Raw genomic sequence first — 140,888 nt, forward strand, 5'->3', positions numbered from 1 at the left:
AGTGAAAAGGTTACACCTCTAGCTCCCCAGCGAATACACTGGGGCCACTAAAGCCAGCCACCCTTTCTGCAGGCAGGTACGCAGCCTTAGGTTTAAAAAAAGTAACAGTTTGTATGATCAGTTTCCCCACATACTAAGTAAACGTGCAAGAAAAGTAAATATAGTTTGTCAGATAGACCGACCTTGAACTAGGTGACTTTAGTAGACATTAACTTATTACATTTCTCCTGGTCTCCAAGACGAACTTTGTCCCTGTGACAACTGGCAGCTGATGCAAGGATAGGGAATTGAGCCTATAAAAGTCTAGCTGAAAGGTTTGGAAAATTCACTCAGGAGTCCACCACCTTCCACGAATGCTACTAGCAATTGGCAGCCTATCCAAAGAAGATGCAGTGTTTGAAAGTTATAGCTGTCTTACTACTTTGTGCAGCCCTACTCAGCCAGGTAAGAGCAGAAGGAAACATTTTCATTTAAATGGTCAGGCAATTACTAAGATGAAAGTTTGTGTGCTTACATGCATAAAATGCTGAACAGTATTTAGAGTTAATGGCAGTGTGTGTCTCAGTTACTTCAGCAAGTGAAGGCAGCACAAGCCAGTGGTCTGAGGGCAGCAGGAACCAGAAACTCTAGAGCTATTATCTCAGTTCTAACACGGACAGTGTCAGTTTAGGCCAGTAATTTAGTGCGTCTGCCTCAGTCTCTTCACCTATGAATGAGGATGGCTACTTCCGTCCCATGAGTACTGGAGCGCCTTAGTTACTTTTGATATAGAACTTTACAAACATACCAAGCAATAAGAATGTTTCAATAAGAATGTTATAATCTGACTGCCAAATGAGGCATCTGTAAATAAGTTATTTGCTGAGACAGGTATTTGAAGTCCATTAAACCCAAGCTCGGACTAACTGTGGCAGGAAGCCACCGTTCCTTCATGACAATTGTATTTCAATCTTGTTTCAGGTACACTGTGCTTCCTTGCATCATCCAAGCTCTCAGCTAACAAGGCAAAGGAGGATGACACCTTTCTGGAGAGGGATTTCCCTCAGACCCATAGGAGCCAAATGCAGGGACGACAGTGAATGCGTCTCTATGCTATGCAGGTAAAACTACTCATTCCCACATGTTTAAGGGAAGGATAAAGGCACAGGAATGTTTCACACCAGTGTACAGGGGGAATTTTCACTGAATTATCCAATACTTGAGATGAAATTTATACAGTACAGAAAGAATAGATGCAGCAAGGGTTGGAACAATAGATTCAGACATTTTTCAAAATTAATTTTCTTAGTGCAAACTGCATGCAGAACCGTTCCTAGGAGTTCTATGGAGATTGGCAATGTCTTTTTTTTTTTACTCTGCGCTACAAAGATTATATATTTTCTAATAAAGATGTTGCAATTTAGAAGTGCTGGGCCCAGGATATTAGAGAGACAAGGGGGGGGAGTGAGGTAATATCTTTTATTGGCCCAACTTCTGATGGTGAAAGACAAGCTTTTGAGCTACACGGAGCTCTTCTTCAGGACTGGGAAAGGTACTCAGTGGCACAGCTAAATACAAAGTGGAACAGATTGTTTAGCATAAGTAGTTAACACATTCTAAGGGACGATTCTTGCAGGACAGACTTAAGTGATGACTGCTTTTTAGCTTTAAAAATCAATCCCCCTTCAAGCAGGTGGTGTCATTAAAAAGCAGTATCTCACAATAAAGGATAGACATTTTAATTTAGATGAGACAGATAAGGAGCTCAGAAGTCTGAATGTGAATTAGTCTACATTACTAGACACAAACAGAACAGGGCCTCTCTGCTGCCCTCCCTTTCCCATTTCCTCCAACTACGTCTAAACAAAGACACCGAAAACCAAACTACTACTAAATAACTGAAGACAGACTCCTATGGGAGAGCCCAGGCTGGTGGCAATATGCCCAGCACCCTACACCCCCAATCTAGGAAGAGATGGGTATAGTGCTTTGGCAGTGCACACTGCATTCACAGTGGGAAGTGAATAGAAAGGATATCTTTTAGTAGATAATAGAAGTCAAATTGTTATTTTAGATGCATTTGTGACAGGTTGTTTTAGACTACAGTTTAACAAAACTGGTATGTTACCCCTCAGCCTTTCAGAGACGCAAGAGCAGGTACAGAAAGATGCATATAGCAATAAAAAGGGATTTCCACTACGCAGTAATGCATTCAGCATTATCAGGGGTGTAGTCAAAGGACAGGCAGGTGTTCTTGAGCCAGTGTGCAAAGCAATAAAGCAAAGCCACCAAGCAAGGCAAACCAAACCTTGTGCATTTCATCTGCCGAGGAACTGATTTCAGGTCATCACTTTTTACAATACATTTTTGAAAGAAGACTGCCCTAGAAATCAAAACAATCCCTCCCTGCCAGTGTGTGTCACTGATAGCATCATTATTCCCTAAAACGTGCTTTCAGGATGTGCTGAAGTAAGATTTGAGAACTACTGAAAGAGTACACACCAGATTTACTTTAAATTCTAGTTACAGAGAGAGCTAAACCAAATGAACCATGCTATGTGCATGTGTACACTGGGCTGAGACCTACATAACTACGTCAGCCCAGGCCTTTAATGATTAATACTATGTCCTTTTTTGCAGGAAGACTCGCTGTTCCCTAAGAATTTCCCGTGAGTGAGCTGTCACTAAGAAGAAAATATTGTTACCTCTTACAACGTTCAACCTTATATATAAAATATTTATTAACTATTCTTAAGTTAGGACACTTTGAATTATGCAATAGCATATATTTAGTATTTTTCAGAAAAACGTGATATATGAAATGATGTAGGGCATTTCATGAAAGTTGAAAGCATGCACTGGTCTAGACTGCACCTTCTGATGACAAGCTCAATAAAAGACCTTGCATCTTAGTAGCTTTTTTTTTTAAAAAAAATTGTTCACATTTTATGTTTTTCTATATGATAAACAAAGATTTGTATTTAGCAAACAGACTTGCTCTGTCTTGTGTCTAATGAACAAAAAGTCACAGTGGAGGGTGCAAGCTGGGGAGGCATTCCCGAAAGAGCGGGGGCAGGCAAACTTTTTGGCCTGAGAGCCACAATCAGGTTTCCGAAATTGTATGGAGGGCCAGTTAGGGGAGGCTGTGCCTCCTCAAACAGCCAGGCATGACCCAGCCCCCGCCCGCTATCCGACCCCACCACCCCTCCCTGTCCCCTAACCACCCCCGCTGGCCCATCCAACCCCTCCTCTCACTCCTGACTGCCCCCCGCAGGACTTCTGCCCCATCCAACCACCCCTTCTCCCTGACCTCCCCTGGAACCCCTGCCCCTGACTGCCCCCCGCCACCCCATTCAACCCCCCCCTTCCTGATTGCCCCCCAGGACCCTGCCCCCCTTCAACCCCGCTGTTCCCTACCCTCTGACCATCCCGACCCCTATCCACACCTCCCTGCCCCCTGACCACCACTCCTAACTCCCCTGCCCTCTATCCAACCCCTCTGCTCTCTGCCCCATTACTGCACGGCCTGGAGCACCCATGGCTGGTGGTGCGACAGCCGCGCCGCCCAGAGCACCATGCTGCCCGGCTGGAGCCAGCCACGCCACTGCACGGCACAGAGTACCAGGTCAGCCTGCGGCTCTCCAGCTGCGCTGCCCGGCAAGAGCTCGCAGCCCCACCCCCGCCCAGAGCATTGCGCCAGCAGTGCAGTGAGCTGAGGCTGCAGGGGAGGGGCTGGGAGCTAGCCTCCCGGGCCAGGATCTCAGGGGCTGGGCAGGAGGGTCCTGCAGGCCAGATGTGTCCCCCGGGCCGTAGTTTGCCCACCTCTGCGAACGTGTTAATGTGCAGCTGGACTATGGACATTTTACCCTTTGGCCTGGTGAGCGAATAAACCAATCATCTCTCCTCCCACTGATACCAGCCAACAGTTCACAGGCAAGCAGCCCTTCTGAGAAAGGGAACAGAGTGAGCAATCTTATTAAACAAGAACCTCAAAACAGCAGATTCCTTCAATACTCCAGTGTTCCCCACCGTATTTGGAAGAAAACAAACCTATTGCTACCAAACTGCTCAAATCAAGTAAGAGCAAGTTTAACTGAGTAACTACTTCAGGTTTGATCAGATTAATTTTAAGTATTTCAGTGACTATCACGTTTGCATGCTAATCAACAGGGCTGAAAGAAACAAGACCACTTCCACTGAATCAAGTGAAATATCAAAATAAGTCTCGTGCCACCTGCATAACAGATACTCTTCTCCCTTGTCATGCATGGCAACAGGTAGATATTGCGAGGGCGTGAGGACCCCAGAGAACTGAGCTGGAAGATGGAATACCCCTGAGGAGGAACCCTACACAAGATACAAGCACAGTGTTTATAAAGTTTAATACAGAAAATCTATTTGATATTTATTAAACTTAGTTTCTCCAGTTACAGTTTTGCATTGTACAAAGCATTTTAATGACACAGTAGTTAAAAAGATCTTTACAAATTGAAATGTGATACCCTTTTCTCCAAATATTTTAATTGCCATAAATTTGTTTAAAAATACACATTAAACGCATGTTTCAGACACTAAACTTTCTATAATCTCAATACCACAAAATACATTGAATATACTATACAGATGTGGAAAAATCTAGTTAGTATATAATACTTTGCTCACCATTAACAGCTTTATTACGTGAAATGCACATACTGACTTAGAAATCCTAATTTTGAGCCTCAAAGTACCCTTTGAAATTTCATATGTATTGCAACAAATAAAATCACAGTTTTTTTGTTTTTTTGTAAGTTTTGGTTGAAGACCGATGCCTAGAAACAAAATGTAAGACATGGACTTGTCATGTACAAAGCATAGGATAGAGACATCCCATCATTAACAGTACCTTTCTGCATGATTAACAAGGGCTTTGAAGTGGTAGGTTAAAAGTTACCCTCCCCTGCCCTACCCAACCCTCCTCAAAAGAAAACACAACCCTTCTTCACCAAATAATAATAATTTCAAATAAGATAAAGGATCTTTAATAAATATATAAGCACTTTATCCTCCATATACAAAATTTCTTCAAACCATTTAAAAGGGGGACAAGATACAGACGTCAGTCACTGTGCTTGAAAAAGTCATGTCTGGTCCTTGTAGTTGAACTTTAAGATATTTAATGCCAATGCAGCCAACAAATATGGGCTACAATACTTGTGTACCTAACTGCATGATTTCCTACGGTTATATCTAAAAAATTCAAGACCGGGAACATTTCATTCCAATTTGCCAGTATTGACTCCATTAATAAATATGGAGTTACATCAATTGGAATGGATGCGTTTCTGTTAAGTTTCCAGATGGAATTAAAGCAGGTAAAAAAGTTTACATGTGGATAGCCTATATAAACTATCCTGAAGCAGCACTTCAAACTGCTCAACATAGTGTATTCAATTTAATCTCAGCTGAATATTGGAATAGAGAAAGAGCTAATGCTGTCATTCTCTAAGACTGTTCTATGAACTGGCCAGGCTCATTGCTCTAGCATCCTCAATAATTTTCACTATGAGACAAGAATCTAGTTTTATTTTTATAGCTACCCCCGCTCTTTCCTCCTAACACTGCTATGTTTAAATGGCATCACAGACAAAACTCCTTCAAAAATAATGTGATTTGACATGATTCTTTTTGTACTTCCATCTCCAGGAAATCAGTCCTCTTAGAATAGTCTGTGTTTGTCTAACAGAGTTGCTTAGCAAAAGCTTTGGCACCTCTTTGTTTAAAGATATCTAAGATTAGCTTTGTGTTGGAAATATACAGCTTTCCATAATACTGATTCACTAGACCTAAAGTAATTCAATCCTCAACCTAAATATTTATGAAATATTTGTTAGGGCGCTAACCAATGATTTGGAAGTTACTTGCTCCCCAATGGGTAAATTAATTCAAACTTGACTTGCTCAGGCCCTTCTGTAACTGTTTTAATATAAACACTGCAATGACAGTAAATTTTTCTGCTAGGGTAAACAAAATATTAAATAAAGCAAAGGTAGTCTCTTTCTACTAGTTTGGCAAAAACTACACAGTTGCATGCCTAAGGATTTATTTCACTTGCCCCAGGCAAGTATGAAATTATATTCATAAAGTACTGACTCTCTATATGTTGGGGTCATTCATAAATACATTTTAGGGTGTTTTTTTTTTTAAATCACAGCAATCAAGCCTCAGCAATCTAAAAGAATATACATTGCACTCCTGTATAATATCAAGATTCATCACCAGTAAGAAGGTGATTCAGCACTCAGTTTAATAAATAATATATCAATATAATCAGTTGCACTATAATCTAAAAACAAGTATAACATACTTTGGACAGACTGAGTTCATATATATATATATATATACATATATATACACACACATATATATTAAAGACACATACAATACAAATTGCATACTGCCATCAAAGACAAAAAAGAGCCATCCAATGTGCTCTAATATTTCAAATCAAAATAAATCATGGGTTATTTTGTTCTGGTGTCCTGTAGGCTCATTTACAATTATAAATGATGCAACTTGTCATTTCGGAATCTGAAAATTTGACCGCAAATTCAAAATAGTTTTCATGTCTGAGCAAGCCTAGTCTGATTATTAAGCCTTTTTAAAAATTTTTTTAAAAAAAGGTTCACCACTGGGAGGACTGGGGTGGGTGTGGAGGGATGAATAAAAACTACAACACTGATGTTTGTTAAAATATAACCATATAGGGAACCCTTAGTATCAGGAGTTAAGGATTCCTTCATGGTAAGACACTGTGCAACTTGCATTAGCACTCAAATGACATGCGTTTCCCACATTGCTGCTTAAAGGTTAAAAAAGGACAGGTTTTGTTAGCCTGCATTTTGACAGAGAGATGGACGCTTATGAGCGATTTTCATTTTGTTTTAGCTACTCTATCAGGCAAAATAAAATTCTCTCTCTCTCTCTCTGAAGCAACGGGTAAATCTCAAGTTAGATATGCTTTTGGAGTTGTCAAACTGAGTTTAATCCATTTGAAATGGCCTAAGTCGATGGAGGAGTTTGTTTTTTTAACAAGACCTGTGTATATGTCTTACACAGATAGAAAACCTGGGACAATACTCCAGAAGGATTTCACCAGAACGTATACTATTTAGGCAGGCCTCTACCTGCCAGTTCAGGTCCCCATTTTGACAGACTGTAAAGAGTCTTCTAGATTTTTTTAGACAAACATTTAGAATCCATTGGTCTGGAGCTAAGGAATACACTAAACTGGTCTCTTGAAAAATATACCACGCAAAGATACTGATGAGACTCTAGTTAAGAAAAAATAATATTCCCAGAGATGAGACCATTACTGCCTACATCAACGGTAACTGTGCACATAACGGAGCAAGCTAGAAACAGCCATGCCGGCTACTGCAGCCTTATACAAAAATAAAATTAAAAAAAAAAATACAAACAATGCAGCTTCTAAGAAGGTATTTTTATATAGCGTCAAAAGTGTGCTAGGCACTTTAGAGTATTACAAAGGAAAAAGAGTTGACAGTGTCCCATTAACCAAGATGCACAGTTTGAGAGTAAAGAAAGTTCCATCTCTAATAGCGAACACAGAGAAACTAACTTACATTGTGACTCAAATAAAAAGGGTACTCAAACAGACCTGAATGTAGGCTGAAGTATAATGGGGAAAGTCATAGGTTGAATGTCTCCATTTGTATGTAGCAAACTTTTCTGGAAGTACAAATAATGTTGGAACACATAGGAAGCTCTACGAATATGCAGCTACAGTTTAGTCAAGTTACTAATTTGCAAAACTTTTTAACTCTTAAAGCCCATAGGACATACTGCAGTACTAAGTAGCGTAGAATTCTATTCCTTCTTTTGAGGTTGCCATCATTTTGGCACTTACACAACTACACACAAATTTAGTGCAATAATTTTTCTGAACATGCACGTTCACATCTGGTACAGAATAAGGGGGCAATGGGAAATAAAAACAAAGCAGCATTCCATAATACCACTCTAAATGGTTCAGAGTTTGACTCTTTAAAAGGAGACCACTGTAACAGGAAGTCAGTTTCTATGACACACACTAGGATGTTGAAAAAGAAATGGAATTTTACCAAAAGTACTGCAGAAGACCAACTCCATACAGTATACATGGTCCTGCTGTAAAACTTCATCTTGTAAACAGTTCATAAAATCTTCATCTAAAAGTAAGGCATAAGGCACACCAGACATGATGGGGCACTAAGCAATATTGAAAGAAATATAATTTTTAACCTTTTACTCAGACAACAACAACCTTATGTGGAAAGGTACTTTGGATTACAACTTCTTAAAAGCAGCCACTTGGAACTCAATGCAGGATTCTTGTTGCACCAACATACTTCTAAAGTGAATATTCTGCTCCCCTAAAACATCTAACATTAACGGGGGCCTCCATTAACATGGGGCTAAACAGAAGTTTTAAATAAATTCTACATCAGAACAGTTTCACAATGTCCCTGTGAAAGATGTGCTCTGCACCTCACAATGGCCATTATCACGTGATAGCGTCCATCAATTAGCAGACCCCAAAAAGGAAAAGATGGATCTTTTTATCACTTTTTATGATTTTTGGTTTCCCAGTCAATGGAAATGATACAAACAGCTCTAATAGGAATTATTTATCTGTTCTTTCAACTGTTCAGTTGGCTGCTTCAGTAAGCATCAAATAACGACAAACAAGGAGACAAAACTTGTTTTAAATGGAGATATAAAAAAAGCACAAGATTGTCCATTTATGAAACATTTCCAGTATGCACCTATCAGAGACTGAAGCTCATTCTCACACCACTTCCATATTGCATTAAATGCAAGTTTACTGTAATGTTTTGTGATTGCTATAGTGTTAACCAAGTGTTCTGAAATTGTATTGAAAAAACAATCCAAGTTAGACATAACTAAATATCTTTCCATATACATCTCTTATATTTTCATTTAAACTGAAATATCTTAATGTGTAGAAGAATATCTCTGGAACTTTTCTCAAAATTTAGTACAAATTCTGCAATAATAAAACTGTACTTATTTAAGATTTGAGTCATAGGCATTAGGCATGAAAACCATGGTGTCCCTACACTTTAGAACCTAACAACCCTTATTTTCTTTTACAAGCACCACCACCACAAGACATTACAGAGTAACAAGCTCACGCAGTACTTAAATAAAGTGTCTACATTTAATCTCCGCTAAGTACTTGATGGGTAAGTTTATAGGAAAAAATAGCTAAGTCTTAAAAGAGCCCATAACTGGGCTTTGTAAAAATTTTTAAAAACAAATGAAAATAAATAGGATTTAAAACTGATTAGTTATGTATTATTGACTGGAATTCCAATCTCAATGCAGAGCAGTGAAGCCATATCTTAATATGTAGCCAATTTTAAAATATTTAAATAACTTAAAAATGAGAATACTGAAGAAGTCCATTAACATGATGTGGTTTGGGGTTAAACACACAGAGGAGGATGGGAGAGGTGAAAGCATTCCTTGCTTTTAGTGTCAACTAAGCAATGTGTTATGGCAGTCTTCCTTATTGACATGACACAGTGTTGTGGAGAAAATCAGAGGCAGCAAGAAAAGTGTGTTCTACTTTTGATTCCTTCAGTTCAAGATATCACTTAGCATCCAGACGCAACCAATGTAATCCCTGTCGGGTGTAACGCACTAGGTCTGTCATGATGCTCGAATTAAAGATCAGAGGGCCCATAACTTTATCCAGTTCAGCAAAGAACTCTAGAATGACAAGAAAACAAATCAAACTATGCACACACACTCACATTGACTTCCCTTTGGAGAATGTGGTACTGAGGAGGAATCCACCTATGACATACTAACAAATATTACACATCTCTCACAAACACCACCAGGGGAGAGAGAAGAGGTGGAAAGAGGTGAAAATGGTACAGGAATGAAAGGGAAAAAAGGTTTCTTTCCATTTATTGTTTTAGAGACAATTTCCAATAGAAAACTAAACATTTTTGCAATAAAATGATTGATAGGAACAGATGGAAAAGGGTTTGCACTGAAGTTAAACAGTCTCAGAAGTGGTGAGTTCCCTCTCAAACAAATTTGCATATTCATTAAATACATTTTTAGAAATGGAAATCTGAGTCCATCATTGTAAACTGTAAGTTACATCAAGTCCCAAAAATTATATCTGGCTATATATTGCCAGTGTGAGGCTTATTTATACCATTCAGAATCAAGATCATAGGAGAAGTCTGAGATATTACTGAAATTCTAAGGCACTAATAATCCATCTTTCCCTACAGCAAAACACCAGCTGACAAAACATCCCTGGTGTACTATTAGCAGATTCTCTCAATGTGAAAGATCTATTAGCATTTATGGCACAATTCAGCACATTTCATTTTACAGTCAGATTCTGCCAAGTCTTACCTCTTTGCTCTTTAGAAAGCTGTTCAGCTTGGTCCCAAATTTCAGTGGCATAGAGAAAGTTGGATGTAACCTGGACATAGCTGGCTGCCATCTGGTGGATTCTCTGTGGAATAGTCACAGAAGAACTGCTCCCTGAAGGGTTGGTTGCCCCCGAAGAGTAATTCCCTGAATTCCCTGGAGATAGCTTCGGAGATACCGGAGATGGCATACCAACAGGTTTGCTAGTTAAAAAAAAAAAAAAAAAAAGCAAGATTTTTAAAATACAAAATGTAAATATATATATATATATATATGTATTCTGACACATCAAGCTGCATAATGTATTACTCTAGAATTTAAATATAAAAATCTGCAGTTTCCACGGTAAACATCTGATGAAGTGAGCTGTAGCTCACGAAAGCTCATGCTCAAATAAATTGGTTAGTCTCTAAGGTGCCACAAGTACTCCTTTTCTTTTTGCGAATACAGACTAACACGGCTGTTCCTCTGAAATCTAGAATTATAATAGTTTGTACTTCTATAGGACCTTCCATCCTTGGATCTCTCTTTACCTACATTTAAGTAAAGAAACCAAGAAGTTTAAGTGACTTGTCCAAGGTCACATGAAGTCTGCATCAGAGCTGGGAACAGCATCCAAAGCTTTGAGTTCTGTGGTTTAATCTTATGACCAAACTTCCTCACCATTTAATTTCATCATTTTATAGAGGAATGTTTAATAAATGTAAGTTAAGGAATGCACTTAAAAGAAACCTCTGAAAAAAATCAGAACCCCAAGAAAGGGCTATATTGCCATACATGTTAGATTTTCAAATTTTTAATAGGTTGAGAAATTTCAAATTTTAGAAGGTTACTTCAGATTTATATGTTCTCTGACTACACAGAACACAGATCAATACATCTAAATACTACTCCGAGGGTTTAAACAATACAAGCAAATTGCTCCCTATGTTTTCCCATGGAGGAGTTGTGTTTTGAATATATTATTGCAAGCTCAAATGGTTCCAGGCCAGGCATTTTAGGAAGTCTATTGTCCTCTTAATGCTGGGTGTGTACGTACGTGTGTACACAGAACCCATTAAAATTAGAGTTGTGTATTAATTCCATACAGGAGGCTACTGCAGTAAGGAGTTATTTAAAATCACGCTTGGAGTGCTTTCAAGGACAGAAGTGTTTTAAAACATTTATCTGAACAATTAAATGAACACATTTAACAGTTCATCCGACACATAGCTGAAGCCTGGATCCTTGCAACAGTACAACTGGCTAATGGGACTTCAGATAAAATTATATAACATGAGTAAACAGTGACTTTATAAACCTTGCATAGGCACTTTATTGTACATAAATTGAGATATAGGAAATAGTTTTCACTTTAATTGTTGAGAGTTTGGTTCTCACAGGAAAGATATCTAGCTAGTTTATCAATCAACCACTGAATTCAGCTCCTGCAGATTATTTTCTTCCATTCCCTGTCCCCACAAGATTTAAAATGTCTAAATCAAGAAGGAAAGTAGTTAAATGTACAAGTTACAAAGCTGCTTACCTTCCCATGCCAGGTGACGGTGCTTGAGAGTTATTATAGGAATTCTGTTTGGGAAAAATAAGTTTGCGGGGTGATTTCCAAGGGCATGTTAATTGCGTATTAAAACAGGTTTTTACAAATGGATACATTTCTTTGTGCCAAGCAAAAGTCTGAACCAGTATGGGAGAATCAAAGCACTTTAAATTTGGACAAAATATTCCATTTTACTGCTGACAAACTAAGGCACCAAGAATTCAAGTGATCTGTCTATGGTACATAGCAAGCCAGAAAGAGAGCTGGGATTAGAACTCAGGTCTCCTACTTAATTCCTTCCACTAACCACTAGACTATTGCCTCTGGTGGCAAGTTTCATATTTTTTCCAATCTTCACCTTTTAACAGCAATGTGAAAGCTGTTAACACTGGCATTGAGCAATTAGACTCTTTCCTCAAAAGACAGAAATTATATTAGCATGCTCTTCTCTTTTTAAAGCTAGGATTTCCAAAGAAGCCTACGAGCTTCCAAATAAGATGCCTAATTCCTATTGGCTCCTTGGAAAATCCCAGCCTAAATTCAGATTAAGCAATCTCATCCGAGTTTTAAATGCCCTGACCGAGTACCTCATCTGGAACAACCTAGATTCAAATAAGTGAGTAAAAGGAGGCTTTTTTTCAGCCTCTGGTAGGAGGCTTAAACCTGATCTAGATTTAAAACAGGTTTTTACTGAAAATTCTAGAAAGTCTCATGGAAGTATATGAAAGTTCAGGCAAGCTGGCTAAGAGCACTGTCTTTGGAACTTTGGTAAAGCTGTTAGATGAGCTAAAAATTATTTACTCAAAACACCAACTTCTGCAAATGTTGGAGAGCTGCAGTCATAAAATGTACCACTAGAAACAGAATTCCCTTAAGATCATACATGAAAGTGAAGGTTCAACTTTGTAATGTCTGCAGCCAGGAAGATGTACTTTTTATCCTCTCTAAAGGATAAACAATTCAGCAGATTTCAAAGCAGACAAAAGCTAGCTGAAATTATTATAAATGGAAAACTATTACACTAAGACCAGTAGGGTTATGACAACATTGTGGTCATGCTGCAGTAACAAAAAGAGTTCTAAAACACTGAACATGAGTTTACTTTAAGGGCCACATTTCCAGATAGGGGCATATCAAAGTACACGTGTAAGAGAAATCAGGAGAGTACCTTGGAATTTCCTTTTTTCTCTTTTTTTTTTTTAGAACTATCTCAGTAATATAGTAACTTTTTACCTTTAGATGTTCTGTCAGTGTTTTAGAGTATTTCAATGCACTCTCCTTCTTCAGCTTGAAAAGCCTTAAATATAACAGGGACTGGCATCGAAGACTGGGCAAAAAAAATGGCAACACGTTTAACAATGAGTGTGTGCTTACACAGTTCAATAATGCAAGTAAACAGCTAGCACCTGTGTGTTTTTCTAACACTCTCTGAGGTATGGAGTTGTAGTTTTGCCATCAATAGTAACAATGTTTAATTAGCCAGGGAAACTAAAGATAGTCTAAGCTTGAGCACAAGACTTCAGATATACACTTTTCACTGTCTTTACTTACATAACCAGAGTCTTGCTCACTGAATTGAGAATATAACTCTAAATCATCTCCTAGACTAGCAAATAAATTAAGCCCATTACACCAGGTTGTGCTGATACAACATGCAGAGTCTGACATCATATTTCCACCCCTCACACAACATCAAACTGATTCCTGTCTTCTCTGCACTCAGGAGCCTGAAGAATTTGGAGCGTTAGTAAGGTGATTTGTTGACATATACCCCAAGCTAACTAATCAGTAGGTGAGCACAAGATCTTTGGGCTCCCCATGTCTTCTACTGCTGCTTCTTTCAACCCTACGGGTCAGCGTGCAGTTCAGTGTCAAGGCCACCTTTACAAAGCAGAGGCTATAATCAGTGCTATAGCACCTTTATCTCTTAAGCAATAAACGTTGATATTCCTGTTTCCAGAAGAATCACTACATTATTTAATACAACCACTATGCTTTATGGAATATTTAGCTTTCAGAAAAAGAGATACAATGGCAGAGAAATATACATTTAACTTGACAGCAACACTGTCAATTTCTCATAACAGGAAAACTCCACATCCACGTTAAGTGTGAGCATGGAAGCAGAGCTACAGACACACTGATGCTGCAGCTTTAGTAACGTAGTCTAACTCTACTCAAAAATTCACGAGCACATAATAAGTAGTCCAAAAAACTGTCTGTTTTAACCACACATGCCTTTAATATTAAGCTTGTCATATCTATAGATCAGTCTTTTCACATTGCGTCCCTCTTATACCGGTCCACCCCCCGCAACCCAGGAGCAGGGCTGTGGCTTCCAGAGACATGGGCAGCAGTACGGGACGGAGGCTGGGGCTGGAACCACAGCTGGGCTGGGTGCCAGGAGCCAGGCAGCACTCCCTCCCAGGCCCCCATTGAGGCTGGCCTGGACAGACCCCACTGCTCCTCCCTAAAATGTTTCTCCATGCCCCCCTAGGAGAGCGCACCCAACAGTTTGGGGACCACTGCCATAGATGGATCAGACATGACAAGGAAATCGGACTCCCATCAAAAGTATTAGCTGACTGCTCACCTTTCTCTAAGTTGATAAGTGAGAAAGAAGAACAGGTTCTTGGCACTACTGACATCACTTTAGTGATAAAACCTAAACTAAACATTTTTTTTTGTCCTAAATGTATCCTTTTTATTCCCTCAATATTCAAATACACAGGAACGTTAATACCAGACATGAAAGGGAGAAGCTATGCTGGCTCTCATTATCTCAGGTAGTGGTCCCCAAACTTTTTACCTTGTGCCTTCCCTTAACCCATCTGCACACCCTTGGCCCCGGAGCCGGGACCAGAAGTGAGGCTCCAGCTCTGGGGGCCATAGCTGGGAGGGGAGGCAGGAGTGGAGCCTCGGCCAAGGGCCGTGACCAGGCAGCTGGGGCCAGCAGCCAGGGCCGGGAGCAGAGCTGGATGGCGCTCCCTCCCAACGCGGGCTGGCCCCGGCCCCAGCTGAGTCCCTCAGAACGTTCCTCCACACCCCCCGATTCTAAGGTTCCATGAAAACCTCAAATACCTTGGAGCACTGAACTTACAAATTCAGTTAAAAACGAAATAGTTAAAAATACCACTGTAAGTAACCTTTGGACACAGTGCACTCACTAATTTGACTCAAGATGTTTTACTACACCAAAATGTACGAACCAAAGCACTGCTAGCCTTTTATCTGCAGCCGTAGCATCTGGTGCCAAATAATTTTTCAGTTTCATAGTGTATCTGCAAACAAAGACATCAAGTAAATGTCAAATAAAATAAAGCGTGATGTTATTTATCAGTTGCCATTTCTCATTTAATATTCTTTTAAGAAAACTATTAAGGCTTAGTTCCAGCTGCCCTCATATTTTACCAGAGATCCATAGAGGATTTACTCAAAAGTCTGGATGAGGAAAGTTTTGGAACATTTTTTGTTTTTATGTTACAATTTGCACTAATATTAAGACTCTTAGATGAAAGGATTTAAAAGTCCTTTTAAAAAAACAACAACGTTAAGCCTCAAAATATGGATAAGGTGGGTAAATATTTTACAGATGAGAGATTGCAAGTATTGGTGGCAAAATCAAGAATAGAATCAGGGCACCTGCTCCCATTTCCCCAGCTCTGATCACTAGGCTTCACTTACTACTTGCTTTATAAAGCTTACTTGATTAATTCCACAGTTTCTGAATACATAGGGAACGGGGACTTGGATTCCTGAGCATTTTTCTCCAATGCATTCCCACATTCGATGAAAGACACTACAGCATCAAGATACAAAACAGCTTTCTCAAACCTGTCAGACTGAAGAGAATGAAACTTTAAAAACAAAAATATAGAGAAGTGGGAGAGAATTACAGCACTAGAGAAGAGTACAGGTTCAGAAGAGTTAAACCAACCTAACCTTATGTGCAACCACCTGATAGATGTTTTGGGTTCTACTTACCAATGCATCTGCATTGTGCTTTAACTTCTTTGCTTCTTGTAAATAATGATCAGCCGAGTACATCCTGCAAACAAACAGAAATTCTGAGTTTAATAAGATAAAAATTGAATCCCTTTCTGTGTGTCAAGCTTTATAACTATGGGATCTTTTGACATTGCTTATTCTTCCTTCCTCAAGTTACAGCACATATAATTTTTATCATAAAGACCTTTCGACAGTTAAATTTAGTTACTTCGGTTACTTCCAACTATTGTTTTAAGACCGCTAAGAGTCACTGGATTTAGCCAACTTATTCCACATTCCCTAGCCAAGCAAATCAGACATGTTAGCAAAGGTGTGAGCTATCTGACATGTCCTAGTGCAGAGCTCCCAGCCTGCAGATCAAAGAATAGTATTAACCAGATACGAAACTTTCAAAAGAAATCAAGACATGTTCAGATGGAGATTCCATTGTTATTTTTGAAGTTAGGTCACAGAAGCTGATTGTGGTATATGGCTCCATGTCCTAAAGCAAGCTCCAAAGAATAATTACAAGAGATCTTGAATTTTCTATTTTACTGTATTAAATGCTGTATTTGCAAGGTCATTGTCTAAAATCTGAATGAGACTGTCCAAACATGCAAATAGTTGGAGTTAATCATTCCCCTATTTCACCACAACATGAAGTACTGGGCACACCTGATTTCATTTAAAGTCAGTGTTTTATAACAGTTTATTTAAAAGTGAATCATACTCTCCTTTCTTAGAGGCACGAGTTGACACTATACAAGGAAAAAACATTTTTAAAAATCAGTTTACTGTAATGTAAAACCACAAATACTAAAATGCCTAATTATAATTATATGGTTATTGCATGGGTGTCACTGCAGAGCATAGTCAAAGCCACCCAGGTGCCCTAATTATGCATTTCCGTACCTTAATATATTTGGATTTCTTTTAAGTTTATCCTGAACTCAATTTCCTGGCTTTAACATATTTGGCTTGTGGATAACTATAACTTGCCTCTAACTACACATACGTGCTCCGAACTTCAACTCCATCATAACTTGATTTTGTCTGGCAATACATAGCAGAAGAAAAGCAAACCACTCCCATAATCAGGTTGTTTGCATATAGTCCTTTATGTTGGCCCCTAAAAGTACTTAATCCAGAAAGCAATAATTTTAAATCAACCTGGAATTAGCTGATAAAACTAGAATTGAGCCCCTGTCAAGAACACCCAAGAATTGCATGAAATATTTCATGAATGGATAATCTTGATGTGAATTTGGGATCATTTTTTACTGATTCACATTCTCCAAAATTTTTCAACTTTGATAATACAAGAACAAATGATTCCATGTTCCCACTTTTGTGAATCAGCAATTCCAGAGGCAGAGGATCCTCTCAATGACTGAGAGCAGTCACTGACCCAGGAGGTCAGGAGGGGAAGCCAACTCAGCCCCAAAGAGGACAGGCAGACTGGTCTGGTGGAACGTGAAGTGAGTCTGCAGAAAGGGAGATAGTATTTCTTAAAAATGGACACAGGACAATCACATACTGTCAGAGTCCACTGCTTGCTTGTTTCAGGCTGAATACGAATACACAAAGGAGGCTATGGCTCCTGGTAGTGGTTGAGACGTCTGCCAAAATTAGTGATACATGTGTCAGGCAGGCATACAATTACATGAACAGCTTGCAGGTCTCCAGAGAATAGTACTGTACATGCATGACAAAGAACATCCCCTATACATAGGAAGCTACTATACATTTTACAAGTTACACACTGAAATTAGTGCCCTGTTTAGGGAAGAGGAAATGTAATGTGCATGGCAACTCTCACTGCTCTCACCTGTCATCAAAAACAAGCTTTGCTCTTCGGGACTTTGAGCTGTCTGTAGCTGGGGTAGATGCAGGAGGGCAGTTTGATGAACTGTTTAGAACCTTTTCCTGAGAAGAAAAAAATTGCCACAATTAGTAATTATAAAAGCAGTTAGAAATCTGTTTTAAAAAGAAATGATTGTTCATTGCTTAAGTTCCTCCTGGTGGTCTCACACTTGTTAAATGCAAACTAGGTCAGCTTTGCAGCAGGTTAATTGCCATTCACATTTACCACTTATACATCATGACTTACAAAGGCTTCTCTCCTCATTGGTGCTACAACATATGTTGGGGGTGGAGCCAGACCAAGGATCAAGGAACCCTACCAGCTCCCTTACAAGCCCCCCCACTCTGATGGGCTAAATGGATCTCCTCTAGAACAAATCTGACAAAAGGTTTCAGGCACAACTGAATGCCCCTCCTCAATTTAGTAATGGCTAACATTCATGTTTTTACTCTCCTTCTAGAAGAGGTGCTGCATGTATTTTCTGCTTTTCTATTCCTTTTAGAAGAATCAACTCTGTAGCATGATTTTTGCTTTAATATTTCGGAAGTGGAGTGATCATTCTATTTTTCAAGCATTCAAAATGTGCAAGAAGCCTTCACAAAGAGACATGGCTCCTGCCCCCCAAAATCATACAACTTCAGCTCAACATGACATAGTAAGTGAGAGAGAAGGTGGGTGGAGTAATCTTGTATTTGACCAACTTCTGTTGGTAAGAGACAAACTTTCAAGTGCTTCAAAAAAACCAGCAATATATAATCTCCCTTCACCCACCACCAAAATGCAGCCACTTCAGAACAGAAATACAGCCAGCTGCAGCAAATGTTCAGTGGCACATAAGACTCTACTAATTTAAGACAGGAATTAAAACCAAATTAAACTATAAGGAGATAGTAATTACCAAATTAAAAAAAAATGGTCAGACTTGGCTCAGTGTTAATGCAGAGGAAAAAAAAGATGCCAGTAAATCTACAATATAATCCCCTATAGGCTCCTTGGAAGCCTCCCATGCATGCACTGACTAGACCAACCCTGCCTGCCTTACAAAATCTGATGAAATCAGCATCTGAGGTGGATGTCTGAGCTCCTAGTTTAGATATTTCACTCGTTTGCTATTCTTGACCACCAAGTTACATTTTTCTCAGTTCCTGTCTATTTGTTGTTTCAATCTGCACACTTGGCTGTTATGATTAGTTCCTCTGACTTTGCTTCAAACATTACTGAGGTTAGCAATTTAGAAGATTTGCCAAGTACTGCAACATACCAATTACATCCCTAATGCCTCATTAGCCTTTGAGCTTCTGTTTGCTGCAGAGGCCTCAAGACAAGATGGCACCAATACGCTACAATGCAATCCAGACCCTGTGAATTATAGTCACATTTTGCCTTTGACATATTACGTTCTTGCCAACTGATAGTACAGCAGTCAGTGAGAACTGCTTATCATACAGCTAGGTTTAATACCACCATGTTTTATCAGACATCCTCAGATGTTATGCACCATGCAATAGTATCCATTTATATAGGTGAGAGCAGGCAGAATCCCTAATTCCCTCTCCACACATACACACACAGAGACACAGTGTAATGCCACAAGAACTCAGTTTTTGCACAAGAATCTGCAATTTAGCAAACCTGAACTTCCTCCCAACCTATTAGTTTCTAGAGATTTTTCTTTGCAAAATCTCCTGTCCCACTCCATCTTCTCCCCCAACTCAAACATAAACCTTTTTATTCTCCTGATGGCAGCTAATCAGATCACCTGGCTTCCACACCAGATGAAGTCAGCAGACTAGCTCTGTAGCACTGTGAAGAGTCCTTCCCTGAAGCACACCCTCGGGGGTCAGGGAGAGGAGGATTGAACTGTCTTTTCCTTTATAGTCAGGATATACAATCTGCTAAAACCAAAATTGGCTCAATTATTTAACTGCATAAAAAATCATATCATATTGTTCCCCTATTTTACTTTTATATAAACAACTCTGAAAAATGTCACTGGAATCAAATTAAATGATTAATAAGCAACCTCTATAGTTAGAAGAGCACTAATCACATTTGTAAATTTAAGATTAGTACCAACCTACCCCCAGGATACTATGAATCTAATGAATAGCTACTGAGTTATTTTCCATTTACAGGCTTCCTTATGACCCAATTACTTGTGCACTACCACAGGGAGTAAACACCTTTAAAAACTAAATTACATTTAAGTTTAAAGTCAAAGCCTGACAAATTATTGCTTGGATTACACATTGACATGCCAGATTGCACACAGAGAAACAGTGAATATTAGAGGAAAGCATTTACAGAATAAATTCCTTACCTTGACTTCCTTGGCATTGCTAGAAGCCTTCCCTTCTGTCTTTTTTTGTTTGGAAGATGAGTTACTTTTACTGCTGCTGCTACTCTCCTTATTACTGTTGCTGCTTGATTTTAAGGAAGAAGATTGACTGACTGTTCTCTTCCGGGACCCATGATCTTGCTTGGGATCTTTCTGAAGGACAGGGGCCGCAGGAGAAGGGAGTAGGTCCTTCTCTTTACCTGCACTTTGCTTTGAAGACCTGCACAAAGTGAATAAGTACAGCTTATTTTCAGATACAGTGACAAGAATTATTTTTACCTAACATGACTGTATATGGGAATATTTATTTTTCACCTAATTTTTAATAACTGGCTTTTGGGCGAACCAGATTGAGCTTGTTTTTACCATCTGATCTTGTTCTGACTTGAAAAGGCAGCAGATTCTAGCCAGAAAACCACTTTTGTTCAACAAAACAAAACCCAACCTGTAATGTTAATGCCAATGTTTGTGCCAACCTGTCTATAGCACTGTTATGGTGGAGACTTTGTTCTGAATGTCTAGACTAAGATGGTATAGGCATGTATTCTATTTGCCCAACCACAAGGTAAAACTACCCTTAATTCAGTCATCCAGTAAATATGTATCACCTCCCCGCCTTGACTGTTTAAGGACTATTGTTGGCAATCAATGGCAAGCCTCGTGCTTGCTAGCCCATCTTCCAGTTGGGAAGATCAGGCATTTGGACAGCTATTTGCACATTAATTGCTCAAAGAAAAATTAAACACTTTTCATACCATTAATACAAAGAACATTTGGTTCCTTGCTGACAGAAGACAAATATCAGAGTAAGAATAAATTTAACAGTCCCAGCAGAGGAATCTGCAAATCAGTTTTACAGAGGCTCTGAAAAATCTTAATATTCATAACAGAACACAATGAAATTGAGTGTTACCCTGTGGTATGCAGTATTATTGTACCGTGTTGGTTCCAGAATATCAGAGACACAAGGTGGGTGAGGTAATATTTTCTAATGGTCCAATCAAAGGTATTACCTGACCTACCTTGTCTCTCTGTTACACTGTGGTAATTCAGAGTGGCCAAACAGGTTTCTTCAGATTATTCATTACAGTGGAATATGTGATCCAGTGCATAGTTATATATTTTTATTGTGTAATCTGAAGTAGCACATATTTTTAAGGAGTTGGAAAGAAAATCCACAAAAATGAACTTGCTACTGATTAAAAGTACACTAAGAACCTTGCTAATTTGCACTTTGACTCATTGAAAAATTAATTGTATGTGTGAATAAGATTGGAAGGCTTGTATTTTGCCAATTGTAGATTAGAACTAATCTATGGTGATCACAAATATAAATGTGGCCAATTTTTTTTTTTTAAAACAAATCTTTTTTTTTTTTTTTTTTTTACACAAATGATCCAGTAGTTGAAGCATGGGAGAAGAAGAAGTCAAGAGACCTGAGTTCTAATCCTGACGAATCACTGGCCTTTCTGCGTAATTTGGAAAAAAAAAATTTAAATCTTCTTGGTGCTGCAGTTTCCACATCTGCTGAATGGAGAATTAATCGCCCATTTTGCAAGGGGTGGATTAATTTGTGAGCGTGGTTAGGTGAAGTGCAGATTTGCTAAGTCTTACATATGTTAGTGTTATGCAGCTCACCTATTTTTAAACACTGCCCTGTGTTAAGGTAAAAATTAGGGAAAATTAGTCCCAGCAGGAAATAAACCCAGCCTGTTCCAACTCTTTATCAAAGGTAAATGCCCTTTGAACTAACTATTTTGTAATAATGAATTAAAGTTGTTAAATAATCCAACTGTTCTTTGTTAGGAGTGAACAGTGTCCCAGCGTGCCTGGTTCTGGGAAATACCAGCATACTGATTAGTTACTGTGAAAACCCCAAAGTCAAGGTAAAAGGGCAGAGTCTGAAGAGTGCTTGCACATGAAAGCTTACCCAGTGAGATGCAAACTGATTTTTTCCTTTGTAAATGGTGGCAAGCAGATACTTAGGGGGAGATTTTTAAGTACATATAGGGTGTTGCATGCCAATCTTCCCCTTAATGTATGCCAAGCCTTATAGACTTAAAACACAGCCAATTCTCCCCCTGCACTTACTCTCTATTGCTGGAGGTCTTGTGACCTGATGAAGACTTTTCTTCCAGTTTAGTTTTCTTGCCTTCACTGGCTCTGTTTTCGTCATCATTCTGAATAAAAGCAAGCACAAGAGAGCTATCAGGACAAAGTTTGATATTTACAGGTTAACCGTCCCTCATAATGTTTTATATTTGTTAAGACAATTTAGCAAACCTTTTACAACATATAGAACAGTAACACTACAGCAGATCTGAAAATAATTTCCTAAGGCATGGAGCCCATGCCTTAAGATAGTTGACCACAATGGAATTACTTGTCCCAAACAGAAGGCAGTAGTGTGTAGTGAATGGCAAATGATCTACCAGTAGAACCAGGAGTGAAATGTGGCTGCTGAAATTACTGAACTACTTAAAATATAAAACAAAAAAAATCTGGCTGAAATAAACTAGGTTAAGACAATCTACACCTCATTATTCTGATATATGAAGGTCTCCCAATAAGAGTAAGAAATTAATTTGGTTTTTAGTCAGACTATAGGGGATTAAAAAAAGCACTTTTTAAAAAAGCTTCATTAAACATTTGTCAGTATTACTTTTGATAACAGAGTTAATGCTTCATAAAATAGTGGACTGTAAAATCAAAAGGTTTTGAAAGTGAATTTCTAAACTACCTACACACTTTCATTAATCTTCAAATCTATCATACGCAGCAGAAGCAGAAAAACAAGCGTAAAATAATAATTCTAATGAACTAAGCTCAAGAATAGGGTCCAGTTAATAAATCTTACTGTAATGCAATCCAGTAATAGAATGCTCTTTGGCTACGAACAGCTATAACCCAGCACCCAAAGATCAACAAAACATGTAAGCAACTGACATTCATCAGCTGTTGGATATCTGAAGTGATTGTTGCAGAATTTCTCACACAGCCTGCCTCAGTATTTTGGGGTAGGCCTGAAAAATAGTTTGCCTCTCCCACTTGCCTCAGAAACACACTCATGTCCACCGTGACTGCACCACTAGGCATAGGGATGGTCTCAGGACTTGGAGGTAATTAGTGAGATTTGGGATACAGCCCAAGTTTAATTGGTCCCACCAAAGCCTTCTGTTCCTGATGTAGGAGCACAGCTCTTTATGCTGGTTTCTGTCCATAACAGCCATCTTTTTTGTTATATTGTTTTGCAAGGAACAACTGGCCAAATAAGAGGGGGGCCATTAGGTTTAAAGCTACTAGAGACTGAGTGCATTCAAGTGAGTGCTAGAACTTGTATAGTAGTGCTATAAAAACACCAAAGAACAACATCCTTGTAAAGTAGGTATTATCCCCATTTTTCAGACAAGAATCCTTTCCCCCTTAGTTTCATTGCTTGATGCAGGGCAAAGAGGTAATTTGAGCTGGAATAAGAATGGAGGAATCCATTTGTTTTCAGTCTCATGACAAGTTCACCAGACCATACTGCTTCTCACTCCAGGAGTGGCTGGAGATCATTTCTTGGTTGCTCAGCAGGGAAGCTGGCACAGTCGAAGGCAACTGTTTGGAAGGGAGCTTGCAGCAGCCTTTATGCCACCAGTGCCCCTTTGATATTGTGACGAATTGGGAGATATCTACATTATTCTTACATTATGTTTGACTTTGTTTCCTTATTCTATTTTCTACTGCTGCCCACTTGAAGTCAAAGAGCTGAGTCAGACCAGAGATAAGACAGAAAACTGCATGTACATGCCTTCGGAGCAGTTGAGAGAATAATGGGGCTATTGTTGGTATATGCTAAATATCAAGAGACATTGAATTGTTAAAAGATGCCCCTGGCAGAAAGGGGGTGTAAGTGGTCAGCATGTCCTGAAGCTGACACACACCTGGAAGAGAGGTAGGAGCAGGCACATTCCCTCAACAGGGCCTAGGCCAGGAGTAGTTAAGAATATGTCTACACTGTAAATGGGAGTGAACTTCCCAGCCTGGGCAGAAAGACTTGTGCTAGCTCAACTCGAACTAGCATGCTAAAAACAGAAGCGTGGATGTTATGGCTCCGGACAGGAGTAGTGGAAGTGCCCTGAAAGTGGGTGAGGTGGGGGTGGGGGGAGAGAGGAGGCAAAGACGCCCTCTGGGATTCTGAGAGGAGAGAGGGTAACAGAGCCAAGGCTCCAACCTGAGCCTGAACGTCTACACCACAGTTAAACAGCCCCATAGCTTGATCCCTGTGAGCCTAAATCAGCTGACAAAGGCCAGCTTGCTGTGTTTAACTGCAGTGTAGACATTCCCTTATGGCTCCAAATCAGGGCTTCTCAGTCCCCAAGGCCATGGATGATTTCACAGAATTGCAGGAATCACACATGGATGAAAACCCAATAAATCATTCAGTCCACTCTCCTATCAAGGATCCCTGCATTTTCCTAATAATTGAAAACATTACCAGGCAAAGGTCAGCATAATAGAGTTTTTGACAATCGGATGATTGAAACGTTAGTGCCAGTGCTGGTGGCAATAAGAAAAGGCTACCTACCCAACAATTCCACAAGAGTCTGAATTTCCCAGCATAAATTTCATCGTGAGCAATGAGAGTTACAATGCCAACCAGCTCTCACACAAACTCCAGTTCTCCCCCACCCACCCTGAAAGTCCCAGGAACCCAGAAGCCAGACAGATTCCCTTGCCACTGAGCTATCCATCTCACCTCAGTAGTTAGCCATCAAGAGATGGAGACTAGATAAGTTTTCAATTGATCACTTACCTTATGCTTCCTTTTGCCCTTGGTGGAATTTTTGTCTGAGACTGGTTTTTGGGACTCTCTTGTATGCTTCTCTGGTACATTTTTCTTCTCCACTTTGGGTGGGTCTGTGTCCTTGTAAGGCTTCCCTGGTATTCTTGATAAGAGGCTCAGGTCGATCTTCACAATAAGTGGGTATCGTTCATCTGGATCACTGAGTGGTGAAAGAAGTTCCTTCTCTTCCATAGGAGAGAACATTCTTTGCCGAAAAAAGCTGTCATCCTCCTCCATGGAAGATTTAACAGGAGTCCTATTGCTCTCAGAGTATTTGGGAGTTTGTGATGAAGGAGGCAGGCTCTCGTTTTCATCAGAATCAGAGGATGAGGTATCTGTTTCTATGAATTCCCTGGATTTCTGGGAAGGTTTGCTTGAAGCCTTATATTTCTTTTTCTCTGCTGTAGGCCGAGGAGAAGATTTGGGCTCCTTCTTTATGTTGGGTTTTCTAGAGCCCTTTGTGGCTGCCTTATGCCTGTTTGAGGGCATATTTGTTACCATGTCTACTGGGGTTTCGCTTTCTATTTTAAGCCCTCCTCTGGGCTCTTCAATAGCTGCCTTCTCTGCCTTCTTGGGCTGCTTTTTACCAACAGTCCTCCTCTGTATTGTGCTATCACTCTGTGCAGGTGACTTCTGCCTGCCACGACTGCTCTCCGATCCTTTTTGGGTGGTTTTGGAATCTCGCACAGGAGTGGAGGAAATGGATTCCTTAGACACACTTTGATCCGTATACCCATTCCCGGAGCTCTGATCTCGGCCATCTTTTTTGTAGCCTTGTGAAGATGGGATATTACTTTCCACAGAAGAAGCTGGTGACACTTTATGCGGATTCACTTTGTTCAACCAGTTGTCTAGTTGCCATTTGTTTGTTGGGGGTGGCTCAGGCTAAAAAAAGAGGGAGGAGTATTAAACACTATATATTTTCTTGCCCCATTTCACTCCAAAGGCTTCAATATTGTGTTGTACACCAAGGTAACAGCTATGCAGAAAGCAGACTGTGCTAATGAACAAAGTATGATGTGTTGGAATACAGTGTGGAAGCCACACATCTTATGCCTTCACAGAGCCTTGACAAACAATTGCTGGCAGAGGATGAGAGGCGCTACAGCGGATGCTGTTGGCCCAAGCACAGCATCATGGTGTGACCCAAAACGTTGTGCCATATCACAGTTACATCAATGACTAAATGGAAGTTAGTGCATAACATGCTTTAAGCTACTTTTTTCATTGTTGTAGTATTACTGTATAAGCATGTCTGACTCCCAAGCTTTCAGAGCCAAGTGGCACGAAGTACATGTCAAAGCCAAGTGCTAAATGTGTTTGTTTTTTTAAACAGTTCATTTAAAGAATCTGATAAACTGCCGCTGAAAATCATTCAAAAAGGTTTGTCAATTTTATGCTTTATTTAGCATCTTCTCAAACTATCGCTCTGTTCTTAACAGTCAAGATTGATGTGAAGATCATGGTACTCAGGGATTATTGTAGATGGATTATAACTCAAACCAGATATCAAAGCCTACCTCTGGAGATGCACTCTGGGATGGCTCATTAGCCTCACTGTCACTGGAACTACTTTCACTTTCAGAGTCAGATCCAGAACTGCTTTCAGATCCACTATGGCTGCTTGAGTCATCCCTGGAATTATCTGCTCCTTCACTATTATGCTGTGAAGGTTCAGAATTACTGGGGAAAGACAAAAAAGTAAAATAATCAAGACTATGTAATACACGCAAGTTTCACATAATTCTTTTTTGCAACAGAAAAATTAAGGTTTTGACGTCTTAATTATCCAGCAGAAAATTCTACATAATTGAGTACAGCAAATAGACTGGAAAATTACTTATCTAAACAATTGTGGCTTTATTTTTCAAGCTGTTAAGTATCTACATGTTGGAGGAGAAAAGCTGTTTAACCAATTATCAAGTTCTAATCACTTCTTGGGTTAGCACAAGCCAGATGTCTACAGTGTCAGACATGGATTTTTAGAGCAGTCAGATCAAATTAGGAAAACTCATCTGCTCAAGTGTCATTACGTCATTTGCTGTGAACTGCTAAAAATCAACTATAAATGCTTACCTTCCAGGTGTACTCCTTGGCACTATCTTATCAGAATCCTGTAATTAAAAAAAATAATAATAAAACCAGGGTGAGGAAGAAGCTTCCATAAATTACATTATGTATTGTGTACTGCATGGAGACGAAAACAAAAATAGAGCTCTAATGCTCCTTCCTCATCACCAACACCACACACATTTAGCATATATAGCACCTCTCATCTGAACACACTGGGAGTAGTTTACAAAATTGCATATTATCCTCAGAGAGGGAAACAGACAGATTAAATTATTTGGCCAAGTTCACACAGCAAACAAGTAGCAAAGTCAAAGAACTATTATCTCCCCAGAGTGCTATACAGCCTACTATGGTTTTAAGAGTTCCAATTCCTCCCTACTCATTGCCCTGTGTCATTCATCTTTGTGTGTGACGACTGGTCACAACTTGGGTCTATCAGGGTTATTCCTCAATAGCCCAAAGTGGTTGATGTTAAGCAACGAAAGGCCCTATTTCCGTGCTCCTAGCGATTGTGCAAAATCCCTCAACAGCATTATCCTGATTTAAAAAAAAAAACAAAAAAAAAACAAGACTGGGATTGGAAACTAAAACAGAAAATGACCCTGGGATACTAAATGGCAGTGCAGACAACCATGCCATCTAGGTTCCCGAAAGGGCTATTTTTAAAATTATATAAGATCAGTGCCAAAGATAGGACAATTTGTATTACAGAGAGTTAATATCCACTAAGGGAGAATCCAGTTTCCCAACTAGAGTGAAGATGCTACTGTAGAAGTAGTAACAGAAAAAGGAAATTTGGTGGGAGTGTTCACATACATTAGACAACCAATCCCAATCCTGAAGTTACTGGTGTGTGGAAAAATTTATGCCACGTATTATTTTGAAGATGTGCTATGTCCTTAAATGGCAGGCCACCACATGTGAGGGGAAAAAAATCAATCCTGAAAATGTCTCCTTGTCACTAAGAGTTTATACTTCTTGAGTACATTCTGTTCCATTTTATGTTGGGGAAAAGGCAATATGAAATTGCTACACAGTGAGATTTGGAAGTCTAAAGGCAAAACTGGAAGCAAGGACTCAAACAAACAGTGATTATATATTCCAAAAAGTAGTTCTACTGTACTGCTACACAGTTACTTTGAAAAATCTTGCTTTTTAATTAATGCTTACTGACAAGTGTTCAATTTACAACCAGCCAAGCACTGCAGGTTTTTAAAAAAGAAACTTAGTATTGAACACTTCAGTTGTGTCTGCTGAACTTTTCTAAAACTTTAATACTTATGGTACATACCTGTTCACCATCACTGTCTTCACTGCTGCTGAGTTTTAAGTCATCTTTCAACATACTGAATGAAAGAAAGAGGAATAAATTTTTCATATACTCTAGAAATTAATTCCAAAGTGGTGTTAGGCTATAAACTGATCTAAAATGTTACTAGGAATTTTCCTTTGTTTACAGAGTTCATTGCGTGTGGGAGCACACAGAACTCAATACTAAAATGTTCAATGCTTAAGTATAAGAATCCTTTATACAAAAATATTGCGTGTCACGTTTTAGTGTGAAAGGAGAAGCGACCACTTATACGATTACCTTCTTGCATGCAAATGATTAAGACTATTGTTTAAATAGAATTAAGGAGGCTAGAGAGTGACACTTAGAATTCTGACATTTTATTTCACTGCTGTCACAAAAGCTGTTTCAATATACATATTTAAATCTATTTCACAATCCTAGCATAATGTCTGAATACTGGAAAGACATACATTAATTAGGTTTCAGAGTAGCAGCCGTGTTAAGTCTGTATTCGCAAAAAGAAAAGGAGTATTTGTGGCACCTTAGAGACTAACAAATTTGAGCATAAGATGCATCCTACTTCATCAGATGCATCCGATGAAGTGAGCTGTAGCTCACGAAAGCTCATGCTCAAATAAATTTGTTAGTCTCTAAGGTGCCACAAGTACTCCTTTTCTTTTTGAGAATACATTCATTAGGGTTTTTATCATCTTTTGTTTTATTTTTGCTATTAAAGGCTTTAGTGTATATAAAAACAGTATCTTACTCTGTTTGGTTTGATTCACATCTGGAGGAAGAAAATGAGAAAGTTAAAAAATAAGTTTCCCATGCAGGTACTTTCGCAGTATGGCTGTTTTAATGAAATTCCTAACATCTTGGGTCTACTCCCCAACATATCTTTTCCCCCAAAAAAGGTCATTTAATGTTTGTCTCCCTAAAGGAACAAGTTTACTGACTACACAAAGTGCAATCTTGCCCTATCATTTTATTTAAGGCAGTATAAATTCATTGCAATAAACTCTCAAGCTCTCACCCACACCTGAATCTAATGGGGGTTTCCAGTAATTGTCCACAGATCTCCTCAGAGTCCCCAGTTGCAGAAATTGCTCCAATTCCCCCACAGGTAATTTTTGCACCCACCAAAAATACCAGCCCCAACCATAAGTATAGCATTGTTGAAATACTACTATGACAAAAGAGCAAAGGAAAAATTAAGGGTGTAATCCTTCTGTTATTATCTCTTACACTTAATGCGGGTAAGCATCTTTTTTAAAAGCAACTGTGTAAAGAGGCTGTGTTCGAAGTCATATCTAGTCACAGAGACAACAGCAGGTTTTTCAGAGGGGTAGAGAGTTACTGCTTTTCTACTCCTGTTAGCACTGTGAAGCCTGGACAGGCAGGGGAGAAAGAACTGGGTTTTATTTCTGCTTACACAGTAAAACAACTGCTAATTGAAGACTTTGAAACTGAACTGGTATAACTGAGGGCAAAACTTGTTTTGCAGAATGTTATTTATTGGAGAGAATGCATAAGCAACAAGTCCAGGTCAACTCTAAGAGCTCAGCTTTGCAGGACTGGTAGATAAAGGCATATTTGTAAACTGATCAAATTTGACATGGCTGTCACAGTAATAGAATCCTACAGAACCCCACAATTTTTTAAAAAAACCTAACGTTTCTGGACATAAACGCACTTTAATTACATATATTACTCCTGGAGGAATTCTCCACCACTGCGCAATACAGAATTTCGCAGAAAGTAACGTTGTGCATGCAGAATTTCCTTTGCCCCACAGAAATGGGCTGCAGTGCTGCTAGCTGCCACTAGGGGCTGCTGGACCCAGCAGAGCCCAGCCCACACACAGAAGACACTGCTGGGGAGTTGGAAGCTAGAGGGTTCCTGGCAGCTGCAGTTCCCAGCTAGCCCTGAGGGAAGGAGAGGGCAGCGCGCAGGAAACTGTGGAAACCTGGGACCGAGCATCAGGCTGTTTTTCCCCTCTGGATCCCTAGGCTGGGGGGAGGAGTGGGGGTGCGTAAAAGAGGGCGTGCAGCTATCTGGGCTGGGGGTGCTCCATGGCTGGGCTCTGGGGAGGAGAGGTTGTAGGTATCTGGGCAAGGAGAGCCCTGTGGCTGGGCTCTGGGGGAACAGGGGATTCATATGTATTGGCTGGGCGGCCCCTGTGGCTTGGTTCAGAGAGGAAGGGGTCAGAGAAACAGGAACTGGGTTGTCATAGGGATTTCTTTAACTCTACTCCTGGGGGAGGGAGAGGGAGAGGGAGAGAGTGTGTGTGTATTGTTACAGGCATACTTGCTGACAGGGTATTTTGAAATAAATTACCAAAATAAATGAAACTGGAGTGATTATGTAGTGTTATTTTGACAAATATAAATTTTCAGAATTTTGCAAAATTTTAAAATATTGTGCACAGAATTTTTAATTCTTTGGCACAGAATGCCCCCAAGAGTAACATACAGACAGCCACTTAACTTACTTTGGTGTACATATTTGCGTTTTCTAGGAACAATTAACCTTTGAGCACCAGGTGTCAAATTTTCACCCAACTTACTCATTGTAAAGAATAAAGTCACCAAAAATTTATGAAGAAAAAAACCACTAATCAAAAAGCTTCTAGTTTACACTGATTTTTTTTTTATGGTTGTGTAGCAGACAGATGAAGTGTAATGTTCGGTATGTATGTACGGTGATGTAGTTTACCACATTTGTATCAACATCTGTATGATAAATGTTTGATAAATGTTTATGATAAATGTCAAGCAGAAGAAAGGGCCCCCAATTTAAGCTTCTTTAAGCATATTCCACACTGTATCCTCTGACTACAGAACATCAGAGCTCCCCAAACCATTTTTGTAACTGTTGGCAGCTGAAAGTAGATCATAACTTTACAACCCAGGTAACTGGATTTCTCTGTAACCATGCATAATGACAGGTTTCAGAGGAACAGCCGTGTTAGTCTGTATTCGCAAAAAGAAAAGGAGTATCTGATGAAGTGAGCTGTAGCTCACGAAAGCTCATGCTCAAATAAATTGGTTAGTCTCTAAGGTGCCACAAGTACTCCTTTTCTTTCTGTAACCATGAACATTTATTTTAAAAAGGTCCCTCTACCCTACCTGCCCTCCTCATTCTTGTCGAAGTACTGAAACATCAAGCAATCCCAAGAATAGAAATATTATATAAGTATCCTGCTAGCATACAACAACAAAAAAGGAAAGCGGGGAAAAGCAACGTTCACACATGTGCCCTTGTGAAGCAGCAGTTAGTCTCAAATTTTATGTCTACCATCTTGGAAAGTGTCCTTTTCATATGGGCTTGGTAGCCATTTTCTGGTAATCAACAAGAATTAAGATTCTACTTAAGAAAAGACAGTTACCTTTTCTATAACTGGTGCTCTTCGAGATGTGTTGCTCATGTCCATTCCATATTAGGTGTGTGTGCTCACCACATGCACCGGTACTTGAAGTTTTTCCCTTGCCGGTCCCCTACGGATACCAGCTCTGGCACCCTCTGGAGTGGTGCCCACATAGCACGGTATAAGGGGCACCACCGGCTCCCCCACCCTCAGTTCCTTCTTGCCAGAAACTCCAACAGTGGGGAAGGAGGGAAGGTTGTGAAATGGACATGAGCAACACATCTCAAAGAACACCAGTTACGGAAAAGGTAACGGGTCTTCTCTTCTTCGAGTGCTTGTTCATGTCCATTCCATATTAGGTGACTCCAAAGCAGTACCATCAGAGGCGGGTAGGAGTTCACGGACGTGTAGATTGCAACACAGCTCTGCCGAACCCAGTGTCATCCCTGGCCTGTTCCATGATGGCATAATGAGCCGTGAACGTGTGAACAGAGGACCACATTGCAGATCTACAGAGGTCTTGGATAGGGACGTGTGTCAGGAAAGCCACCAAAAATGCCTGCGCTCTCGTCAAGCGGGCTCTAACAATTGGTGGCGGAACCCCCCCAAGGTCGTAACAGGTCCTTACGCACGAGGTGATCCAATTGGAAATCCTCTGCAATGACACCGGAAGGTCTTTCATCCTGTCTGCCATAGTGATGAAGAGCTGAGTTGATTTATGGAAAGGCTTGACACGTTCTAAGTAAAAACCCAAGGCCCTTTGGACATCCAGCATGTGAAGACACTTCTCTTCACTGGTCCTGTGTGGTTTGGGACAGAACACCAGGAGGATGTCGTCCTGGTTCATATGGAAGGTTTATACCACCTTCAGCAGGAAGGCCGGGTAGGGCCACAACTGACCCTTGTCTTTGTAGAAGACCTCAGAACCACCACACACGGTCAAGGCTTTAATTTCAGAGACCTGTCTCGCGGACGTCACCACCACCAGGAACACAACCTTCCACGACAGGTGGGAAAAGGAGCAAGAACCCAGCAGATCAAAGGGTGGGCCAGTGAGCCTAGAGAGGACCAAGTTAAGATCCGACTGAGGGACAGGAGCCCATACCTGAGGGAAGAGTCTCTCCAGCCCTCTCGAGAATCTGACCATGTCATGGGAAAACACTGCTTTTCACCCCCCGATTCAAGGACAGACAGAGATGGCTGCAAGATGCACTCTAATGGAAGAGTGCACCAGGCCTTGGTTCCTCAAATGGAGCAGGTAGTCCAGGTCAGCCTGTATGGAGGAACGCAAAGGAAGGATGCCCAGTGGGAAAACCTCATCCACTTGGCAAGTCAGTCAGTCTAGTTGAGAGCTTCCTACTTTCCAGGAAGACCTGTTGGACTCCTTCCAAACAGGTCCGCTCCTCCAGGTTCAGCCACACAGCATCCACGCTGAGAGATGGACAGACTCAAGGTTGGGGGTGTGGGAGCCAACCATGATCCTGTGACAGCAGGTCCGGTTGGTTGGGCAGGGGCCAGGGAGGGCCTGCTGTCAGGCTCATAAGCGTTCCGAACCAATGCTGGCAAGGCCACGACACAGCAATCACAACAACTTGCGCGTTGTCTCTTGATCTTTGCCAGGACCTTGCTGATGAGTGGAATCGGAGAGTATGTGTACAACAGGCTCCCTGACCACAACAGGAGAAAGGCAGAGAGGGAGCCTTTGCTCAGACCTTGCCGAGAACAAAACTGGTGGAACTTCCTGTTCTGTCTGGTTGCAAACAGGTCCACTTGGAGAGTTTCCCACCTTTGGAAGATCATACAGGCTACACCTCTAGATGGAGTGACCACTCGTGGTGAGAGAAGTCCCTGCTGAGGTGGCCCGCCAGTGTATTCTTGATGCTGGGAAGGTGACAAGCTTCCAGGTGGATCTTGTGGCTGATGTAGAATTCCCATCGATGGAGTGCCTCTTGACAGAGAGCCGACAAGCATGCTCCCCCCTGCCTGTTGATGTAGAACATTGAGGCTGTATTGTCCATCAGGACCCGTACGCTTTGCTTGACAGGTGGGGCAGGAAGACTCCGTACGCCAGCCGGACTGCTTGGAACTCTGATCTTTCTGTGCAACTTCACCTCCTCTGGGGACCACATCCCGTGCCTGGAGGTCGCCGAGATACACACCCCAGCCAAGGTCTGAGGCATCCGACACCAACTCGATGGAGTAAGGGGGGTTGTCAAACGGAACCCCTTCCAGGACTGTCCTGTGGTCGGTCCACCATCGCAGCGAAGGAAGTATCGCCTGGGGAATCGTAACCATCTTTTCCAGGGGGTCTCGGGACTGGAAATAGACTGTCCCCAGCCATTGTTGCAGGGGCCAGGCATAGCGGACCACGTAAGCGCATGCTGCCTTGTGGTCCAGCAGGTACAGACAGACCCTGGCTGTAGTCAGAGGGAACTCGTGATGAGGTTCGTCAGCATGTGGAACCCTGTCCCACAGTAGGAATGCCCTGGTGTAGGTCAAGTCGAGGACTGCTCCAATGAACTATCCTCTGCATTGGCACAAACATCAACTTTTTGTCATTTATCAGAAGGCGCAGAGAGCAGCATGTGGCTTGAAGCACCATGACATCCCTTTGGACTTGAGACCCAGAACTGCCCTTGAAGAGCGAGTCATCGAGGTCCGGATAGATCTGGCACCTGAAGACAGACACTACCACGGACGTGCACTTGGTAAACACGCTCGATGCTGTTGCCAGGCCAAATGGGAGGACCTCAAACTGGTAGTGGTGATAAACCGGAGGAAGCATCTGTGTCCTTGAAAGACTGCATCCTTCAAGTTGAAGGTGGCATACCAGTCTCCCAGATCCAGGGAGGGGATAACAGAAGACCATGTGGAACTTTAGCTTCTTCACCTAATATGGAATGGACATTAGCAAGCACTTGAAGAAGAACTGTTATATCCGTGTTAAAGTGTGGAGAAATGGCTATTTTCATCTTAATGGGCCAAAATCCTTCAAAAACACTTCAGAAATAGTAGTTTGGAAAACATTGAAGAGGATGTTCTAATCCTTTCATAAGAGTAACTTACGATTTCGATTGATGACCATTGGACGTTTTTGATGAGGGATTGAATCTTTCTGGAAAAAAAATAGAGAAGTACACTCCTTAAAAATGAGCAGCAAAATAAGACACTTCAAAGTTAAAAGAAATAAAAATCCTAGATTAATCTGAAGGCAAGAAGGATTGAGTGAATTTAGCGCTTGAGGAATGGAGGTACTAACACAACTGGCGTAAGCCAGATACGATGCAAGCAGGTGTTATGCAAACTTCCCACAGAGTTCCATCAATGCACCTCAACCCTGACATGCAATATACCCTTTCTATGCCTGCTTTACAGTTCTCTAAAGCAGAGCCAATCATGCTGAACGGTTCTACTTGCTTGGTGTAGTTATACATGAATTAGACTGGGACTAATAGAATTATTTCACTAATATCCTCTTACCTAGATTTGAACTAGAAGATCCAGAGGTGAAAGGCTAGCACAGCAGAAAACTGCATGAACAAGAACAGTGAGGGTATGTCTACACAACAAAGAAAAACCCGCAGCTGGCCCGTTCAGTCAACTTGGTCCTGCAGGGCTGTTTCCCACCCTGCAAGAGCTTGGGCTCCAGACACAGCAACAAAACAGCTCTGCAGCCCACACCCCACAAGCCCAAGTCAGCAGGCATGGCCCAGACATAGGTTTTTCCTTGCTGTGTACACATACCCTGAATATACAAAACTGGACCAGATTTTAAGTGATTTTTTTTTTTTTAAGACAGCAGTAAGTTTCATTTATTTTGAATGCTGTGAAAGAACAATTTGTTTTCCTTCTCTCTCAGTTAAAGATACTATCTGGGAAAACTGTAGTGCTTTCTGTATGCAGAGACATGCAGTTACTCAGCCGATACATCATGTTAACGTGCATCATCCCTACTCAGCTCTCCAGTAGCTGAGTAAGGATCCCACCATTCTGATCAATCAAGGTAGGTCACTTTAAATTCCTGACTTCTGGCAGGCTGTCCAGGGCACCACAACATGAGTCAGAACTGAAGTGGTCATAATTTGGTTTTCAGTGAAATTTTTAGGAGTTGAGAATCACTCCTAGCCTCTCATTAGGCTGGCTTCTCTCCATTTTACAGTGTATTTCTATATGAAGCATTTATAGATAGGCCAATATACCATAGCAATGGGTTTTCTAATTAAGTGTTTGAATTTATTTCCTTAATTCCTCTCTTTATTGTGTGTTCAGAGTAAGCAGCTTGTCAATATACAAGAATAAGCCACTCTCTGCTTTTACTACTTAATCTGATTAATTATTCGGGGTATGAAGGGTAAAGCTTGATGGAAGTGTAGGAGTATGGGCTGTGTTTCAGTCACACTAAACGCACTACCTGTAAATAATCCATTTGAGTAATTCTCATGGAAAAGGAAAGACATTTCAACGAGAGCTTTGTTGCTTTTGTTCAAATTCTGAAAAGTGCTCTGGTAGTAGCGGAGAGTGAGCATATGCATAATCATACCCTAGAGCTCCTGACATTACTATATTCTCGGTTTTGAATTATGCCCAATAAGGTGAGCATGGAGTGCCATAACAAGGGGAAGCTACAGTGTGGCTATTGTCCCCAGCTATATAAAAAATCTTATGCTTTATTCTACTACACATATTAATTTGTCTGCTGGACATCAGGTTTGAGTTTTCACATACAATTATCACTATGATTTTCAATTACCTCTAAAGAGAAAGCATCTTTCAGAGGATTACAGTAATATGACTGGGTACAGCTAGGTATTTCCTTTAGATGCCAGAAACCACAATACAGTTTAATCATTACCTTTCAGATCATATAACAGGACTTGTAAAAGAAAGCCAATTATCTGTTTTATAGTGTAAGACTGGAAGAAAATATGGAAATGCTAACTTGGGGGTTTAACCTGAGACACCTCTCTGGAAAATTTAGATTTAAAAAAAGCCAAGAAGCCCAAAGGGCATTTGGGACATTAGTCGTAACATGAAAACATTTTATATAAATATTTTTTAAAATATATTAAACTACTTTAAATACTCACTCTGCTCTCCAGTGCCAAAAGTGGACTGTTGAGACTCCTAAGGGAATAAAAAGTTACACAGGATTACTTCAAAAGGGAGCGTTAACTAATGATGAAAGTAAAGGCTGAGTCATACTGCCCCCTATACATTTAAAAGACTGCAGTGTATTAGGACTTAAGTAGAAGAGTGAAGCAAAAGCAAGGAATACGGGTATCGGATTGTTCCTCTGGGCTCAAATTCCCTGCACCTACCCCAAAAGACATTCCAAACCCAAGCACATGGTCTTAGCACAGGGACTTACTTCACTAGGCCTGCCCCTATTCCCCTTCTACACCAGCCCATCTGTGTGTGCTGTCCCCCGCCCCCCCGTTACCCATGCAACTCAACACCTAATTTATGTACAATTATCTTAGCAGTGCTCACAAGTTAGGCCTGGTCCAGACTGGGAGGGGAAATTGACCCAAGTTACACAACTTCAGCTACGTGAATAATACGGTGAGTCGACAGCTGATACGCCCCCATCGAATCCGCCTGCGCCTCTCGCTCTGGAGGAGTACCGGAGTTGATGGGAGAGCACTCTGTTTATTGCGTCTAGACTAGACATGATAAATTGACCCCTGCTGGATTGATCACTGCCCCTCAATCCCAACAAGCCCTTAGACTAATTGGTTTATGTAAATTATATACCCAAATTATGGAAATCTAGCCTTGAAAATCAAGTCACGTTCATTCTGGCTTGGACATCAGCAGTAGAGACCCTGGCACCAGAGGCTGATTAGATTCCACAAAATCCAGCTCTCCCCCACACAGTAGTGCAAAGTCAATCCTGCTAAATGTAATTTAAAAAAAACAAAAGCTTGTTTTATAGTCCTTAAATAAACAGATCTGATTGAGTAGGTACAGGGAGCAGACTGCCAAATAAGAATGCCATATTTATATAGTCACCTTTTCTGACCATAACCTTGTTTCAATGCAGTCCAGCTTTGGCCCTAAAAATATGAAATAGCTGAAAATACATGACAACTTGAAATGCACTGCTTAGGAAATTGAATCTAGTATACTTAATTCAAATACTCTTCCATTAGTTTGCCAAGAAGAATCAAGTAATCAACCAACAGCGGGTTGTAACTTCTATAATAAGCCTGTAAACCAATCTCCCTAGCAATTGGCTCACTGAAGTGCTGTATGTACAAAATGGTACTCTAAACATTTTGAACAAACAAGAGCTTTACACAACATGTTTAGATGTTCTTAAAAACCTTTAAAAACTTCTCAATTTTTTATTGTAGATGAGTAAGTTGTTGAAGCAGCAATACATAAAGGAGAGTTATTTCTTGGAAGTTCTTCACTGCAGGATGTAAAGCTCACTGTGTTCTGCTAAAGACTTCCCTCTTCCTAAAGATAGCTTGTTTTATATGTTCTATTTTAAAAATTGCTTCTTTAATCAAAGAAAAGAGTAAAAATTTAAATTATCTCAAAATGAAGCCTTGTGACATCTTCCCAGCTTCAACAGATAACTACCAGATAAACTTTGGAAACATGCAAAAGGTTAAAGCAATGACGGATTTTTATATTTCACACTGACATACTGAATGTCAGAATGATTATCTGCTATTTGGTTTCTTTTTGCCTCCATGGCCAAAAGTAGCCAGCAGGCAAAAGTGGAAGGCTATCATTCAAAATGGAAGCCAGGATAGTAGGAAAATTATTACGCTGCCTAATTTCAATAACACTTGTAGATAACTACCATCCTGGGGTGGGCATACAAAAAGCAGTTTACATCTGTTTCTTCTAATGTACACATTGTGAATGCTATAAAAGAATGTCTGTGCAATTATCCATTTGTGTCACTTAAATATTTTTAAGTCACACCATAGCATACCCTGGGGGTGCACTTTGATTAAGATATATTTTGTTTTAAATCCATTTTCCAATAATCTATTTTGGTTTTGAACACATTTCACTTTAAGAAACTCAGACAAGCAAAAGCACAAGCTTACAGCTACAAAGTTATTTCCAGCAGTATCATCTCCCCTAGGGGACTACTTAGGAAGGGACAATTGAGAAACAATGGAGAGGAAGGAGACCATATTAATCTAATGGGAGTAACAGCAGACAGACTGGTCAGGACAGGCAATGAAGAGATTTAAGCAGGAAGCAAACTGCACTTAGACATAAAAAGCAGAGAGAGGGAAGACTGGATATAATTGGGCAGAATGGTAATGCAGGACTGAGGTAAGTTGCCAACTTGGCTCTAGTCCAGGTAGCAGTGACTAAAAGTGGTTGCCATTTGATGGCCGTTGGGTTCTATTTGAAATGAGACCACGGTCTCAATTCCACTTTCCATATTACTAACTTAACAGCAACACAATTAACCCTAATCAATGCCATTGCTGATACTCTGAGAGGTCAGTGACCGAATAAACTTGGAAACAAAACTCCCGTTCCCTTCCTTAGCCATCCCTCCTCTAGGTCACATCTGAGGTACTCCAGGGCAGAAGTTTACAATGCTGCCGTACTATTTGCTTTGTGGAGAGCAGACTTCAGTCTCAGACCTCATAATTGAGCAACTTTCACCTGTACAAAAAATCCTTGGCTTTTAAGATGTTTGCGTGGTACGTGTCTATCTATGCACACATATACAGACAGACATTTTATATATAATACCAATATTCTGGCTTTGGAGTCTGACAGTCATCTGCAGGAAATCTACCTGAGGATGGAGCAGTAACCTCAGGCCTCAGACCATGGCTCAAACCAAATGACAGAGTGTACAATTTTCAAAAGTGACTTAAGTATTTAGAGTCCTAAGCTCCATCAAAAATTTAATCCAGATTTGTTACGAAAAAGATCTACACGGTAATCCTGCGAGGAAGCCAATTTCATGCAGCTTTGTTCTGGCTTAGGACCTGCTTTACCATTATTAAAATATGTTAAGGTAATACCAATAGGCCCAATCAGGAATCTGGGACCACCATTCTAGGCACAATTCACATAAAAAAAGACAGTCCTTCCCCTAACAATCTAAGTTGACACATTAGTCCACAGAAAAGTGCCTAAGTTTGTAGTTTGGCATGCGAGACACACCAAGTGTTAGCACACAAATAGAATGCTGTGAAACCTAGCAGCATATTAACGTGAAGGAAGTACAGTTTCTGAAGAGATCAAGTCCTCTTAGGACAGTACAGCTTGATTAAAGTAAACCGCTGTTCTGTTTTTTTTTCTGCATTCCATTATGGTTTCAGGCTAAACAAACCCATGGATCACTAACTTGCTGGAATTCTTAAAAGATATTCCTGCCAAGAATGACAGGGGGTACAACATGGCAGAGGAAATTATAGACTTTGGATCTGCAGAGAGTATTTAACAGAGTTCCACATCTAAGATGCATAGTCATAGAATGAAAAAAGTTGGCTAAAAGTCAGAAGACATGGAGAAGCCATAAATGGAATTTTTTGCAAGCTGGTTTAAGAAACACAATCCAGGTTGATAAAGGTCCAAAAATGTGACCTGACTTTTTGTTCTTATACATCAGCAAGGCCAAGTAATCTAATATAGCTTCTTTCCCCCACCCCATACAAATGATTCAATATATATGCTCGGGAGGAAAGTCAAGTCAAAGGCCCACAAGCCAAACAATTAATAAACAACCCTACAATAACAAATAGGCACATGTTAGCAAGGTAGAGAAAAAACATTCTGTAAAGAAACAGATTTCTTCAAGTATGTTGGGGTTATTACATACGAGTTTTGAATATTATGAAACTTAACTTAGTGTATTACTACTGGGTTGCCAATTTTGTATTACTCAGCAAATTAAGCTTGGATGAAATGTGTGCAAGATTTTTAGATCAGTCATTACACTGACAAGATCATATAAGTACCAAAAGGGAACAGATAATGAAATGATGAGACTCATTTCTGGATTTGCATCATGAAGTAAAACTAGGAATTGTTGTAGAATACTTTGTAAATTATCAGCTCACTGGATAGCAGCAAACAAGAACATACAGTACAAAGGAGAAAGACAGGTACAGGGCTGGCCCTAGGTTTGGGAGACCTGTGCAGGTCCCCCATTCTGTTCTCTACAGGGAGGATTGGACTCTGTTTGTGGGTATGGATTGACAGCAGGGGTGTGGAGGTGATGTCCATTGGTAGTCATGAGACCTGGCCAGAGCATTTTAGAGAAATATATTAGTAATTTTCACCACAGCTCAAGGCAGCTACATTAATCTTGGAGATTACATAAGAAGACAGTGCCCATTCCCCACAAAAAAAAGCAAGTGATATAAGATGTTAAGAATGAAATAGATGAACATAAAAAACAACTGACAAAAATAAATTTCAAGTGAAATATACTTATAACTCAACTATTCTCTATCAGGGATCGAATTGGGTCATTCAGTGGGCTCTTACTTTCTTCTGGAGTCTGCCCGCAATGCTCCAAAATCTCAGCTTTCATTACAAAAAAATAAGTCTATCCCTCAAGACTTTGAAGATTATTCAGTTAACATTATAAAGGTTATTTATGAAGTAACATTTGCTGAGCCTGTAAATACTGAAACAGTGCCAAGGGAAGAGCAGATTGCCCCAATCCATTTTAAGGGTGTGTTAACTCTGGAGCAGAATGATATTGCAATGTTCTTTCACTGTTGATCACACACGAGAAATGAGGGATAGATGCAAGATACAGGGATGTAAGAGCTGCACTGTCTTCTTCTAGTGATGCCTTGTTCTGGAAAGTGACACCGGGCTAACAAACATACATTGACTCTAGAACTATAAATACTGATTTTTAAAGACATTAATGATATCATGAGGGGAGGGGATAGAACAACCTTAACTCTATTCAGTTGGCTTTTTTAAGTGCTTAACTGTGCATTTCCATACTTTATATGTCCAAATTTCTTATAAGCTTAACCATACCTTCAAATTCCCTGCATTTGTGATGCTTGACTTTGGAGATAATTACAGGATCCCTAGATGCTTTTAAGTTACTGACATGTATTCAACCTTACAACAAGTTAATGTAGTTTTTATCTGGAAATTATATTTTCTTTTGTTTTTAATTTAAAATGTTATACATAAATACTAAAAGAGAATGTTACTGTGTGATATTTCCAATGATATGAAGATACGTACTATCAATTTAAAAAAAGTTTTAAACTTTCAAGGCCAGATCTACCAGTACATACCCCACTACAGACCAGCACAAAGCAACCAGAGTGTACTGTGCAGTTTCCCTTCTCCCTCTTGGATCCTATCCAAATTCTCATGAGCGTGCGCACACACCAGTTTTCCCTTCCTTCCTTTCCTACTGAGCCGATCTGATGCAATGAATACTTTTTGAAAAGTTTCAGAGTAACAGCCGTGTTAGTCTGTATTCGCAAAAAGAAAAGGAGTACTTGTAGCACCTTAGAGACTAACCAATTTATTTGAGCATGAGCTTTCGTGAGCTACAGCTCACTTCATCAGATGTATACCGTGGAAACTGCAGCAGACTTTATATACACACAGAGATCATGAAACAATACCTCCTCCCACCCCACTGTCCTGCTGGTAATAGCTTATCTAAAGTGATCATCAGGTGGGCCATTTCCAGCACAAATCCAGGTTTTCTCACCCTCCACCCCCCCACACAAATTCACTCTCCTGCTGGTGCTAGCCCATCCAAAGTGACAACTCTTTACATAATCAAGTCGGGCTATTTCCTGCATAAATCCAGGTTTTCTCACATCCCCCACACCCCCATACACACACAAACTCACTCTCCTGCTGGTAATAGCTCATCTAAACTGACCACTCTCCAAGTTTAAATCCAAGTTAAACCAGAACATCTGGGGGGGGGGGGGGGGGTAGGGAAAAACAAGAGGAAACAGGCTACCTTGCATAATGACTTAGCCACTCCCAGTCTCTATTTAAGCCTAAATTAATAGTATCCAATTTGCAAATGAATTCCAATTCAGCAGTTTCTCGCTGGAGTCTGGATTTGAAGTTTTTTTGTTTTAAGATAGCGACCTTCATGTCTGTGATTGCGTGACCAGAGAGATTGAAGTGTTCTCCGACTGGTTTATGAATGTTATAATTCTTGACATCTGATTTGTGTCCATTTATTCTTTTACGTAGAGACTGTCCAGTTTGACCAATGTACATGGCAGAGGGGCATTGCTGGCACATGATGGCATATATCACATTGGTGGATGTGCAGGTGAACGAGCCTCTGATAGTGTGGCTGATGTTATTAGGCCCTGTGATGGTGTCCCCTGAATACATATGTGGGCACAATTGGCAACGGGCTTTGTTGCAAGGATAAGTTCCTGGGTTAGTGGTTCTGTTGTGTGGTATGTGGTTGTTGGTGAGTATTTGCTTCAGGTTGCGGGGCTGTCTGTAGGCAAGGACTGGCCTGTCTCCCAAGACTTGTGAGAGTGTTGGGTCATCCTTTAGGACTGGGAGTGGCTAAGTCATTATGCAAGGTAGCCTATTTCCTCTTGTTTTTCCCTACCCCCCCCCCCCCCCAGATGTTCTGGTTTAACTTGGATTTAAACTTGGAGAGTGGTCAGTTTAGATGAGCTATTACCAGCAGGAGAGTGAGTTTGTGTGTGTATGGCGGTGTGGGGGATGTGAGAAAACCTGGATTTATGCAGGAAATAGCCCGACTTGATTATGTAAAGAGTTGTCACTTTGGATGGGCTAGCACCAGCAGGAGAGTGAATTTGTGTGGGGGGGTGGAGGGTGAGAAAACCTGGATTTGTGCTGGAAATGGCCCACCTGATGATCACTTTAGATAAGCTATTACCAGCAGGACAGTGGGGTGGGAGGAGGTATTGTTTCATGATCTCTGTGTGTATATAAAGTCTGCTGCAGTTTCCACGGTATACATCTGATGAAGTGAGCTGTAGCTCACGAAAGCTCATGCTCAAATAAATTGGTTAGTCTCTAAGGTGCTACAAGTACTCCTTTACTTTTTGAAAAGAACCTTTTAAGATTAATGGTCATGACAACAAAGCTCTTCGTAACAAAGTTTCTTCTTCAGCCCCTGCTGATGGAAAATAGCATTATTTACAGAAAAATCAATGAAAAACTGCTCTGTTTCAAAATGGCTATCATTTCCCATTGTTCTCAATGGGACTGAAGCCACAGCAGCCAGATACTGCTTCCCAATTTTGTTCCTTTCAGGAAGGTACAGCAGTTGAGTGAATGCAGATGGGGAAAAACAGATTTGTGCTCTTTACAGGGCTATCATGGGCACTGTTGCAAAGCCAAGATGGATTTTCAGACAAATGGTTAGTACCTATTTCAAACAAACCGCAAGTGACAATGCACAGTTGAACTTAACAAGAGCTTTAAAATCCTGCAGTGCAATTCTTGATCTTTAAAACTAGAGAAACTCCTTTTAATGTCACTCAATATTTAACTACTAAATAAATATAATGTTAGGTTTGTCATTCACTAACCTTAGTTGGAAAAGGAAATTTTGAAGGTTCGGTTTTGCATGGTGTATGAATAGCAGTCAGAGGGGGAGGCCAAGAGTGGGTCATCTCCTGTAACCAAACCAAACAGCAAAGCCATTATATGTTAAGGTTAAAACACATCAAAATGTCAACTTTAAAAAGCTATACACACTTCTGTGAGAAATATTTTTACCTAAACCATTAGATGTAAAACCTAAGATTTAATATTAGAGACTAATTTGTTTTTTTTTTGTTTACTATATCCATTTGACAGCATTTTGAGTATGCAGTTCCATTCTCTGCCTATATAATGCACACTTTTGCAGAGAAATCTGAAAATTCTTTAAAAAAAATGTTTGTCCATGAAAATGGACACTAAAATACATTCAATAAAGAAAATACATAGAACTGATAAGCTGCTTTTTGTTCTTCCAAAACTTTACCAGCAAGTTTAAAACAGGGACATCAATTTGTATCAATATTTAGTAAGAAGATCTAGGAAACTGAAGGGCACAACAGCAGTTGCAGCAGAAACTGGAATCCAAGTACTTTTCTCACTGATGATTTTTAGGAAGTCAGGTAATGTAAGTGGCATTCTTGGAACACTGCTGATTTTCTTTCGTGCGCAGGCAAGTACTCCATTTTCCGTCTTGAGCAGTGTTTGTTTATTTAATGAATAAAGTCAAGCACAGGAAGAATAGACAACTTACTTTTAGAATTTCATCCACACAGGTCACATCACCAGATGCTGATGCCTATAAATCAAAGTTCAGGATTAACTATTACATTTATACCTCAAGACTTCTCCCTCCGCCCCACCCCTTAACACACAGAATTTAAAGTTATACTTGTTTGTGGCCCAAGTCCTGATGGCCCAAGTCAGTGAGAGAAGTAGCACTGCTAGACTAAAGAACCAGCAATAGTTTTAGGATCAGATATCTCCAAAATTGCAGAAATCCTAGATTTCCTAAAGCACAAAGCAGTCACATTTAGCAATGATACACAGAGATATCATAAAAATCATGTTATTCTAATCCCTTTCCTGTATCCCTCCCTTAAATATTACCAGGATTTTAACAAGCCAGTGTCGTACAAACATCTGAAAGTTTGGCTTCATTTATTTTTTAAGCTATAAGTTCATGAGGCAAGTAAGTCACTGGCCACTATGTGAACCCAAGTGATTGAAAAAACATAATGGTAACCAATAACGTGACTTTAGATCTGTTCTCTCATTAGCTGCATTATTAATTAAAGCATAATATGGTCTACTTACAGTTTTTGTACTTTAATAATTCCCTGTACCTCTGTCCTAATACATGTAGAGGGGGAGAGAGCTGCAATACTGCTTGTCTTAGTGTAAAATATAAATTACTCACACATTTGTGAATACTTGGCATAGATATCTTTCCTTATGCATGATTTTTAACCATGGCCAATATTTTTCTATATTGTATTTAGCCATTTATTTGGGATATCTAAAAGACTCCCAGCTATTGCTATTCAAGTAGCTAAGAGCAGATGCAATAGCATCTTATTAAAATAATTTTAAACTGTATTGATCCCCAATATGGCTGTGCAGTTGCAAGCAACCTATACTCAACACTCCAAGAGTAGCTAAACCACTAAAACAAGTTAAATATGCCCTATACAAAAAAAATATTGCTTACATTCTGAAACCTATTAAATTGTTTTTAAAAAACTGTAGGTAAATTATGCACAACAATTACTACAGTTCAAAAGAGAATTTGGTTTATGCCACAATCTAACATAACCAAGAGTAAAATCCATTACATATGACTCATCAGAAAGAACAGGAGACCATAAAAGCTCCAATATGGTATGCAATTATGTAAAAACCATGACATGCACATTGGGGATGTAGAAGGAAATAAACAAAATTCTCCTTAAAATACAAAAGAAAAATGTGTGACTTCCCACTGACAAACTACAAAGTTGCTTCACTTTCCAATGAGAAGTCCTGTATTTTTATAATAAGTTAATGGTAGTCATATACGCTGGGATTTTAAATGGAGCGCACAGAACATAGAGGTGGACAAACTATGGCCCGCAGTACCGTCCTGCCGGGCCCTTGAGCTCCCAGTCGGAGAGGCTAGCCCCCGGCCCCTCCCCCGCTGTCCCCCATCTGCCGCAGCCATGCCACCACACTGCCAGCACTCTGGCCTACTGCTCCTGCCAGGCAGCAAGCTCCTGCCACTCTGAGCAGCAGGGTAAGGGAGCAAGGAGGTTTAATAAGGAGCAGTGGGTTCTGGGGGGCAGCCAGGGGACAGGGAGCGGGGGGGGGTCGATGGGGGAATCCCGGGGGTCCTGGGAGGGGGCAGTCAGGGGACAAGGAGCGAGGGGTTGGATGGGTCAGAAGTTCTGAGAGGGGCAGTCAGGGGGCGGAAAGTGGGAGGGATTGGATAGGGGTCGGGGCCAGGCTGTTTGGGGAGGCACAGCCTTCCCAACCCAGCCCTCCATACAGTTTCGCACACAGATGTGGCCCTCGGGCAAAAAAGTTTGCCCGCCCCTGCTATAGAAGTTAGGCACCCAACTCCCTTAGGCACCTCTGAAAATCCCAGCCATGAATGCTGAAAAAAAATAAAACCCCAAACTCAGTACCAACTTACATCTAGTGGTTGAGAAGGTATTTTAAGCTTGGTTAGATGTGCTTTGCTGCTAGACTTCAGCTCACTCATGCTGTTGCTATGAGTCTGACTACTGTAGTGTTCAGAGGACAACTTTGGTTCCATAGACTCCTGTCCATCCATGGGCCTTACATAGGCAGTGGGCTTCTGCAACATTGAATTGGACTTGGACATTAGTGAAGGAGGAAAAGACTGGTTAGAGTGCTGTCCACTTGAAAATGAAGGTACACGGGAAGGTGAGTCCCAGTTGGCATCAGGATCCCGTGGAGATTTTGAACGCTGATGTTCCTTGCTATGATGATCACTTCCATGAGACCTGGAATGGCTGGAGCTCAATGAAGAAACAGCAGGTGGTTTTCCAGGGCTGGAAGAACGGGATTTGGAGTGTTCTGATCCGTGCTGGCTTTTTTTGCGGCTGCTGCTACTACCACCATATGAGTCACGGTCATGCCTCTGGCCACTGCCGCTAGTGTTATTGCCACCACTCCGCTGACTGCTATGTCCTGTTTGTAAACCTGAGGACCGTTTCTGCGATTGGGAGGAAGTGCTAGGTGCTGGTCCTACAGGAGTCCATTTGCTGCTCTGATGAGAGCTGGTACTGTGTCTCTGTTCACCAAAGAAACTTTGGTTTGATTTTTCATCAGGCGTTGATGGTACTGTTGGTTTGGGAATACCAACAAGCTTTTGTAGAGATCTGTCTCCTATAAGATCCTTCATTTCATCATAATTTCCAAGCATGCTCTGAATACGGTTAGACAGTTGATCTTCTTTGCTGGTCTGTGCAAAGTATAACAGAAATAGAAGATTAAAAATATATTTAAGAAGTATTTTTAAAATGAGATTCCTAAATCTAAGATATATACAACTTGGCTTAGGTAAGCTGACTTGACACAAAACTAGAGTAAAAAGAAAAGGAGTACCTGTGGCACCTTAGAGACTAACCAATTTATTTGAGCATAAGCTTTAGTGAGCTACAGCTCACTTCATCGGATGCAAACCCAAACTTCAGAATTAAGAACTTAGTTAGCATCCAAGACTATTTTGTGTAGCGTCCCAGTTTCGCCCTCTGTTCAATATTTTAATCCCTTTAAATTTAAATAAATAATTTATTAAATTTAATACATAAGTAGTAATAAATGAACTCTGCATACCAGTTCAGAGCAGAAAGAGGCTGAGATTTTTCAGTGTTGTCAAACGGAGTTAGGCACTCAGCTCCTATTGGTGACTGAGAATCCCAATGAAAATTTCTGTAGAAGTACTAAGTTATTCTCCTAATATACAAAGAACTATGTAGTTATTATTCCCTTCTGATTTCTAAAGCTAGTAATCTTATTTTTAAGATTTCACTCATCCTCTTAAAATTATTTTATCTTTACTCTCCCCCAGGTGTCTTCAAACTATACATATTTTATTCTTAAAGGCTGAAAAACCCACATAGTAAAAGACCATTTGGCTGTGCACCACTAAGAAGCAGCCTTCAGTGGGCTAATATAACTAATAGCATATCCATAAAGCCTGATCAAGTTTAACATTAAATGCAGCTTCCTATTACCAAAAAATGGTAGCTAGTTTACAGATATTAGTTTATGAAATATCATGGACTGAGTGCAGGGGGAAAAAAATGTAAATATTGTAATGGCAGAATCTTCCACCCAAACCAAGATCTATCTATCAAAAGTAGACCAGACAACTGACTGGCCAGAGAGCCTAATGCGTTGGGAACAATTAGAGGTTGGCACAAACAAAACCAACCTTATCCATTAGGCCAGTTCAGCTGTTTTAAATAACGACTGTTCAACTGCCAGACAGACAAGATGGGCTACTATATGCCATTTTCTATATTCAATGCCCCCTTCCAAACAGTCCTTCAAATCCCTCACTTAGCCAAGAACTTTCCATATAGTCCCTGGCTTTAAATCTCACATCATAGCCACCATTCTTTCAGCAGAGGATTGACTAGAAATTAACAACAGACAGCCTTACTGGCACAGCAGGAAAAAAAAGGGGGGGGGGGGGAGAAATCAACTAGGCCATCCTGTAGAGGCCCATGCACGCTTATTTTGATAGTTTGTGGGGAAATGGTCCAAAGTAGTTTAAGGAAGTAAGAAGCCAACAGTTAGAAAGAAAAATGTAATGGAAAGGTTTAAAGAGCCTTAATGCCACAGTTCCTTTTAAATTCTGCTATAATTCTATGGTAATAAACAATTTTTCCTTTAGTCATATGAACTAGGTAGGTGGTCAAAAGCATCTTTTGTTCAAAGCCCTGAGCTAGGATCACAAAACTCTTCTAGAAGAGAGTTGTGGGGAAGTATTACTGGCCACACAAAAATGGCACTGGCACTTTTAAGAAAAGAATCTAGTAATTATTTATGCAGTTCTTACTTATGCACTTCTCAGCTTGGACAAGGAAAATGAACCACTTATATCACTTTTGTTTGTAGTCTGTTTCTAGTCAATTCCATTCATGCTCTAGCACAATTTTGCAGTATTCATTTATGAACACAGCAGTGGACATTTTGTTTAAGTATCTTTCCAATAGAATTCTCTCTAGAATCTGGGCCAAAGTTGGGCTGTGTTTATCAAAGACATGAGTTCTATACAGTATAGCTTTAGGTTGACGATGAACAATTGTACCAGTGATATTACTCCTGCGGGAATTCTGCGTCACTGCATGTGTGCAGAATTCATGTCCCCTGCAGATTTCTTTGCTTACCTGCAGAAAAATGACTTTCTGACAGGGAAGCAAAGGGAAGCTGCAAGAGCAGTCGTGCACCACTCCCTAGCTGCACAGGTACCTCATTTCAGGCACCCGGAGCAGGCAGTGGAGAGGTAAATCACTGCAGCCAGCAGCTCCTACCCTCAGCTGATTGGCTGGGCTGGAGACAGAAGAGGACGGGACACTCTCTTCCGCTGCAAGGAGTGGCTGTGGCTGTGACCCCCAGCTGCAGGAAGCTCAGCATTCTCCCCTGCTTCCTGCCCCCATCACTCCTCAGCTGCAAGGGAAGGGGTCACTGTATGGGGAGCTGCTCCCCCATCCACCTAACCCCATGCATCCGGACCTCCCATATCCGGACACCCCCCCCCAAGCCTCACCCCATACACCCCAGAACCCCCCTATCCTTTCATACGCAAACCCCACCACATTGAACCTCACCCCCTGCCTCCAACCCCCACCCCTGCACCCAGACCACCCCCACTGAACACCCTGCACTTAAACCCACACCACCATCCTGAGTCCCCACATCCAGATCAACATGCCACTGACCCTCAATTAGCTGCACCCAAACCCCCACCCCACCAATCCCCACTCCCCCAGCACCCTGACCCCCCTGCTGAGACACCCACACCCAGATTGCTCCACTGAGCCCCAAATACTTTCACCTGGAAGTTCCTGCAGAGTTCCATTGCCCCTGTACCTGGAAACCGCCCCTCTGCCCCCAAACAAGCCTCTGTGCATCCAGATCCCCCCACACCTAGGCCCTTCACTGAGTTGCCTGCACCCAGATTGTCCCACACAGAATCCTCTCACCCCACACCTGGATCTCCCCGACAGAGCCCCTCCACAATTGGATCCTGTCTGATTGAGCCAGCCTGCCCCACACCTGGTGCACCTTATGCAGAGGGGTAGGGCCCCAGGGTTTTTCTGGGGCAGGCCCAGGCCTTCTGCTTGTCTGGGTCAGGTGCAGCCTCACTGCTGAGTCTGTGTTCCCGGGTGGGAAGGCTGCAGCGTGATCTCCCAGAGTGATGCTCCCCACTGCCATGCTGGAGCCTCTGCATTTATTTATTGACAAATAAAATCTGCAAAATTTTAAAATATTGTGTGCAGAATTTAATTTTTTGGCACAGAATGCCCTCAGAAGTATGATATTAAGAACCTCAAATACCAATCAGTAGACTAGATAGCAGGGGTTCAAAAAAAGCAATGCCATAGCCTCAGTCTGAAAGATTAGTTATTTCTCTAATAGCCCTTAAATGATGTTTACAGGGCGGCCTGCCCTAAAAAAGTTATACTGGTAGAACTATGTCAGTTAAGGGTGTGATTTTTGTTTTTACTGATACAGTTCTTCTTGTCCAAGCCCTAACATGTGCAGTTATACCAATTCTGCTTATCAAAGTGGAATAAGCACTTATCTGCCAGCATAACTATGTCCGTACTAGGAGGCTTAACACTTCAACTTCAAGCAGCAAAACTTTCTAATACAGACAAGCCCCAAGTCTCATTTCCTCACTCTACCAGAGGAGAGTAAATTGACTTTTTTTTTTTTTTAAAAAAGGTTCTTGAATAATAAAGAATTAAAATCATGGATGTCATCATCTTACCCTCCCAATATTAGTTTCTGCCTCCAGCACATAAATAGTGTTAGTCTATAGGTATTGAGTGTGGCCTAAATAGATCCTTAGGAGAGAATCTAGTGGGGGTTTAAAGTCATGGGTAGGGACTTTAAAAAGTTTGTAAAGAAAAGAAAAAAGTTACACCAAACCCTGAATTAGGCTCACAATAGTCAATGAATTTTAAGGAACCTGGCTATATGAAATTGTAAGAACCCCAGGCTATTAAGCAGCTTTGCATTTAAAACCAACCTGCTAGTCAAACATCCTATTCCTGGGTTTACCTGTAGCTAGAGTACTGTAGATGAATGTTAGTATGCTTAAAAAAAAAAAGCTAGCCACCATAACAGATCTGACCAACACTTGAAATGTTTTGGGTGGCTGGAACAAATTCAGAAGAAAACTGAAAAGTTAGCTGAAGTTTCATTATTCCTTTCAGCACATCCTTTCAATTAAAGCAGTGTCTTTATTCTTTAGTGATATTTTGAGCATCTATTAGTCCTGCTACCTAGTAACCATCCATCCTCACTTTCAAGCTCTGCTTCTTATCACTGTCACAAGAACTGGGCACCAGAAAAATTCACGTAAAAAAGACTAGAAACCAAATAATTGAAAATATGGCTTTTGCCACAAAGAACTGCATTTTTTATAATAGCATAAACTCACAACTTTATATGGTTCAGCAAAGAGAGGAGAGTTAGGTGGAAAGACTTCTTCGCCCTGTTGAATTTCTTGATTTCGCCTTTCCCTTTCTTTCATACGCAGCACATTCCGGTCTTCACGGTTCATGTTGCTATGAACAAAAACATAATTTCTGATCACAGAATGGAAATGAAGGATGAAAGTGAACAGAGCTAGTTCCATTGTATGCAGTTTGCCAACAGAATGGTTCAATTGAAGAATCCCCTTATGACAGTAGGAGATATCCAAAATTGAAAAGAAGTTTAATTAAAAACAGCTGGCATCTGAATTTGCTATAACCTGCAGTCAGCAATTAGCTTATATCTGTAAAACTGGTAGAGCTTAGGCAACGATCAAAAATGGAAAAATTCACACAGAATTCATAGTGAACGAATCCCTACTCCTCCAAACCATTTCACCTGCATAATTAGTTTAAGTTAGAATAGTCTGGTTTAAAAAAAGAAGTATCCATTTGCCATTCACTGTTAAAAGCTTCCACCACTTTTTCCTCTTAATATCCCCTGACTGTTCCCCCATTCAGTATACAACCCCCACCCACACTCCATCCCTTCCCATGTCCAATGCTTGGCCTCTACTTTTGCTCTACCTTATTTTGCTTTGTTTTTGTCCCCAACACAGCTTCTTTGGTGTCCATCCTCTATCGTAGTTAGACCTCAGCTTTGCTCTTGTTTCTAGGTTCCCTAAAAAACGACATTTCTGCTCTAAATACATATTTCAGCAAACACCTCAATTACAGCAATATTGCAGCCTCTCATCCACTGTCCTGTCGTACAGTCAGGAACTACTGATCAGTATGGGTTAAGAAACTGGAAAATTTCTCTTTTTTAAAGAAAAGTTTACTGAAATCTGACTTAGGAGATGTCTGCTTCAACTGACACACTGCTTTAATTATAAGCAATAAGGCCAAATTTTAAAAAAGGATGTCTAAAAAGTGTCTCTCTGAACTTGAGAAAGCATCAAGACAAAGTAATTAGGGAAACAAGATTATGAATAGGATGGTACTAGTAGTGGTGTTTGTGTGTACTATTCTTCTGCACCGTCATAAGTGTAAATCAACATTCAGTTGTTTATGCAGCACCACATGTGCAAGGTGTTTACACAAAGAAGAAATTAGTGTCCCTGAAAGATGCTACAGTCTAAGTAAGATGAAACAAAATAAAAGGTTATGTTAATTCAAGAGACCATTATTTGACTGTTTAGACAACTGCTCAATTATTTTCAAAATGTTTGCTGAAGTATTCTATTTGAAATCTACATGATAAAACAGTTACTCTATTCTAAATAAATGAGTAGTCTTCTTCAATTTCTATTACTCAGCCTTTTAAATAGTTACTTCAGCTTACTTTCACTGTAATTTTTCTTGTCTGTATTTAGCTTCATTCTGATTGTCTCATACTCTAAGTTAGTATAATGAACTTTAAGAGATGCTGAAAAGTAGATTACGGCCAAAATATAGTTTTAAGCAATATTAGTGGAAATATTCAATTTAAAAAGAAAACTAACAGACAGGTTTTGGTTTTACGTAAGTATTTTCCAGCAGTGTCTACAACGTAAACAGAATAAGAGTGTTCCGTTCAGGCCATGTCTTGATGGGCAAAAATGATGTTTCTTAATTGTGTTAGCTTAACACCAGTCTACAAAATTGTCAGCTAGAAAACCTCTGAATGTACTATTCTGCATCTTCAGGAATGTTAACATGAATAAAAAGCCCTGATAAGCTAAAGTGATTGAAAGCCATTCATCTGTTCTTCAAGTCTGAGCCCTATAAAAACTGGCACCTGGAAAGTGAACCTGACTAGTTCACTTTGATTGTCCAAACAGACTGAATGGCAAAAAATAAACAAATTTTCTTAAAATGGTTACTAATTTAAGTTTTTGTGATAAAGGAAAGATAAGGATTCTTTAATTTAAAAAACCACAATACACATATGATACACGGAACCTGGAAAATTCATTTCAACTTGACCATGGATACAGAACTGAGAGATAAGATCCTTCTTTGGGCTAGTATCCTGTCTTCCTATAAAAAGTATTGAAACAAAAAGATATTATAGACACAATATGAATCTCAGACTTAATTATACAGACTGTTCAGTTAAAAGTCACCTAGAACAGCTGCATTTAACTTCTGTGCCTGTTGACTATAAAATGTAAATTTTGATTAAGCCTTTCAGCTTTACTTTTTGTTCCTCCTCCTAGAATACTTTATCCATATGGGTAATCTAGGCATATCTAGAAGACATACAATTACTAGAGTTTAGAAGCATATAAAGTTTAATTAACATTTAAGCAGACTTAACATTTGCAGCTATTTAAAAATATGGTGTAATGTTCACAATGTAATAATGAGAAACAAATTTTGATCAGCAATAACTTTTACAAATGAATACCTGGAGCACCTTCCAACCTTACATTAATAATCAGGACTATCCAAACTAATGGAAATACTCTTCTTACTGCACTGAGGGACTGCAATGTGTGCAACAACTTCACATAAAAGACAGTAAAGATGGAAACCTTGGTTTGGGAACTGAGTTCAGTCAGGGGAAACACTGGAGTTAAACTGGCTCTCTCAGCTCACACTACTAGACCTATGGAGAAGAGGTAATTAGAAATATTAGACAAGCTACCTGAATGTCTCCCTTCCACTAATCCCCATCTTAAACATTATAGTAAAAGAAAAAATTCACAGGTGGTCATTTGGATTGTATTTGTTTCACTGAAGCCAAGAATTTAAAAGGGATCAGATTAAATCTTCAGAGCTTCCAGTGAATAACAGCCATTAAAATCATTATAAGTTTGCATACGGTAATTATGTTAACAGATTAATTTAATGGATTGCTGGTTTGGTGGATTTTCATAACTATGTAAGTTATCCCAGACAGCTCCCTGGCTGAAGAAATGGGCAGGTACTATACAGCTATAAGATGGTCACCTGAGAGAAACCAGATGCAGGTCTATGCTCAAATAAAAATAGTAAACAGCAAAGGTACTTTAAAAAGCAAATGACAAAGGTATGTCTATTAAAATCAGTACTGCTACTAATTAACTGGTTTTGCAAACTCCTTTAGGTTAAGGCTTTTACAGCTACATTGTAATTCTCAGTGAATTTTTTTTAAACCAGTTAAACTATGAATATTTAATTTTGATGAAAGGCATCCTGCACAGATGGTTCATTAAGTTTTTAACAACCAAAAGTGATTCTCCTATGCTCTGATCCTCTTGCCTCAATTCCAGTGTCAAAATGCAAGAGCTGGAGAACACATTAACCCCCGCCCCCGGAGGCGGGGGGGCGGGGGGAGAGGGAGAAGAGAAATTACACTAACAAAGCACATTAATAGTCAGACATCACATGAAACCCAAAAAAAAACACTGACTAAATACTGAATCCAGCTGTGTCCAGTTGTTGGGTTTGGGTTTTATGTTAAAAAGAAACTGTTTTAAGCTGAAACCTATTACCAGCTGTTTTTTTGTTTGGTTGTTTTTTTTGTTTTTTTTAAAGAAAAAGGAGTTGGACTGCACATTTCCAACACCCAGATCATCCTTATTGCCATCCCACCCTCTCACCGAACATCTTATCTCTCATTTTCCCAGTCCTCCTTAGCGTGAGATGTGTATGGCTTCACTGCAGTTACTCCAGGTGATCGTTAAGCCAGGGTCTGAGCACACAGGTTAGGCTAGTCTCGATCTGAGCAGTTATACTGCAAAGCCCTACCCAAGTTATTATGTTTTTACTGGTACAGTACTCCCCCTGTGTCTCGTTAGGACTTCTGGGAGCATATCCCATGGTTCCATGCAACCCAGTATGCTAAGCTGCCCAATGAATTGTGGGAGAATGTGGTCCCTTCTGGGGATACAAGGGGAACCGTGGACATTCACTGCAGGACTATCATCACACAAGTGCTTTAGCCCCAGTCCTTACTGCACAGTGAACAGGTTACCAGCCCAAGCGAAAGCCCCCAGGTTCTAACCCACAACCCCTCATAAGCTAGCTAGCATAGGTTGAAAGTATCACTAAACTCAGGTAAGAGGTTTATGTGTGGGGATGGGAAGGGGAATTAGGGCAATACCTGTTAAACAGTCCAGAGTAATGCTGTAGTGAAGACATACCCTACGAAAAGCCAAATCAACTGAGGCAATGCAACTGTCACAAGATGGACTTATTTCACAAAGCTGTGGTTACAGTGATCATCATTAAGTTACGACAGTGGTATCTGAGGTTCCAGAGTTTTCCCCTATACTTAAAAGTAGAAACAACTGTGATAACTCCGTATGTTCTACTGACAAGAGATATAAGGTGGTAAGGTAATATCTTTTATTGGACCAACTTCTGCTGAGAGAGAGAGCGAGTGATGCTTTCGAGCCACACAGAGCTCTTCCTCAGGTCTATAAAAGGTACTCAGTGTCACAACTAGATACGTCAAACAGATAGAATATGTGCTAACTACTTATGCTAAACTCTCTATTTGATCTTGTACTTTTATAGACCTGAGGAAGAGCTCTGTGTAGCTCAAAGCTTCTCTCTCTCACCAACAGAAGTTGGTCCAATAAAAGATATTACTTCACCCCCTTGTTTCTTTAATATCCTGGAACCCACACGCTACAACACTGGAAACAACAACAGATATGTTGACTTTCTAGATTTGTGATTTCTGTATGCTCAAACTTTCCTCTAAATTAAACTTAAAATATAAAGACAGAATGGGGGGAGGGATAGTGGTTTGAGCATTGGCCTGCTAAACCCAGGGTTGTGAGTTCAATCCTTGAGGGGGCCATTTAGGGATCTGGGGCGAAAATTAGGGATTGGTCCTGCTTTGAGCAGGAGCTTGGACTAGATGATCTCCTGAGGTCCCTTCCAACCCTGATATTCTATTATTCTATGAATAAAATCATCATGAGAATAGTGAAGTGAGTGTTACTTAAATCCCTGCTGCCTGGTTATAAAGAGAACCATTTCCTCTTGTATCAGTACTTAATAATAAATGTATTGTATGAGAAATATACTAGAGACAATGGTGAGGAAGCAGGGTACACACTTATTCTGAAAAGGTTTGGCAGTTATTCTTTCCACTGGCTCATGGTACTCCAGGCAGCCAACTAAAGACAGCTATGCAAAGCAAGTCAGAGTAACCCATCTGAATCTCAAGTGGTGCAAAGTCTTCGAGGCTTTCATCTTTCACTAAACAATGAACAGTTGTTTTTATTAACCACACATCTTAAATCTGACAGGAATAAAGCGAAGACAAGGAAGCAGGCACCCTTTTCTCCCAATTATTACTGGCAACATGGTGGAAGGGGATGGATCACTTGATGATTACCTGTTCTGTTCATTCCATTCCTTCTGGGGCACCTGGTATTGGCCACTGTCGGAAGAAGGATACTGGGCTAGATGGACCTTTGGTCTGACCCAGTATGGCTGTTCTTATGAAAGACATCAAGATAAAGAAATCTCTTTTTAGGTGTATGTCTAGGGATAGGCTTAACATCCTTTCTTCTCACCATGTCCCCCCTATTCAACAATCAAAGAGATCGAAGAGTTCATGAATTCAGAATCCATCCCTTCATAAATTCATCATGCTCCCTCACTGATAGCAGCATTGCTCAGTCTTCTTAGACCCATTAAAGCAACGAAGACACAGCTGCCAAAACTGGGTGCCCAAATAATCCTACACACACAGCGTTACATACAGAAAAATACTCCCAACTCCAACTTTTCAACAAGGTATTAGTGGGTCTTCAAAGCAAGTCTACAACACCTTTGCCTCATATCCTCCAAAAGTACTCATTTGCAGTCAAGGGTTTCTATTTTCTAAAACTAGTTTAATAAAGTAAGAGGTTAAGCAATAGCCATTCATTTATTCAGTGCTGCTTGTTTGGCTGTGATGAAACATTTAGCCATGAACGATAAACAGTCTTTAGAGAATACACATATCTAGCTCTTCATGTTGGACATACCCAATTTCATCAACTATATTAGACATTTTTCACTATATTTCAAACAGAAAAGTAGAAAATTCTGTCCTTTTTCTCAATACTCAAGATGTAGAAAGACACCCCAGAACCCTGTAGTTTACACTTTAGAGGCCCACTTTGTTTTCACAAATTATTTACATGGACACAGAAGAAAAAAACCCAGACAGAACTGGAATCACTTTTTGTATTTCATTGACAGCCCACTAGATTAATGATCACACAAGTGCTCCCATGGCTTAACACTGGAAGTGTAACAACTTACTACAAAACTTGCCACCAAGGTCTTTGCATAGGCTAAAATGCTACAATGTATGAGCTTACAACACAATTGCTCCCACACTGAAGAACCAAAAAGATCTGCAAAACCCATAAAAGAGGATATATTCTAGAGTAGCCAGGATAAAGAGTACTACAAATGCTACAGAAAACTGATAGCCAATAGCTATATTAATTTGCTATCATAGAGTATGTCTACACTGCAATTAGACCATGGCTGGCCTATGCTACCTGACTTGGGCTAAGGGGCTGTTTAATTGTGATGTAGACGTTCGGGCTTGGGCTGAAGCCCAAGCTCTGAGACCCTCCCACCATGCAGGATCCTAGAGCCCAGGTCTACACTGCAATTAAATAGCCCCTTAGCCAGAGTCAGCTGGCATGGGCCAGTCGCATATTTTTAATTGCGGTGTAGACATACCCCGTGAAACCGTCTCTCCTTCCACAACCCACCAAGCAACAGTGTTTGATGGAAAGGTGATGGTGCCCTAGGTGAAGCACATTTAGTGGATGGTGCTCAACTGTAGATCTCCTTCAGAGATCAAAGACTGAGCCCAACTCTTGACATTTTCAAAGAATGTGAAAAAGCTGGTTTGCATCAAGAGCCTTTCCTCAGTAATTATGCTGAAGAACAAGCCAACATTATTTCATAGACACAGGAGAGTGAAATAGAAATAACTCCATCTGACACAAAGAAGAAAAGTATGGTTTAACAGACCAGTCTAAAGCAATCTGGTTTTTTGTATCTGGCTCCTACCTACTACAGTGATGGATTCCATGAGTGAGTAAAGAAGATTTTAAAAGGTGATTAAAGTGACCTCTCTGCATATGACTTCATTGCACTGGAAATGCAAGGTATGCATAGGTAAAACAAAATCTTGGCAAATTACTGCAAGATGGATTCAATTAAATAGGTATTAAAGTTAAAATTTAGTTTGAAACTACTGTATTTCTATTTTCTCAGCCAGGAAGAAAAAACAGTAAGTAAAACACTCCCTTTCATTGTGAAAGGGAAGGTGTATTGTACGCAAAGCAGCTTTGCACAATGTAGTGTGTACACATAGAAAACTTTATCTAAAGTACACAGACAAGTGCTGACAGGAAGTCACAGACAGAAAAGGAAGATTTGGGCTCCTCTGAACCCACCCATTTTTACAGATTGAGGGTTTGTTTTTTGTGCCTGTGTATTTTTTAAATACCCGTTAAAATACTTATAGGAGCAAAGTTATCCTATGAAGATCCGACACTTGGTTAAAAGTATTATGACCTTCACAAATAAGTAAAAGGTTTTTAAAACTGGTAACTGAAACTGCAGCAAGACCAAGTAACTAAGAACCAGAGATAAATTACACAGAACTCTGAAAATATTGTTACATATGGTTAAAGCTGCAGGAAAAGTCAATGTTGCTAACTTTGCAAAGAACAAAATACCCCTTTTATTTCCACATTCCTTTCCTCATATTTCTTAACGAAAGGGCTGCAGTTTTCTCTAAGCTGATAAATATAGAAGCTGTATTCCAAGTGGGGGGGGAAATCTTATTTGAATTGGGATACCTCCAACTATGAGCTTTATTTGCTCTACAAGGAAAGAATTTACTATACCAAATAAGTTCTTAAGTTATAACTCAAGGATCGCAATAAATTCATGATTACACACATGCAGAGAGACCATACTCACACTTGGTCATAAGAGGACCTGAGCCCATAAATTCACTTTGATGAGGGAGAAGAAACACTCCTCTTTTTACTTAACCTCCACCTCTAACAAGGAGGGATCTCCCCTTCCATAAATATCTTTGGGGAAAAATATATTAGCGAAGCAAAACACAGGCTACTTCAGCAGCAAAACCCTGAATATAAAGGCATCTAATATTTGTTCTACATTATCCCTCATGTGAAAGGAACTAAAACTGTACATTCCACCGTGAGATTGGCATCTAATAAATAAAGAGTTGGAGGCAAACACATTGATCAAAATGTTGATAATTACAACATGCTGTGATCTTGTCAGCACTCAAGATAAGCAGGGTTGGGCCTGGTCAATATTTGAATGAGAAGCTTCCAAGGAACAAAGAAGTGGTGATTCACTGTGTGGTGCTTTTCCCTCCAAGTTAACTCTGAACCAATATTCCAGAATGGTAAAAGGATATACTGGAATGCTGGAGACGCTCACTCCTAGAGGAGACAGAGTGGTCCTGAGCACTTTTGGCCAAGTAAAGGTTGCAGGAGCAGGGTATTCATTCTTGTGCCCTAGCCAAATTAGTTTGGGTTATTACATCCTGCTCTGTAGTTTCAACTGGATGTGGTATGCTTCACTTCCTTCCCTTAACCATTGTATAGTATTACTGTGCACTATTAAACAGCTACCATTTTTACCCCAGAAACCACTGCATCTCAGTGGTGGATGAAGTGATCTTTGTACATAATTTATCATACAACCCATTTGTAAAGGGTTCTTGGATTATTTAGAAAAAAGGAGGCCACAAATATACTACTACTTTTATTAAGCCAGTAATTCAGACTTGAAATATATATTCTAACATGTTGAAGACTAATGATGTTCAGTAAGTGTGGGCCCCTTACTGAATGAGGGAGGCAACCTAGTGACAGAGGATGTGGAAAAAGCTAATGTACTCAATGCTTTTTTTGCCTCTGTCTTCACTAACAAGGTCAGCTCCCAGACTGCTGCGCTGGGCATCACAAAATGGGGAAGAGCTGGCCAGCCCTCTGTGGAGATAGAGGTGGTTAGGGACTATTTAGAAAAGCTGGACGTGCACAAGTCCATGGGGCCGGACGAGTTGCATCCGAGAGTGCTGAAGGAATTGGCGGCTGTGATTGCAGAGCCATTGGCCATTATCTTTGAAAACTCGTGGCGAACTGGGGAAGTCCCGGATGACTGGAAAAAGGCTAATGTAGTGCCAATCTTTAAAAAAGGGAAGAAGGAGGATCCTGGAAACTACAGGCCAGTCAGCCTCACCTCAGTCCCTGGAAAAATCATGGAGCAGGTCCTCAAAGAATCAATCCTGATGCACTTGCATGAGAGGAAAGTGATCAGGAACAGCCAGCATGGATTCACCAAGGGAAGGTCATGCCTGACTAATTGCCTTCTATGATGAGATTACTGGTTCTGTGGATGAAGGGAAAGCAGTGGATGTATTGTTTCTTGACTTTAGCAAAGCTTTTGACACGGTCTCCCACAGTATTCTTGTCAGCAAGTTAAGGAAGTATGGGCTGGATGAATGCACTATAAGGTGGGTAGAAAGCTGGCTAGATTGTCAGGCTCAACGGGTAGTGATCAATGGCTCCATGTCTAGTTGGCAGCCGGTATCAAGTGGAGTGCCCCAAGGGTCGCTCCTGGGGCCGGTTTTGTTCAATATCTTCATTAATGATCTGGAGGATGGTGTGGATTGCACTCTCAGCAAATTTGCGGATGATACTAAACTGGGAGGAGTGGTAGATACGCTGGAGGGGAGGGATAGGATACAGAAGGACCTAGACAAATTGGAGGATTGGGCCAAAAGAAATCTGATGAGGTTCAATAAGGATAAGTGCAGGGTCCTGCACTTAGGATGGAAGAATCCAATGCACCGCTACAGACTAAGGGAACGAATGGCTAGGCAGCAGTTCTGTGGAAAAGGACCTAGGGGTGACAGTGGACGAGAAGCTGGATATGAGTCAGCAGTGTGCCCTTGTTGCCAAGAAGGCCAATGGCATTTTGGGATGTATAAGTAGGGGCATAGCGAGCAGATCGAGGAACGTGATCGTCCCCCTCTATTCGACATTGGTGAGGCCTCATCTGGAGTACTGTGTCCAGTTTTGGGCCCCACACTTCAAGAAGGATGTGGATAAATTGGAGAGAGTCCAGCGAAGGGCAACAAAAATGATTAGGGGTCTAGAACACATGACTTATGAGGAGAGGCTGAGGGAGCTGGGATTGTTTAGCCTGCAGAAGAGAAGAATGAGGGGGGATTTGATAGCTGCTTTCAGCTACCTGAAAGGGGGTTCCAAAGAGGATGGCTCTAGACTGTTCTCAATGGTAGCAGATGACAGAACGAGGAGTAATGGTCTCAAGTTGCAGTGGGGGAGGTTTAGATTGGACATTAGGAAAAACTTTTTCACTAAGAGGGTGGTGAAACACTGGAATGCGTTACCTAGGGAGGTGGTAGAATCTCCTTCCTTAGAGGTTTTTAAGGTCAGGCTTGACAAAGCCCTGGCTGGGATGATTTAACTGGGAATTGGTCCTGCTTCGAGCAGGGGGTTGGACTAGATGACCTTCAGGGGTCCCTTCCAACCCTGATATTCTATGATTCTATATGTTCTAAGCAAGGAATACACTTTGACCAAACAGTAGGAAATTAAAAACCATTAAAAATCTGATGGGGGGAGGGGGGGGAGAGTCAAATTATGGGGCAACTCCAGCAGCACCAGAGTTAAGGCTGCAACATGGTTTCTGTTTAAAGGCAACTTGTCAATCTTCACCCAAAAATGCACATAAAAATGTTTAATACAGTGGTATGTCCATATAGAATTTATGGTGCAAATTTGATGTAGTTTGCTCCAGGGGTTCCCAATATACACGTCACCCACCAAAATTCTTAAAATCAGAAAATTATCACCTTGTGCAGGTGTTAGGGGAGAGAGGAGGCAGCAGTGGCTCCACAAATAAATCTCACTGAGGCATCAGCTTGATACCTGGTGCTCAGTACCAAGAACAACCTCTAAAAATTAAACAGTTATATACAGCAGTTCATTCTTGGCTCTGCAGGCTGAGACTCCTCAACTGAGCTAGTAGCCCTGAGAGCAACTGGTAGCCATATTCCTGAGAGCAGCTGGCACTGGTTCTCATTCCTCTCACTGCCTCCTCCAAATGAAACAATCCCACAGCTATGAGCTTTGCTCTTCTGTCTGCTCCCTGTCCCTTGGTATGTTTGTGGGGCAGGCAGAGAAAACAGTTGCATGGCTCCCAAGAATAGGGTTCCTAGCTTTGCACTTCCTGCAAGAGGAGCAGCAGAGACATTCGCAGTCCCTCAACTGACAGTTCCTCCTTTACCCTTTGTCCATTCAAGCCTAAGAGATGCCATGAAGGAACTAAGAAAGAGTTAAGGGGCACAGCTACCAGTTCCTCTCTTTGGACTGCTGTCCCAGGTAGTCGGTTGGCAGGAGGAAGGCACTTGGAAGCTGTGCTCCTTTGAGCCATTAAGCTATCAGCTCTCGCCCTCTGTCATCCACATAAATCCACCAGGGGGGATGGAGGGAGAAGAATGGCTTTCAGGAACAACCACACGACCTTGACTCTCCCCCTGCAGGGATGTCAGAAAGAAATTAACATCACAGTACTTCACATCCTTTACTATAACTGCCATTTTTTCTATGCCTACTACAGCTCCAGATCAGGACTCCTATTCATAAAGTCAAATAGATCCTCATGTGCTGAGTATAGCTCCACTGATCCAGGTAGTACTTGCTGCTGATCCAAATGGAAAAAAGGGGGCAGAATTAAGGTTGTGTGGCAAATGAAGCAGCATACTAACTGTACATTTCCTAGTTTTTGCATATTTGTGACTTATGCAACATGACCATAGTACATTCTTTTCAGGGATATGTGGGAGAACTTTAATTTGGTATTTCTTTGTTCTCTAACAATTGAGTTTAGGGTTCTAATTCCTACAGTCCAAAAGAACCTGGGAAGAAAAAAAAACACTAATGTGAAGCACAAACCTTAACTCTAATTAGATTTTTTTAAGTGAACAGATACTTGAAACAACCTGATCTTAGTTTTTTACATGGATCTTAATTCATCAGACCTAAAGCCAATTGGCTTTTATAACCAAAGGATCAAATTCCTCACATCTTTTCAATTCTAGGTCACTAGTGGTTGCTATAATTAAGTACAATGGGAAGACAAACTCTCAAGTCAAATTCTTAGATGTAGCTAGGTGTTGCCCACAGAGGCAAGATCAAGCCATGTTATAACATGGTTTCCCAACAAAGTTTTGCTGTTTAAGTCAAGCAATATTAAGTCTCCAAAATCCTGTTTATACATGTCCTTAACTTTTGCTTCAAATGCTGGAGCCAAGACAACATTTAAGTTTAATTATACGAAGCTTGTTTATGCACCAAATATTAACATGACTAATATGGCTTTGACTTCTTTACACTATATAACTTCAGCTGGAAGCATCACACTTACTGCTATGAATCCTGTGGCACTGGAGTTAGGAAAGGAGTTGACTTTTCATAAACTCCACAGTAAGTTGTTTTGACTTTTGAACCTCCTTATATTTTTGTAACACAAGACCTGAAATAGTATACATCAGCTTTGAGTCTAGTCAAATCATTTCCAGGAATATAACCCCACATTCTTTCAGGTGAGGTGTAAAGGAAAAAACAAGGTTTACTTCAAACAGGTTCACTCTCTTGCCTCTGCTCTTACCAGTTCTCTGGACCTCACTTACAAGGACAGTGCTACATTAAACAGTAAACACAAAATAGCAAATCCCAGAACAGAGCAAGTCTGTCAAACACATCTGAATTTAACTTCCACTTCCCTCTGATTATGGAGATACTGCCTCTCCTCACAATTTCTCATGACATTCCATTATGTGTCTCTTGAATTTCAATTTGTATTTCACTGTCAAGCATCCTATTGGATATTGTGCTAAAAAAACATGTTCAGTTTTGATAAAAAGTGAACTGAACACTATGTAGCTCACTTCGCTCTTCACAGCATTCATTGTCTCAAGTTTTTTAAAGGTGGTGAAGCTGTAAGGATAGTTAGTGAACATCTCTCTCTCTTCTCTCAAGAGATATGGTCTCATTCAAACCTGTGCTCCTCTGCAGGAGGAAATGAATCACGTGGACCCAAAAGTAGATACAGCACCCTCAGGACACACCCTCAAATTTGCTTCAATATTGTTTGGCCACTAATACTGCCAGGGCCAAAATATGTTCAGGACCTGAAACAGAATGAATGTCCCTCTAGCATGATATGCTTTCTGCAGTGGTATTTCACAGGTCTTGGCTGGCTCTGTGTACATCAACTGGCAAACTGCACTTAATTATAATTGATGAGGGACAATATTTGACAGAGTGTCAAAAATGATGCTGGCTATTTCAAAAATAGCTTCATTTCTAGTTCAGACACAGCTTACACATGAAATTGACTATTCATGCTACCTAGTCAGTTTCAAGTTGCTGTTGTCATGACAAGATTAGTGTGTAGGAGCACAATTGCAATCAGAGTGGATTCTACAAAGTACACTCATTCCTCTCACTCTAGAGAGGAAAGCAATCTGAAAGAGTTAGGAAAAAGCAATCAAGTTATTTAGGATATCCTGTTGCTCATCTTTTATAAAGCTATTAGAAACAAAGTGTTTAATCGATTAAGGATATGCATGCTATAAAAATAGAATACATAATATGCTTTAAAGGATGAACAGCTGAGCATAGTCATTTTATACTAAACAGAATACAATTTTTAATCAACTTTGTTATAAAAATGTGAAGTAAACTTCACTATAAAGCTTTTCTGAGTACAAAATTCAATTTTAAGCATTTACAATATTTCTCAAGGCACTGCATTTCCTATACCTACTATCCCCCATCACCTCTGCTTTCACAGAAGTTTACTACTTCAACAGAAATATTCCTATATGCTCAGCAAGCTACCTGAGTTGCTACAATACATAACACCACAACATGCTTATATGCTTCTGGCCTTTTAGTTTCACTTTTTCCCTCCATCCAGGAGATCAATCATTTAAAGAATTTACCAGACTTACCATAAGGAGGTCATGTTCTCAAGTTTTATGCCCCCAAAATGGACAAACCAAATATTTGCTAAATAAACTACTGAATGACAAACAAGTTTCTTTCCTGGATGTCAGCTGTATAAAAAAAATGCTACTTTAAATGGTAAATGCTGTCTAAATGACTGCCAAAGTACATAGTTCTCTTGTTTAAGAAGTGGTATTAAGGACCATCACACCCAAAGGAAGAACAAAGATTTTCACAGACCAGCAAAAGAAGCAGAAGATGCCTGCACCAAAAAAGAAATGCAGGTTCTTCCATTACTAGCAATCTTTAAATAAAGACAAACTCTGCTAAATGCAATTCACTTATCTAGAGTGATGAAGTGAAGTTTCAAAGAAATAATCTGTCTAATGTAATTTGCATAACAGTGGCCAAGTTAATGTCAGAATGTTTGACCAGCCCACATATATAACTTTATATCAAGTCGTAACTTTTTTTTTTTTGATGCTTCACAAGCAATCCCTCGCTTAACCTATAAATAGCAATCCACTGAAAGACCATAAATATAGTTTAGTCTCTGGTGCCTTATGTAGGTCAGCATGAGGCATTATTTGAACTTCCATGCTAAATTAATATAGTCAGAATGACATAAGGGGCTCTCCACTGTAAACAAAGAAAAGGAAATTAGGTTTATTGGCAGACTCAATCAACCCAGTTTAAAAAAAAAGCCATATTGCCATTTGCTGGAAAAGGTTCTCAATTATAATGATACACTCGTTATTCTCTACCCAGACTTTTAGAACAGTGCTCATCACCAAATTACCTTAATTGCTTCACACCCTCAATAGTGGAATTGAGAATGCTCAGTCCCTGACTGATGCATGCCTGGGGGTTCTCATTGTGCTGAATTCCAGACTCAACTAGAATTTCTATTTTCCCAGAGCCAGCCATATAAAAAAGTATTTCTTCTCACCCTGAAGTGATCCAAAGGACAATTCTTTACAGTCTGTTGTGATAAGACAATCAAATGTACACTTTCTTACGGAGATACCAGTCAATCCTTTGATCCAGCCAAAATGGCACTTACCACAAAACATGCCTAGAGGAGCTGGATGAGAACATAAAGGTGGCTGTATGCCACAGTTGCCATTACACTCCCAATTTACACTGGGAGCTGAACCAGATGCAGGAATTGGGGAGCAGCCTCATAGCTGCTCTAATCTATGCCTTGCTGCAAAAATACTCAAGCGTCTGTTCCTTTAGCTAGGGTTGCCAAAGTACAACAACACTGCAGCCAGTCCTCCTTCCTGATACACCCTCTATCTTGACACCAGTGAAGTGAGTGTGGTAGGGCCAATTATCTGAAGATTTCCCGCTCCCCTGTGCAAGTGCAATCTTCAGCTCAATGCTGAGGCCAACTATCATGCTGATCAGCGTTCACTGCAACAGAGATTTTAATTTAAAAACTGAAATGCTAACAAATATACTTAAGGCTGTTTTCAGTAATAAGTTGGTAGAAAACTTGAAAACTGGTTCTACTGAGGCACGTCAACTGTTGTTTGGGCTGGCTTTTATTTTATTTTTTAGGTTTTACATGCAGAATTGACAGTCAGCAGGCTCTAATTGCTCCTCTTTATGCATGGGAAAACAAACTAACAAAGCATCAACAGTTTACATCTAGGTTTCTTTCTCTGCCATTTGCCCAGCCTCCTTTTGCCAAACTTTGGAACGTAACAAGTGGCTGTGTCAAGTTTGCAGTAGTCAAACCAAACCTGTTTGGTGTTCAACTGCAAGATTGTTGTTTGGTCAAGAAGTTCCCTCCTGGTCACCCCAGCAGCCAAGTGGTATGCAAAGATCTCAATTTGCACAATTTCCTCAACTCAGTTCACAGGCATCATCTGGACAAAACAGCAGTAGCAACTCAGGAGAGAAGAATATTGCTGCCTCTTAGAAGTGCCAGAACTTTTGGAGTGGGTGACACATAACTGACACAGCTATTATCATCATTCTCCAGTTATTTATTATGAATTACAGTGGGGGACTCGTATCTTTTACTCACATAAGGATTAGCCTTGATTCATCAGATTAGGGTTGTCAAAGGCAGCTGGATGTGATGCTGGCCATGTCATTCCCTTGTGTCTGTTGGCTATGAAATTGACATGCCTTAATCGCAACAATACAATGAGCCACTGGCTCGTGTGAACTTTGACTTTGACTTTTGGACTACGTAGACGTGGCTTTACCTATCCAGTGAGAATGAAACCATTGCTTCTGTTTCCCTCAATGGCAAGTTGGTTTTCCTGTGTAGCTAAATTACAAAACTCAACCCCTTCCTGAGAATAAAGACCAAGTATGCTGTCTAGACCAGTGCTACTCAAAGTGGTGGTCCACAGACCGGTGCCGGTCCGCGAGCCATCGGCTGCCGGTCTGCGTGCACATTGGAAAAAAAAAATTGCTGGTCCCCCACATCAGATAGCTTGAGAAGCACTGGTCTAGACAAAACAACACCCTCTAGTTCTTTTTCTCCTCTCTGTGGTAGGGCCCCTAAGCAATACTGCTCTCCCTTTTTGAAGGCCTTCATCCTCAGACAACAAAACAGGTGTCAGGTCCAACCTTAAACTCTCCCTGCTTCTCCTTCTGCAAATCCACTCCCTTTGCTTTACCAGTCCCTTAGCCAAATCCCTGAGGTGGAAACTATGTCTAGCTGTCTTGCCAAATGACATCCTCTCCTCAGGGTACTTTACTCAGGCACCTTGTTGTCTACTTAGGCCACTTTCCAGGCTCTTTGAGTGGCTTTTTCCAAAGCCCATCCCAGAACTCCTTGGACTGGAGAGACCCAGGGCTCCTACCCCTTTCTAGTTTCACTCTCAGAACAGCAGGTCTAACTCCTTTCCCTGATCTCCCACATGCCAAGAAAAGGGAGCAGCATAGACAGCATCCCTTCCAAATATTTTTTGCCATCCTCTAACACCCAGGCTGCCCTCTGGTTGACAAGTCAGTGTGCCGTCTGCAAAAACAGCATAGTGCTGCACAGAAGGTCTGTGGATGGAAAGGTATGAGCAATGGCAATGACAGTATCATATAAAGAATTTGAGCATTTTTACCACTATGATTTAACCCTACTCATAACTGATTAGATTATGGCGATAAAAATGCCCAATTTCTTTCACTGTTCCTGAAAACTGAGTTGCAAAGTATAGTGAATTACATCTCCTAACATTCTTAGTGCAGACAAGGTCTTGTTAAATGCATAAAATGTGTAACATCACAAAACCTGTAACAGTGCTCATGCATAGCAGAGTTTAAATATTCAGAGAGCAATCGCACAAGTTCTCCTTGGGCTCTTCACACAACAGAGCCAATAAATCTAATATGTTATGCTATTTCCAATAAGCTGAATTTCTTTAATATTTGAGACTTAACTGGGGTTAAGTAACCTTTTTAAGTCTAGAATTTGCCTGCCAGATTATACTTTAATATAGAAAAGTACAGCTGTAGTTTTACAGGAACATTAAGAGGTTAAGTGACTTACTCAGTGGAAGAACAGACAATATGATCCTTGGGTTCTGATTCCTAGTACCCCTTGCTCTAACCACAACAAAATTCAACAAAGCCTCGACCTTTTATTTGTTGTCAGTTTTATAAGAAAGACTGGAGACTTGAGATTTTTTTTGATAAATGAAGTCAAAGTCAGTTACTCAAACTTTCCCTTTTAAATTTAAGAATGCGGGAGGGGAGGGAGTGGCAGCTGGGAAACGCCTGGTAAGGAGGAGAATGGGACCATGGCAAATTCTAGGTTGAAATGGGGAAGAGGAGAATTGTTGAAGCAGGAGACGTAGCTAGGCTTGTAGGTGGGTGGGGATGCAGAATTAGAAGCAGAAGCAGAGAGGATCTGGTAGATGGAAGAACCGTGAGTGGCTGCAAGCCAGCCAGTAGGCTACACACTGGATGCATATAGCTGAACAAGCAACAGGAGCTGCAGCTATCTGTCAGCCCGGAGTGGGAGGATGAGGTTGCAGAGCAGGCTGTAGCATAGCAGGAGAGCTGTAGTCCTCATACATGAAGGCGTTCCCAACGTGCCATTAGAAAGAATTAAAGGTTAAAACTTTCTAGCATAATCATTAATGCTAAACATCACTTGGTCACAAGTTTTGACAGCAGATTGCTACGAAACAGCAATAGAACTGCAGCAGCCATAGAGACACTAACACCATTCAGTATCAAATATTTAAAACAATGACAGGTACTTACCTCACAACATTTGTTAGAAATGTTAGTAAATATTCATTTAGCTATATAAATCCTTTTCAGTAAGCAGGTGTGACAGGTTCCATAACAGATAGAGAACTTGTGCTGCATTAGCCAGCACTCCCCTCCACCCCCTTCTTGGTTTCCTGCCCTTTTACCTCCATTTGAGAGGTCAGGCATTCCCTTATCTCCCACACACTCCCTCTTCCAAGCCTTTATTTTAAAAAGTTTTCTGACTGAATTCTAATTTATCCCTTCTGATGTCGTATCTTCCCTCACCATTTACAATCCAATGCTGATAGCTCAGATTGTTGAATATAATCCATCTCTTAGTGTAAGCTGTTATCGTGATCTTTTACACAAAACTCCTGGATAAGACTGTAAAATGAAAACCATATTCTTCATAATTCAATCATTATGTCTAAGCAGCAATAAACATGGAGGTCGTATCTCATGCTGCTCTAAAAGCTATTATATATTCCTTGCGTCTGAGAGTCTGTCTTCCCACCTAGAATAGCAACGGAGCTATCCATAAAATATACAGCTTTTGCAATGTATATCAATCATCTCTCCAGACCACTAATATGATTCAGCTATGAAGATCAGCAACCCATTCTCTGGCTTCCAACTTCTCGGTCAGTAGTCCACTAACTTCACGCAAAAACTCTACATCAACAGTATCCCACCCTAACTCTTTCGTTGAGCACAAACAACTACCCTGATATGCACATTTTCCTTCCCTGACTTTTGCCCAAAAGATGCTTCATACTGCAGTCTGCTATTGACTCTAATTGGTTTGTGTCACAATTAGAAACTGCTGTCCTGGGACATTCTATCGCAATAACATAGTCTAATAATTTACAGATTATACTGCCTCCTCATTAAACAGATGATTTTAAAATGTCTGATTACCCGTTATATAGCACTCAAATTTTACCTTTAATGGTTCTGTTGTGAATTTTTACCAAACAATATAATCTAAAGTTTGCCTGACTTATTTTTGTGGACAGAGCCTTTTGTGTTATAGTATTTTGTAAAGATCTTCATTGAAGTCATGTAATTTCCCCTAACGCCTGGCTGAAAGATGAACTTACATTTGACAAACTACTGAAGCCACTGAACACAGCTGCTTTTGACTATTTGCTCTTAACTTGTTTTAGCTCTGGCAAAATAAACTTGACAGTTTTAAGAACTTCAGGATCTATAAACTCACAAGAACACGAACGTAACCCATCTTGAAATGCTTAATTTGTTATTAATTTATTAATAGGGTAGAGTTGTGTAATGCTTGTTTCATTAAATTTTGTTAATCTTAAATGACTTTTTAATGTGTCCTACAGAAAACATACACTAAAAACAAAGACAAGAAGAACTTTTTCTGGAATCAACCAAGTTAAAAAACACAAGCTAAACTTGAAGTTGACATCTGAGTAAAGTTCAGTTGAATTTTTAATTATTTAAAGTAACATTGACACTGGGTAAATATACCAGATTGCGCTCACATATAAAGATTCGCCAATCATCAGTTTACTGTAAGACAGAACCTGCCAAAGCTTCAAAAATAAGATTTTGATTAAAACTGCTTTAAAATATTATAGAAAATACATGCCAAGAAATCCTTCTCATCCTGTGAAATTTCAGGATACTGCAATAAGCAAAATGGGGGCAGCACTCTGCTATTTACTGGAAGCTCCTCAAGTACTCAGCCTAAGTTATATTGATATACGTGGACAGGAACCCAAAGAAAAACACTGTACTCAACCTCCAGTGGCACCTAATACTGTTTGAACTTTTAGAAAGGCAATGTTCTAAGCTTCAAGCTACCCTAGGAAAAAGACTCCAGGCTGACACTATGTGGGAAAGACCCACACTGTTGAAACACACCCACACCCCTTTGGCCCTGACCCGACACACACAAACTATTTTAGTGATGGGCCACTCCTAAGCAGAGTGCCAATCATACCATTCTGCTCCTGACTCACTGTATGCTTAGATACTGCAGCAGATAGAATTATTTACTCCTGGGGGAATTCTTCACCACTACACAATGCAAAATTTGTGCAGAATTAATGTTCTGTGCATAATTTCTTTTTTCCCCCTGCAGAATTCGTGCTGCAGAGCTACTGGCCGCCATAGGGGCTCCTGGACCCTACAGAGCCCAGCTCACAGGACACTGTTGGGTGAGGAGGAGCTGCAGAGTTCTGGGCAGCTGTAGTTCCCAGCACTTCCTGAGGGAAGGAGGTGACTTGCACAAAATGCAGAGCTGAGGAAGGGAGGAGTTGATTAGAGGGGCCGGCGGACGCCCTGGAGTACCCTCGGTTCCCTGGCATGAAGGAGGTGCTGGGAGGGAAAGGGAGGAGTGGGGATGGGGAGCGCTCGAGGGAGGGAAGAGGCGGGGAAGAGGAGGGGCAGGGATGGGGCCTTGGAGGAAGGGATGGAGTGGGGACAGGGCCTAGAGCTGAGCAGGGGGCTTGGGAATCCATGAAAAATTTTAAATCAAAATGGGGGGCTTCGGGTTGCTAAAGTTTGAGAACTGCTGCTCTAGATCTCTGGGCTCGGGGGCAGGAATAGTTGCGAGTGTCTGGGCTGGGGGTGCACCCCATAGCTGGGCTCTGTTGGGGGGGGGTTGCAGGTGTCTGGGTCAGGGAGGGGACCAGCTGGGCTCTGGAAGGGGAGGGTGCAGATGTCTGGGCCAGGAAGGGGCAGAGAAACAGGAACTGGGTTGCACTAGGGCTTACTTCAACTCTCTACTCCTGGGGGAATCTTTTTTTGTTGTCTGTATAGTTACAGACATAATTTGAAATAAATTACCAAATAATTGAAACTGGCATGATTATACAGTGTTATTTTTACAAATAAAATATGCAGTATTTTGAAATATTGTGCACAGAATTTTTCCTTTTTTTGGTGTGGAATTCCCCCAGGAGTAAGAATTACAATTCTGAAACTCATGTAGTATGCAGGTATGAGGAGATGAAATACAAGTGAATGGCAAGTTCTTGTTTTTGGTTAAATTAGATTTTTAGTAAGGTTTGTGGAGTTTTATTGAAATATTGGTTTTGTACTGCATAAATATTCAACAGCTGACCATTCCATAACTATAAAGTTTGTGTTTAATAGCATAGTGAAAATGGTGTTTGGAAAGTCAGGTAAGTGGTAGATTTTCTCAGTGGATAACATCCCACTAGAGAGCTGGCTAAAGTGAGGTGAAATAATGTTCATGTTACCTTTACCTTCTAGAGGTGAATATTTAGACTAGAATTTTCAGAGGAGCCTAATAGAGTTAGGCACCAAACTCCTATCAGCTTTTATTAAGTCCTAAGTCAATTATTATTTGTATTACCATAGCACCTAAGATCCCAATTCATGGGCCAGGAAGACTGCATTCTGCTAGGTATCATGTAAACAGACCAAAAAGATGGTCCAGGCCCCAAGGTGTTTACAACAGCCTAAATCAGGGGTCAGCAACTTTTGAGAAGTGGCGTGCCAAGTCTTCATTAATTTAATGTTTCGTGTGCCAGTAATAAATTTTACATTTACAGGGGCCCCCTGACGGAACCCCGGACCGGCAGCGGGCTGAGTGGCTCAGCATACCGCCTGCGCTGCTGGTCTGGGGTCCCAGCCGCTGGCCCCGCTCATCCTGCTGCCAGCCTGGATAGATGGAACCCAGGGCCAGCAGCGGGCTGAGCGGGGCCGGGACCCCGGCTGGCAGAACCTCAGACTGACAGCCTGGGCAGTAGACAGAACCCCATACGGGCAGTGCACTGAGCCTCTGCCAGCCCCGCTCAGCCCGCTGCCAGCCCGGCGTTCTATCCATCCAGGCCAGTAGCGGGATGAGCATGGCCAGCGGCCAGGACCCTGGCTGGCAGCAAAGTGCCACTAAAAATCAGCTTGTGTGCCGCAGGTTGCCGACCCCTGGTCTAAGGAATAATTCATGGCACCACCCAGCTTCCATACATTATCCTACAGTAATTTTATCTTGTGTATTGTGGCATCACTCGGAGGCTCCTGATCAGGACTGGAGTCCCATTAATAGCTACTGTACACACAAAGCTATGATAGCCTAGAACTATAGGTACTGTGTTCCAAAATCCATTCCAGGCACACATTCTCCTCCTATCCCACACACCCCTACACACAAAACAAACACTTATTCCACTGCACTCATCTCATCTGCAGGCACATACGGCATTAAGAGCATGATTTGCCCCTAAACACACAAAATAAAGTTGTTTGGGCAAATAGGTAAGTGGGAAAAACCCTGTAAAAATGGCTATTGATAAATGATGATTGAGTAAAAGACCTTGTGTCATTAAGCCAAAAGAGAACGCAATTTTTTTTTAAATTAAGAAAAATATTGCAAGAAAGGGAAAAAAGAAAAATCCTTTCTGAGCAGCTTGCTAATGAAAAGCTGATTTACACTTAGGACTAGGTGATTATTAAAACTCTCCACTGGTAAAATGTATTTCCAGTAGAGTACTGAGTAGGGGTGTGTATAAGTGAAGCGTTACTGGTATTTTTTCCTAATTAAATATACCTGGTATTGATATTATAGGCTAAGAATTCACTGATCTAGGAACTGCCTTTTTATCCTTTTTCTTTACTCACTATCTACACTTATTTTCTGCCCTGTTAAATCAATATTTTTAATAAGTGTTTACAAAGTTATTCCAGCAATGTGGCTGAGGCGCAACTTAACATTTGGAACCCTAGAAAGAAGAGTCATAAGGAAGTGAATCAAAGGGGTTCTACAAATGATATAATAAGCTATCAATTTTCTGTTTAGTTGTGCCTATCAGATTTGATAGGGCAAAGACAAGAGCAGACATTTCCTTTCTGTAGTTTCTAATTAAAGAATAAGTGTATGTTACAAAACAGTCTTATGCTTTGAAACCTTTATATGTTTACTAGCTTTGTTGTTAAATGCTTTAATCTTGTTCTCACAGATATCTAAAATAAATAAGAGAAACTTGATCTAAATACAAATTCCACACTTGTCTGATACACCTATAAAGACCAAGTCAATTTTTTTGGCCCAAGAGGTTTGGGCAAAGTAGTATACACAGCCTTCATTTTAAGAGTATTAAAATAGCTAGGAACTGATAAGTGCAATTACTGAAGTACTTAGCCTGTGCAACCATGGTGAGCACTGAACTAAGACACCAAGTGGAAAGAGAGGGCCAACAGCGATGTAGCAGCTTGTACCTACGTTGGGAACCTTTATGTCTCGGTTTAATTTTTCGAATATACAAGTTGATACTAAGGCCTGGTCTACACAAGTAAGTTTTACATACATGGCCATATCTTGTTAGGATGATTTGCCCCCTCCTCCACTCCAAACCAGCAAAGCTCTGCAGCAAAAGCCCTAGTATAGACACAGTTATACCAGCAAAAATGTCCTTTTGCCACTATAGCTTATTCTATGCCACTTGAGGAATTGGTTTACACCCGTGGAGCTGCGCCTCCAGGAGGGGTTAATCAGGACAGCTCTACTGGTACATCCATACCATGGATACAATTTTGTCATGGTAAAATTAGTCAAAATGCATGGAGCAGTCATGGTAAAAATGTACACAAAACAGGGTTTGGTCAGGGCGCGACTGAAGCCCAAGCCCTGCTGCGGGGGGCTGAAGCCCGAGCCAAAGAAGTCACAGAATCTATGACCTCAGCGACCAGATCATTTCCTTAATTCATACCAACAAACCTATGTTACAAAGACTGAGGACAGGATAAACATACTAGCTTTCCACTACGTGCTAAATTGCAAGGCCCTTTAAACTGACAAGAAGAAAACAATTCACAGGCAACTGTTTTTTTAATTTGCCAACCAATCAGAGCCACTAGCATTACATTAAATGCTATTTGTTTCGTTAAGGCTGGAGCATGCTAGTATCTACTGTAATTATGTAAAACAATTTCCATGAAATCCCTCTCCCCCACATTTTTACAAGCTCAGTTTCCTCAGAAAATACATGACAGCCTTTTGGGCTGAACTTTCCATGTTTGGACTCTTGTATTTCCTGACAATTTTTATTTTAATTATGCAACCCTTAACATGGTTGATAAAACACACTCGATGTAATGGTAAACAAATTTTACACAAGTACGTCCTGATATACGGCAGCCTATATTATTTCCAGGTTTTCTGTTGGAGGACGACCACTCAAGACATTATTTATACTGGCTTCTATTAGGGGAGTTGTTTTAGGGTTTTATTTATATATAGGCATTTCACTGTATCTACTACCATTGTATCCAAGTGCTGTACTTGGTGGTAAAAACAATGAGATTGTCTAGAACAGCGGTTCTCAAACTGTGGGTTGGGACCTCAAAGTGGGTCAGGACCCTGTTTTAATGGGTTGCCAGGACTGGCATTATACTTGCTACAGTCTGGGGCCAAAGCCCAAGGGTTACAGCCCAGGTTACAGGCCCCCCACCTGAGGCTGAAGCCCTTGAGCTTCGGCTTTGGATCCCCCGCCAGGGCAGTGGGGCTCAAGTGGGCGAGCTCAGGCTTCAGTCCCTGCTCCTGGGGTTGTGTAGTAATTTTTGTTATCAGAAGGGGGTCGGGGTGAAATGAAGTTTGAGAACCCCTGGACTAGAAGGGTAAGGCAATTCATCATCCTACCCAGATTTAACCGTTGGCTTGTACTTTTGAATCACATGGCCCTTAACGTCTACCAGTTCTTCCACCATATTCCTTCCCTAGTCATATTTTAATTTATCATATCCTGATCTCTGAAGTACTCTCTCCACCTAAGCAGGAAAACCAAGAGGATTTAAGGAAGAGAGGAAGACAAAGGGAGAAAGAAGAGACAAGAGTTTAACAACTTGTGCAGCAAGTTTCAGAATACTGATCTTTGGATGAACTACCAAAATTCTGTTTGTGTAAAAAATTTCCATCGCCGTACAATTTCACATTGGGTGTAGGTGTGTGAATGACTCCCCCCATTTTCCCCTAATGAAAGCTTTCCAGATCAATAAAAGACCTTGTTACTTGTACTGAAGTTATTCAATGATATGATACATTCTTCCTTTAAAGAATACATATACTTGCCTAATAATTCCAAACTAACAAGACTTGAGACAAGTACTATACTTCATATTCTAGTCCCTAAAACAGAGACTTTTAAAGAAGGTATGACAAACATGAAAATTTAGATGTCACTTCTGTCAAACCTTGAAAACTCAAAATCAAGAAGAGTTAAGGAAAACACTTTTTTTTCCTCTAAAGAGTAGTAGCTTTTAAGTATATCCAATCCATTTCAAAAGTGTTACACAATTATTTGTCCTACCTTAAATAGATACCATACAGAATTAAGTGCACACATGACTAGTGATAAGATCTAGATGTTATAATGCCTAGAACTAAGGTATATTACTTAAAAATAGAGATTAAGGAAGATATCCCAAATTCACCACCACTTATTTTCACTGGCTTTAAAAAAGCAGCCAAATATTGTGCCATAATACTGAGAGAGAAAAAATACCCATTTTTTACAAAAGGCCATTCTGAAAAACAAACATTGCTTATTAAGACAAAATAAAATAAAGAAACCTTTGCCAAAAAGGTTAGTGGTTACAATTACAATATATAGCAATTAAAGCATACCATGAAACAGTGCCCTAGCAGCGAGTGTGCCCCATGAAACATGCTCAAAGACAAGCTCTGAAGGAGGTGAGGAAGCATATAGTACAAGGGATATAGCAGTAATATTATGAAAATAAGGAATAATTCAGGCTGAATACTTCAGCACTTTGCGGGGGGAAGGGGAGAGAAGCTTCCTAACAGGGAGAATCATTAGTCTGTGGAATTGTGTAGCCTATTTAAGAGGAACTGGACAGGACTTTGGTAACTGCATAATAGGAACAATCCTGTGTAGGCAGAGAATGGACCAGACAATTTCTTTCCATCTCTAGCTCCATGATTTTGTGACCAAAACTTCTTTTTTAATATAGTTATCAATTAAATCAGTGTATTTTATACACTTCTATCAGTGAAGAATTTAATTTAGGGCATTGTAAGACAATAAAATTGTTAATTTGTCTTCACAAATATACTTACAATATCAAATGCTTCTGCATTTCAACTCAGGAACATTTTATTCTTTATAGCCATGACGACATCCAAATTGGTATCCTTCTGATATAAGCTACAAAAGTGGCATTTACATCTAACGAAACAAAAGACTAGTATACTAAAGATATTTTTGTGTTTATGTTGAGGATAGTTGCAAGCACATATTCCTGCACCAGATAGGACTATACTTCTGAAACAAATCCACATGAACAACAAACAACAGTCTGAAATTAGGTGGCTGAGAGCTGTTACTGTAGGAAGGACAAGAAATCTGACAATAACAAATCTGAAGACTTTTCCCATATCCTTCAACCAGTTTTTCTCCATCTGGCACATTCGACTAGTCCTGATGGGAGCTGGCAAAACAGCATGGCCAGGAAAGCGACATGACTTAAGATCCACCCTTCTCTCCCTGATGCAAACCACCTTCTTCTGTCACAGGTGGCTTCTTGAAAGGCACCCACATTCCCTCCATGTTTTGTCTCAATACAGGCAGCAGCAGGAACAGCTCATATATATCTGCTGGCCAGCTCAGGCAGCTACCTAATGGTCACCCTCAATTTCATGTCTGCTCACAACACTCAAGTTCAATCATGGGTGTCACCAGTTGATACTTCTGCACCCACCATGAGCAGCATGGAGCCTTCTGTTGAGCTGAAACAATGGGGAGGAGAAGAGTAGCAAACCAAAGTTAATGTAAGAAACAAAACAGAAAAAAAGATGACAAGCAAGAAAAGGGCAGAAAGGGATGTTGGGGGAAGATTGTGGCAACTGTTCTGGAGCCATGGCACAAGACAATGTGGTGACAGGGGAGCTGCCATCCAAACTAACACAGAAGTGTTGGGAATCATTGCTTCAGTCCCTAAGCTGCAGGCCACATGTCACTGATCACCTCTGATATAGTCAAGAAACAGCAACTACAGCTCTAGAAGAAAGCCAGAGCACCCTGGCAAGCAGCCACTAGTCAGAGAAAAAAAAGGAACTAAGTAATACAACACTTGCTAATGTTTAACCATTCAAGAAGTTTAGAGACTTCCATTGCAACATTGTTATTTACAAACATCTGAATAAAACAAATATTATGACTTAAGTAGCTCCAAAATGTAGCAAGATTTTCCTCATCATTCAGCTATTTCATCAACTATGATTTATGACTGTTCTGGTTCCGTGGATTTTTTTTTTAAATAAAATTTCTGTTCCATATTTGTCAGACAGTTTACAAAATGCTGTTTAGGTCATTTACCACAGTCTGAGGATATACATTTAGAAGCAGAAATATCTGGATCTTGAAAGCAACTGTGCCAAGACACGCTGATTTACAGACAAATATAAAATACTAATAGTGTACCTTTAAAAAAAAAATTGTCTGAAGTTCTATTAACTATTGATCCAAGATCACTGTAACCGGAAAAGAATTCACGGAAAATACAGTACTCAAAAAATTGCACTTTATTTTGTACATCTAACAGCACTCTGTAGTCAGTTACACTGTTTCCCCTTTACAATCAGATTCCCTGTTGCAACCTTTTAAGATATAGAACAAAGTGACTAAACTAAACTGGCAAAAGGATTGAGGGACACTAACAGCATCTGAAATGCTACTTTTAATTCTAGATTGGACATTGTCTATCCTTTTAAGACTGGTCGTAACTATTCAAAATAAGCAGTAACAATGAATTTGCACTTCTATGTTAAATGTTACAGGCATGTTGCACAGTGACCAGAAAAGAAATCCTAATATTAAAAAGCGTTGATATATTTAAAGCCTAATAGGGTAATAAAATGCAGCAATAGCAAGAATGAAAGTCAAATGAAGTAGTATTATTATACAAGTCATTCCACAGATCCCAGTTAAAATAATATGCTGAAAGTTGGCCACCCACAAAAATAATAGTATACTGTTAGACACCAGCAGGGTGCAATATATGGCACCCATGGCAGCATCATGACTTTAAAAAAAAAAATGTTTCTCATTGGAGAAAAGTCTATAAGGTGACAAATCAGGCAGTTAACTCCACCAATTCACTTGACTACGCCCTATTTCACAATAACTCCTTTGGGCTGGCACTCCATTACTGTTCAGAAACATTAGAGGGAGAAAACTGGAGAACTCATCCATAGTGGGGAGGAGTTCAACTACTAGAGGAGAAAATATAAATTAAAAAACAGAACTGGAAATTTGGACAATCCTATTTCACTTCAAATACTAACATGCTATATAAGGGCCTGATCGGCTCCTACTGAGGTAAACAGGAGGTTTAACTGACATGATGGAAGCAAGACAATGCACATCATCATGTGAATGTTTCCGTCAGATATTTTCATAATAAATCAAGAGACTGAAAGATACAGTAGTTAACAAAGGAGGTGAGCCTAGGAAATTTAAAGGTCCCACACTTCTTGCGTCTAGCACCTAACCAACCAATAGATCTTATGAACACACAGTGTATTCAGTTATTTTGGACTGGCTACAAAGCACTGCTACTTTATTACCCTTAAATTTAGTATATTGGCTCAAAACTGTATGTTAAATTAGTCATCTTTTCGTTCCTATAAATGAATGAATATAAGAACTGAAAATGTAACCATTTGTGTTATAGTTATTAAAACATTTTGTTAACAGAAAAGGAAGAATATTGCCCTGACTTAAAGGCTTGTTTAAGTTGTTGTACCCTGTTTAGCCAAAGGGCAATTCAATTATCACCAAGTGGCTTTGAACAACAAACATCACCTACTGGTTCAGAAGGAAGATTTGATTGTGGCTCAGCTAATAAGCCAGAAACTCTGACTTCCTCCTACCCCACCCATTACCACACACACAAAAACTGCTTAACATGAACGAAACCACAGACTAGGCCTCCCCACCACTCCTCTGCCTGATCCATCCCTAGAACTGCTCAGTGCCTAAAACACACAGCAAAGTGCAAGGAACAAAGCACTGACGTCAATTACTGGAGGATTAAATCTAACAGCTAGGAGAGGAAGAGGAGGCGGCCTCATTAGCAAAACCACCACCAAGAAAAACCTAACAACCTATAACCACATTTACCAAGAACCATGTAAGTTTTATTTTCTCGAAAAGAGGGAATGCCAGCACATCTCAGTAGAGATTATGTGTATGGATACACATCCACCCACCCGTGAGTGTTGGGGGAGGGAGGGGGGGGTTGCTCATCTCCATGTATTAATCTAGGGATAGAGGCTGATGCCTCTTTTAGCAGGTCACATCTGACATGAAAGAAGCCATCCAGAGCTGCATGGGACGGAGAGTGAGGAAGGCAAGGAGTGGGTGGAAGTTTACAAAGAGACCAAGAGGAGGCACCGAGGCACGGTCCAGGAGGGAGAGGTTACTAATACTGAAGGGGCAGCAGAAAGAGTTTCAAGCCCGGGGGGAGAGAGAAGGTAGTTGGAAAAGGCGGGGGCGGGGAAAAGGATAAAGAATAAGCGAGAACAGATACAGGGAACTGGATCTTTCCCGCCCCCGAGACGCCATGGCCCCTCAGGGAATTCCGGGACACTCTTACCCAGCCCATGCTCGGGGCCGGAGGGGAGGCAGATGTCCCCCCTCCCTCCGCCAAAGCCCGGGTACCTCCCGAGGAAGAGGACACAGCCCACCGCCAGAGAACGGGCCTTGTCCAGACAAACACCCGGGAGCCCCCACCTCCAGCCCCAGGGAGCGAGACCGAGCCGGAGCGGCCCCGCACCGCCCCCCTCCCCTTACCTCCGTTCGCTGCTCCGCTAGGCCCGGACCATTTCCCGGCTGCCGCCACCGGCCCGTCGGGCGGGAGACGAGGAGGCCCAAAGGGGACTGAGGAGCCGCCACTGAGTCAGCGACAGCCAGGGGGAGAAGGGGAGTCAGGCCCCGGGGGACGGGAGCGGAGAGGGCAGGGCCCGGAGCCGGGCACAAAGACCAGGCCCAAGGAGCGGGCTCGGGCCCCGGGGGGAGGGAAGGCAGGACCCAGAGGGGCGGGGGGAGCTCCGGGAGCGGGTCACAGGCGGGGGGGGACGGGGGCGGCGGCGGCGGCTCCCCGGGGGTCCCGCCGCTCCATTGCGGGCTGGGCTGGGCGTGCGGCTGGGTCCCGGTGCGGCCCGGCAGGGTCGGGTCCTGCTGGCTGGCTCCTCAGAACAGTGACTCCGGCCCAGCTCCTCCCGCAGCCGGGCATTCGGATTACCCAGCAGACATCGCGCTCGCACAGCCCCCGCCGCCGGCCACGTGACCCCCAGGCACGGCCTGGGGAACCCGGCACGTGACCCGGGCGAAGGCAACAGAGACAAGCCCCGCCTCCTCAGGGGAAGGCGCCGGATCCCGCCATGTGATAGGGGCAGAGCGAAGGGGCGGAGCTTAGGCTCCCCCTGCCGGAGAAGAGGTGCCTACTTGATGTGCTGCAACTCTCAGGTGCAGTTACCAAGATTCAGCACCTAAACATTTGAGGCTGTCCAGGTAGGGTGACCAGATGTCCCGATTTTATTGGGACAGTCCCACTTTTTGGAGCTTTTTCTTACATAAGCACCTGTTGGCTCCCACCCCCGTCCGGATTTTTCACACTTGCTATCTGGTCACCTTATGTCCAGGCTTGGCTGCTGCCCATCCAGAACACTTAGTGCCCCTCTCCATCAGATGCCAGGCGATGCAAAATGGCAGAACGCACTGCCCCGCACCCTGAACTCTACTCCTGGCACTGGTAGGAGCCACCACTGATTGCCTCTATGTTTCAGCCAGGGCCGCCCTACTGTAAGCACTAAATAAACCAGTCATTTTATGGGGTGTATCCCCCACAATTGCATCCTCTCCGTCAACTATATGTTCTATACTGACTAATGCAGGGATTAGAAAGCAGGTGATGTTCCAGAGGGGAATTGTTAGGGTTGGTTAACGGCTGGCCGTGGTTTGTGCAGAGTGGATGAAGTGATCAAGGACAGGACAGATACTGTACATAGCTGCCATTCATACATACCACCCTAAATGCAACTCCTGCTTTCCTGAGGACAGTCTGACAGTTTTTCCTACTCTACCTATGTGCTGCAACCTCACAGAACTATATAGCCTCTGTAAGCATAGGGTGTTACATCAGTCAGGGAAGGTTGGGGCATCACTCAATGGGACACAGTTAAGGTTAAGGGCAGGGCTGATGCATACATCTCTCTATATTTAGTGGATTTTAGTGGTTTAAGTATCAGTGAACTTGATATTGTAGAAGAGGAGGAAGCAGTGCTAGTCAACCTTGACTCTACTTTAGTGAAGTTTTTGGGCAGTGAATAGATGGCAATGTTAAACTGAAAAGTTAACAGGACATTAGGAATTTGTCAACATCTGTGAGATGTATTTCCTGGTCTGATGCCTGAGATTAGACTTGAGATACACATGTGGCTGAAAGATAACTTGTGACAAGTATATCAGCTTTTGTTGGCTTTGTTCCTTTCTTTGGTTTCTTCCTTTGATCTTTATGCAATAATTAATTACCAAAACTGTAGTTAATAGTTTGAAGGAAGGACTCCCCCCATTATTTCTCAAAAGTTTACATATAGTTTTAGACTCCTTTTCCATACTTACATATGAACAAATTTAACTTCAAAATAAGATTAACAGATCTCAAAATGCTTTAACTAAAAGTCACTAGAGGACCAGCTCATTATCACTTATGTTATCCGAGACAAGAGAAGTAGGAACCTTGACAGTGTTTTCTAGGAAGATGCATTTGAGATTAACCCCCCAAAATACTGTCTTTTCACATTTCCAACATTTGTACAGATTATCATGCTACTAAAGGATTACTGAATTCTGTCTGAGGTAATAAAAGGATGACAGCATGTCAGTGAAATATGGTGTCAGGTAGCAGATGGTTGTGTATTTGTGTTCATCCTTCAGACTATATATTCACCTTGTCCTAACTAGTATTGTTTCACCAGGTGGTGAAAAGTGCTGATTTACAACCCTCAAGCATGAAGTCCTCTAGCTACAAAACATGCACAACACAGGCAATGACAGCACAATCTCTCTCACACACACTCTACCCACCTGGAGGAAACCCGTAGTACCACTGAAAGTATCATATATAGAGGTGAGAAGGTAGGTCATTGTCCCTGTTACATTCAAGTTTTGGCTTCTCCAGTGAGACTTTCTAGTCTTGATGTGGACAGTTGTCAACTAGGTTCTGTGGATCAAGAACTGGGTGAAGTAGTCATTTAACACATCAGTGAAAACATGGATCCAAAACCCCCTCCCCTTCACCATCCTCACCATTCATACTCAATTTCCATACCCACATGTGCAGGAGTACTTCAAGTCCGCCAACCCAGGATGAATTTCATCTAGGAGGCATATGGCACAAGAGAAAAGTCATTAAGATAGCCTCTGCTCTGGACTTCTTTCCATTTAAAATCTCAAATATAATATTAAACTTATTTTTGGCATATGTTCACAGGGTGTTGCTTATAGCATTATTCCTATACTTGCCAGTTCAGACCTTGAGTGAATTCATGGCAGCAGCATAATCTAGGTACACAAATCACTTTAGCATCTGAGCATCTGTCCCTTTGAAAGACTGTAGGCATCAGATTTAAAGAGAGGCTTTTTTTCTTCATCTAGTAATTCTGTCCTTGTAATCCTGACCCATCTACAACTGCTTTCTGATTTTATACAGCTGTGTACTACTCAGATGAGGTCCTACTGTTTAAATATTTATACTTAGAATGTTACATTGTTGAACGCACAGAAAAGGATGGACCCTCTTCTTATTGGGACCGTTAATCACACTATGTTTGTAAACCACGTTAAGATCGTCTCATGAAAGGCACTAGAAAAAGCCAATCAATCATCATCAATGCATGAATTACCAGTGCTAATTTGAGTATTTGCTGTAAAAATGCTGCTTTTGGACTACCCATATTCCTTTGTGTAATCTGTTTTAAAGGTGTTTTTCTGTATTTCTTTTTTTCCCCCCAATTCAGCTAATGAAGTATTTTGTTCCTGTGACATTTTATTCCATGCATATTAAAACAAATCCATCTAGAATTTCACACAGTTGTTGCTACTCTGGACATCAGGGCGACTCAGAATTTTATGGCACCAGGAGAGATAGAATTCATTTCTCCTGCTGCAAAAGCACAGGCCCCCTACTCCTTGAGCTAAAGGACAAACACCGTTGGGAGGTAGGCACACAGCTGTGCACGTCTGATTCCACCCAACAGGGAACAAAAGCGCAGATACATACTAGCCAGCTAATTACAGTACTTTAAAACAGCAGTCTTTATTTAGACACTAGGTGGTTAGGTCTACACCCCCTGCACAGAAGGTAACTGTGGCCTGCAGGAGCTTCTGCACTAGTCTGGCATAAACAAAACAGCTAACTTATAATTAAAAGGAGGTGTACATTAGCCACAGTGATTCCTGCAATGTGAAGGCTCTGAAGCATCTTTACTACTGCTCAATATCCCAGGGGAGGATTCAATCTCTGTTCCAGTTCATAAAAATCCCCCCTTCACAACCCAACAATTATGGTTGTCTGTATGGATCCTGAATTTTCTTTTCTTCCTTCGCATTCATGGTAAGGTTGGTTATATGGCTACAGGGATTTTTTTAAACAGACATACATAGCATTTGTACTTAGGCTCAACATTTACACTTTGTGTGGATTTACCAGTAGTGTGTCCTCCTAATACAGATTGCAAGTAGAGGCTCTTTCAGAGTCCTCTTCCTTACTGCATAAGGTCTTACATTTTAAACAGTCACTAGTCCTGCTTTTTGTTTATTTTTAAAATATATTGAAGCAGAGTTCCGGGCCTTTGACTTCATGTCAGTGAGATTAAGACCTCCGCCAATGAGTATGATCCGATATTTATTTCTTCATTTAAAAATAAAGCAACAGGTGCCCCTCCAGTGTTCCAGTGGCAGCAGTCCAGCGCAATAGTATTTTTCAGTAAATGTTATCTTAAGCTCCAGAATCTAACTTTTCATTTAAAATTAAATTATGTCTCTATCCTGTACTGTTGCAAAGACCCCTCAAATTGTGAGCAGAGTGTAAAAAGATAAGAACATCTGCTCAAGTCTACTGCCAGCCTGACACAATAACTGTGAGACATGTGAACTGCATTTCAACAGGGTATTGAATCTGAGACTGTATTATAATTTAAATATCAACTTTATTCAAAAATACTATCAAGGAGGAAACAATATCCTAATTGCCTGAAAATTTTGTAACAGCTATAGTTAAATGTAATCTTGCAGGTTCCTATAACTTAAAAGTGCTTGCAAAAAAAAGAAATCTCTTTTTGCAGTTTATTTACTTTGTGCATTTAACAGCACTTTGTGTATACACAGTTTCTTCTTTGATGAAAATACCGTTATAAACATCAACAGAGGAGCAGAAAAAAAAAATGGAAGCATTTTTAAATTTGCAGTCCTTGATTTTTTATTTTTTTTTAAAGTTTCCACTTTGACAGAATACCCCTTTTAAATCCTTCATTTTTCAAAAAATCAAGTTGATTATTTTACTGTTGATCAAACCATACAAAAAAGTTGAGGGTAAATTAACTTATGAAGATCTGCACAAGCAGCTTTCAGTGGCATCTCAAGTGAGAGGAGAACAGGGCTTGGGAGAATATCTTTTTTGTATAAACTCAGTTTGACCCATTGAGGGTAGGATGTTCAGTATCATTTCTTTTTAAAGTGAAGAATTAAATTAGAAAAAAGAAAAGGAGACTAAGGTGCCACAAGTGCTCCTTTTCTTTTTGCGGATACAGACTAACATGGCTGCTACTCTAAAACCTTCTTAAAGTAGAGAAAGTCCTATATATTAGTGAAAATCCTATCTACAAATCCATCTCACATACAGCCCTCTTACGTGCCCTCAGTTAGGGCATCAAAAACCTACGTCCAGCTCTCACAAATGTTTGATTTAATAAAACTCCAAACTAGAAAATCAAGTTGCCTGTGCCTTTTGTTTTTCCATCCCATCAGCAATGTTTCCCCTTGAAATATGACACTTCTCCTGAGGCCATTCTTCCACTAGACTGCATCAATTGCTTCAGTTCAATTAGCAATGGCAGTTTTACTTGTAATGGGGAGGCATTAAATTGAGCCTGTTTAAAGCAGCACAGGTCTCAATAACTACTGAGTAAATGTAACAATTTCTAGCCAGTAATCTTTGTAAATTAATTATAATTTGTGCCTAATTTAGAGCTTTGGAAGATGGTGATTAAAGAAATACCTTTCCTTGCAGAATCAAAGTGAAATAAAATATCCTTTTAAGAGCAAATCAGGACTTGAGCTAGTAAGAATTGGATGGCTGAAAGCTCTGGTCAGGCTGGTGGGTTTTGCCCTGTAAGATAAAAACGGCTGAGGATAAATAAAACAGAATGGAGCATGGATTTAAAATTAAGCAGAAATATCACATCTGAGAGCAAGTGATCTAAAATAAATAAATTTAATTAACTACATAAAAAGCTACTATGTTTTTGGCTATAAAATATTGGAAGGAGTTCCTTTCATGGCCTACCACTTAATCACTACTGAATGATATAAAGTATCCCGTGAAATAGCATACTGTCTCCTTAGACCTCCCAGCTCAGGGACCAATAGACCAGAAGTTAAACATAGGTTTCCTTAATCTCTTTAGCAGTTGTATTGTTTTGTCTTATCTCCTGCAGACAGCTTCTTGGATTGGCAAGTGTGCCCATTTTCTCAAGTTATTTTCCCCAATCTCCACCATATCAGTAAATTTACAGTATATTCCAATGAATATAAACTTAGCAAACAGTGTTTAATAATTTATTAACTTTTCCCATTAAATGGTACATTCTCTAAGATGACAAACAATTTCCTGGTAGTTTTATTTACAGTCTTCAGCGTGTTCTGTAAAACTCAGTAATGATTACACACTAAAACACACAACATACATATTTTCAAACATTTAAATAGATGCACATTTTATTCCAAAGTAATTCTACACACTACTTTTTCCATAAAAATATAAAAAATAGTTTAATTACTATATTTTACCTAAACCAGGATATCTAAGAATTTTCTTTCACATATGATGCCCTGTCCCAGAAAAAGGGAACTCCATCAATAAGAAATTGAAAAGGAGACTGCATCACAAAATTAAATGACTAATGCCATCTGCTTAAATTCACCACAACAGCAAATTAGTTCTATTTAGCAACTTGCAAAAGACATCTTGCAATATGCAGGGTTGTGATGCTAGTTTGCTGGGTTTTTTAGCTAATATGCCTCTTTCATTTCTTTCACGAATGTGCACAAACTTCTTATGTAAAAATAATGGACTGAGCCAAATAATCATTTTATACTGCAGACTATAATGCCAGCTACCATGTGCCCAACAAACGTAAACTGACAATCTTACACTACATAATAATTTTGCAAAAATAGCAAAAGGGAAATATCTTCCTTTTGGGAACTATATTTAAAGGTGACTCATTTTTTCTAACCAAACTTCCAATGAAAATAGCTTTTTGTCCTTGCTTTGAAAATAATGCCTCGATTATATTTATGTTACTACCATTTCTCCAAGTTCTCTGACTCATATTCTGTGTGGAAAGCTAAATGAGTTGAGGGGGTGGGGCAGAGACACCACTATGGCCCCTCTCTTTTTAGGATACATTTAATTTTATAAAAAAGGCACAAAGATGAAACTCCTAAGCAGCATCAGTTATTATGATTCGCACCCCCTGCCCATAACCTTCATCTTATTCCAATGCTACTGCTGCAAGAGACATTCTTTGTCTCAGAGAATGTTACAGTTCCATGAGCTCAGGAAACAGGCAAAGTTGAAAAGACTAGCTAAAGCCTTTGTACAGTACAAACAGCATATGGATCTCTAACAAATTAGCGCTAATAAAAGTTTTATGTTGCAATTAATCTTTGACCTGGAAATCTCAGGAAAAACCATTTGAGAAAAGCTCAGCAGCAAAGTATAATATATTTCTCAGCAAAGGGACTGAAATCACCCTCTGAGCAATACTGTGCATTCAGTTTAGCCAGATAATGGTAATGCTATTAGAGTACTACACAGCCAATGGTGTTAGAAGCTCTTATTCCTCTTCCTCCCTAACTAGTTTACAGGATTTTCTAAAACATAAATGAAGCTGCTGTAAACGGAGAGTCAGTATATGATGTATACAGCACAATCTGAAACAAGAAGGTTTTGCTCTCTGGCATGTAAACATTAGGGTTACTGGACTTTAGGTCGTATAAACAAATCTGATGACAGATTTTTAAACTAAAAAAGTAAAATTTCCTATTAAAGAATTAACCACAAAAATACTCTTTCAATAAGTCTCACTTGCCATGTATACCTTTTTATGTCTTATGACGAATATGTAAAACACTTAGAAAGTTTTAAACTGTAGAAATTTTAACCAGTTAAGCTGTTTGGCAATAATGTATTCAAAACCTCCTTACAGAATGACATTATCGTTCACTAATACCAGTCCTACATTGTCACCGAACATGGCACCATGCTATTTCTTCTTCTTTTTCTTTGGTGGCTCATCATCAGAGCTGCTGTCTGTGCTGGTGCTGCTGCTACTGGAGGAACTAGAATCTGACTCGAAGTCTGAGGAAGAGGAAGAACTACTTGAAGATGGGGAGGATGAGGAAGTGGAGGAGCTTTCGTCACTGTCGCTTTCATCAGAAGAAGAAGAGGTAGAGGAATCTTCACTCTCGGATGAAGAATCACTAGCTGAACTGATGCTGCTGTTGCTGCTGGAACTGGTCACGCTCTTAGACCTACAAGAAACATGAAAAGGACAGGTGAGAGAGTTTCTTCCCAGTACAGTGGTCACTGAACAGACCTGCTGAAGGCACAACTACAAAAAACAATGTTCATTACAAGCTTGCTTTTATAAGCTCAAAACATTCACCATTTGGACTCAAACTTTCCAGACATGACTTTGTCTGAAGCTGGTATTTCCTCCACTTTCTTGCTTCTGTTTTGAACAAATACCCTTCAGCCATTTGAGTCATGGGACAGTACAATACATACTTCCCCATTGTAAAACAAAACATAACTACAGGAGAAAAAGCAAAGGTTTGAAACTTGGTACAGGTATCATCCTTACTGAGGACTGGGGTCTTTGCTTGGTTAGAGTGGGAGAGAGGGAATAAAAGTTTTAAGTGATAGGAAAAAATGACTTTGGACAACAAAGGTTTTAGAAAAGCTTAATGAAGATCTGTTCCTTTGACACATTATTGTACATTCTCCCTGGATGAAATTCTAGCCCCACTGAAGTCAATGAGAGTTTTACTATTGACTTCAGTGGGTCAGAATTTCACCCAAGGGATGCTGCTCCCAAGCTACTGAGGGAGAAGGAATCCAACGTGCCCACCACTACGGTAACATTTTGTGGGATGGAGATTTTAATAACCTTAGGGAAACTTTCAGAAAAACAAATCCTTTAAAAATAGCTTTATCAAGGGCAAAGAAAAAACATGAATATGGGGGTAAATATCATGAAGGCCTGCATGCTCTGCCATTTTTCTGAATTCATATTCTGCAAACTCCAAGCTTTCATTTTGATTTTTAAAAATCAGTCATTTTCCCATTAAGATAAAGCTATTGCAGGTGTGCTACTGCTCCTAAGCAGTTTGAGATTTTGGTATGGACAATGCTACTAAGTGCCAAAAATGAACAACACAGGTTTTCCAAACATACCTCACCCAAAAACCAAAGGTGCTAGCTCACCTTGCTCTCATTCCATTCAGTCAACTGAATGTCATTCCTAACTGGTACTATGTAAAGTGCTAGAAATATTAAGCATAGGTTCGCTTTTCTCCAGAAAAAAGGAAATTAAATGCTCTCATAAGATTAAGAGTGCTTAGTTGAAAATCACTAAGTCAGGAAATTCATAAGCTAAGGTTATAACAACTACATTAACTCTGCCTCATTGTGCACCCACAGTTGTGTCAAACTGACATACGTGGAGCCGTGTGTTATAATGTTCTGAGCCATTAACATCTTAATATACATCTGTTATCTGTATTTTTCCCCCCAAACAGCTGTTTTTTCTATTGAGGGCAGTTTATATACAGCTGCTCAGGAAGGAATCTCCAGAAAATAAGCTAATAAAAGCCACATCTTAAAGTGGTGTTCGGAATCATTAGGATGGATCACTACATAGGTAGTAGAGTGGGTACTTTCAGATAATGTCTAATAGCTATTCCCTTGACAGAAATATTTTTGGGGGGAGGGCAAGGGCCAGGGATAGGAAGCAGAAAATCATCTTCAGCAGAACCTCAGAGTTACAAACACCAGAGTTATGAACTGACCAGTCAATCACACACCTCATTTAGAACCAGAATTATGCAATCGGGCAGAGGCAGAGACGAGACCAAAAAAAAAGTACAGTACAGTACTGTGTTAAATGTAAACTACTAAAAAATAAAGGGAAAACAGAATTTTTCTTCTGCATAGTAAAGTTTCAAAGCTGTATTAAGTCAATGTTCAGTTGTAAACTTTTGAAAGAGCAACCATAAAGTTTTGTTCAGAGTTATGTACCACCTCCATTCCCGCAGTGTTTGTAACTCTGAGGTTCTACTATACTTGCTTTCAGAAGGTTACATAATATATAGTCTGTTGGTTTGGTTACACAAGGGGGATGAATCGTTGGGGCAGATGAAGAAATGTACTTCCTTGAAAGAGGCAGTGATACACACATGGCTTAGACAGTGTAAGAAAAGTAACCTTTAGATCATGCTCTAGACATTTTTTTATATTTTGTATCTGAATAGATGCATTGATTTTGAAATTCCATTTCAATAAATGTATCAATAAAATGATTTTTATATAAGGCAACCCGAATCAGATCTCTGATACTGCACACTAGATACAACTACAGATAAGTGCCTCAGAATAAGCAGTAGACCCATGGATCAAAGGAGGCAGAATCAGCCAGAGTACAAGACCAAGTGTCTTGGGGTTTGCAATCTACCTTCCAAAAGAGTTCCATGAGGGAGGTGGTAAGGGCTAGTGTGGGCACAAGAAAGCCCAAAGCAACCTAAAAGTTATGGGGCACAGTTGCAGGAGTTTTGTCATTTCGTATTTTTCTGGTTAAGCCTGTAGCAATGCTACTGGAACCTTAACTTTTGCATCTCTTAACTTCAGGATTTTAAGTATACAACAACATGCTGTGTTGAGTATTTTTGTATTTAACTCTTCCTAATGCATAGTAAGTGTACTTGATGCCTTATATGCAAATAAATGAATACTGTGGCTGGATCTGAAGAGGCCTATAACACGTGAGAAAACAATTCAAACCAAGAATGTGTAATGTTTTAAAGGTGATCTGCAAAGAAAAAAATGGGTCTGTCAATGTAAAAATAAAGTCTAAAATATTTTTTCCAAAATAAAAGGACGTCTTTAATAAAAAACATTGCCTCTTCAGCTGAGCTGAGAGCTCACCCAGAAATCCACCAGTAAAACCAGTCTTGACATTTTCGATATCTTATGGTAAATACAGGCTTTTTAAAAAAGCCTTTCTGGCCTCTTACATATATAATCTCATAGAGATACAAAGAAAAGGACACCAGACCAACATTTTAAACTTGTTTGCAAGTCTCCCTTAAAGGAGGGATTTTGACACCAAGGTTGTTTTCTGAAGTGGAGCATGGGTGGCTGTTTCAATCAGCAGAGCAGCAATAAAGGAGGCACTAAGCTAGAAGTGGGAGAAGACGGTTATACCATATTTCCATTTGGGATTGTCTCACAAAAATGTTGCTCGCAGATACTGAACACATGACAGCACCAATGGCAACCACATAACAAAGTTCTACTTGTTTTTTATACTAACACAATAATTAAACTGGTGTAGCTGTGGGCTCCCAGCAGCGCTAACACTGCTTCATAAGACCCAATTTTAGTGTCAATGATAGTTTTGTTTGGTTGGGTTTGGATTTGTTTTGTTTACAGTCGCTAGAAAAACTTTTAGAGGGAGATGACAGTTTGGAATGGGGAAGAGAGAAGGAACAGCAAGCTGAGGAGAAAGAACTATTATTAACTGGAAAACCGTAGTCAATTATTGCACTTATTTGAAATACAAAATAATGGCCTTCTAGCCAAAGGAAGGAATATTTTTTTCTACTAAAGGGAAGAGTATGTAGAGAAGGGAAGATCAAAAAGGAAAAAGTGAAGTCAGAGAATTAGAAGGTGAAGGGGTTGGAGAAACTTCAAATGCTCATAGCATGACTACTTAAAGGAGGCCAAAGGCAACAAACAACCTTCACTGCAATTTCTACTTTCCGTATCCCACACACCCTCTTTCAAATTACCCTCTCCGTAATGAGTGCAACATAATGCAATGGAATAGCTGCAGTTTTAATCTTTTCCCCACATACCTTTTTTTCTTGGTCTTCCTTTCTGCAGTACTTTCTCCAGTTCTAATTAAGGGGAGGGGAAAAACAATGGCTTTGATTAATGCAGTGGGAAAAATTAAGTAAACAGGTGCATAGTGGAGTTGAGATTTATATCATCATCATCCCACTGGCAGAAAAGTAAACAGTGGGTTGTAATGACTAAAGTTCACTTGGCACATTCACTTTCAGCCATTTTTCAACCCAAGAAGACATTCCCTATTACTTAAAAAAAACTGTTGTGTTTTACCCTTTTAAACATTTTTTGTATTTGAGTATGCCACACTCTCAGTTACCTAAAGTCTGCTGCAGTTTCCACGGTATGCATCCGATGAAGTGAGCTGTAGCTCACGAAAGCTCATGCTCAAATAAATTGGTTAGTCTCTAAGGTGCCACAAGTACTCCTTTTCTTTTTGCGAATACAGACTAACACGGCTGTTACTCTGAAACCTGTCTTCTGCTAAGGGTTATTTACATTAAAATGATACTGTCGGTGTGAAAAGAAGATGTGTACAAGTTTTCTTTACCTAATATCTCAAATTATTAAAACTAAGTTTTCAAAATCTAAATTAGCTTTCATCATTTACGTTCTTCATGAATTTCTCTCCTGTGCAACAGAGAGAAAAAAGTCCATTTTTATTAATAATATCTAGCTATTTCACTTTCAGGTCCTCATGCATTCACACACTGATAGAAAGTTTGGGTTTCAAACACTGCAGTGAAATGCTTGTTTAACAAAATACTTTCTCCATGGGATTTCCTTTTTAATTCCGAAGGAGATTTCTGTTGGTCTTAACTTTTGAGAAAACATTTCCACAAAGTAGCAGAATTAGGCCAAATTTGCCATGACTGTTCCCCTTTCAATTCATATGGTCATATCACCCTTTCAGCCAACAGCAGAAGTAAACCACATGAGGTCTCTATTTTGCATAGCATTTAAGTATGTAATTAATTCCATCCCTATTCGGGGAGTGGAGTAGCGTGTCTGTGTGGTTAAGGTCCTCAGCTACAGTCCTGAAGATCCTGGGTTTGAGTACCAAGTATCAGAGGGGTGGCCGTGTTAGTCTGTATCCACCTGTGGCACCTTTAAGACTAACTGATTTATTTGGGCATAAGCTATTGTGGATAAAAACCCCACTTCTTCAGATGCATATCACTTGACTTCACACTGAAAGGTTTCCTCTACTCACCATCTTTGATGTGATGCTGGCCACATCACTCCCTGGTACACTGTTGGCTATGAAACTGATATGCCTTAACCACAGCAGCCCATTGAGCCATTGGCTCCAGACAGCTTTTAAGCATATGTTTAACTTTAGCTTGTATTTACGTCCCATTTGACATCCAGTGGATTTAAGACCTTTCCCAAAAAGGGATTCTTTCCTTAATCAAGGCCTAATATTAGAAGCAAACTTAGATAAATAGACGCAAAAACTATTTCTGGTTTTTACAATTCAGTTACTCACATTTCACTTATAAGATGAGCAGCAATGGATTTTAGAAAACAGAGCTCATCCATACAGATTCCGAAATAATGGTTTTTTTTTTTTAACATAATATTTTAATAAAATGGTGGTAGGTAACATCAAGGAGAATGCAGACTTGCCTACCGTCACACAGACCTGCAAAATGCATGAGCATATTGCAAGATGTCAAGCATTCCTGAACAACTGGTAAAATGTCATGGGTCTGTGTGCAAGAGGAGTGCTTTCCTCACATAATCCCCAGTAGCCATACAGAGGGTTCACTAAACTACAAACCACGAGCTCACAAATTCTAATCCCAACTCTTTTACTAATCGTTCTCCATATTTCTGTGACCTCCACAACCTTTACTAATCAGGGCCTCATGCTCCACCTTAGAGGAGGCATTTATCATTCATTCATTTTACACCATTTATCATTCATTCATTTTACACCAGGCAAAGCAGGGAATACAACTCCGGTCTCTAATTTGCCAAATTGCCTCTCAGAAGAAAGGGCCTAGATTATGTGTTAGCCTAACCCATGATAACAGAGCGTAGATTCTTTGTCCCAATTTAGTGGCCAACCCAGACATAAGTTTATGAGTCTGCTACTACCTCCATGCTAATGTGTATTGTCCTGGAGCTCAAGTGGGAGAAGCTTATACTTTTAAATCCAGAACTCCCAGGTTCAAACTCTGCAGATGATCCAAACAGAGACATTATTATACATGGCTATGCAATCTCTACTCTACCATACTCAGCTCCCAGAGCCAGCAATACAAATCAGGAATCCTCATACTCTGCATTCACAAGCAGCTGTCTAACCCAGTAATAAAGTGTGCTATCTCCCCCTCTACAATCTGCTCCATAGGGGGACAACAGTAAGCTTCCCCTATCAGTTATTCCTATAGTTGCCATGCTAGAGGACGATGGCATAAATCTGAAGATTGTGGGATCAAACCTGTGTTGTTTTATTATTGCCCCGCTGCTGCCCTATAGATAAACCAAGATCTTAATTTTCTACAGATGCATGAGCATTAAATCCACACTCCTCCCCTACACAGAATCACATAGCTGAAGTCCGTGCTAGTATGCAAATTAGTTACAAATATTAAAAATTGGGTAATTTACATGTATCACACAGAGTTGCACAAAACTTGGCAGCTACTGGAATGAAACCTTTCAAGCCTCCATTTGGTACTGTACTTATGTCATCATTCACTATAGAAAAGCCAGGGTGTCTGCCCTCAGGATGTTGAGGAGGTATTACACGTCTCAGCTTTGTACTACATAAAATGTATTACATTTTTAAACAAGCGGTAATTCAGTTTTCCTCTTTTAGAATCTTACAGCAACCTTTTTAGAATTTTAGAAGCCTTTAAAATTCTCTTTTCATTGTCTTCATTAAGAACATTATTTGCAGTATTTAAAGTATCTTTACATTTCATTCTTACTTCACTTCCCTTCCTCACCCCAGCTATTGTACAGTACTTGATACCTAACAAGTAGGGACAAGGAAATATGTTCCAAATGTTGCATCAAAATTGGAATAAATTTAAGTGTCTAAAAGCACACAGTCATTATGTCTTAGAGGGCTTCATAATCAGAATTATTACTTTGTACTGAAGTTCCTTGATTTTAGGTCACACAACCTCCATCTAGGTTAATAACTAACTAGAAGGATCATAATGCAAAATTATTTTCACATTACCTAGTCTTGGACAACGAGACTTGTTTGCCAGTGCAAGGCTATATTAGATATGCAGTTATTCCATTTAAAAAACTACAGTTGTCAAAAAATGAAGATGTTAAGACTGACACAATGGCTTTAATTCTGGCCCTTGTAAATGCGTATTACTTTTACAACCATATTGTTCTATGTAGGTTTTTATATGGAATGTCCTAGCTTTTTGTTGGGGTTTTTTAAGAAAAGTCCAAAAAAATCATTATGTACACAGGTCATAACATGAGTGAAATAGATTTTGAATCTCATTATGCTGTAATTATGCACACCAATCAAGTTTTTTTTAAAAACCCTCACCCCCCCCCCCACATCCCACTTTTCTCTAGAAAATAATTATTTTAAAAGTGCTTGTGCTAAAAAAAATTTTAATGCACCACCTATGATTTTCAAAGACTCATAACTGCCAAATCAAAACCAGTTTTTACTGCACCACTGAAAAGTGCATCTCATAAAATATTAGCCTCATACCAAATTTCACCTTTCTAATGCCAAACTATTTCCACATTAAACCTTTTAAAAAGAAATAGTTTAAAACATTTTTTTTATAATAAAGTATTTTCCTCCACACCGCTCATGTTTTTAAAAATGGCTGAACCATTTTTTGCTCAGACTTTAAAAGAAAATTAACCCTTCGGTGGAGACCTTGTGTAATCCCCACACCTTCTGGATGTGATGTTCTGTCCCCTTTAGTGGCACCAAGACCACTTAGAGATTAATGAATCTGCTACTGCCTCAGTTAAGGCTTTTAGCTCATTCCTTAGAGACTCATATATTAAGCTTCAGAGGTCCCAGGTTTGATCCCCCCACTGACAACCGGGGTCTGTCCGTGTTATACTTGCATAGAAAATTTCAGCCCCGAAAGAATAAAGATTTAGAAAGTTGTAAGCAACTGACAAAGGGAAAAATAAAGTTAGAATTAAAATGCTTAGGACACCTTAAATCCTTGGGCTTCACTTGGCCAATGGCATTAAGCACTGTGTTGTCTAACCCTGCTTAAAACAAGTCTACACAACACATGGTTCAACACATCAGCAGCCATTAGTTCTTGCCTATGATAGTGTTCCTACCATTGCTACCAATAGTGAGTACCATTGCTATTCAGTATATGATAACAGCTAGGAGGATGGTTGACATAAAAATTATATGAAATATCCCTTTATGTTCAACATTTTGGAAAGCTTCTCAGTTCATTAAATTATTTTCTCTCTGAAGGCACTTTTGATTAAAAGGGTGAAATGTTTGAATACTGAATTCTTCTTCGCTGGGAGAAACAACAAAATTCTATCTAGGGGCCAAAAGAGTAAGTGAAGTCACACTTCAGATTAAGGCAAAGTCCAATTTGGCTATTTCTTCTTGGTTGCAGGTATCACCTGCCCAGGTGTCTCAGATGTCAAAACTGCAAAGCATGTCGTTCTTTTAATCCAATAAAATGTATCCCCGATATTTCTAGGAATAAAGAATTGGCAATACATATGAATCCATATCTTGCTCCCCTATTTGCTTTTTATTCTTCAAAACTAAATACAAGGAAAAACTATGCTTCTGATACACTGTTAACGTAGCACTTATGTTTTTGTTGGTGGACATTTATGGTGAGACTACAAAAATGGACACATCACATACTTTTCTAATTGTGATTGTTGTCCCCACACTAGAAAAGATGTACACAAACTGTTTTCTAAGCCCCATGTAAACACGTAATAAGGTAAGTGATCAAGGTGCCCAGAAAACAGTGCCCCATTACATAAAGGCCCCATTACTTATTTTGACTTTATTCTAGTGACCCATTTTTGTTTAAAAAAACTGTTTGACCTAAGTTATAACAGGGAGAGGCTGACCAAATAACTTGTGGATACTGTGGGATACAAATACATATATACATCCTCTGATGTACATACAGTTACTATTAATGTTAATGGGAGTTACACATACAGACTCAAGAGAATGAACACAAAAACCACACAAAGAAAACTGACCACGCTACTACAATCTCCCAAATACAGTCTATACATACTTCTGCTAATGGCTTTTAAGCTTTAGCCCAGCTGATCTTACCTTTGTTGCAACAACAGTCTGTTTTCTTTTTCTTTCAGAGCTTTCGCTAATTCAACTGTCCTTGATGGTCTGTGTAGATATTTTCTTTTCCCTGTACATTCATAGGTCCAATGTCCAAACTCTAAACACTTCTGACATCTCACATGCTGCTTGTTGGCCTCCCTACAAAAATACAGAATTTGCTTAAGAGCAGGTTTGTATTTAAAGCTGGGATATTTAAGCACAATCAACACTGTCTATTGAAAATTACATGGTACATTTTAGCATACCAGTCCTAAGACAAAGTATTTGTCTTGTTTAATTTGAGCTTCAACTGTCTGCCTGTATTTATTGGTGCTTTAGCTTTTCTCAAGTCAGAACAATCCTGCATTTCACTGGAGCTCCAGACAAGCACATGCATATGTCTGCATATAGTCAATGGCAGGATTGGGTCCTTTGTGATTACTGGAATGTTCCTGTATCAGTTATTTATCAGAATGAACACAAAGACACTTTTCTATTCCAGAACTGGAGCTCTCAATTCTCTCTTTCTGCTGAAGTGGTAAAGACTAAACTACACTTGGCTCTTGGCAAGTGGTGTGTGGCCAGTATTTTAGTTTAGTAACTCCTATTGGTTGGTTTCTCTTTCAATCTTTCCTCACTCTACTGGGAGTTCATAATTTCCCATTCCCTTCAGAATTTAAAATTCATAAGCAACTATTAAAGAGTTTGAAGAAAAATGGAAGTTGAGCAATTCTTAAGTTTCAGCCAGTGAACAAAGGTAATTCAATTATGGAAAACACAATTCTTGTCCCAAACTAACTGGCAAATATTTTGGCAGCATCTTTTATATTCCGGCACCAACTGTGTGAAATATGGTTACATAAACATAGATAAATGTTAGTAAATTGTACTCGATGTTACAATCTCCAAAGAATTTGTACCTGCCTCCATAGTTTTTTCAAACAAGCACCTAAAAATCTGTTCCTATCCATTGAGTCAGTTTGTTGCAATATTTTGGACAGCCTAATTTTCAAATCATGGGAGTCTAGTGATTAGAGGCAGGACAGAATGTCAGACTAAATAGGACACTGTGTTCCTTGTGGGAAATTGAAGAGCAATCCTACAATTTCAGCAGCCAATTAATGACTGCTATCACAAAAGATGCAACTGAGGCATGTGAAGTTCAAAGGTAACATTTTACTCTGTCCATCCCAAGTATAACCTGATTCTGGCTTTCTTGTGTGCATAATTCACTAGAGTTAGCCATGCAAAATTTTACTCACCTGCTTCCTGAGAAGGTGTAAGCTATTAATTTTTCACCATCATCATAGTAAACATGGGTGAATAATTTTGAGCCCACACTGGTAAATATTCACAGAATTTTGCAATACTTTGCTAGAATTCACAGAGGAAAAAATGCTTCCTTTCAGTTTAATATAGGTTAAATGAGACTCTGATGATATACTCATCCTGAAGAAGGGAGTTCCCACTAATAACTTTTCACTGACACAGGAAAGGAGGTAAAGTTGTTACCTCTGTTTTATTTTTCCCTCCCACGCCTCATTAATTTCTTTAGCTTTAAAATAAAATATTTAGCATTTTAATGCGATTCATATTTACACTCCCATGAGGTAGGTATTAGTCTAATGTTACAAATGAGGAAATTAAAGCAGAGATATTGAGTGACTCACCCAAGGTCACATCACAAATTGGTGCCAGAGCCAAGATTAAAGCTAGGATTTTCTGACTCCCAGTCTTCTGCTTAGTTTATTGCACCAAGCTGCCTTTCAGCTCTGCCTTTTACCCCTCTTCCCTCAACTGAAAGACTCACTTCGGAAAGTTCAGTCCATTCAGAGCCACATATATACAACAGCCATAAACTACTAGAAAGAGGAAAATTCCTAACTCCATATTTAGCATTTAGACACAGTAAAGAGGAGGAGGATAGGAGGAAGGAGGAGAGAGAGGCTATTAGCATTGATGGATGTTTTGGTTTGGTGTGGAACTATGAGTCACCTACTGAGGTACAGAAGAATGGCATGGTTCATTGGCCTTTGTCATCACTTACTCAGGCTCCCAGGTCTATCAAGTTTCTAATAGTCATCCTGTCTATAACATCCAACACCTTTTCGAGACTAAACTTCTCTGGCTTCTTGCAGTAGCCCTAAGGAGAAATGGTGCTAATTTAGATTCAATAGGGAAAAAGTAAGACTCACAATTAATTGCACACAATTAACTTTGAGAATTTAATTTCAGTAGGGAACAGTACTTTTAGTAAGTAGGCTGAACAAGATTCTAGGGCTACTGAAAGGTTTTTAAAAGTTTCATTTTCTCAAGCTCCATTTCTAGACTCCACTGAGAGAATGTCTGTGAATACTGACCTGCCTTGAGATGCACATTGCACTCAATGGTCAGCCCCCCATTAGCCTAGTAAAATAACTCTACTTGAAATTTTACAAAGATTAAAAAAAGAACTTAAGGTTAACTAGGTGTATTTAGACTACTGAATACATGGAGTTGTAAACAAAATGAGGCCCCAAACAGCTAGTAAACCATCACTGATATATTTTATGTGGTGGATGTCACTTAATAGACAAATATTAAAAAAGATCTTTGCTCCTAAAATGTTACCATATAGGTTTGGATGTGCTGGAGGGGTATCCAAACTAATGGAAAGATACTGCTACCAGCCCCGACTAAGAAGAGGGGCTGAAACACCTATATACTGTAGCAATATATGTTTTAGACATGCTAAGAGATAGATGAAGATTCTTATGTCGCCTGCCTATTCCTCCATGGAGATTAGTAGAGAGGGAAGACTTTTCTGCTGCATCAACTCCCTGCCAACTCCTACAGAAATCAGTCTTGTCTCAACTGAAGCTCAGAGGAGGAGGAAGTTTGGTACATTGACTACATTGACAGAAAAAAACCTGGATTCAATCTGCAAGAGGAGGTAACTAGGTTGACGGAAGAATTCTTTTGTCAATCTAGCCGTATTTACACTGGGGGTTAGGTTAACCTAACTAAGGATGCAAAACTTTTCACAGACCTGAGCGACATAGCTAGGTTGATCTAATTTTTGAACAAAACCAGGCCTTAGACTGCTGGCTCTGCCACAGATGCCATATGTGAGCAGAACTAGCACAGTTCCTCCACTTAATGAACGTGCAAACACAAACAAACATTCAGCTTTTGGTGCCAACTCAAACCAGCACATATGTTCTCTATTGGAAGACACTAGAAAACTAGACTGTAAAACCAAACAAAAACATACCATCACTTCCAGGTCCCAACACCACTCATCTCCTGACCAAAAAAGCAGACAATTCCACCCAAACCAAAATAAAATCAAAATCTAAAAGCAATCTAATCACCGGGAAAAAAACAAATCAAACAAACTAGACTGCTACAGATTTCTAACCACAGCCCTAATAGCAAATCTCACACAAATGAAATGGACAAGACTAAGGCCTTGTCTACACTACTAAGTTTTGTTGACAAAAGGCAGCCCAAGTCGGAGCAAAGACGACATGTTCCAGGAGGTACCGCTCTTCTCCAATGCAGAGAAAAGGAAATGCAAGGAGTGGAGGGAAGCTGAAAGGCAAGACAGAAAAAAAAATCAGAAGTTTGTTAAGGATGCTACTGAGCGGATGATTAAAGTCACCGAGGAGCAACCACAGATGCTGAAGTCCTTAATAATGCTGCAGACTGAGCAGATGCGTGCCCATCCTCCTCTGCAGCACATTCAGATCTTTTTTCCATGCACCCCTCCCCAAACTCCACCGGCACAGTCCTTTCTGCTTTCCTGGATTTCTTAGTTTCCCCTTCACTCCACTCCCCAGGACAACTTTAAAAACGATAGCTGGACCCACAGCTCAGATCATTTGCCCTTCCCTGGTACCTCCTTTTCCACCAAGCACCTTTGTGTGCTGTTTCTTGTACAATAAAAGCAAAGTTTTTGAACGGTAATTCATCTTTATTTGTTTCCTACAAATTGAGATAGCAGGCACTACCAATACATACACAGGCATTCTAATCATTTGCTTACTGGAATGCAATACCCCAAATGTCACCATTGCTTCCTAGGAAAACTACATGTAATGTAACATTGCAGCACCAATCACAGAGAAATACATGATTGGTTCTCATTTTCCAAATGTTGCCTCAAAGCCTCCCCAATTCAAATTGCCCCCTCTGACAGCTCAAAATCAGCAGCAAAGCAGTCTGCCTCAATACTCCACCTCTGAGAAAATCTTTCACCCTTAGCTTCACAAAGATTATGCAATGTACAAATTGTAGCTATGACCATGGGAATATTATCCTCACTGAGGTCTAACCTGCCATAAAGGCATCGCCAGCGCTCCTTTAATCTACCAAAGGCACATCCCAGAGTCATCCAGCACCTACTCAGCCTGTTGTTGAACCACTCCTTACTGCTGTCCAGGTTTCCTGTGTTAGGTTTCATGAGCCATGGCTGTAAGGGGTACGCCGGGTCTCCCAGGATCACTATGGGCATTTCAACATCCTCTACTGTAATCTTCTGGTCTGGAAATAAAGTCCCTGCTTGTAGCTTTCTATACAGGCCAGAGTTCCTGATGATGCATGCGTCATGCACCTTCCTGGACCACCCCACATTCATGTCAGTGAAACGCCCATGGTGATCACCAAGTGCCTCCAACACCATGGAGAAGTACCCTTTCCTATTGATGTACTCTGTTGCAAGGCGGTCTGGTGCCAAAATTGGAATGTGCGTGCCATCTAGTACCCCTCCAGTTACAGAAACCCATTTCTGCAAAGCCGTCCACTATTTTATGCATATTTCCCAGAGTCATGGTCCTTCGTAGCAGGATGCGATTAACTGCCCTGCACACTTGCATTAATGAAGCCCCAACAGTCGACTTTCCGAATCCAAATTGATTCACGACCAACCAGTAGCAGTCTGGAGTCGCCAGCTTTCATACGATTACCACCCACTTCTCTACTGATAGGGCAGCTCTCATTCTGGTGTCCTTGTGCCACAGTGCTGGGGCGAGCTCCGCACACAGTTCCAGGAAGGTGGCTTTCCGCATCCAAAAGTTCTGTAGCCACTGCTCGTCATTCCACACCTGCATGACAATACAATCCCACCAGTCAGTGCTTCCCGAGCCCAAAAGCAACAGTCTACCCTCTGCAGCTGTTCTGTGAATGCCAAAAGCAATCTAAAGTTGCTCCTATGCATACCACACAGCATGTCAGGCAACTAGGAGTCTTCTTCAGTTAGGTGACTAGGAGTCTTCTTCACAATTAACTGCACTGCCATCTGCGATATCTTCATGACAGTTATCAGAGCATAAGAGAGCAGTGCGGGATCCATCCCTTCTCACAAAGATGCCGGGGTGCACAGCAAAGAAGGGCCATTGAAAAATTCTGCAAAAGAAAGCCGGAAGCCCATGGAATGCTGGGACAGAAAGCAATGCTTCACAGGACATAAAGCCCAGTCCCAAGATGCGCCACGATCCGCTCCACCTTCCCACAAGACCTAGCGGCAGACTGGACTGTGGGATACATACTCACAGTGCACTGCTCACACTGTTCATGCTAGTGCCCCAAGTGTGGACGTGCTCTGCTGACAGAGGAAATGAGTGTGAACATGCAATACCGATTTTTATGATCGCGTTTTTTGAGTGTTGACATAACTTTTGTCGACAAAACTGTAGTGTACACAAGGCCTAAGGCAAGCTCATGCTGAACATGGGATCAGTGACTATAAACTGTAAATGGAAGCTAGGAGATACATAGCACAATGCAAAACACATACAACCAACATGTAAAAGGATAAGTTGAAATGGAGAGACTGTTCCAAAATTAAAGGGAAATAATTATTCCATAAATCATCAGAAATTATGAAACTTTCCACTGAAAAGCAAGGAAAAACTACATAATCCTGGAAAAAGGAAGAAATGCAATAACACTATCCACCCCTTATTATCGCAACTGAAACAGACAAATATGACAAATCATTACAGGGAATAAACTCCCAAATACTACAGTGAAACCCTAAACAGACATTTGATGTACTTTCTCCCAGGCTTGTCTTTTACTCACTTGGCTTGAAAGGCTAACAACAAAAAAATTCATTTGAAATTACTTTGGCCAAGATACTTTAAGGTGACCTACAGAATTTAAAAACAAAAATGTAGGCTTATGCTTTTTTGTGTGCACTTCTGTGGACGTGTTAATAAACCCGACATGACTTTTTTCTGCCTTTCTTTTGTTAAACTTTAAAATAGTGTGTTTTGTCCCTGGTTTACTTGTGGACCTCATGAATCTCCCAGACTGGTGTATTGTGAGTTCTCACACCTTAACTGAAAGGTGGGGGTGTTGAACCTTTAACATTTTGTGGAAAGAATGCCATGATTGATTAATAAGACATTGGTGTTAACAACTACTCAAAACCAGAGTTTTAAATAATCGGACTGAGACATCTTCCCCTCTCAGTCATTCAGCTTTCATTCTTTACTCTTGTAATACCATCATTTCACTAGTTCTTTAATCACCATAGTCTGCCAAAACACACAAGATCTGAATTTCTGGTGTAAAAAACAAGCAGAATATTTTCTGAACTTTTGAAAAGGGGAAGAAAAAAGCCCATTTAACCTCTTTGTTTATCAGGGGGCTGATCTGTAGTGGTACTTAGCTATCTCACACTGATAGTGAAACACTTAGTTTGTTAACATTTGTAAAGAGCTTTGAAATCCTCAGATGCAAGGAGCTAGAGAAGTGAAGAGTATTTATTATTCCTGTAAGGCTCTGTACCATGGTTAACTTAATCTTCCAATCTACATTATAGAATTTGTTTTTAGGAATCAGTGAACAGCAGGCCCGTCCCAGTTCACAGTCAGCACAGACAGGGTAGAGTCAGCTCTTTCTCGGAGGAAGAAGTACTTCATTATCCATCCCAACTAAAGATTTACAACTTTAAAAGAATAAAAATCTGCTCTCACGCTGCGGCCCTTTAACTGTGGGACTGTCCCCCTATGGGGGTGGGGGGGGGTTGCACTCCAGTGCTGCAAGGTGCACGTCAGACACTGGAGGGGCTGAGGGGTCCTGTACACTTGCAATGCATTATCTACTGCCCATCACCGCCTATACCACGGCCCCTGGCGTACGCGACTGGCCTGGCCAGCCACCGCTACCCGCCCCCCTCCCGAAGGGCTTGCTCCACACCCCACTTGCAGGCTCTCCGGGTTGGGTGAAGGCAGCGATTCTGCTCCCCACACACCTCCCGAGGGGTCCCACGCACACGAGCATCACCGCCTCCGCCGGGATTCCCCTCCGAGGCGCCCCCTCCCAGGAGAGCCCGCGTCCCTGAGGCTTCCCCTCCGAGACAACCCTCCGCTCTCCTGCCCACGGGACGCCGCTTTTCTCGGGCTGCCGCACGAAGACAAGCCCCTCGGGGATCCGCTGTCTCCGAGGACCCGCCCTTAGCCCCCGGCCCGGCGCACTCACGCCTGCCGCCGAGCGATGAGTCGGTGCATGGGAGTCGCCATCTTAGCCCCTGGCCGGAAAGTGAGGGATGCCGACGATAGGCCACCGCGCTGCATGCTGGGCAATTCCGCCCTCCTCCTCCTTCCCCATTGGGAGAGAAGCCGGCAGCTGCCTGCCACAAAGAGCCAGGCGCCTGGCGGCTAGAGAGGACGTGCGTTCGGGCCTGTCATCTACCTCAGCTCCACTCCTCCGGGCCTGCCTAGCCGCTCGTGCGGCTCCCTGCCGTTCCAGCGGTGCGCTCAGCTCTGTCCAGTCTCCTTCTCCCCCGGGGCCTCTCGCCCTTCCTGGGGCCATGTGCATGCCTCTCCCCGGGCGGTCCGTCCCCCTCTTACCCTCCTGTACCTACAGTGCATAGGCACCAGTTCCCGTCTCTTGTTTTCGGCTTGGGCTGGTCTCTTCACGCTTCTGAGTGTCACACTGGTGGATTTGGCTTCTTTCTCTAAGTTTCTCTAGGTCACCCTCTTTTTCTCTTCCCAGGGGGTTTCCACGTTATCACTGGCCATAGAAGTGCATCCTTAAAGCCTCTCCTAATATGCCCTCCATCGTCATCTTCTTACCACGTTTGATGCTTTAGCTTAGATTTTGATCTTACCATGTTTGATGCTTTAGCTGTAGATTTCCATGACTCAGCTCCGTAAAGGAGGACAGACATGTTGCCAATGTTAGAAAACTGTATTTTTGTGTCTGTGCCTATCATAGAAGTGTAGGACTGGAAAGGACCTCAATGGGTCATCTAGTCCAGTCCCCTGCATTCAAGACAGGACTAAGCAATAACTAGACCATTCCTGACAGGTGTTTGTTTAACTTGCTTGTTCTTAATCAATTCTTATGAATGAGACTCCACAACCTCTGTAGGGAATTTGTTCCAGTGCTTAACTTCCCTGAGAGTTAGGAAGTTTTTCCTAATACCCAACCAAAACTTCCTTAGCTGCAATTTAAGCCCATGCTACTTTTCCATCTCTTTTCAAGTTTATGAAAGCTGTGTGGTGCTTCTGATATTTGTTGCTTGATATCTAACATGGTGTCACTATCATTGTACATCTCACTCCCTAGATAAGTAAAATAACATACTATTTCTAGTGTGTCTTCATCCGCTCTGATGATTACTTTTGATACATGGATAGCTATATATTGTCTTCTTTTGTGGTTGAACAAACCAGCTTGCTTTGCTGTATCTGCCAAAAGCTGTATCTTTTTTTTCTTTAAGAACTAAGCATGACAATGTCATCAGCAAAAACAAGGTCATCCAATTGTGTGTTATCGTTTGTCCATAAAATTCCTTGATTGCCTTTTGCAGTTACTTTCTTCATGACATAGTCCATGACAAGTGCAAGTAATAGTGAGGACATAATACACCCTTACCTTACTCCAGTTTTCACTGCAAATTGTTGGCTGATGTTGTCACCACCTCAGATTGCGCTTTTAGCATTATCATACCGATCCTTGATTAGTCTAATTATTTTTGCTGGTGTTCCATAATATGCCCTAATTCTTCAAAGACTGTCTCTGTGTATGCTGTCAAAAGCCATCTGGAAATCTGTAAGATTTACCACAAGAGGTGCTTGCTACTCCACACTTTGTTTTATAACATGTCTGAGAACAATACAATCTGTGCATGATTCCATGGTTTAAATCCTAAATGGTCAAAATCCATTTCACTCTGGGCCTTCTTAAACCGACACTGGGCCCTGACACCCCCATAGGTGTCAGCCAAGTATGTTCTCCGTTGGGGCCTGATCCCTATACACAACTCCTTCCTCTTGTTAATTACTTTTTCCTCATGGTGAACACTGCCCCCAGTGGGGTTGCCCGCATCTTGGCCCCTCCCACAAGCCCACATTTCCTTCTGTCTTCCCCTCCCTTTCTGGGGAAGATTCTTTTGGCCTCGCAGGGTTCAGTTATACCCATTATTGCCTCCCAGACACCCTCATTTCAGGGAACTACTGAACTGAGTGAATTTGGAATGGTAGAGCTGATTCTTTCCTGGATTAGTTTGAATGGAACATTGAAACACACAGAGAGAGGAAAAAATCCTTCATCACAAGAATGATAAAATTAAATGGCTTTCAAACTTCAATAATCCCAAAGGAGCTGAGGTTCCCTGGAGTCACAGTCTGATTTAGGATTTTCGGTTCTTAGATACCACAGTGATAGGTGCTATAGATAAACCAAAAATAGATACACTGTCCCAATTTTATTCAGGTCATGTTGCTTGCCTCTCCACACTTTATTTGATTCCTGCTGTGTTCAGGGAAACAGGACTTTGATGCAATCCTATTTATTTACAAACATACACCTGACTCCATCACCAGTTTCTCCTTCTAACTGGACAAGACCCCAAATTCTTGGATAACTGCTCAGGTCATAAGGTGTAATAACTGGTCTTGTTTCCCAGAGCTTGTTCTGACCGTGTCCTTGGCTTGACCACAGAGTTCCTATGTGATGCTAGGCAGTTACATAAACCAGTGTTACCACTTTGTGTTTTTGTTGCTATATTAGGCTCTAGAGATACTGACTGTATAAATGGATATAACAGGTTTCACACATACTCACATGCTATATTTTGGACAAAGAAGTACCCTTCCTGTGGGTTGCTGGGTTTTCTTAGGTTGGTTATATTTTTAAATATATACAACTAATATAGTAATGCATCTCAACTCTGAGCCAATCCAGTGTTCTGTTTTGTGCAGATTAAATCTACCAATAAGAACTCTTGACACACATACAAGCCCTTCACACCAGTTCATTTCAACCAATAGAATTGCAGCATACAAATGAGGTGGAGAAGAAGAGTAATTATTGGTGGAAGTTCCTCTGATGTTAAATGCCACCACTTTGAATTGCTTGAGTTATTGACAAATGCTTGACTGTAACCATACAGTTTGGTACAATTCATAATTATAAACCTAGTTTCCTCACATAACAATTCATAACAATAATTACAAACTAGCCTGTACACAAATGTACAAGGAAATTTAAATATGTGAAAAGTTTGCAGCTGTAGAAACACTCTGGCTTTGAGCTAGAGAGATCCAAGCGTATATCAGACAGCCCTCAATTTTCAAAAAGGAGTCATTTAACTCATTAGAAATCCTAACACTTCAAAGTATTTACTTGTAGCTTTCCCAAAAATACCATCTCACCCCTACATGCATATATGTTAATTTTATCAGGCCCAGTTTTATATCTCTCTACTAATACCCTACTAATACCCTATTTCAACCAAAAAGCTAAAGTCTGCCTCAAATATGGAGCCATGATTATGGGTCCATAATATATTAAATAATAGTGATCTCTCCAAATAATGGGGATAATCCATTTCAATAAACCACATTTACCTATATAAATCCATGAATTCTATAATTAAGTGTAAATAAATACAATTCTGGTGAATCACGAGGCAGGTTTTTTGCCCCACTCCATATGGCCCAAAAGGAATGGAGTTCCCAGCTATGCCAGCAGCAGTCATACAATGTGTGCTCTATTAATAATAATAGCATCCTCTTGATACAGTGGCAACCAATTAAATGTTGCCTATGGCTGATAAGATAGTAAAAGGTTTTGTTATATATAAACATTTCCAGCTCATCAGAGTTAATTATTGTATGACTCATTCCTGAATCTAATGGCAGTTCCCAGCTCCAAACATTTCAACTGTAATGTCTAATGGCTGATTGCTGTTGCCCTATACTTCAGGTGTCATACTATATTTGGGGCTTTATCTGGCTTCTAATCCCTGTCTCCTTTTGGGTGATACCTTGTGCTAATCCTGTGACTATTCACATCCGACTCCTGCATCTTTCTTAATTTCTGATGTCCAATATCTGAGACTTCACTCATAATTATCTTCTGTAGTATCTGACTCTTGTTTACTGAATCTACTGCCAGTACCTGGTGTTCAGCCTGAATCCCTGTGGTGGTATCTCACTTCTGATGATGAAAGTAAGAAAGGAGAACTTCCTCTCCCAGGACTGAGCTAAGAAACTTCCTTAAGACAAGATAGCTAAGAACATATCCTTGTAACAGCCCATAATTTATTATAATTTGTTTGTCTGCTGCCAGCTTTTATAGCACTTTTATACCACTTTCATATAATCCTGTTCAGAGAGGTCTTGACAACACAGTGGTAAAAGCACCTGTCCTCTAGCTCTACTAAGTATCAGAAGGGTAGCCGTGTTAGTCTGGATCTGTAAAAGCGGCAAAGAGTCCTGTAGCACCTTATAGACTAACAGACTTATTGGAGCATGAGCTTTCATGGGTGAATACCCACGTCGTTGGAACTAACACTCCCATTGTGTCTAGCACCAGTGGAGTTGTACCAATGCTAATGCAACGGCAGGAGATTTCTCTAAAATTAGCAGCGTAGAAAGGGCCTCTGATTACAGGGTGCAGACTTTGCACAGGAAACTCACATGCCAAGCTGTTCCGCAGTATGTTGTTTGTTGCCAAAGTGTGGTGGGGTTTTACTTGTGTTGATGCTTCAATTATGCAGCTTCTAGGAGGGCATTCCAGTTTACATTCTTCTTCCACTGAGGGCCTTGCCTCTGCAGCTGCCTATGACCTGACTTGCCTCTTGAACAGCAAAACCAGAGGAAATGCACTGAAATGCTGATTAATACAAGAATCTGATTACAAACATCATCCAAAACCTAGACTAAATGTTCAGCGTCCTTACACAGCACTCAGGCCATTTGAAGGGAAGAGGATGGCTTAAGGATGGCTCAATGAACTGGCTGTGCACATCAATCCTGTCTTAGCATGCTAGGTTGCTATTTAAAGCTGCAGTATCATTAAGGTACTTCTAAGTGGGCCTTGCAGGAAAATTGCTTTCCAAAATGCTGCACCCTTTGTGTGGAAAGGTGAGACTGGGCACAAAGTGGGGGGAAAGCCTAGAGAAAGTAACTTTAGCTGCCAATCACATGAACATTGAGCTGCTCTATGGCAGTTCGTCAGAAGGAACAGGTAGATATTCCTTGCTGTGGCTCCCAGTCAAAGCTTTAGCATTCTTCCACCCACACGCCCACCCCCCCGCACCGAACTGCCTTGCCCATATTTTTTCTGCAAATTTATTTCTCATGAAAGCAAGATAGCAGATTAATGGCCCTGAAACTAGAGTCTTCTGTTTAGCACAGAACTAGAACAGCCTGGGCAGCAGCTGTACACGTTTCCCATCACAGCCTGCAATGGACCAAATCTAAGGGTGAAAGGGCAGTTAAGTCTCCATAGACATAGATCATCTCTCCTTTGTCAAGACCGCCCTATACTAGTTCCAAGTGTGGTGGTGAATTTAGTGACAGGGATGCCTGCCCCTACGATTTGAACTGAGACCTACCAAATTCGTTTTCCAAAAGTCACCAAACAAACAATAATAAGATAGGGAGAAAAGGAGAGAAAGAGAGAGGCGTCTCACACAATAAAGAAGTTATAAACCTGAGGGACTAAACAGGACAGTGGAGCTTTTGGTAGTTGTAGATTGTGGGGGTAGGGGCAGGGCAGACGCATCATCAAGGATCTACAACCTATCCTGAAGGACGACCCATCACTCTCACAGATCTTGGGAGACAGGCCAGTCCTTGCTTACAGACAGTCCCCCAACCTGAAGCAAATACTCACCAGCAACACACAACAGAACCACTAACCCAGGAACCTATCCTTGTAACAAAGCCCGTTGCCAATTGTGTCCACATATCTATTCAGGGGACACCATCATAGGGCCTAATCACATCAGCCACAATATCAGAGGCTCGTTCACCTGCACATCTACCAATGTGAAAAATGCCATCATGTGCCAGCAATGCCCCTCTGCCATGTACATTGGCCAAACTGGACAGTCTCTACGTAAAAGAATAAATGGACACAAATCAGATGTCAAGAATTATAACATTCAAAAACCAGTTGGAGAACACTTCAATCTCTCTGGTCACTCAATTACAGACCTAAAAGTGGGAATTCTTCAACAAAAAAACTTCAAAAACAGACTCCAATGAGAGACTGCTGAATTGGAATTAATTTGCAAACTGGATACAATTAACTTAATTTGAATAAAGACTGGGAGTGGATGTGTCATTACACAAAGTAAACTATTTTCCCATGTTTATTCTCTCCCCCTCCCCCACTGTTCCTCATATGTTCTTGTCAACTGCTGGAAATGGTCCACCTTGATTATCACTACAAAAGGTTTTCTCTCCCCCCTTCCTGCTGGTAATAGCTCATCTTAAGTGATCACTCTCCTCACAGTGTGTATGGTAACACCCCTTGTTTCATGTTCACTGTGTATATATATCTCCCCACTGTATTTTCCACTGCATGCATCCGATGAAGTAAGCTGTAGCTCACGAAAGCTTATGCTCAAATAAATTTGTTAGTTTCTAAGGTGCCACAAGTACTCCTTTTCTTTTCACTCCTTGGAGTCAGGCCTCTCTTGGACAGTTCAGATGTTAAAATCTGTTGCTCCTGTAAGGAGTCAATATTCACCAATTTGCTAGTTTAACTGGAGTTACCAAACAGTTCAATTTACACACAGCACTGTCTTAGTTTAGATTAAAAAATAAAACAAGTTTATTAATGAAAGAAGATAGTATTTTAAGTGAATTTAGGTATAAGAGATAAAGTTAGAAATGGTTACAAGCAAGTAAACGTAAAAACACACATCTAAAGTCTAAAACTTGATCTAGTAAGTTTTTGTTCAAGGCTTTCTTTATGATAGCCTTTCTCACCCCAGGTCTTCCAGCAAGATGGTGAATGACCCTTTCCTTGGTCAGGATCTCTCCCAGAAGCCCAAAGGTGCTGGTGCCTTTGTCTTCTTAGATGAACGAGAGAGAAGTTGGGGTTCTCTTCCCCTTTCTTTTATAGTCCAGTGAACCTCTGATGTGGATTCTTCCGAGGGTTACCCTTCAAAGTAAAGTTTATGCAATCAGTAAAGAAGGTGACATGGAGTCTGGTAGTAAAGAAAGCTCCATGCTTTTTCTTCACCACCTTGTGTTTGCTGAAATTCAAATTGTTCTGTTTCCTGCTATCTCCTCCCCTTGCTTTTCTGAGAATGCTGTTTACTACTGATATATATAAACTGAGGTAAACACACATTCCTTTTTGAGGATAGGCCTGTTTAACAACTTTTGCCGAGGCAGAGCAGAGTTTTCAATATGTGCCAACACAGGGGTGGGAAAACTTTTTGGCCCGAGGGCCACATCGGCGTTGTGAAACTGTATGGAGGGCCGGGTAGGGAAGGCTGTGCCTCCCCAAACAGCCTGGCCGCTGGTCCCTATCTGCCCCCTCCCACTTCCTACCCCCCTCAGAACCCCCGACCCATCCAATCCCCCCTGCTCCTTGTCCCCTGACCACCCCCTCCTAGGACCCCCACCCCTAACCGTCCCCCACTAGTCCGCCCCCTATCAAACCCCTCCCGCTCCCTGTCCCCTGACTGCCCCAACCCCTGTCCACACCCCCGCCCCCAAACAGGCCCCCCAGGACTCCCATATCTATCTAACCCCCCCTGTTCCCTGACCCCTGCCCCAGAACCTCCGCCCCATCCAACACCCCCTGCTCCCTGTCCCGACTGCCCTGACCCCTATCCACACCCCCGCTCCAACTGCCCCCTAGGACCCGACCCCCTATCCAACCGTCCCCTGCTCCCTGTACCCTGACTGCCCCCAGGACCCCCTGCCCCTAATGCAACCCCCCTGCTCCCTGCCCCCTTACTATGCTGCTCAGAGTAGCAGGAGCTCGCAGCCCAGCCGGAGCCAGCTACACCACCCACGCTGCCTGACAGGAGTGGCGGGCCAGAGCACTGGCGGCGCGGCACACTGAGGCTGCGGGGGAGGGGGGACAACAGGGGAGGTGCTGTGGGCTAGCCTCCCCGACCAGGAGCCCAGGGGCTGGGCAGGACGGTCCCATGGGACAGATGTGGCCTGTGGGCCATAGTTTGCCCACCTCTGTGCTAACATCATACTGGTGGAACTCATTACTTTATTTATACTGTTGCTGTATTCATTTGGCCGTGATATTATTGACCAGCAAGTTATTAGTTTTCAAATGATACTTCACAAGGCATATTTTGTACAAAGATTATTATGATAATTTGACAAGGTAACAAGCCTTGTGGATAGGGTGGAAGCAGTAGACGTGGTATACCTTGACTTTAGGAAAGCTTTTGGTACTGTCTTGCATGACCTTCTAATAAACAAACTAGGGAAATGCAACATAGATGGAGCTACTATAAGGTGGGTGCAAAACTGGTTGGAAAACCATTCCCAGAGAGTAGTTGTCAGTGGTTCAGTCATGCTGGAAGGGCATAACAAGTGGGGTCCCACAGGGATCAGTTCTGGGTCTGGTTCTGTTCAATATCTTCATCAGTGATTTAGATAATGGCATACAGAGCACACTTATAAAGTTTGCGGATGATACCAAGATGGGAGGGATTGCAAGTGCTTTGGAGGATAGGATTAAAATTCAAAATGATATGGGCAAACTGGAGAAATGTTCTGAAGTAAATAGGATGAAATTCAATAAGGACAAATGCAAAGTACTCCATTTAGGAAGGAACAATCAGTTGCACACATACAAAATGGGAAATGACTGCCTAGAAAGGAGTACTGTGGAAAGGGATCTGGGGGGTCATAGTGGACCACAAGCTAAATATGAGTCAACAGTGTAACGCTGTTGCAAAAAGCGAACATCCTTCTGGTTTGCATTAGCAGGAGTGTTGTAAGCAAGACATGAGAAGTAATTCTTCCGCTCTACTCCGCGCTGATTAGGCCTCAACTGGTGTCCAGTTCTGGGCAACACATTTCAGGAAGGATGTGGACAAATTGGAGAGAGTTCAGAGAAGAGTGACAAAAATTATTAAAGATCTAAAAAACATGACCTATGAGGGAAGATTGAAAAAACTGGGTTTGTTTAGTCTGGAAAAGAGAAGACTGAGAGGGGACATGATAACAGTTTTTGAGTGCAGCCCACACCGCTTCCCACAGCTCCCATTGGCCTGGAATGGTGAACCACGGCCTCTGGGAGCTGCGAGCGGCCGTGCCTCCAGACGGTCAATGTAAACAAACTGTCTCTCGGCTCGCCAGCAGATTACCCTGATGGGCCGCATGCGGGCTGCAGGTTCCCCACCACTGGTCTAGATAATACTTAGTCCTGCCACAACTGCAGGGGACTGGAGTATATGACCTCTCGAGGTCCCTTCCAGTTCTATGAGAGTGTGTAGGATGTGAATATAGGGGTCTTTTCAGTCACAGGTTTGAGTAATGTTATTGGAGTTTACAAAGATAATACATTAGATTCCTTATCAGATTCTGATTTCAGTCAGAGCTGTATAGAACTGGCATAATGTCATCGACTTTAATGGAGTTTTTCCAGATATATGCCCATGTGGCTGAGAAGAGAATTTAGCCTTTTTTATCCAAACATACTGGTAGGTTTTACATTAGAAAGTCTCTCATCCTATTTTTGATCTTATTTCAGCTTTACACTTGTGCTTCACCCTGCTTTCAGTTAAGCTACTCTTTATTTACACTAGTGTAAATCAGAACAGAATCAGGCCCTGTTTGCCTAGGAAAGCAGAAGAGCACATCATGCATGTATCTGAGCCTCACCCCTGCCCGGAAGGATTTTTGACTAACTAACCAGTCATCCATCGCTGGTTGTTGTAGGTAAAGAAGACTTTTTCCTCTCATTGGTGGTGGAACAGCCTTCCCTTATCCAGGTTTTTCATCATACAAACATATCAGAGATTAGAGCTGGTCAAAACTTCAAATTTCCATTCCACATGTAAAACTGACATTTTGAAATTTTCTTCTCCCCAAAAAGGAATGGAAAGTTAAAATTTTGTGGGGGGAAAATTGGGAATATCAAAGCAACTGTATTAAAACATTTTCTTTTAATAAATTTGAAACACATTGTTTTAAAATTATTGGCTTGACATTTTTAAACAGACACACCTGTTCCACAGCACCTCCTTCTGCCTCAGATGGTTCTGCAGCCCTCTAGCCTCAGTTTCCCTTCACCCAGAAGCTTCTCAATAAGTCCACAGAGACCTGAGTCACATAACACCCCTCCTTGGGGACTCATTTATTAACATACAATAGCTTCACACAATCTCTTTCACCAGATTCCCTCCAGGCACAGACCCTTCTTGTTGAGATCTATTTTGTAGTTTCAAACATAGCCTTTCTTGTCTGAGGTCTGGCTTCAACTGTTCACAGGATTTCAGCCCTCCCCAACTGCTCTTTACTCTCCCTCTTAGAGTCATGTGGTTACCAGGCTCCTCTCCAGGGCACAGTGTTCTCTGGAATTTCAGGTTGCTCATTTCTGAAGGCTTCCACAACTACTTTCCTGCCTCCAGTCTCCCAGGAGCTCTATCTTGAGCTTAAGACACTCCCAAGCTGCTTTTCTCTGTCTCCAGCAGCACTTCCCTTCCTCTTCTGACTGCCTTTTCCAAGGACACTCCAACCTGCCTGCCTGGCCACCCTTCCCTGCCTTATAAAGCCCAGGTAACTTCATTCCATTGGACAGCAGACAATTGGTCACAGGTGCTTTTCCTTTCACCTTGTGACAACTATATTATATTATCAAAATGATAATGTTGAATGAAGTGCTTCAACCTTATCAAAATGTTTCCAATAACTTTTCATGGAAATTTTTCATGAAATCGATACATTCAGGCAAAAACTTTTTGATTTCTTTGAATCAGTATTTTCTGACAGAAACTGTACTGGGGTCAGCAATTCCACCATTTTCTTTCTTTGATTAATATCTTCCCCACTTTTGAGTTACCTAACCATGTAAAGGTGACTTGATTCTTTTTGTCCGTGCATCAGATTACCCTGGTTTTCCAGACAATAACCAAATTACTTATAAAAAGAAAGCCAGCAGTGGAGTTAAAATCTAGGTCAGAGCCCTGAAAACATTCAGATCTGGAGCTTGAGTTCAGGACCATTAAAGAGAGAGGGTCAACCGTCAAATCTGGATTTGGATCTTAACCTCCCCAGTGTTCAAGGGGAGACGGGTTTGGGCTCTTGGCCCAGTACTGCTCCTTCACTGCCTCAGTTTCTGTGTGAGGTCTTTAAACCCCATCACACACACCCGTAAAACAAAAACAAACAAGCAAACAACACCCAACTATTTGTTCTTTATTTCATAACTTCCCAGGCAAGTAATGTATTCTCCCATCCATTCTTCTGTATATTTTTCTGTGAGTTGCATAATATTTTGCTAAATATATTATGACACACTGTTTACCTGGTATCATGGCATCCCCTTTTAGAAATTTCACAATAAATCACTGAAAATTTCACACTTGTTCATTCAACAAGTAATAGAAGATCTGACAAAAACCACAGAATATTGTGTAAACCAGATTGTGATCCCAATTAGTAAATCCAGAGTAGTACTAGTGACATTAATGCAGATACTCAGGATTAACACTGATGTAATTGAGGGCATGTCTATATAGTGATTTGGTGCATAGCAAACCAGATGTAAATCTACATCACTCTGGCCTACCATGCACGAAGTGGCCTTGTGAATCATGCTGTTACATATTAAAAATCCTGTAGTGCACTTTGATATACTGCTGTAGCGCATGACAACAGGGTCCACACTGTCATTTCGTGCACAGCAGGTGGGAGTGTGGTAGATTTGCACCCCAGCTTGCCCTGCATTAAATTATCATCTAGAGAAGCTCTGAGAGCAGAAACTGACCCTATGTGTTAAAATTCCGAGCCTGTGTAACATCAGATTGCTACAGAACACATCTCGTAAACAGCCTACATGGTTACATGGCTATGTTAACATGGAAAGAAAGCTGGGTCACAAATTACCAGCAATAATTTAAAACGTGGATGCCTAAAATTAGATACCTCAACTAGGCTGGCACTTCATTATGCTAGGCACTGTACACATGTATTGAAAATGATAGTCCCTGCCACAAAAAATATACAATCTAAATTAAAGTAGCCTGATTTTCATAGATTTTGACCACCCACAACTGCCATTGAAATCAATGGTCTCCGTGCCTCTGAATATCAGGCTCTTTTATTTAGGTGGCTAAGTATGGATTTATTGTCATAACTTCAGATACCCACAGCTGAAAATGCTGAGAGAGGGCAGGATTCTTTAAAAAGGAAAAGCCAAATATTTTCATTTGGAAAATAACAGCATTTTATACCCTTGCACTTGTCATTTTGAAGATCACCCTCTATCTTTCTGAAGGTTTCAAATCTCTTTCACACTGTGCCTGTGAACTTGGCACTGTGTATCATTTTCTAGTGGGGGCATCATTGGTGTAATGTTCCCATGCCAACGTATTGTTGCCATTCTAACTGTTTCCTCTCTGAGTTCCTGTGTGGTGAGTATTCCAAACATCGGCCTATAAAAATGTGTGATATTTTTAGACCCTGAGTTCACATTTCAGTGAATGCTAAGTATCTTTGTGTGTCAACAGTTCATAAATGTCTCCCACTGGAGTGTGAAGCATGTCAGCGTAGCAAAGACGTAACGTGGGCAGTTTGTGGAAGCTTACATCATTAAATACATCACTGGAATTTATTAAATTGGTTTAAAATGAATCCACAAGCATTTCCATTCTGGAATAAAACCAGCATAATGTAATACATGAAAAGCATCTTAGTGGGGGTACTACAGGTTTCAGGCTAGGGATTGGTAACTGGATGCAGAACCTTTCATTTATTGTTCATTAGTTCAAATCCAGCCCTCGTTGGTAGTGAATGAAAGCTGTTACCAGTGGCTTCTTGGTGGCCCAGATGAAATTAATTTGGTGGGTTTCCACTCATGCCCTACTGGACAGGTCCTTGCACCACAGAAATCATTGTAACATTTGGAATGTGTATTGGCAATCTCAGCGGGAAGTAAAGACTGAATGGGTATAGGGACTGACCTCTCCTCTTGTCCCAAGAGATGGTCCCTTCACTTCAGCATGAAGGCTCATTGGACCACATCCTTGAACCCATGCACATCCCAAGTACATGAGCTATGTGAAGTGAATTTCCATGGGGATTCACAGGAGGAAGGAATCTTCCCTCACCCTAAACCACTGAGTTGCATCTGTCAAGAATGCAGCCTGCCTACTCAGGCCGGGCCAGAGAGAGAGAAATTGATTCTCCAGGGCTGTCTTCACAAGCCTTAAACTGAGTATGTTAAAAAAAGATATAGAACATTGTCACTTGACTAGAAGGGTTCTCACAACAATTTTTTTGGTGGCCTCAGAAAGCCAACTCTTGTTGGTGGCTGCTTAGACAATTTTTCCTAAAACAATTAACTTTAGAAAAAAAAATAAATAAATTAGTATGAGTTGGACATGTACCTGTGCATATTTATGTAGGGTTTTTTAGCAGACTCAGTAATAAAAATAATTTTCAGTTGTCTCTCTTTTTTATTGGACTTAAACAGAATAGAAACACAAATAGGGTGCTTTGCATGTTCTTGTCTTTTTTGATTGTTTCTTTTGCTTTTTTGGTTGCATTTTTTTTAGACTTGCTAGATAGTAAGTCTGTTTCTGTGAAAAGTGATATTTGAATGTTTGCAAAAAGAAAAGGAGTACTTGTGGCACCTTAGAGACTAACAAATTTATTTGAGCATAAGCTTTTGTGAGCTACAGCTCACTTCATCGGATGCATTCAGTGGAAAATAAAGTGGGGAGATTTATATACATAGAGAACATGAAACAATGGGTGTTACCATACACACTGTAATGAGAGTGATCACTTAAGATGAGCTATTACCAGCAGGAGAGCGGGGGAGGGGGCTGGGGGGGATAAGGGGAGAGGACCTCTTGTATTGATAATCAAGGTGGGCCATTTCCAGCAGTTGACAAGAACGTCTGAGGAACAAAAAGAAAAGGAGTACTTGTGGCACCTTAGAGACTAACCAATTTATTTGAGCATAAGCTTTCGTGGGTAGAAAACCCACTTCTTCAGATGCATGGAGTGAAAATTACAGATGTAGGCATTGTTTCAGAGTAACAGCCGTGTTAGTCTGTATTCGCAAAAAGAAAAGGAGTACTTGTGGCACCTTAGAGACTAACCAATTTATTTGAGCATAAGCTTTCGTGAGGAACAGTGGGACTTGTTAGCTAGCTGAGAGGCAGAGACAAGTGATATTAACAAACATACAAATATCACTTTTCACAGCAGACTAACTCAGCCCTGACAAGCTGGGCCTTGGATGGGGAGGTGGGTAGGGATGCAGCAGGGGTGATGAGGTGGGTGGTGAGCCTGGGGATGGTGTCCACCGCTGCAAGTCTGTGCACCCAGAGGTCAGAGCCCGTGGCAGGAGCCCACTGCCATGTGGTCAGAGCATGCCACCCACCACCCCAGGGCTGAAGCCAGAAGCCTGAGCCCCACCACTCCCAGGAAGATGAGGAACTTGCATTGGCTGTCTGCTCCTCCAGTGTTTGTGGCTCTGTGGGGGCAGGGCCCAACCACTGCTGGCAGCCCCAGAAGAGGGGCTGCTGCTTTCTCCCCCCATCACCATCCAGAAGGCTGTGGCCTCAAGAAAAACCCCTGGGGGCCACATTTGAGAAATGCTGGACTAGATGGACAATAATCTATAGACAGCATCATCTAGAGGTAGATAAGTTGTGTAGGTTTCCCTTGCATTTTGCTTAAATACATATCTCGTTAAAATGGAGATATAAGCAAATGCTTAACTACTGAACAGTAATAGTGCAATCTCCACCCCTGAATTAACACTGTCCATTCTTTCTGTCTTCCAATCTCTTTACTGATCAGTGAGTCACAGAAAAGCCATGTGTCATGAGGCGGAATGGGCCATTTAGGGAGATGGGTTTAGAACCACCTGTGCCTGATTAGCTGCCAGGTTATGGATTGAGGCCAGGGGGCAGGTGATAGCCATCAGGTCACCTGGTCCTCAGAGCAAACCGGAAACCAGCTCATTTAGGGGAGTAACCTGGAAGAGGCCCAGGTTTAGGAATAAGGATTTGGAAGGGAATTCTCAATGCCAGCCAGTTGAAAGACACCTGCTGTGTAGGCAGAGGCAGTGAAACAGAGATTTTAGGGGGGATAGGGAGCATGTTGGACTGTTTCTGTTTTGAAAAATAAATGCATCTATGAAGAAAGGAATTGAAATTCTGCTACTGTTGAGAGTAATGTTGGTGCTCTGGCCAGTGAATTGGCCTTACACAATGCAATTACATAGCAAGCAAATATCAAGAAGTAGAACAGGCATTTTAGAAGTATTCCAGTAGCTATTGGACCTGGGAGTTATTGTTTCAATACTCACTACTTTACATAGTTCTTTCTTTCTTGGGAAGAGGGGTCATCCAGTCTTGACATTTTATGAAATGTGAAAACATAATTCATAAGCACTCAGTAAACCATCTTTCAAGTGTGAAGGAGATTTACAGAAACCAGGGTAAGAGAAAACATATCTTTACAACTGTTCTTTACCTACAAATATTTGAGATACTTGCACTGGGTGAAAAAGACTTTCATGTAACCTTTTATATCACAAACAGTGGGGATGTTCTGAGAACTGTGTCCTATGCACTATATGATTCATATTAGAGTGTGAGGAAGCATGCTACTCCAGATACCCTGAATTCAGGAGATTGCAAACTCCACTTGTGTTTGAATGTCCCAGAATAGCACTATGAACTATACCTTAGATGACATGCTTAGACTATTTATAGCAGTACAAAGATTGTCTGTGACTGATATTAGCTATGACTTATTTTAAGAACATATTGAGTTTTTGGCCTGCTTTAGTGAATTGTAGGGCATGTCACTGTAAACAAGGTCTGGGGCACAGAGGCAGATTTGCAATATATAAATATTTCTGCTTAAAGTATCTGTTGAACATGCAGGCTATGGAAAATGAAGGTGGGCACGCAATCCGCTAGGTAATATTTGTAGGCTATTATTTATTTGTGAAATTCCCAGAAGGTCTTGTAACATCAATAGTGAGGAAGAGTGTACCAAAGAACTGATCATGCAAATTAGAGAATAGGAGCATAAAGAAGGTGGGATGGGAAATTAATGAATATTTATAGTCTTTCACTGATAACTTTCTACTGAAGAGCTCTGCTGGAGAGGTCCAGGCTGATTCTCCCAGATGTGGTATTAACAAACCTCAACCAGCCAAGGGATGTGCTCTGGAGAGGTGCTGAGCTTTGAAGTCACTGGGAATTTTGCCCGAGTAAGGACTGAGTAAAACCTAAGTGTCTGATCCATCTCTTGTTAAAGTCAATGGGAAGACTTCCATTCGTTTTAACAGGACTTCAAAATTTGTCCCAATATTTAGGACAAATATCCACTTCAGTCTGTAAATACTGGTAAAGATTTCTTCACAGTGGACATGAGATGTTGAGAAGAGCCTAAAGAGGATAGAATATTAATGTAAATATTCCCCTCACCCTTCAGCAGGTGAGTTTATTGTGCCCTACCACAAATATTCTCTAGTAGTTTGGGCACCTGTTCTTCCACGTCTCTCACACAATCTTCATGAGCAAAACTTCTGTCACTTAACTGGCAACATTATGTAACACAAAATAATTATGAATTTAAGATTAAATATTCTGTTCAGCTTTGCATTATGATCTATTTGTAGGAAACATTGTATGTATTATCTCTTGTAGCTGTGGGACCACTGATATAGGACAGCGACATGGCATTATATGTTTCTGTAAAAGACCCCCTATTTATGTCTTTCTAAGAGTTTATGTAGCATGTTGTCTGTTTCTAAGTATTGTACAGGGCACTCTGATTCTATGCATACCCTGAGGACCACCTCCTGAATAGTCACACAGCAGAGTATGCAGTTCTCAGTATTATTTACTCCCTGTATTACAGTACAAACTAGTGGCCCCAAAAGAGATCAAGGCTCCATTGTGCTGGTTCTAAGAGAGAGTCTCTTCCCCAAATAATTTACAGTATAAATAGACGAGACAGACAAAGGTGGAAGAAAGGAAGTGCTATCATGCCCATTTTAAAAATGGGAAACTGATGCATGGAGAGAGTGAACCCATATCTCCTGAGTCCCAGCCCAGAGCTTTAGTCACAAAACCATCCTTTATTCTCTGGAGATTGGCAGGCTGGACAATGGTTTGACTGGAGATACTTATTCATATCTAGGATATAGACTATGTCAGATGAGTAGGTTCTCTGCTCTTTCTTCTCTTACAGTTTGTCAGCAATGGATCTTCATAATGCCTGGGACTATTACATAGATGAACTACTTGCAACTCAAAGCAATGAGATGGCATTCAGCATGTAAACAGTTTAGAGGCATTTGGGGCCAAATTGTCTCTTTAGCAGGAAATACCCATGAGTTTCAGTCCATACATTCTCCATCTTACATTTGCTTGAATGTAAAAGCCGCTGATCAATAACTGAACTGACAAAACCTTGAGAATATTGTAGATATAGTTACCATATTTTGAGGCCTTTGTTTTTTGTTTACCACCATCCCTTTTAAATTTCTGTCTCTGTCTATAGAAACATCAGCCATTTTCTCCTCAGAGCAGCTTCATTCTGTTACAGAGGAGACATAACACACTGTCCTTTTGTATGGTTTCAGAGTAGCAGCCGTGTTAGTCTGTATCCGCAAAAAAACCAGAAGTACTTCTGGCACCTTAGAGACAAACAAATTTATTAGAGCATAAGCTTTCATGGGCTACAGCCCACTTCACCGGATGCATTGAATGGAACATATAGTAAGAAGATATATATATACATACAGAGAAGGTGGAATTTGCCTTACAAAGTGTAAGAGGCTAATTAATTAAGATGAGCTATTATCTGCAGGAGAAAAAAACTTTTGTAGTGATAATCAAGATGGCCCATTTCAAACAGTTGACAAGAAGGTGTGAGGATACTTAACATGTGGAAATAGATTCAATATGTGTAATGACCCAGCCACTCCCAGTCTCTATTCAAACCCAAGTTAATCGTATCTAGTTTGCATATTAATTCAAGCTCAACAGTTTCTCGTTGGAATCTGTTTTTGAAGCTTTTCTGTTGCAGAATTGCCACCCTTAAGTCTTTTACTGAATGGCCAGAGAGGTTGAAGTGTTCTCCTACTGGTTTTTGAATGTTATGATTCCTGATGTCAGATTTGTGTCCATTTATTCTTTTACATAGAGACTGTCCGGTTTGGCCAATGGCAGACGGGCATTGCTGGCACATGATGGCATATATCACATTGGTAGATGTGCAGGTGAACAAGCCCCTGATGGCGTGGCTAATGTGATTAGGTACTATGATGGTGTCACTTGAATAAATATGTGGACAGAGTTGGCATCGGGCTTTTTTGCAAGGATAGGTTCCTGTGTTAATGTTTTTGTTGTGTGGTGTGTGGTTGCTGGAGAGTATTTGCTTCAGTTTGCGGGGCTGTCTGTAAGTGAGGACTGGTCTGTCTCCCAAGATCTGTGAGAGTGAGAGATAATTTTTCAGGATAGGTTGTAGATCTTTGATGATGCACTTGAGAGGTTTTAGTTGGGGGCTGAAGGTGACAGCTAGTGGCGTTCTGTTATTTTCTTTGTTGGGCCTGTCCTATAGTAGGTGACTTCTTCTGGCTCTGTCAATCTGTTTTTTCACTTCAGCAGGTGGGTATTGTAGTTTAAAGAATGCTTGAGATCTTGTAGGTGTTTGTCTCTTCAGAGAGATTGGAGCAAATGCAGTTGTATCTTAGAGCTTGGCTGTAGACAATGGATCGTGTGGTGTGTCCTGGATGGAAGCTGGAGGCATGTAGGTAAGTATAGCAGTCAGTAGGTTTCCGGTATAGGGTGGTGTTTATGTGACCATCGCTTATAAGCACAGTAGTGTCCAGGAAATGGACCACTTGTGTGGATTGGTCTAGGCTGAGGTTGATAGTGGGATGGAAATTGTTGAAATCATGGTAGAATTCCTCAAGGGCTTCTTTTCCATGGTCCAGATGATGAAGATGTCATCAGTGTAGCGCAGGTAGAGTAGGGGCATTAGGGGACGAGAGGTAAGGAAGCGTTGTTCTAAGTCAGCCATAAAAATGTTGGCATACTCCGGGGCCATGCAGGTACCCATAGCAGTGCCGCTGACTTGAAGGTATATATTGTCCCCAAATGTGACATAGTTGTGGTTGAGGACAAAGTCACAAAGGTCAGCCACCAGGTTTGCCGTGACATTATCGGGGATACTGTTCCTGATAGCTTGTAGTCCATCTGTGTGTGGAATATTGGTGTCCTTTTGTATGGAGACTTTCTTTTTCTTTTTTTCTTTTTCCCCTTTATCTGATGTAGTTTCTCTTTGTATATGTAAAAACAGAAATGAGACTATCCCACCTATTTCCTTATCCAGAGTTATTACCATGTAAGAACAGTGTGCAGGCCTCAGTTCTGAAATAGCGTCATTATGTAATTTGCTGACCTCCAAATTAATTAGAGTATACAGGGTATTGGGGTAGATCAGGACTGCATATGTACAAGCAGTTTATACATTTAAATGATATTTACTTGAGTGAAATCATTGTACTTTCACGGGAAAAGAGAGCAAAATTCAGCCTTTGTGTAAGGAGGTGAAGTTCCCTTTGAAGTTAATTGAAATTGTGTTTGTTTACCCAAGGGTTGAATTTGGTCCAGATAATTTCTTAATATACCAGGTCATTTCTCTTTGCCCTGCATCCCACTGTCAATAATAATTTAGCACCAGTGCAATAAACCTTATGCACAAATGTGGTAGGCGTCTTTCTTATTATAGCAGTGACAAATAGGCATACCCTCCATGGCTTCTAGCATGGCAGAGTGTACTCAATGTTGATTTATCATGCTCCAGCTTCTCTGGAACAATTATATCCCGTGACAGAATTATATTTCCCACTTAATCACAAAATGAGAACATTGCAGTTGTGTAGAGCAATCAACCAGGAAACATGGGCTGCCTATCATTCGCTTTGCTACTACTTTACTTTCATGGTGCTCTAAAACATTTTCCCACTTTAATAACATAAAATAATTGACTCAGTCATAAAGTGCACTTCTCAGAAGTTCATATTTGTACATCAATTACAAAAATAATGCAACTTAATCTTCCCCTGAAAACTATTTAAAGAATATAAATTGCCAAGGTGGATTGTTCAGTAGTCACAGAGATAAGGGGGTGGGAGTTTTGGCTAAATTACAAAGCACAAGGAGCGAGAAAGAAAAGTAGAACAGACTTAATCAAGCAAAGAATATAAGTTCATGAATGGAAATGAAGCCCCATTTTTAAAAACACTGAATACATCAGTTAAACTAACCCATGGGTATGTCTAACTTTCACCAACAGTACCGCATGCATGGCCACAGACAGCTTCACAATGAAATCTTTTCAGAAAAATTTCTCCAGTGTCTATCCCCCTGAACACCTAGCACACTTACCTTCTTCTTACTCAAAATATTTAGTGCACAGTGGTTAATGTAAAGACATTCTCATTTTCCATTTGTATTTTAACTTTCCAATAGCAGAGCTGTGATAAACTCGAAGGTCTTGTTCCAAATCCATGTCTGCTATTCAGCTAATGCCTCATGGAGGTGAGCACAGGAGCAGTAGGTGATGGTAGTGAATCTGCACCAGCAATAAACCCATTTAGGGGAATGGAATTAATTTCCTTCTACTCAGCATATGAGAGGCCCTTGCCTCAGCTGCCAAGATTTTGCTGTGACATTAGAGTATTGGATTTGAATTGAAAGTGGCACAGATAAATATCAGCAACAGTACATCTGTCTGTTACAATTAATTTTGTATGATGCCTTTTCTTAAGACAACTAGGCTTGTAGTTCTTGCACACTCGAAACTCCCACTGGATTTCCTGGGAATTTAGATGTTCACGGAATGCAGGATTAGGTCCAAATTTGAAAATGAGAAGTAATAAAATTTGGCTACATTGACACAAACCCATTGGCACAAGCAGACTATGATGAAGCAGACCCTGTTTGTGTTCACTGGGTGCTGATGAACAGGGGTGAAGCCCATAATAATACATGTGCTGTACTTTTGTATGCTGAAGTAAAGAAGATTATCACAGTAGCAGGGATAGCTGCACCTCTGAACCCCTCTCTGAGTGCACCCCTACAGATGTCAAGCCTTGTGACTTAATCTCTCCTGGGGTAGAATCACACAATTCCCCCACACTTAGACAAGGCTTTGGACTACAGTACGCTGTGTATTCACCACGCTTACCCAGCAGGTTATACTGGGTTTGGCATTTGCCGTTCTCTTCCCTTTGGGAGCCTGTGGCCAGTGGTGAATACACCACATAGCTTTCTTAAACCAAAGTATTGTTTAATCTTAAGAGTAGGAATAAAGCAATTAGAGAAAAGGATTTTAAAACAACAAACAGTCAACATGTATGTTTATCTTACCTAAAGCCATACCATCCTTTTATGATGGGCCAGGCAGGCTTAACTTCCACAGACATGGCGGTTTGAGCAGCTACCCAGCAACAACTACCTTGAGAGCAACTTTCTATGCATCCAGAATTTCTTTGTTATCTTGATTCCTGGGCTTTTCACCTTGCTTGTCAAAAATCAGTTTGGAAGGCTACACAGAGGGTCTAGTCTAAGACCCATTGAAGCCAATGGCTCTCTCATTGTCCCATGACCACCCTGAAGTGTTTGTTGGGAAGTGTCTTACCTTAAGCCATTGAGTCCTTCCTGCCTGCTTTTCCTTACAATCCAGTATTAAACTGCTCCAATATATTCACACAGTAAATATCCCAATAAGCAGGTCAACATATAGTGTTCATAAATAATTATAGAGATGCTCCACATCTGTCACAAAGATTCTCTCTATGTATATTTGAAATCCATGGTCACATTGATTTAACTTCATTCAGATGTATCTAAACTGTTGCGTATTTATGCGTGAAGTCTAAAAAGAAATAGCACTTCTCCTGCTGCACCGGTAAATGCCATGAAACTGAAGTTGTGTTTCTGAAATGGAAATATGGATCGGAAGGGTCAATAATGTTAAATAAGCAATTAGAAATGGGAAAAAACAGTTTTTAGTCTTTCAAACTGCCTGCACAATGACAAAATTAGATGTCAATGAAACAACTTAAATAGTAAAATGCAGGATTTCAGACTTTGGCCCAATGTGAGTTCCAACATAAGACACATATAGCATAGTGCCAGACATCTGTATCCACATCATACTTCACGTATTCATGAGCAAAATACTATAGGATAAGCCCGTATTATTTACTGTATAGTGGTAGATGTATGTTTGTACATAATCAGATGCACTGTAAAAAATCATGGTGTAGTGAGTAGGGTACTGCGCTAGGCATTAGGAGACCTGTGTTCTACTCCTGACTCTACTACTGACCTATTGTGTGGCCTTGGGAGAGCTGCTTCCCTGTTCTGTGCTTAGGGGTACATCTCCAGCAGCTAATGTGTTAAAATGCAGCTTGCCCTGACTACACTAGAATTATAAAATATTTTAGCTAACGTTTTAAAAACAGACCTTTTATCTTAGCCTACACAATCCTTTGTGTTTGTACAATGCCTAGCACCAAGGGGCCTCAAACTTGGTTGGGGACTTTAGATGCTACTGTAATACAAATAATGTATCCCGAGTTTTGGGATTAAAGTGGTTTTAGACACATTTATGCACTTGGCCCTTGCCATCTGGAGTACAGCTTTCATTAATCTCCCTTACTCATTGACTCTCCATCTATCTTCAAGTCTCATCTGACAACATGTCTTTTTCTCTTGCCTGTATGGCTCTCTCATTTATTAAAGTTGGTGGCTCTGTAACTATTGGCCTGCTCATGATCCCATTGAAGGTAATGGAAAATTTGGCCATGATTTCAGTGGGAGCAGATCAGGCTCTATATTTAGTTCAGTAAAATGTTCAAAGATTCAGTTTGTGTGAAAGATGCTACTTTAACAAAGTTGTATTGAACAGATTGCACCAAGCAAAATTTTAAAGTTATGTTATGTTCGCATCTCACTGCTTAGGAATTCACTGTAGTGCCATGTATATTAAAACGAGAATAAATCACCAAATGCTTTCTGTTTTATTCCAGGTGGAGAAAGCAGAGAAGCCCTGCTTCATTGTGTGTCTATGTTTACTGGTGTTGCAGGTTAAGGGCCAGATTCAGTATAAACTCAGCCTTTTGCACCATGGCAGCCTACATAACCCCCACTACATTTCATTTTTTTCACGATTACGGAGTCTGCTATCGGTTTCCATGATAGATAAAATGGATGGAATTTATATTGAACCCAGCCGTAAAATGCCAACAGATTTTGAACATACAGTGGAAACAAGTCTTGGAAATCTTCAACGAGACCCCAACCTCCCATAGGAAGGGACTTGAATTATGCCAAACTCTTGCTCAGCCATGTTGCAGCAAAATTCACCATGGGAAGCCTTTGTAGACAAAATTTCTCCTGAAGCCACATGAATTTCTTTTTTTTTCTGCTTTCTGAAGCTAGATATTTGTAATTATAAATCATCCAAAACAGGATAAATTAATGCCTGACTTAAACATGCACAGTCCCAATGGAGTTATCCTTGCCTACACTTGCGCTGAATTTGTCTCATACTCTATCATTTGACGAGGAGTATAAACTTATAGAAACACATTAATAGAGATGATGTCCAAGGGAACTTGGTGTTACTGCTCCTATAAGAGGTCACACATTCTTAACTTTAAGCATGTGCGTGCATCCTATTTGTGAACATATGCCTGAATTTAAACACGTGTTTAAGTGCTCTGCTGGACAGAGATGGACTGCTGAGTCAAGACAAGGGTGATCAGAATTCCAGAGCCAAAAAATAAGAATGGTTAAGTCACTCAATCTTTACATCCTGTCTTTTTCTACTATGCCTGAAACAGCCTTTCATTTAACATATGCAAAGCACTCTCACTGTCCTCCTTCGAAAACTCAGGTCATCTGCTGTTGAGGCAGGCCACCTAAAAATGGCCATGTACCACTCTGCTTTTGTACTGTACAGTCCTATCTTGTCCAGGACTATTTCAGCTTGTACCCATAACAGTAAGCACTTTGTGGCAGAGAATATTGCCTGTTCTGTACAGCTCTCCAGAATTCAGAGATAGGTACATCTATGGTGAAATAGAATCTATAATGAATAAATACTACAAATAATAGGCCAAATCCACTCGTGTCAATGGGAGCTTCAGGGACTCCGGACAATCTAGGAGTTGGCCCAATAATAAATTACTAACAAAAGCTAATAATTAAGAGTTTCATCCATGGGGGATTTCCAAATGCACATGACTTCAGTGCAAAGCCAACCACTATGAAAAAAGTAAAGAACATTTGTAGTTTGAAGCATCTGTAGCCCATAAGTGGTTCTTAGACAGACCAAAAGAGCATGACACAGTGGTGTGAAGTTTGAGATTTAATGGAAGAAAAAATCTGCACATTCTCAGCATGCATCCTGGACATCTGCAGAGATTTGTGATGGTGATGATTTCCTGCCTTTGAAATGGGTCTAAGCCCCGCCTTACTTTCTCTAGCTAGGAAAAGTAGGGCAGTAATGTCAATAAGTAGGGCATTGACTACCTCAGGACAAGCACAAAGTAGATTGTCTTGCTGGAAAAGTAGGTCAAGCCAACCTCCTATTGGACATCTAAACACCCTAGGTCAGAGGTGTTAAACTCATTCTGCAGAGAGGACCAAAATTACATTTTAATTGCAATCTGTGGGTCAAGGTAAATATGTAGAACTCAGTACATCCCTTAATCCAGGAATGGGCAAAATTTTTGGCCTGAGGGCCACATCTGGGCATGGAAATTGTATGGCAGGCCATGAATGCTCACGGAATTGGGGGTTGGGGTGAGGGCCCTGGGGTGCAGCCAGAAATGAGGAGTTCAGGGTGCAGAAGGGGGCTCCGGGCTGGAGCAGGGGGTTGGGGTGCAGGTGTGGGGGTGAGGGCTCTGGCTGGCGGTGTGGGCTCTGGGTCCGAGAGGTTCAGAGGGTGTGAGGGGGATCAGGACTGGAGCAGAGGGTTGGGGTGATAGAGGGGTCAAGGGTGCAGGCTCCGGGTGGTGCTCAAGCAGCATGTCCCCCCTCTGGCTCCTACACAGAGGTGCGGGCAGGCAGCTCTGCGTGCTGCCCCGTCCACAGGTGCCACCCCTGCAGCTCCCATTGGCCATGGTTACCGGCCAATGGGAGCTGCAGGGGCAGCGCTTGGGGCGGGGCAACGGCAGCGTGCACAGCCCCCTGGCTGCCCCTACGCATAGGAGACGGAGAGGGGACATGCTGCTGCTTCCAGAAGCCACCCAGAGCCACGGCACGTGCAGAGCAGGGCAAGCCCCAGACCCCACTCCCCGGCAGGAGCTCAAGGGCCGGATTAAAAAGTCTGAAGGGCCAGATGTGGCCCCTGGGCCGTAGTTTGCCCACCCCTGCCTTAATCCACAGCAGATCTCTCACTGAGGTTAATGAAGATTTGCACAGAGATCAAGGACAGAGCAGTGCCTTTGTATAATAAGTAAACTTTTTGTTGTTACTATTATTTATCATTTAATCAATACCTTATCATTACTGCATTATCACTCAGTGGGCAAATCTACTCTCCTTTAGGTTACTCCTTATCCCTACCCTATGTTTCTTCCCCATCCTCCTTTTTCTCTCCCTCGTCTGTTTTTGGGTCTGTCTGCACTTTGAGCTGGGCATGAGATTCCCAGCTTGAGGAGACATACCCATGCTAGCTCTGATCAAACTAGTGCACTAAAAATAATATGCAGCTGTGGCAGCACAAATGATGGGAGGGGCTAACTGCCACAAATATGTATCTAGCGCCTCTGACAGGCACGCACTCAGGGCAGCTAGCCCCTCTCACCACTGCGGCTACACTTTAGTTTTAGTTACACTTGATCAGAGCTAGTGCAGGTATGTCTTTTTGAGCTGGGAATCACACCCCCAGCTCGAAGTGTAGACATACCTTCAGTGTCTCTTCTTCTTCTTTCTGTATTTGTTCCCAGAAGCAACTTCCAGTTTGCTTCCTCACCCCCCCAACCAAGGACTTCACTCCTAACCCCTTTCCCTTTTCACTGTTAAGATAAGCAATGAAGAAGTTAATGCTTACATTTAGAATCGGGAAGGGGGCTTTAGATCTCCCCATGAATAACGGTAGGCAGGGAAGTTCACACTTCTCAAAGAAATTCTTTCCAGCTGTTTACAGACTTAGGTAGGTATCACAGTATTGGTTTATTCTCGGTTAACATTTTAAATGTTATTTTTGCAACCATGAGGGCTAGAAACTTCAGGCCAGATTCTGATCTCAGTGGGCTTGTCTTCATTAGTAATTTGACTATAGAGTTATGGCTCAATTGTTCCTGTGAACTCACCTCCTCTGCAGACACAACACTCCCCTCAATTACATATTGCTGGTGGAATCACTCAAGGCAGATGGCCCTGTCAGGGCGTATAGGGCACACCTCAAGTGAGCTTCCCTTGAATGCTGCTCACTCAAGCTCTTTCTGCTGTAGATGCAGATTAGCTCCAGGACACAACAATCAATAGGCCTTAATCCTCCAGTTCCTTCCCACAATTCCCACAGTAACATAGCCTTTATAGCAGCTCTATTGAAGTAAATGGTTTTACAACAGAATAATACTGGGATAACTGAGATTGGAACCCAGTCCTTATCTCTTTTTTTTAAATAAAATATTAGGTACAGCAGATTCTGAATATGCCACATAAGTAAACCATGCAGGCCAGACCTAACCCATGAGTCAAATGTTTAAAGCCTTTGCCCTCAGTGCTATTTGTCAGTGATTCACAACTGTTTGTGCCCACAAAATGGGCAAACAAACAAAAATTCTACAACCCATCATATCCGATAATCCTTAAAAAGTACTGAGAGATTTGCATCCTGAGATGAATTTTCAGCTTCTTTGTGGCGTGGAGGACCAATGGCAGTGAGCTCGCAACATAAAAGTGGTGGAGGTGATTCTCTGACTGCCCTCTCCTATCGCCGCAGCAAGCGTTCAGTTTCATGGCAGCGTTGTTCCAAAAGCCTATACAGCCAGCTCCACAACCCCGGCCCTTGACATGCCTTTGGAGTGCTTAGTTGTATACTACATATAGTTTCTTCCAGGCTGGTGTTTGAAAAACAGCTTCAAACACCAATGTGAGATATATACATGTATAGTCAGAAGGTGGGTTAACAAAACGGGTTCTAAATTTACATTATTTCAGAACAATATAGTTGTGCTGATGGTGTTTGTAATAAAACAAAAAGAATCAGGACTCCATAAGGATCAGTACAAACTGATCATATGTTAGAGGTTGCTCTAAATCAGGAGTTCTCAAACTGGGGGTCAGGACCCCTGAGGGGGGTCACGAGGTTATTACATGGAGGGGTCACGAGCTGTCAGCCTCCACCCCAAGCCCCACTTCACCTCCAGCATTTATAATAGTGTTAAATATAAAAAAGTTTTAATTTATAGGGGGGGAGGGGAGTTGCACTCAGAGGCTTGTTGTGTGAAAGGTGTCACCAATACAAAAGTTTGAGAACCACTGCTCTAAATTATGCCCACAGTTGGGCAAGCCTCCAGCATGCTCCAGAATATGCCAAAGCTATCTTTTCCCATGCTCCCACTTCTTCACCACACTCTGCTCAGCTGGAATGGGAACTGGGAGAAGAGTGAATTAATACAACCAAAGGTATTAGAGAAAATAGGATGAATTTTAGCAAGTATATCTGGGGGGAAAATGCTAGAGAGAAAGTAGGTCCATTAATAAAAGAAATGGGGAAGTAAAATCATTGATGGCTCTTAAATGGTTGAGATATTAAACTGCTCTTTTAAAATATGTCAGTAGAAAGGACAGTTAATAACAGAGTTTGTCAGTTAGGAAGTAATGAAGACATTGTAAAGACAGCTATTGATAAGGAACAGCTAAGGGAATATTTAGAAAATATGTACACATGCAAATTAGTGAATCCAGAAGATGTATTGTGGACAACAAAGTAGTAAGCAAAGACGATTAAGATCTATTTCCACTGTAGAAAGGTTTAATCACTTTATTTTATTGAAAGAGAATAACAAAACAAAAAGTGTAAAAAAAAAAATAAAGGAAGGAAGGAAAGAAGAAGATCAAAACAGTTGAAAAATGAGGGCGGGTTTCTTACAACTCCCAGATCTGAGAACAAATGTTATTTCAAGATGCCTCTTTTGTGGCTTGTAATATTTGGTGATTTTCTTAAAGTCTGAAATCCTGGAATTATGGGATTACCTGAGAATCTCATCTTTAATTTATTAAAAAAATAAATTTCTAGCGCTCCTTTTTTTTTTTTTAATGACTATTGTTTGTATTCAAGTATGACTATGATTGGAAATCAGTTTCCACATGTAGGGTTCAGGAGACGTGCCAGGGCAAGTTGGTGTCTACATTTCCTCCTACTGTAGGCCAAGGTGGCACAACAATATCCTGTTGCTCGTTCTGCTTCCTCTGTAGCAGAGTGCCAAGCTTGCCTGTCATGGGCCATATCCTCCTAGGCCATTAAGTCCAGCCCAGCAGACAGTATGTGCCACTTGATGCAATCCTGGTAGTGGAGTTTGGGGCAGCCAAACTTCCTACAGCCTTTTTCAAATTCAGTGTGTAGAACTCTCTTAGGCAGTCGATTGTTATCCATACATATAACATGGCAAACCCAGGTCATTTGCCTCCATGCTAGCATGGCTACCATGCTTAGCATGGCTGCCAGGCATAATACTTCATTGTTAGTGATTTTGTCAGATCATTTGATTCCCATTATGCTGTGTAGGTGTTGTTGTTGCAGACAGTTAAGTTTTTTGATACGGTGATGATAAAGGGGGCAGGTCTCTAATGAGTATAGAAGACAAGGAAGCACAACAGCTCTGTAAACTTGGCATTTTGTGGATACTTTGACTCCCTGTCTTGTCCATAGTCTTTTTTTTTTGTAGACGACTGAAAGTTGAGACAGCTGATTTTAAGCGCGCTGGAAGTTCTTTGTCAATGCTGATGTCATCAGTAACTGTGCTACCTAGGTAGCAGAAGGATTGGACATTGTTTAATTGGCAGCCGTTCAATTTTATTTCTGGTGGTGATGGAAGTGATGGGTTTCTGCCAGGAGATAGTTGGTACAGGATTTCTGTTTTCTTTACATGAATACCGAGGCCAAAAAGGGATACAGAAAATATTGCAGATCATTCTCGGAAAGGGCAAAAAATGCTGAGCTGTCGCCATACAGTAGGTCCATTATTTCACTTTGCTGGGATTTGCTTTTGGCCTTGAATCGGTGAAGGTTTAGAAGTCCTAGTTACAGAGGAAATATTGAAAAAGTGACCCAGGCTCAAACCCCGAAGTCAAATAAAAAAGAATCCAAAATGTATTGTTTGAAAATCTAGTGAGTTTTTAAGCCAATCTCATACATTTTGGAATCTGATTCATGATTTTTGAACACTAGAAGTTGACAATACTACTTTCTTTTTCTTACCTCTGTACTGTGTAAGTACCTGTCTTAATTTCTTCTAGCAATAAATGCTAACTCTATTCATTAGAACAAATTCTGTTTTCTGCTCTGGCTCCTTAACAACACTCTTTACAGTATTTATTTCAGGGGTGAAATCCTGGCTCCATCGAAGTCAATAGGAGTTTTGCCATTAACTTCAGTTGGATCAGGATTTTATCCCAGAGAAACCTAGAGTCAGCCAGGCCAGACTGTTATAGGTTAGTTGGTTTTGGATTGTTTTTTTTCATTGGTTTTATATATTGTTCAGAACATTCTGTTTTGGGTTTGTGAGTTATTTCCCCCCATATGCAGTATCTGTTTCTCTACTCAGTTCCTGGCTTAATCCCACCATACTGTCATAGCAGAGGGTGAAGAAGTCACATGCTACAGACAGGTGTTGGAAGGTTGTCATAGCCTCAAGTACACTGGTATTAACACCCCCGTGATGTCAGTCTGGTGATGTATCTCAACCCATCTCCTCGCAGGGGATCTCATTATCAAAATGAAAGTGCAAAAAATAGGAAAGGTAGTATTTTAACTTTAAGTTGTGACTGTTGATGTGTGGTACTATACACTACACACAGAGTCACAGGAGCAGCTTTGTTCTTTGATGTTGCACTTTACGCCTAAGGACATGTAAGCTTAAACATTTCATTGGTATTTTTTTCATTACCACTATATGCAATTCGCAGCCCACTTACAGCTGCCAAAGTGGTGTAACTGAATTTGTTACAAGGAATTACAAACATCCAGAGCTAAGACTACTCAACGGTCTTTGGGGTAAGAGCCCTTCCTGCTTTAAATATTGTGAATTTCTCTGCCATGTGTTAGACCTATCATTGTAACATTGAGCAGGAAAGTGGTGATGTGAACACAGAGGTAGGGAAAAGGAAACATTGTGGTCATAATACATTGCATTTGTATGTTTTATCTCAGAATTAAAAAGCACTTCCCAAACATTAATTAAGCTTTATGACACTCTTGTGAGTTAGGTAAGTATTATCATGTCTATGTTAAAGATGGGTAAACTGAGAGCCTGCATAATTTTTCAAAAAGAAAAGGAGTACTTGCGGCACATTAGAGACTAACCAATTTATTTGAGCATAAGCTTTTGTGAGCTACAGCTCACTTCCTTCTCTCTCCCTAGTCTGTGTCTTTCTTTCTCTTACTTTTGTATTTCAGTGGGGAGTAGCCTTTCCTCTCACTTGTCCCACTAGAGCAGCCAGTCCCCTCTCTACTCTCACCAGGGAGCATCCCATTAGCAATCCTATCTGACCAGGGGAGCAGCCTGCCCTACTGGAGAGCAGCTTGTTTGCTCCCTGTCCTGTCCCACCAGAGAACAGTGCCGAGCCCCCAGCCTGCAATCCTATCTCACTGGGAGAAAGCAGCCAGTCTGCCCTCCTGTGGTACCAGGGAGCAGCTTGTCCACTCTCTTGTTCTACCAAGACCTCAATTATATATTTATCTAATGAAATCCATCTGACACTGAAGCTTCTGGTTATAACACAGTCATTCTCCAAACACAATTAAGACATAGTTTGTCTTTGCAGCATAAATGGGGCTAAGTTGTGTTTTAACCACATTCTCAAAATGTGACACAGCCTTGAATTTTTGTATGACTAGTCAGAAACATAATCAAAACGTGATACGGACCAGTCTGCACAGCAAGATCCAACTATGTTTTAACTGTTGGGGCCTGTTATGTCTTACCTGGGCACCCCCAGCATGGCAGAATGTTGACTTAATAATAAATACTACTTATCTAAATAGCACTTTTCATCCGTTGATCTCAAAACTGCTTTACATTTGTCATAAATATCAAGGGAAGGGTAAACCCCTTTGAAATCCCTCCTGGCCAGGGGAAAGCTCCTCTCACCTGTAAAGGGTTAAGAAGCTAAAGGTAACCTCGCTGGCACCTGACCAAAATGACCAATGAGGAGACAAGATACTTTCAAAAGCTGGGAGGAGGGAGAGGAACAAAGGGTCTGTGTCTGTCTGTGTGCTGCTCTTGCCAGGGACAGAACAGGAATGGAGTCTTAGAACTTTTAGTAAGTAATCTAGCTAGGTATGTGTTAGATTATGATTTCTTTAAATGGCTGAGAAAAGAATTGTGCTGAATAGAATAACTATTTCTGTCTGTATATCTTTTTTGTAACTTAAGGTTTTGCCTAGAGGGGTTCTCTATGTTTTTGAATCTAATTACCCTGTAAGATATCTACCATCCTGATTTTACAGGGGGGATTTCTTTATTTCTATTTACTTCTATTTTTTTATTAAAAGTCTTCTTGTAAAAACTGAATGCTTTTTCATTGTTCTCAGATCCAAGGGTTTGGGTCTGTGGTCACCTATGCAAATTGGTGAGGCTTTTTATCCAACATTTCCCAGGAAAGGGGGGGTGCAAGTGTTGGGAGGATTGTTCATTGTTCTTAAGATCCAAGGGTCTGGGTCTGTAGTCACCTAGGCAAATTGGTGAGGCTTTTTACCAAACCTTGTCCAGGAAGTGGGGTGCAAGGTTTTGGGAAGTATTTTGGGGGGAAGGACGCGTCCAAACAGCTCTTCCCCAGTAACCAGTATTAGTTTGGTGGTAGCGGCCATTCCAAGGATAACGGGTGTAATATTTTGTACCTTGGGGAAGTTTTGACCTAAGCTGGTAAAGATAAGCTTAGGTTTTTCATGCAGGTCCCCACATCTGTACCCTAGAGTTCAGAGTGGGGGAGGAACCTTGACAACATTGCAGAGGGGATATAGGAAAAGGTAAAACATTTATAATTAACTCCTTAGTTTCTGTATAAACTTGCCAGCTATGTCAGGCCAAATGCACCTCCATTGCTATCCCGCTTATACTACCAATATTCTACTGAGATTTCAACAGAACATTGGTAGACAATAGACTCTTCAGGGAGTTCCATCAAGTCCAATGTTACTTACGGTGTTATAGTGGGAAAAATGAGGGAGGACTCAGCAGAGATTTTGATGTGTTAGGGAAGAACTGCTGATGAGGTGTGCTGTTAAAATCTTTCTTTCTTCTCAAGTATACAATAGTGGTGAGCCAAAAAATGATGGTATCTCAGCAGACAAGGGGTCTTTATGTTGAAAGTGCAATGGTCCTGCCTTGAATAGTCTTTGAATATTGCCAACACCTGCAATTTTATCATGTCTCATGGTATCTGGTGTTTTTCTTAAAGTCCACGATCCTGGAGGCAAGTGATTTCATTTAACAAAAACAAGTACTTTTCTAGCCTTTACGGTTGCAGTGAAAGAATTAAAAATGTTGTTTAAACAACAGAATGCAAATACTCCCTCCCAACATTTATTATTTATAAAATCATGGTTTTATGCCAATTTTATGATATTTGTATGCTTGAGGCGGGCAGTATTGCTATATACTTGTGATAACATTCTGACTATGGTCTTTCATAAAACCCAAAAGAATGCAGGTGATGGGTCTATAATAAATGGACTTTCAGTGTTGCTAACTATCACAATTTCATCACAAGTCTCACAATATTTGGTGTTATTCTTGAAGCCCTAGCTTCTGGAGACATGGGATTACATGAAAAAAACAATTTTCTTATAATGAAAATATAAATACATTTTTAACCCTCATAGTTGCAGAGAAAAACTAGAAAATGTGCATTCTATGGGTTCAAAAACCAGAAGGCAAATAAACAGAACCCAAAATTCACTGTTGTTTTTTAAACACATAATTTGGGGTGGACATGGCCCATGATTTTTGAGCACTTGGGATTGGCAATTCTGCTTTTACAGAATATAGTTTATTCTAAGCAGATGCTTGATGGATATTTTGGCAATGCTTGTTGAATTTGTCATTCCAATAGAGTATATTTGAACTGAACTGTCGATGCACTTCCCAAGATACACAAACAAGGGAACCCAGGCAGACCCATTGTATCTGGCCATGGCATTCTTACTTAAGGAATATCAGAACTCATAGAAACTATCCTCAAATCACTCACCACACAAACAGCCACCTTTCACCAGGACACATCTGACTTTTTCCAGAAATTCCGCAACATTAACAACCTCCCTCAGAATACCATCCTTGCCACAATTGATGTCACCTCCCTATACACCAAATTCCCTTGCAATGACAGCATCACTGTCTGCCTCAAATATCTACAAGACAATGGACAACAATCACATATCCATCCCAAACATCACCAAACTCATTCATTTCATCTTCACCTGTAACATTTCACATTCAACAACAACCACTTTGGCCAAACCATGGAAACAATCAGGATAGCAGGATGGCTCCCCAATATGCCAACCTCTTCATGGGATACCTCGACAAAGAATTTCTGGACACATGCACCACGAAACTAATGATATACCTGAGATACACTGATGATATTTTCATCTGGACAGATGATCTAAACTTCCTCAGAGATTTCACCCTTCCACCCACCCATCAAACTCTCTCTAAAACACTCCCATGGAAGCATCTACTTCCGGGACACCATGATCAGCTTCAACAATGGAACCCTATAGACAGCTATATACAAAGAAACCCATGGATCACCACACTTACCTTCAGAGATCCAATATCCATCCCAAACACACCAAGAAATCTGTTATTTATAGCCAGGGCTTCAGATACCACAGAATATGCTGAGGTGAAAGTCTTGGATATATGGCCTAACACATTTAAAACCAACCAGTACACATTTAAAACCACCAGAAAAGAAGATCACATAATGGAACAGCCACCTAAATCCGCGAAAAAAACCCCTTCCAACTGCACACCCCTAGTTGTCACCTGTCACCTCACATGGGGACACAGACAAGGTATCATCAAACAATTACAACCCACACTTGATGGGAACAACATCCCGAAAGAAATCTTTCCCAAGCCCCCTCTTCTGGCTTTTAAACAACCTGCCAACCTCACCAAGTTTGTCATCAGAAGCAGACCAGAACCCACCAACTCAAAGTGGCACCCTACATTGCCATAACAACACAGGCAAAACCAGCAGACACATCTCCAATGCTATGATAATCAACACATCTTTCAAGATCCAGGGGTCCTATACATGTCTATTAT

The 140,888-nt window shown here is 40.9% G+C and overlaps 3 protein-coding genes across 9 annotated transcripts; 1 reads left to right on the forward strand and 2 right to left on the reverse strand.

Moving 5' to 3' along the window:
* The first annotated feature begins 309 nt into the window (after positions 1-309).
* LEAP2 (liver enriched antimicrobial peptide 2) lies at positions 310-2,891 on the forward strand. Its single transcript, XM_048860113.2, has 3 exons — positions 310-444; positions 961-1,100; positions 2,620-2,891. Exons 1-3 carry the CDS (start codon positions 388-390, stop codon positions 2,654-2,656), a joined length of 234 nt encoding a protein of 77 aa, XP_048716070.1. The 5' UTR covers positions 310-387; the 3' UTR covers positions 2,657-2,891.
* A 1,453-nt stretch (positions 2,892-4,344) lies between these two features.
* On the reverse strand, positions 4,345-82,428 carry AFF4 (ALF transcription elongation factor 4). Of its 5 annotated transcripts, none has more exons than XM_075131311.1 (23): positions 81,967-82,428; positions 52,509-52,602; positions 51,887-52,013; positions 46,874-47,668; positions 44,957-45,001; positions 44,250-44,336; positions 36,816-36,852; positions 34,795-34,843; positions 29,128-29,148; positions 28,359-28,413; positions 27,071-27,108; positions 26,515-26,677; positions 24,965-25,879; positions 22,258-22,346; positions 20,149-20,386; positions 17,793-17,890; positions 15,962-16,025; positions 15,683-15,819; positions 15,187-15,258; positions 13,211-13,304; positions 11,966-12,009; positions 10,423-10,643; positions 4,345-9,756 (listed from the first exon to the last, which is right to left on the reverse strand). In XM_075131311.1, exons 3-23 carry the CDS (start codon positions 52,007-52,009, stop codon positions 9,638-9,640), a joined length of 3,504 nt encoding a protein of 1,167 aa, XP_074987412.1. In that variant the 5' UTR covers positions 52,010-52,013; positions 52,509-52,602; positions 81,967-82,428; the 3' UTR covers positions 4,345-9,637. The 5 variants fall into 5 exon arrangements, with proteins under 5 accessions (XP_074987412.1, XP_074987409.1, XP_074987410.1 ...); XM_075131308.1 differs by having other exon boundaries at positions 15,145-15,258; XM_075131309.1 differs by lacking the exon at positions 52,509-52,602 and having other exon boundaries at positions 15,145-15,258.
* Positions 82,429-87,997: 5,569 nt separating this feature from the next.
* Positions 87,998-106,463, reverse strand: ZCCHC10 (zinc finger CCHC-type containing 10). Of its 3 annotated transcripts, none has more exons than XM_048861436.2 (4): positions 106,344-106,463; positions 98,874-99,035; positions 93,595-93,636; positions 87,998-89,991 (listed from the first exon to the last, which is right to left on the reverse strand). In XM_048861436.2, exons 1-4 carry the CDS (start codon positions 106,436-106,438, stop codon positions 89,724-89,726), a joined length of 567 nt encoding a protein of 188 aa, XP_048717393.1. In that variant the 5' UTR covers positions 106,439-106,463; the 3' UTR covers positions 87,998-89,723. The 3 variants fall into 3 exon arrangements, with proteins under 3 accessions (XP_048717393.1, XP_048717394.1, XP_074987414.1); XM_048861437.2 differs by lacking the exon at positions 106,344-106,463 and adding an exon at positions 106,117-106,337; XM_075131313.1 differs by lacking the exon at positions 106,344-106,463 and adding an exon at positions 106,138-106,255.
* Between the last annotated feature and the right edge of the window lie 34,425 nt (positions 106,464-140,888).

The sequence above is a fragment of the Caretta caretta genome, chromosome 8 (assembly GCF_965140235.1).
Source record: "Caretta caretta isolate rCarCar2 chromosome 8, rCarCar1.hap1, whole genome shotgun sequence".
Taxonomy (NCBI): Eukaryota; Metazoa; Chordata; order Testudines; family Cheloniidae; genus Caretta; species Caretta caretta.

Excerpts from the sequence above, each read along its gene's own strand:
- ZCCHC10 (XM_048861436.2), bottom strand. The coding sequence starts at position 106,438 with ATGCAGCGCGGTGGCCTATCGTCGGCATCCCTCACTTTCCGGCCAGGG. Across the intron at positions 99,036-106,343 it reads CTCATCGCTCGGCGGCAGGC|GGAGGCCAACAAGCAGCATG; the intron begins GTGAGTGCGCCG and ends GTATTTTTGTAG. Across the intron at positions 93,637-98,873 it reads AGACTGTTGTTGCAACAAAG|AACTGGAGAAAGTACTGCAG; the intron begins GTAAGATCAGCT and ends CCCCTTAATTAG.
- AFF4 (XM_075131309.1), bottom strand. The coding sequence starts at position 52,009 with ATGAACCGTGAAGACCGGAATGTGCTGCGTATGAAAGAAAGGGAAAGG. Across the intron at positions 15,259-15,682 it reads GAAACTGTGGAATTAATCAA|ATACACTATGAAACTGAAAA; the intron begins GTAAGCTTTATA and ends CTTTGTTTGCAG. Across the intron at positions 9,757-10,422 it reads GCTTTCTAAAGAGCAAAGAG|AGTTCTTTGCTGAACTGGAT; the intron begins GTAAGACTTGGC and ends TTGTCATTCTAG.
- LEAP2 (XM_048860113.2), top strand. The coding sequence starts at position 388 with ATGCAGTGTTTGAAAGTTATAGCTGTCTTACTACTTTGTGCAGCCCTA. Across the intron at positions 445-960 it reads GTGCAGCCCTACTCAGCCAG|GTACACTGTGCTTCCTTGCA; the intron begins GTAAGAGCAGAA and ends ATCTTGTTTCAG. Across the intron at positions 1,101-2,619 it reads TGCGTCTCTATGCTATGCAG|GAAGACTCGCTGTTCCCTAA; the intron begins GTAAAACTACTC and ends CCTTTTTTGCAG.